The following is a 144,179-nucleotide window of genomic DNA, read 5'->3' as shown; positions in this document are numbered from 1 at the left end:
ACTGGTGGAAGGACGCCTATACCACACGATGTAATTCCTCGGTAAATTGCCCAGGGGCTGAATTTATCACTGGAAACCGCAATCCTGAGAGCTAGCCAGGAGAGCTGAGCATCATCTGCTGTGACTCATTCCACGTTCCCAAAGGGAACAATGGCCATGGCATGACTGCCTTTGGGCTGAGCCGTGCATGCTTTCTAGAGCTCCTGGACTCACTTGAGTAGATTGGGGGTCATCTGGGGGCTGTTTAAAGGAGGAGTTTCTGTTCCTCTTGGAGACAACCAAGAAGCACTCAGATGCAACTCAGATGCTAAGGTGTAGGAATCAGTCCAGGGTGGTGTAGATGAGGACGGTAGTACTGCGAACAAGTTTCTTGGAGTTGCCTAGCAAGAGTGAAAACCTGTGAGAGGCCAAGAAAAAAAGCAAGCAGAGGGATTTCATATAAATATGTGGTAAAATACTGAAACACAGACAAACATATGTTAATCAAATGGGAAAGAAAAAAAAATCATTTCAATCTTCCTATGCTTGTCTTTACAGATGAGATGGAGTATCTGAAAGGCTGTCTTTTGCTTTTGATCTAATTTTTTCTTGGGACAACTGCTGTGCATGAGGAGTGATGCTTCTATTGAAAGGGCTTGTAGTGGGGAATGTGCAGGTCTGAGTGCTGCGGATTTGCAGTGTGATTACAGAGGCGATGCATAACTCATCCCTGCCTCAGTTTCCTCTTATGCCCAAAGAATTTACAACATACCTCAGGCTTGCACTGCCCTTGACTTTCTGGTGTGTCCAAGTGCTTCTATGCAGCTTGTGGGCGTTACCAAGAAAAGCTTCTCTCTTCTGCAAGCTTAATCATTAAGGACAAGATGTTGACATCCCATAGTGACTCAAGGTAGCACCAGGATTTAATTCCACTAGGACTTTGGCTAGAAGCTTTCCTCACAGATTGTCTGTGAGAAGAAGTTGATGACAATTTGGCCAGTTGTCATGGGTTTTCTTAATCTCAGGTGCAAAGAGATTATTATTATATAAGGCTGTGGATGCCCCAGTCCTGGAAGTGTTTAAGAGAAACTTGGCCTGGTGGGAGGTGTCCCTGCCCATGGCAGGGGGATTGGGATTAGATGATCTTTAAGGTCCCTTCCAACCCAAACCACTCTGTGATTCTATGGTTATTTTTAATATTATCATCATAATTATTACTAGCATTATTATTATTATTACTGTGGCTATTACAGCACTCTGCTAAGTCTCCTGACTAATTAACAAAATCATTTTATTGCAAAAAATAGGAGACACAGCACTGCTTGCATGTGCACTTCACAGACCTATTTCATGAAATCATTTAATTTTAAAGTCGTATTAATTGCCATTTATAGCTAATAATAGGAATAAGTAATTATAAACATTGCGCTTTTTTTTTTTTCCCATCTCCTGACAGGGATGCTGAGGCACAGAGCTGTAGGACTTGCAGAGCTCACCATCAGCACCCAGCTTGCGAGTAATGTCCATGCACAAATAAGCTCTGGTGCTTATTCCATTTTGCTACACTTAGAGAATGCTACCAGATACCTAGCACAAACCATTGCTTGGGAAAGCACTCTGCAGTTTAATCAGCACTTCAGGCTTCCAGAAGCTGTAAGTAACAAACGTACCAAGCAGACATCCCTCAAACTGAAAATTATGCCATAGTCAAGAAAAGATCTAATTACGTTTAATATGGTCAGGAGACGTCCTAGAGTGAATCTTGGAATTCAGGTGTGTTTCTCTGCTTTGAACTGAAAATGGAGGAGGGTCACTGCTATGCTGTTGCATGGAGAGATGGTCTGTCTCTTTGGCAGGGTTTTTTCAACATCTGTGGACAAACACATGTATTCTAATGGACATCTCTTAAATTCAGTTTGGTTCCTCAAGTGGCTTATTCTCCATTGCTCAGCTTCATTCCATCCCTCTGAAACAGACCATTTTTCCTAAGATCCAAATTATCCCTTGAAAGTATCTCTTGTTTGTTTGTTTGTGTGTTTGTGATGATGCAGGTAACCTTGGATTCACACCTCCAGCACAGACATCACAGTTTAATGCCATCTGAGTTGTGGGATTTATATGTTCCTTCTGTCTCCCTGGTCTCTTTCCTCATAGCCATGGGCATGGGCACAGATCCCACTGAAGCCAGCTGCATATATATGGAAAATGGATTAAAGACCTGTTGGGCTGTCCTCAAGTGTCTCCTTCACCCATCCTTGGTTCTCCATGTGGTGGGAACCACCCACCTTCTTAAACATGCTATTGTCCAACTGCCCTTTGAAGCCTGTCCATGCCATGCCAGCTGCTCTTGGGGCACGTCTCCTGCTGGCATTTCATCTCATGGCATGAGTGCACTCAGTCCTGGGGACACCAGGAAACTAAGCTAGATGCTCATATCTGTCTTCACAGTGGGGCAAGGATGACAACTCATGGCTGACTGTGAAGAGGAGGAGGCTTGGAATATCTACTGGTGCAGAAGGTGCCTCTCCCTTGTTTTTCTTAGTCCTCAGAGGAGTATGAAGGAGGGCAGGACTTGGGCAGCAGCTCTGAACAAGAGATGGGCTACTCCTTCTCCTTGTGCAGTCACTCTCAGGGCACACAGGGTCCGAATCCCCCTCCTCTTTCTGCTAGCAACCAGGGTGTTTTCTGCTACTTGCAGAGACTATGACACAGTTTGTGGGAACAAACATGACAAACATGACAAACTGTGACACAGTTTGTGTGTCATGTGTTCCCCTCTTTTCTTCAGTCTTTTGGTGTTTGTTTTTGTTTGTTTGTTTGTTTTTTCCTCTCCTACCTGATGGTGACTTCCTCTGAATCTCAGTGCTCATCCATAGGAAGGAGGTATACTACACTGAGGACTGTTATTTTCAGCAGCTGAGTTGCAGAGCAAGGAAAAGTGGCCAGAGAAAGTGGAGCTAGGCTGGTGTTAAAATAAATGGGCTCGATTCTGAACTCACACTGGTTTTACACTGCTGTAACGAAACTCACTTGAATGGAGTGATCTTCCTGATCTATAATGATGTCAATGAGAAGAAAAACCTAACAGACTTTAATTTAATCCCAGGCTTTGGCAAGAACATTCATCTGACTTTAATGAACGGAGGTCCTTTTCATTAGGCTCTCAAATACCCCAGTGACGGGTGCCAGTATAAAACCCTAGATAGGCAGACGTTTATGTAATGGCAGCAGGCACTGTGCTTTAGAGTGATGGAAAAGGCATTTTAATCATGGTATTAGGCTAGATTCCACAAGACAGTATGGAAGGCATCAAGATGCGAATGCCATAACAATCTGGAGTGTGTTACCACCGCATTGATCTAATATTGTGATGTAGTAATAGTAATTTCAGGGATATCTTGCAAAAATGCACTCTGAGTTACAATGGAAAAAAAAAGGGGGGGGGGGGGGGGGAAGGAGAAGAAAGGAAAAGTTAAAGCCTAGTAACTTAAAAAGTTAAAGCTGCAAACATGGATTTGTCTTCTTCACTCCTAGCTTGAATCTCTGCCCTCTTGTTCCATGCTGTTAACCAAGAGCGATACCTGGAAATTTCTTGGAAAAGCTAGGAAGGAAGAGCTGAGCTGCCTTCTCTAGTCATTCATTTATATGAAAAACTTAAAAAACTTGGCTTGGGCAAAGACAAAGCCAATGAAAAGTCGTCCCCCCTCCCCATTTCTCAGCAGCTAGAGAAATGGTGATTGTAGAGGGATTAATGAAAGGCACTGTCTGCACTCAGCTCTTATCTTGGGAATGTACAAGCAGCAAGTCTGCTACAGTCAGCACTGATCTACACAGAGGTAAAAATGTTTCACTAGCATATATTCACTAATTTATAATGTTGATATTGCCAACAGACCTTTGAAACCTGCCTGTCTGTATACTTTGGAAGGTTTGTTCCTAGATATGATGCCTGCACTCATAATAAATCTCATCTCTGTATGCATTATACATGTTTTGCATAATAAAGCTGGTTTGCCACCTTGTTCTGGAGAGCCAGTACCATGCCCCGTGTTGCCCTTGTGGGCAGCCTGAGGGAAGCCTGAGTTTGGTTTGCACATTGATCCCATTTGCCTTTGTAGCAGAGGACATCATGGCATTTTGACAAGACTGTGAATGGGTCTGCCTGATACCATCATTGCAAGGGCAGCTGGGGGAAATACAAAATGCACAAAAAAAAAATGCAAAGCATGTTCATTTGCATCTACAGAGATCCAAAAGCTGGCCATGAAGACGCCCTGCAGGACTGGAGTATCCCCAGCAGGTTAACATGGCCTTGGGCCATCCCTTTGGCTGCTTTCCTGCAGGTGTACCTAATGAGATCAAAGAGCTTTTAGAAGACAGGGCTGCTGATGAAGCAGGCAGTGTGTGTTGCTGTAATGTTACAGGAACATTGCTTGGATTCACAGTCCAAACAGATACAGCTCAGTGAAACCCTTCCTGTGGGTAGGGTCCTTGGGCTGATTCTCCTGCCATTTGAGCACTGATATTGCCCATCATGGCCATGAAGAGTTTTCTTTCTGATCTACATGGACTAATAGGATGTTATGTACACATGCCAAGTTATTCACACCCTCATCAATAACAGACCATGCACAATCCAATGTTTAAATCCAGGGCCTTGTGTGTGCCTTTAACTTCACAACATCTGTATCACTTTCTGAAAGTGGTTATTTTACATATCTGCTGTCCTTTTTTGTCCTTATTACTGCGCAGCTCAAGCAGAGTGGCTGAGTTAAAGTTTTTAGGAAGGTGCGGTTCTTCATTTCTTTTCAACTTGCATGGAAGAAATAGCTATTAGTGAAATAGCTATTGGTGAAAAGCAAAAGTGTTGTTTAAGAGAGCAGAAAGACTGCTTAATTGTTTAGAGAAAGAAATCAAACTTAGGGACACAGACAACAGTCTAAGCTTGCCTTCTATGAAGTTAGTTTTAAGTAAAGTTATGCTCAGGCTGAAAATACTGAATCAAGTTTTAGTTTCTGATCATCCCTGAAGCTCAAGGCTCAGCTTTGGTTCCATTTCTTGTTTGGGCCACTCTGATTTGGAATGTGATTGTCAACTCATTTAGAACCTGCTGGCTGTCAAACCAACCTCCCCTGTGCTGAGCTGTTCAGAAAGAGCTGCAGCAAATGGGAAATGGGATCACATATTTATGCACAGTAAAACGTACAGAAAGTGACAAATACCGTTTTGAATGTCATATTTTAAAAACACAAAAACGGTGAAAATGAGAACAATGCTGTCCCCTCCTCCCCCCCCCCCCCCCCCTTTTTTTTTTATTTTAAAGCTGTCCAAAAGAGAATGTTTGAAATAGCTTAAAAGATACAAGATACGACGTTTGTAACCATCTTGGCGCCTTGCAGGACGCTGTGAGCTCTGAAGCGATGTTGCCACCTTGTGGAACAGAAATCAACAATGTTCATTAGAAAAAAAAAAAAACTCCTACCTTTTAGTCCTCACACTTTGTGCTAAATTAGAAATAAAAGCCTGTGTGCTGGGAGGGAGGCAGCACCCAGCCTGGCCCATGTGCTGAGGATGTACTGGGAAGGAGCTGAACATGCCCCCATCACTCATTCTCAAAATTAAGTATATCTTAACAATTAAGTATTCCTTCTTTTTATTTCCCATCCCCTATACCCAAGGCACATTTTTTTTTCCTGAGAGGCTGGTGCCAGTAAACCCTCCTTTTTTGTTGTTGTTGTTGTTGTAGTAAAAGGCTACAGATTATTGCCCTGTAAAGAGCAACAGGAAGATCACCTAGAATGTGTGGACTTTGGTTCTGCAGTCCTTGCATAAGCAAAGCTTCTTAGTTAGGGCAGACTTTTGTCTGGTTTCTTAAGCCACGCTTCTCCATGAGATGCATAAAAGAAACCTTCAAAACCTGTGGGTACATGCCCAGCTTGTGTGGGCCAATGTTTTGGAGAACACACATTACTTGTATGCTCAGGAAATCAAAACTGGGCACAGGGAAACGATCACTTTAGCTTTCAAAAAGACTGACTGCCCGACATGGAATTTGCAGTATTTAATTTCAGCTTGGAGCTACATGACAGAGACATCTGACTGCATTCGGCAGGAGGATGCAAACCGGTATCACTGACCACGGCTGCCGAATCAGGCACGCTCCCGTTGGCTGAAGAGCAAAACCTGAAATCCTGACACATTTTCCTTCTTTCTTTTAGTAGTATTCAGGGGTAACCTGCAGAGAAGGAAATCTAAGGGAGATGCTCAGAAAAGATTCACAGTGTGGAGGGATGACCCTTCCTATTCTGGTGAGTTTTTACTTTCCTGAGCTCCTCCATCTCCGCAGGCCAAAGAAGATTTTGTATCTATCTGAGGCCCTAAACACCCATAAATGATGATTACCAGGGCTTTTTTTTTTTTTAAAAAAAAAAAAAAAAGAACTCACCTTTGTCAAAATGGAAGTGTGGAAGTGTTCATGTTGAATCTGTGTTTATTAAAAAATGGGGGATTGGAGTTTCAACATATACCCAAATGCTGGGAGTTTCCTGCACTTCATCATTTCTATTTGTTTTCCCCTTTTAATTTATCTTGTTCTTGCTACTTTTTGCAAAGGCAAAATAAAGTAGAATAAAAATAAAAGAAAATAAAAATTATATAATAAATTAAAAATATAATTAAATTAAATTAAACAGAAGAGGGATGCAAGAATGTAGAGAAGAGGGAAAAAAAAAAAAAGGAAATAACAGTAATAGCACATAAAACTTTAACTCTTCCCTACCATTAATGTAAAAAGAAAAAAATTATTAAAGGCTTTTTTTTTTTTTTTTTTTTTTAAATGAAAACTCTTCACTGTTCCATTTCTGGTCAGCACTATTTATAAGCGATCGCTGCTGAATCGCTCAGCCTCTGGCAACGGTGGAATCCTACCCGCGGTGGGTAAACAGCAACTCCCCTCGTACAATGTGAAAAACAAACTTCCATTTACAAAATATGTTTACCCCACTGTGTGCTTGGGCATGAATGCTACCTTCTTTTTTGTTTTCAGGGCTGTATTTCCCTCCGAAGAGTCCTGGAGAGCCCTACGAGTGCCAGCGCTTCCCAGGGTACGTGCTCGCACACATGCACACACAAACACGGGACACGCTTCAGCAGCTTATAAAACCAAACCCATCCCAAGGACGAAGGTCCACGCAGCATGGCATTGCTGCTTTGTGCATCGCTTGAATAAAGTCCAGTTCTTCCAGGAAGGGAGGCAGAAGAAAGAACATTTACTTTCGATGCTATATGATTTTTATGGGCCCCTCTGTTTTAGATCATAGAGAAACAAATTTGTCTCCAGAACCTTTCTTGAAAGAAGTGGATTCACAGAAAGTTTGACCTGGAGAATTGTTTAATAGTAAAGATAATTTCTTGTAAGGTCATATTTTATCTGGAACTGAGTCAATGCCTATAAAAATGCTATATTGAACTGACAAAATAATTCTTGGATTTTTTTCTGCTGTATTTCTTGTAGAAAGGCAATTTCTGTTTGCAAAGGCAGATGTAATTCCCGGTAACTCCAGTGCCAAAGTAATGAAGGGCACCGTAGGCAGTTTCTGGGTCAGTAGAATATATTTGTTTTATAAATAATGCTGGAGAATGAAGAGAAATTCACAATGTCTGAAGATCAGTGTAAGCCGGCCTGGAAGGAGAACTTGTGCCTTGTGCCATGTCCTCCTCAGCAGGTGCAATGGTGCAAAGGGGTCACTGTGGTTTTACCACCCTGAATCTGTGGTGTTACTGGGAGCTGCTTGAACCCCAACCTCAGCCCTGTAACTGTTAATGTCTCGGAGTCTGAGCAGTGATTGCTGAGTTTTTGTGTCTTCCCTTTCTCCCTCCGATCCCAGATGAATCCTTCCTTGGAAAGCAAGACAATCCCTTTCTGAGCAAATGACTAAAACCAGTGGAGTTTGGGCTTTCAGGTTTTTCCTTCGGACCAGTGAAGTGTAAGGAATTAAGAACACCACCTACCACTAGACAAGGAAAATTTCAATCATCAAAATGAAATAAAACAGAAGCTGGGCAAAGCTGCTTTTAATGAAGACCATTACAGGGAGAGGTGGTGTTTTCCTTCCCTCTGTGTGTGTGCGTGTGTGTGTGTGTGCGCACATCAAACCCTTTTCTATCCAGTCACAATCAGGGAGCTGAAAAATCTGTCTTTAATTGGGAATGTTGTAAAAATAATCACATAGAAGACTAAACTAGCATTAAAATGTGGATTCTTGACTTGTTGCCTTGGCGTGGAACATCTTTCTATTGAACTGCTTATAAACCAGTCAACTACGAGTCAAAATTTCTTCAAGAAGATGTCTTTTCTTGTTATGGTTATTTTACTTCAGAGGGCGTTTCCTGGCTTTACCAGAGAAAGGAGATGATGGGGAATGTTTGCTCTGTCTTAAAAGACGTCTTTGTTTTTAATTATCCTTGCTGCAGAATACAGTGAGATCTTTCTGCTTCCATTTTTTTCTAGCTCAGATAAAATTCTCGGCATTTCAGCATTTTTTTTTCTCCTCGCAGCTTTTTCCCATTTGAACTGTTATTTATTACTTCTTTACTACCTTTCACACAATTAAATGAATCTCGACGCTTAATGGTGAAAACACCCCAAAGGAATTTAATTTTATTTTAAGGGTAACATCGCCCTCATGAACAATCTACTTCCAAACAATGAGAAATTGTTCCTCCAATCCCACCTACCCTCCTCCTTCTTCCCTGACTCTTCTGTTGAGTTTCAATCCCGCTAGGGGAAAAAGGGTATTTTGTTAGTTTGAAATCGGATTGCTGTTGCCTTTTTAGTGCCTTTATAAATCCAGGAACATTAGCTGAAATGAAGTCTAGTGCAAAATGTTTCCTTTCTATGGGACCTAACGCATTGAAGGGTGCCAGTAGGTGGTCACTGTTCATAGACTTTAAAATGCAGATTAAGCCCAGCTGAACTGTGCCAAACCTTTTTCAACCCTGTTGAAATCCAAAATAAATTCACACCTCCTCATTTCTGTCCTATTAATCAATCAATTCAAGAAACTGCAGTCTGTGGTGGGTATCAGTCAGAGACTTGTCTGTTCACTTGGGCTGATGCACAGAATAAATGTTTTCATATATTTTAAATTAATTTTATTTCCTGTGTCTATATTTTTAATTTTGTTTTCTTTTGCAAGAATGCAACTGTAACTACCTGTTGTCAGGAAGACCATAAATTTCAAAGTTAAAATAACATTATATTCCAGTATTTGTTTTTCAGGGGAAAAAAAAATCAAAATAGCAATCTAAAAAAAATAAAGAGGAAACTGTGAACCCCGCTTGGTATAAATGTACAATAATAAGATTTATTTTTCATTTGGCTGTTTGAAACTTCTCTAAGTTTATGCCAACAAACATAGCTACAGTCCTAGAATGATCATAATCCATCCCCACCAAGTACAAAGAAGCGTTTCTCTTTTATGGAGACTTTACTTTCCAAAGTTAAATTGTTATGTGGGACAAGGGCTGCATTAGCTAGTATTAATGACCACTGATTCTTTGCACTTTTATTCTTCAGGTTTCCAACAGCTTTGCAAAGAGTAATTAGACTATCATCACAGGAGCCCCATGGAAAAGGGAAGGAATGTTCTCTCCGTTTTGTACCCTGAAACTGAGGCACAGAAAAATTTAAGCAAAGTCTGATGTTAGAGGAGTGGCAAAACAAGGAGTAATATGCAGATTGCTTCTTGCTCTAACCACATGAGAAAATTCTTCCCCATAAATTTATAATAACAACTGCCTTCATACCAAAACATCCAGGTGAATGGCAAAGGAACACCTCATAAGCTGGCATTTCCCTTGGCATTTGCTGGTTTGCATAAGTCCATAGAGTACATAAAGGAAAGACCAGCATTGCTTTTTGTGCCTGTCAGACACCAGTCCCCCGTGCCCCAAATATAGCAAAATTCATCATCAATCATCTCCCTCAAAAAGAAAATCATAAATGAAACAAATACATCAATATCAGTCCATTCAAGATGCTGCCAAAAGTGGATACATGCAATCATGTAATCATCTTTCTGGTTTTTTTGTTTGTTTGTTTTGTTTTTGTTTTGTCATTTCTGTTCCTAATAGTTACTAACAAGCATTTTATCTGACTTCATTCAGCATAGACCTGACTTTCAGAGAACTAGCCATAATGACTCAGTTATCATTCCTAATAAGCATTAACTTATACTCCATTATTGGATATAGTTCAGATCACGTTTTTCTATGTTCTCCTAATCTTTTTGTTTATTCACATTGAAATTCCTTTGTCACTTTATTATCTGGTTGCTCTTTTTCAGGAATACATTTCAGTTTTGATGATAGATATACCATTACTTGGTCAACCCTTTCCTAGATCATTTGTAAATAAATTGAACAACTCAAGTCTTAACTCTTCCCTCTGTTGGGCATCATTATTAAAGCCAGCTATTTATTTCAGTCCAGAAAGTTTTCAACTTTCAATAATTAATCTGTATCAAGATAATTTCTCTTGCACCATGAAAGATTAATTTTTCAAAAATATTTTGCTACATGATTTTGCTGACAGTTTTTGAAAAGTCCAAGGAGTCCAACTGGATTTCCATATTCCACATCCCCTTTTACTCTTTTAAAGAATTCTAATAAATTTATGACTCCTGAATTTCAAGAAATGTGATGCTGTCTTCCTTATTTCAAATTTATCTCTGCCTACTAATTCTACTATTTAATATAGTGTCTAACAACTTACATTAAAGAGGAGTTAAAATGTTATCTGGTGTTCCCAAGATGATGCTAGGAGCTTTATAGAAAAAAAATAAATAAATAAACAGCTGCAGCCTTCCTCTCACGTAGTACAGGCTCTTATTTAAGTGATAACTCACATACCACAGTTAGTGGGCTTACTGTTTTGTGAGTGCATTACTAAAGAACTTGTGAGTGAATGACATCTGATCTTGGCCCTTTCTTAACTGTGAAATTTTATTGGCTTGCTCTAAAATGTCTGCTAATAACACTTCCTATTGACACAATTCTTGAGCTTGATCTGACACAGAGGAAAATTTTGTTGCAAGAACCTCTCACCTCTGCTAAAAAAAAAAAAAAAAAAAAAAAAAAGAGTATTTAGCTTTTCTGTTATGGTTTTATCTTGCCTAAGAATTCTTTTTTTTCCTTTGAATCAATTGTTACTTCTCTGAACTCTCCTGTTAGCTGGTTTACAAAGAAAAGTATTTGAAATTTTTTTATTAAGGCGCTTCTAATGGTTTTGGCATGAGGTTATTCAGTTTCTTGGCCTGCTTTATTAATGTTTCATATTTAACTTAACACAGCATGTTCTTTTCTTTTTCCTTCCTTTACAAAATACTTCTGCCTTTTATAAAGAGAATAAAATTGGGGGGAATTTTACGAGGAACTTCATTGATCTGTCTCATAAATCATCATAATGTCTTGTCTGAAAGTTAAATATGACAGAGGTAGATATCTTTTCCTTTTTTTTTTCCTTTTTCTTTTTTTATATAAATCATGAAGAAAAAACCTGTTAATATCAGAGTTGATTATCAGAGGATTTGGGGGGAAAATATATTTTAGAAGGAATTAACTGACTGGAAAATACATCTTATTTCTGTCTTTGGAGAAGAACAAGGACAGATGAGCAGAGCAAATAGGCAAAATATTAACGTAAGAAAACCATCTTTTAGCCTTCTTAGATGAAATGAAAGACAGCTTTCCCATTCCATAACAGATTAAGAGGAAAAAAAACAAAAAACCACCTTTGCAAAGTTTTTTTTTTTTTTTCAAACATTCTTTTCCTTTGAAAACTTAATTATCAAGGCTGACAAAAAATTCAGTGTCACTTCGCTCTCCCAAAGTAAATAAAGAATGGGGGATTTAGGACTGCTTACACAGGTTGGAAACGATAGAGCACAGCCTGTCGCATATGCCTTTTTTATGAATATGCAATAGCTTATCAAAGTCCCAACTGCTTTCAAAGCTCTACAGGAAGATGTAAGTTCCTAATTAAGAATCCCCAAGAGCAGCCATTAATCATTTAATGAGGCTTGATCTTGTTGAAATGAGTGAGTTTACCGCAGTCTCTTTTAGTTACCTTTACCGTATAACCGCAAAAGGTTTAGCTTGGTGACCTAATTACCACAATAAGAGCTGAGCTTGGTACATGTCAAAGAATCACACTTACCAGCTCCGTTTGACCCTAGGGGAGAAAACTTCTCACTAAGATCTCCTGGAAATGTGAGTCTGAATTGTCTATAAGCCTTTCCTCTTCAAATGTAAAGCTGCACAATCACAGCTTAGCAGCTAGACATAAAGGAAATTGTGTGATGCAGAATGAGCATGCAAAAGAAATAACCTCCAGTGAAAATGAAGGGAGGTGGAGAAATGTTTATTGTAAGGTACCATCTAACACACTATGTACAGAGTTGGGACCTTCCTAGCTTTGAGCTTGCATAGCTAAAGCACAGACTCTTCACCATGTTGCCTCATCATTTTTCATGTACAAGCCATCCATAAAATACATTCATCTCTTCATTATAAGGCCACTGGAGGCAGCTAGCTGCAAGTATAAAACCTGTAGTGAGGTCTGATGGGTGAGAGTTGCAGGACTGCTGCATTGTTGACTATATTGCTAATGGAAGAGGCTGATAAAATGAGTGACTAAAGGGGTCAGAGCTGTGTATTGCAGGAGGTTGGTGTCCAACCTGTGGTAAACCTATGACAACATGTGGAAACCTCTATGGAACAAGAAGGGCTAATCATGGCTGATGTACATGGCTACAACATTGCTCTGGTGTACTCCACTGCCTGGATGTAGAAGTGAACACAAATCCACAATGAACCAGGGCTGGCCCGTGACCAGATGTTATGAGCAGATGCAAACTCAGATGCAGAAGATAGCAGCTTGGACATGAAAAGTGAGGGGGAGATAAATGAGTACCAAAAAGGGAACTGTTGGGCTAGGAGGGGGTTTAGCACTGGGGTGCCTTAAAGACCACTAAATGTGTCTTAATGGCCTACACACAGACGGAAGAAGGAGAAAGACACATCTGGTTTCTGATAGAAACTGCAGAAGATCTGTCAGTGTAGAGGCAGTTTTGAACAACAAAAAAAAATAGCTGGAAATATGTGACAGTACAAAATGCAGGATCACCTACTAATATGAGTTCTGCTGGAAACTCCAGACTTTCCAGTGGAGAAGGAAGGAGGAAGGAAGAGCAATATTAGCTCTTAGCTACTCATGGCTTGACTGACGCCCATCAACCTGTTGTAGCAAAGAGGAGAGATGACATCTTGCAGATGTTGCCAGTAGCAGGTAAGGAAATAGAAAGTTCACTGAGTTATAAACATGGTGCTGGGCTTCATCTGGGACGCTGTACAGCTCTGCTCACGTATGGAAGGAAATAAGGTTTTTGTTTTATAATCTTTGCTCCTGTACTGTTGCAGTTCCTGTGACCATGTGGTGCTAAAGATGTGGGTGAAACCAATGGGTTAGCTTTCAAAGCCATTCTTGCCTACCAGGAGCCAGTGTGAGAAAACCCTTCCACCTGAAGTCCAGACTTCAAGGACCAAATCTTCTGCTATTTGTCATTGCAGAGAGCCACCGATTTCAGTGGGGTGCCATCAATACCCATTAGCAAAGTGCCTGACCTGTGGTTTGACTGATGAATTGTTCGAGTTGCGTGTTGAAATGGTCGGGCAAAACAGTCAGGGAAGAAACTGAAAGGTTATTGGGGTGCAATAGTACCAGCAACCCAGTGATTTCCTACTCAGCAGTAATCATGATCATCAGCATATTTTGTGGATGTGTGTGAGAAGAATGTAGTTGTTGTAATGTGTTATCAGCAAGAGTTGCTTCAGACATGCTTGTGGTTGGGCTAGCGGACTGGTAGATGCTAATAATTCAAGTTATCCCTATTTAACCTTTGAAAGGCTTCTATTGTGGTAAAACAGAAATCTTTAGGAAGTGTTTGCACAAACTCAGCAAGAAGGGATGTTATCACTTCAAGTCTCTGTATAGATCACTTGCTAAAAATGCCTAATGCTTGGAGACATATGGGGCTTTTATTCAAAGACTCTTATCTGTAACAAAACTCTTATCCACTACCAAGTGAGGAAACTTTGCCACTGATCTGAGTGGTAGAACAATCTAAACTATCCAGATAATTTGTTACAAGCTTAACATCTCTGGGTCTCATCTGCTGGTCAGCTATTGGTACCAAATTGCCATCATCCTCCATTATGGTGTCAGCTTACAGACCTCAGTGCAATTATTATTTTTTTCATCCCACCTACGAAGAAGGTCAATGCTACTATTCCCCTTTTGTAGGTGGAATATGAAGCTGAGAGAGTCAAAGGTGTATCAGGAAGCATAAAGTTGTTTTAGAAACCTCGTGCTGGTTGGGTGGAAAGGAGAAGAGTAATATTAAAAAGCAAACAAACAAAAACAACTTGAACAAGTCCTTGGGACAGAGCAAATAAGAACCTTGTGCAAGATCTCAGACCCTAGTAATGCAAAGATCCATGAGTCTGGTCAAATCATTTTACTGTCTGGAGCCTATGGCATTGACCTGATGAAAAGGAGTCCTTGTCTGAGAAAGTGTGAAGTATGAGCCCATCCAATAACTGGATGGTCAGCCCTTGGCTTTAAAATGAGCTTTCTACTCTACAGAAAAAAAAAAAAAAGAAAAAAAAAGAAAAAAAAAAGTAAGTCTTATGTATCTACAACTATGTAAACTATGTATCTTAGCACTGCACATAAAATTAAGATGGAATTATACCTTGTCCACATTTGATAGGATGACATAAAAAGGGACCTTATCATCTGATGAACACTAAGAATTTTTGAAGTCATTATGTAGACCCTGTGGGTTTAGCTACTACTATATTCTACAACACATTTCCAAAGAAAGCGGCATCTTCTGGGAATGCCAGAGGACTGCAAGATACCTGGACTCAAATTACCTCTCTAGCCCCAGGACAGGCCCAAGGCTTCTTACCTCTATGACAGGAAGAGGGAATGTCCCAGCATAAATCTGTTATGCTATCAAGTTTTATTTTGGTTATGGACACATTCATGGAACTGTTTTGCAGCTACTATACCCCTTAGTTTTGACCATCTCATCAGTATGAACACATTCTTTTTTCATGTTATGATCAACTGAAAATTTGAACAATTTGCCAAATCTAGCAATCTAGGTAAAGATTTCAGTTGAGCAGTTTCAATTGAGCAGTTGTCCGCTGGCACATAAAACAGTAAGAAGACATCTGATGTTCATTATCTTTTATCACTACCAGTTTGGTCTGGATATAAAAAGCTTTGTAAACAGTGGTCAGTCTCTGGATTGTCTTAGCTAATGTGTCTTCATTACAACAGTCTTAATCCTCTACTATCTGTTATAAGTAGGTCCCATAGAAGAAACAAAATACGGTGCCAGAAATTAAAAAAAAAATAAAATCTGTTCTGAAAGAAATTTGAAGATCAATCTTCAGAAGTTCACTGGAAAGAAGAGACAGATGTAGGGCTCAGCTGGTCACACCTGAATGTCATGAAAGGGATGATGGAAAAGGATACTGGTCAACTAAAGAATACTTACTAGCTTATTGTAATAGGAAGGAGTACTGAGGGACCAAAACAATGTGAATGTAAAACCATTCTATAATAAGGGGACTGAGGTGAAATTAGGGAATTGCAGATTTGCAATAAAGTTTGGTTTTGACAGTAGGCAAGGTCTTGGAGCCATTAGCATAGGATGAGATCACAAAACATCTGGAAAAATATGAACTGATAATAGGAATTGGGATAGTTTCTGGAGTGGAAAATCATGTCTGGCAAACCTGAGGGAATTTTTGGAGACAAAACAGAGGGCAGATGAGAGGTGACAGAGAGAGTTTTAAGTGCCTTGTGTTTCATGAAGGTCCTTAGCACTTTGCCAGCCGCTGGATATGTGTATTGGAATGCTGCCCATGACTCCCATCTTCACTAAATAGATAGAAGTCCTAGACAGTGACTGAGAGTAGACCACAATGGTAAAAGTGACAGATTAGAAGAAAAAGTTGTTCATGAAGGAACTTAGTTTGGCTATGCTGCTTCCTTTGTCTTGTTCCATAATAATGCTCGGGTAGCAAAGCAAACAGAATAAAACCAAGGAGTAATAATCAGAGACCTGGGTACTATAGAGAACAAAATTCAGTCAGCTCAGTCTTTGTGCTGCCTGATGACAAATTCAGGTACCTGCCTCCAAAAGATGTACATAAAAGAAAGCCACCTGTGTTTACTGCCTAGCTAATGGAGAGAGGGAAATACTTGTAAAGACCAACAGAGTACAACCCACTTTTCTTAACTGTGCATCTCTTCCCCTGAGAATGCAAAGAAGTAGAAGTAAACAATAGGTAATGACATCCGTGTGAATCCAGATCCATGTACTCTTGATGAATGTGAAATGGAGTCATGTGCCCAGATTTTATATAATATTAACATAATTCTGACAGTCTCCCCAAGACCCTGATCCTGGGCTCTACGCAGCCTGAAGGGAGTTTCACTTGCCTACAAGAGTTCCCTGATCACAAAGTCAAGGCCAAGCATAGTACGGTCTCCCTTTCCTCCATGAAGCTAAACTAGTATGCTTCTTGAAACATGAAATATTATGTTGCAAGGAGCAGAATCTGATGTTCCAGTTCTTTTTCTAACCTTTAGACTCTTGTCTTTCTTGGCTTTTCTGTCTCTTGGATTCCTGGTTCCACAACTGACCACATAAGTTTTATGGTGTTCTGGTCCAAATGTTGTACAAAATATGAACTCATTACCCCTCAAGGCAATATCTTCCACTTTCTACAGCTTTCAGACTTCTAGGAAAAAGATGCCTATTGACACATCCCTGTCATCACTATCTCTAACTTTAAAGGCCTCTCTTGAAGACTTAGGTGGAGACAAAGTGGTGTAGGCTTAGGAAAGGCTAGGACTGATCACAGCAGGGTTTGACTGACATATCTAAGTGTCCAGAAAAAAATCTGATAAAATAAAGGTGTCTTTAATGAATTTAGGGACCTGTATAATGAGCTGTCAAGGAAAGTACATAGACTGGTTTGCTGTCTGTGACAAAAGTGGGATTTAAGTGGACTGGATTTCATTCCAGGATGGCTATTTCTGCCTCTCAGCTAGCCAGCTCTCCTGGTCTCAACCCTGGGTAAATACAGCTATAAGAGCTTCATTTCTGGAATGAGCTCATTTGATTCTTTCCCAGATATTTCTTCTGTGTGCTGCTTTGCATACTACTGACATACCTTGAGTTGTGCATTAATTCTTGTACTCATTCTCCGCATATTGCATGTAAGTCTGGTACACATTGGTCAGGTTCTAGTAAGACAAAGTGAAAATAGGTGTTCCTGAGGGTCTAATACACAAATCTTATGAAGGATGTTAATCTTCTTGTGGACACACTCAGTTTAGAAGACTTCTTTTACCTTATCTGCTCATTTCAGTGTCTGTAATGTCAAAAATTCATCTTTTCTTGTGGTTTTTCAATTACTTCCTTTACTTCTTCAAGGTGGAAATAACACAAAAGTCTCAGCTGCAAAGTGAAAATATTTCTAACCTCAGGATTATTCAAAAAAAAAGTATAAAGGGCAGTTGAAAATTAAATTCTAAAATTTTCTCTGAAGTAGCCTGAAAGGAATCTTGTGGATCATCAAATCCAGCCACATGCTACTTCAGCCTCCCACGTAACGTAATCTGTTCATAAATTTAGTGTGCTCCTTCATAAAAAGTGGTTAGGTTTCTTGCCATAACTACTCCTATGGGAAGGTTGCTTCAAAACCTCACTCTTCTGACAGTTTGAAACCATCTTCTAATGTCTATTGAAATTTATTCATGGCCAGTTACTACCCACTTGTCCTTATGCCAAAATTGTCCTGTACTTTAAATAGTCATATCATTTTTCTGCTTCTGTTCTGATAGTTAAAACAAGCATCTTGTCTCATGTCTGAATTTCCACATTCCTAAGATGATCCCAGTTGTGTTTCTCTGCACTATCCCTAATTCAGGTTCATCTTTCTTGGTCACAGGTGACATGAATTGTGACTAGTGTTCCAGAAGTGAATAGTTTTGCACCTGTGCAACAGTACTTACCAAGCCTACAGTTTCCAATTTGGTTCAACTGAGTGAAGACATATCAAAAAGTTTCTGATTTTAGCCAGGCTGGATTGTGTAATGAAAACAAGTCCCAATATGTTTTCACAGTGCATTCAGCTCCATCTAGATGACAGACAGCCTTAAGGGGCTGTAATAAAAGCTATCTTCTTCCATCAAGTTCTCATCAATCTACATTAGGATTTAAGTGCCTTTGTCTTTGATTTGACTAGAATGCAAATTGCATGTTTGCATCTGAACTGTTAAAGAGTTATGGCTCAGGGACACAAACAAGTTACCGTACTTTAGCAAGCTACTATGTGCCAGCTGAACTGCCACATTTGTCTGTATTTGTTGCAAATGTGACATAATGCAATACAGTTTAGCTCATAGTCAAAGAGGTTGAAGACATTCTGTATAAGCTGTTGGATGCTGTGGGTGAGAATTGGAAGTCATCTCCACAGAATGACCAACTTTAATAAGCTCCAGACTAAGACACCCAGATTTAGTGATCATGTCTATCCAAGCTTCTGTTACAACCAATGTGCATCTGGTCAGCCATGGAGAGATGTAATAGGCAATGTATTTATCTAACCCCTTGTCTGCTAGTCAAGTCGTCTGTCTTAGTACCATCAGATAATGTCCTGAGGTGGAAGAGATCCACAAGGATTATCAAATCCAACTCCTGGTCGTTGAGTTCAACTCCTGGGGCTCTTTGTAGTCAACAGAAAAGGTGACCTGAAAATAAAATCATATGTCACTTATCTTCACAGAATCACAGAATCTTCACACACCTGGGTTAGAATCTGACCCACAACTTGGTACAATGCAATAATTCAGATACATGTCCAAGTGTTTTTGGTGGAGTTGAATCTGGTATGTTTCAAGGGTTAACTGCAGTAATAAAGTATTTTTAACACATGCTGTGTCTAGACAGTGACTACAAGCAAAATACTGCACTCCTTTCTAGTGCTTTTTGAGACCAAGAGATGAAAAATGTTCTAAGACTTTGTGGTTACTGATGTAGTACGCTGGATGGGGACTGTGGATACTTTGAGATATCTACACTTAGGTGTCTGAGTTCCCAATCTAGTTAGAAGACACCGAGTTGACGTGGTCAGCTCAGGCAGTGCTTCATCTCTTCCAGTGTATATATGTATTGTGTGATTCAGCTTCTCAGTGCTAACTAAGGTACCCTAAAATATCTCAGTTGTGATATCCTAAAGTATCTCAGACTTTGGTCCAGCAGGTCCTGCTTCCTGTTCAGCAGCCCTTGCCTGCCCGTCTCAGCTAACTGAGGCATTTCACAAGGTGAAGTAGATCTCCATTACCTATCACATAACCTTGAAGACCTACTGGTAGGTGTCTGTACTTAACTTCAGTGTAAGTCCCAACCTATGCAAATACTTAGCGTCTATTGCAAACAGGCCATGCTCTGTTTTCATGTGAGTGATTGAGTGCTACACTCAGCCAGAACCTTTGGAATAAAACCCAAGGATGAGACCTCTGTGCTTCTCTCCACATCTAGAGGGAGGTTACTCAAAGGAGAGATTCCTCTGTCAAACAGTACTTCCATAGAAGTCTATATCCTTCATTAAGCAGTAGAGGTCTCATATGCTTCCAGAGTTTCCAGTCATTCCTTCATTGCCTTGCACGAAAGGATAGGGACTTACTAATGTTTCTTGCATCTCATGGCAACTTCCAAGCAGGTGCTGTACGCAAATGTTCTTTTTCTTTGCTGTCATTGCAGTCCTTTGAAGGAGTCATCCAAAGACTTTAATCCAAGTCAAGCCACAGTTCAGAGTTGAGAAATATCTGCAATATTTTTTCTGTGTGCTTCAAATAAACAAAACAAAACAAACAAAACCAAAAACCACCATCACCACCAACAAAAAAGCAACGAAGATAAAACAAAACAAAATAACAAAAAAAGGCAAAAAAATGCTGTTCTACCTTTCCATCCTTTTCTACGAAATCTTTTCTTATTTTCAAAATGGTTTGATTAGATTTCCTTGAAATATTGCAACACACAAAAAATTGCTCCCCAGCTGAGAACCTTTTATATCAAGTTTCAGCCCTTCTGCTGTTGCATTTTATTTTATTTTTTTTTTCAGGAAAAGTTACAAAACCCTCAAAACAGGATGGTTTATAATGAAAGTGCTGGCAGGGCCTTAGCTGTAGCATTTCCAGATGTGCTGTTGCAATTAGGGCTGGGCAAATAGATTTGGATAAAATGAGAAGTGACCCAAAGTCTTTGCTGAAGCCTTGAACTAAATCTGTAACTCTGGGGGGTGAAAATGTTTGGTTGACTTTTTCTCTTTCTCTCTCTCTCTCTCTTCTTTTTCCCTCTATATCCTATCTTGAGATGAAATTGAATATGAAGAATGTTTTTGTGGCAAATAACTTCTGCTTCTAGTCATAGGTAAAATGGGAAATACAGAGCTATTCAAAAACAGAACAACTTCTTTCTTCTCCCACATTTCCAGTACTGATATACGCATCTCCTTGCTTCAAACACCTCCAGACTTTGGAAACCCTATAGCAGCCTTCTAGTTTAACCAAAACCAAACTCTTGGATTTGCATAATTTGAGAGTTTACATCCAAATTTGACTCTGGATTAAAGCTCTGAAGTACAAGCTCTTCTCACAATAACTGAAAGATCTTATTATGGCTTCAGATAGGCAAAAACACCCATCCCACTTAAGGCCATAAGAGTCCCAACTAAATATCCACAGCAAGAAGATCTGATTTCTATATTTCCCATGTTTTTGTAGTTCCTTGTTTGAATCTGGAGAGAAAACAGGTGGGTTAGAGAAACTGATATCTTCCCAGATGGTGCTCTGGAGTTACTGATGTGGATTTGCTGTTTTGGGTTGTATATGGATATGTAGCATAGGGACTCAAGAAAGGTAAGAGTAACCTGAAGGAGCAGGGCTTGCACATGTTCTTTGGGATAGAGGCTCTGTCTCTGATATGGGCTTTGCACATCAGACTTTGCAGGAAGCAAGAAAACTAAACCAATTCACATCAGGTGTGACAATAAAATCTGGGGAAGGGCCAAGGGATCTTCAATCTTTGAAAACAAAGGTGGTTCATCATACCAGGGGTTATTTTTCTATGATGTCATCTTGACTTGTGTTTGAATGCCCTGCTTAGATTTCCAGCAGGACTCTACCTCCACATTTCCTCAGTGAGGAACACAAATCCCTGTGTGCTTTTGAGCTTCCTGAGTCTTGTGTGACATGCTACTTTTGATATCCATTTTGAACCTATGTCTCAGCTAAGATTTCCAATTTTCTTCTAACACCCAGGAGCCCTTGTCTGCCATTATATAGCTGTAAAACAACAGCAACAACAAAAACAACAGCAAAAAAGAATTATTAAGAGCTCTCCAAGAACTTCCAGATGCTGAGGAAGCGATGTTTGTGCCCCCAGAGGTGGCACCTTTTCCCTGTCAGATGATACTCAATATAGTGTTATGGTATTGTGTTAACTGAGCATGGTAACCGACTCGGAAGAGTCACAGCTCAAATGAGAGTTAGATTTGAAGACCTACTTGCTTGCAATGAGCGTTTCAGCTGGGGAGAGATTTAGGGGGAAGGCAGTAGGAACAATAGCAAATGGATGGGAATGGGAATTTCACTTCCTCTGGGTTGCCCTTTACCTGGATTTACAAGGAAGTCTTCTCCCTTTTGGCAGATGTCCCCCAAACTGTTTCCCAACCTGCTATTCAAAGCCTGCCCTAAATGTAAAATACTCTCATTGTTTCTGTCATCTTCTCAGTTGTGATTATGAGAATATAAACGTGAGTGAGACCTGATACTGTCGGACCCCTCTCTTGCCAGCACATGCAATAGAGTGATAATGTGATATGTGCCTTACTGTCAGTATCTGTTGAGTCTGCCCTTCACAGATGCAGCTCACTAGCTTCCATCTCCTCATCTTCAAGGATGTCTCGACTTGGCAGCTCAGGTCCTCAGTGCTGGAAAGGGTGTTTTTGTTTTATTTTGTTTTGTTTGCTAGAGACGTTCTGCCTTGCAGAGCTGACAAAATTGTTGCATGCTTCCAGATATGTAAAAAACACACATATCCTCCGAGATTTACTTCTCAGCAGCGCTTATCAAACCAGGGAGAAATCTGGATCTTTGGATCCCTGCCATTTTAAAGCTCTGAAGATTATTTCTGGTTACTGAAGTTTGACCTCTGCATTTTGAGCTGGAGCCTGTACTCCTTGGCCTAAATCTAAACCATTCTGTAGCACAGCTGTGGTTTTCTTCCTGGGTCAGCAATGGCTTAAATCCATGCCCAGCTCAGTAAATTGGAAATGGCAGAAGAAGATTCTAGGGTGGTGTCTGGAGAGGAAGACAAATACATCAATCTCAGATAATTGCAGCTCTTTTAAAGATTTTTAGGATGTTCTTTTTCTTCTTCTTCTTCTTCTTCTTTTTCTTATTCTTTTGTTCTTATTCTTATTCTGATTTTTATTTCTTTTTCTTTTTCTTTTTCTTTTTCTTTTTTCTTTTTCTTTTTCTTTTTCTTTTTCTTTTTCTTTTTCTTTTTCTTTTTTTCTTATTCTTTCTTTTTCTTATTCTTATTCTTTTTCTTATTCTTATTCTTATTCTTATTCTTATTCTTATTCTTATTCTTATTCTTATTCTTATTCTTATTCTTATTCTTTTCCTTTTCCTTTTCCTTTTCCTTTTCCTTTTCCTTTTCCTTTTCCTTTTCCTATTCCTTTCCTTTTCCTTTTCCTTTTCTCTCCTTTTGTTTGCCATCATCATCCATGTTGAATTACAATAAAACCTGCATAATGGCGATTTGAGGCTGGTCATCTGTCCACCTCCACAATCAAACACAAAACAGAATTAAATATAAAACTTTCTAGCTATTGTGAACCTGTTGCATAATTCAAGTATATTGAGTAGAACCAGACCAGATCCTTAAAGAAAACAAATGTACATATTTTTGCAGTTTGACTGTGACTATTCCTAACTACTTTGTGAGTATGAACAGCAGCATACCCCGTTTTCTGTAGTCCTGTCTACATCATGTTTCTTTAGCTTTTTCATGAGAAGCTTGTATATGACAACTCAAAAACTCTGTTGAAATCTAGATATGACATACAGATTTTTAGCCAATTTTAAATGGATATTTAATTGGTCTGTCTTTACTTGGTCTTGCAAATTCATCTCAGATATGTTTTACAATTTTCTGTGTTTTTATAAATTGAGTTACAAAATATTTTAGTTTCATTTTAATGAAAAAGTATTAAGATTCCAGGAATTTTCCTGGGAATCAATGTTGAGCCAATTGATATACAAATGTCAAAGTCTTCTTTTTGCACTTTTTTTTTTTTTTCAAAGATAGGCACTGAATTTGGTCTAGGTGACTGTAATCACTCTAGTGTTTCATGACTTAATGCAGATAAAAGCTAATAGCTGCTGTTGCATAATTTACTAGTCTAGAGTTTTCTAGAGTGAACTGGACAAATTGTCTTGCCTATTACAACTGTGCTTAAGTTTCATTTCTTGGGGACCATATACAAAATTATCTCTGTATAATAAAATAAAAATAACAACAGGAGATAACATTTCCAATGCTTTCTCTTCCTTTTTTACTTTATATGTATGTTATTTTCTTAATAGTGCTTACTAGGTAGAAACATAATATCATCAAATAGTGATCTGACTTGTCCTTTCTCACAGGAAGAGAGATGAAGCCTAGAATAGGCTCTCAAAGTGCCTAAGTCCTATGCCTGCTTTTTATCCCAAAATAGTTGTATTGAACTGTTTTATTTGAAACAAATGTGCTCAGCATTAACTTAATGGCCCTTGCTGAAGTCAGCTGCATCATCAGCAATGCTGAGTACATTCAAACACTTGAATCTTGAATTTGGTGTTTTTCTATATATATAATATATATACATTCATATATATCGTGTCAAAAAGTAGGATTTATGTCTTTTTACCTCTCTGGACACATGACATTGGTATCTGTGGTCCATTTCCTATAGGCAAGATGATGCAGCCATCTTGTTTTGTACATATAAGAATTTAATAAGATGGGTATGACCAGAGTGTGCCAGCTGATCTCAAAGATTGTGCTCTGGCAGTGTTTAGATGTTCTCTTTGTGTTACTACTTAGTCAGGAGGTAATGTGATGCCAGGTTTTTTACCATTGAAGAACAATAGGGTCAAAGACTTTGAATTCTGGTTTTGGCTAAACAAAGGATGTTGTCCCAAAATGCATGATGGACACGGAGCATCATCTGATTGGTCAAAGGACTCCTGGGATGACTTCTTTCAATGTTATCCAGAGCTTTCACTTGCCCATTGTGGGCTGCCAGTCATCGCAATGAGATGACTGCAGATTCAGGGAGATGTGGATTTGGTGGATAGAATACAACGTAGGTGGAAAAATGACAGGACCACTGGTTTCAAGGAAAAATGGTCGTCAGTTCAGTCAGTGACCAATTGATAGCAGTTTTACTGAGGGGTCAATACTGGAACTGATACTGTTGAATATCTTCTTATTGACTCATGATGGCACAAGAGAACACCTCAGCAAGATCATGGATAACATCAAACAAGGGAAAGCTTTTTCATGGAATAAACCTACAGAAAGGTTTGGAGAAGTAATTTATTCTTTTGTTAGAGTTTGGCTTTAAAGAAACTTTGAATCTAAGGGATGGGAGCGTTGTTCCACATTGTCTCTTCTCTGTAGAAATCCTGAAGAACAGCTCAATATAAATAATGTTATGTTTTAAAGGGATCTTCAGGATTTGCTTGGTTATCTCACCACTGAACCAAAACATTTGTGATTGGGAGTCAATGGGCTTTGGGAAATGGAGAAGGAGGAATGACATATTGCTGTCAACAGAACAAATTTTCTTTAAAACAATCCAGTGTAAAAATGAACTCTGAAACTGCTGCTCATTCTTTCTACTCATGTTTGCAATTGTTTTCCCTTGGACTGAGGATGAATTGATATATTTTACAGATATTTCTAAGGTATATGCATTTTTGTAAAGGGAATTAGGCAATAAAAACTGTACTCTCTGGTGTATGGTTACATTTAAAATGTTGCTATTTATGAAGCTTTTTTTTTTTTTTTTTTTAAGAGAGAAGAATGTAATATACTTTTGAATGGAGTGCCAGCATATGTGGGACTATAGAGAGTGGAATTGTCAGTAGAAATCTCTCCTTATATAGAATTTGAAGACCTGCCTACTGTTGATCAAATAGCTTCTTGTATTTCTTACCACGCTAGTCAGACTGGCTTCAATCTTGCTCATTAAATCAGCAACTGCATTGCTGAAGGGGAAACTTGATGAGGGCAAAATTTCAGGTGGTTTCAAGGTGCTGATGACTTTTACAAACTGCACAGGCACCTTTTAGTGGTTAAGGGACGTGTTTATTTCTTGCAGTATTGGTTTGATTAAAACAGTTCCTCTTGCAAATATTTAAAGGGTGACTTTAAAATGGTGCCTGAACACCTGCAGGTCTAGAGCCAGTCAGGTTGTTTTCAGATGCCTTTTCCAGGTCTGTTTGGTGAAACCATTTTCTGTGTATTTGTGTGTGTGTACTTGCAATGTTTATGGATGCATTAGTTAGGGTACCTACCACCACTTTCACATTTACTAGTCTTTATTGACTTGTTTTTGGTGCTTATAATACTGTCATACTTCACCTGATGGAAAACAAATCTTGGTATTTCTTTTTTAAACTTGAGCAAAAATAGCTCTATTATTTCTGAGAGCAAAGCTGAGAATGGGAGAAGGGAGAAGAGGTGGAAGGAGAGGGAGAAATTGGTGCTTTGTGTGTGTGAAATACAGGCTTGGAAAAGAGGCTACCACATTAAACTGAAAAGGGAACACAATCTGGGACTGAGTGAAAAGATGAAGTGCAGATTAGTGCAAGAAATTTAGATATGGAGGAACACTGAGCGTAATATCTAGTGGAGGTCTGTGGTGGAGACAGGTGAGGAATGAAAATTTTAAGAGGAAAAGTAAAAGACATACAAGAAAAGGTTCTGGAAGACGAAATTATGGGCCTCATTGGCAGAGAAGATTTAGGGATCATGGATACCAGGACATCTGGGAACACAGCTGTGAGGACTGTCATGGGACTGGGACAATGAGTCTTGAGAGGAAGACAGGGATGGCCTGAGACTGTGACAAAAACTGCTGAGAGTGGAGACTGGCACTGCCTAGAGGAGATGAATGGGACAAGGAGACAGGGGTGATAAAAGGGCAGACCTGGCATTGCCATAGAAGATATGGGTCTGCTGAGTGAATTTAGGATGCTGCGGCCCGTGCATCCATCTGAGGATATCATGCAAGTACATATCACCTCGTTATTGGCTGATAACTCCTACAGCTTTCAGACGCCCCTTAGGGCTACTCACAGCAAACAGAAGAACAACTTGAGTCTGGAATTCATTTCATCTGACATATAGCTCCACAATCTGAGTGAAATTCCCGCTATAGCCCTATGGGAGAGGAATAGATACTTGAAAGACATTTGCTCATCCAGATGTAATCAGCAGTCACCTTAATTCTTTCTCCTTCATAGGCTGTGATCTTTTATGGGGCTTACTGACAACTGTTGCTGCAGCCCATGAGTATGGTGCCAGAAGCCTGCCAATGTGCTGATGGCAATATCTCCAGATGATTCTACACGATCAAATTTCTGCCCTGTATCTGACTGATAAATAGCTTTGGGAATTAAAGACAGCAGATTCCTAAGGTGAAAGACTTCAAGAATCCTTGAAATCACAAGTCCTGCTTGAATATAGCAGTTAAGTGAAGTCCCTGGTGACTGGAAAAAGGGAAACATCACTCCATTTTTAAAAGGAGTAGAAAGGAGGACCTGGGGAAGTACAGACTGGTGAGCCTCACTTCTGTGCTTGGCAAGATCATGGAACAGATCCTTCTGGAAACAATGTCAAGGCACATGCAAGACAAAGAGGTGATCTGAGAGAGCCAGCAAGGCTTCACCAAGGGCAAATGAGATGTTCATATTACTGTCGTTTGCTACATTTTCAGCTGCTATGGATGACTTTTAGGTTGCAAATTAATAATGTGTTACAAAGGAGATGACAAATGCACATTATTCAGTCCGTGGAACAATTGTGTCTGGCCCAAAAAATCTTCGAAAGAGTCTAACTGCTTAACAGACCCTGTGGATTTGCAGCAAATCCCACACAGTGCAGTGTCATGCAGAAGTACCATAGGGCAAAACACCATGAGAATGCGTGCTTATTGCCAAATCTCCTCAAAGGTATCAAGAAGAGACAGGAATATAGACAGTATCAGCCAGGTCAGTGTTTAGTCCACGGGTTTACACTCAAATTTGTGTCCAAAACAACAAACCAAAGAATCATTCAGCTTGTTACACAAAGCCAACATTCCTCTTCTTTCTTTCTATCATGAAAGAAATGTAATAATTTCAGCAGTTAAGCCAAAAGCATCAGCTGCAGTATCCTTTGCTGCTGAAACCTCCTGCTCCTCCCAGCAAAATGTCTTCACTGCCTGTAAAAATCCCATGTCCAAGGGCAGACTGAAACATATGGCACAATTCCGTGTACTTATGAATTACCACAAGAATAAAGATCATAAATAAGGCCAAGCTGACTGTCTTATCCATTTGCATACCTTTCACTTGGAAACTTGCTGAAAGCTTCCCCAAATTTTCTGCCAGAACAGAAAAGATGCTTGGAACTGTATAAATGCATAGGAAGAGAGAGTCCATGACCCAAAGGACTGCTAGTGTCAAGAAACCAGACAAATGGAGAAAAAAACTGTAACTCAGGAGTCCCTTTCATTTCCTCTCATGCAAGCAACCCCCTGTTCACTGTGTCCATGTACTTTCCCTGCTAGTCTCTCTGTCTCTTGCCTTAGGCTGTGTGTTACTTGGGGCGAGGAGTATTTTTCTGCTGTTTGCACAGTTCTTGTCGTGACAGCTCCCCGGTTTGGGTGTGAGGCTGCTAAAAACAGTAACAATACTACCAATAGTAACAATTATCCCATTTTCCAATTCTGTATTTTAAGCTTGAAGTCATCTTTCCAGGCCCAGCTCATATTGTAGGAGCTCAGTTATTTAATAATAATAATAATTCCAGACAAATTGGCCCTTTTCCTATTTGCTTTGTGTAGACAACGATTAGCTCACAAATCACTTGGTCAGACAACCTGCTTGTTGAGTTCCAAGATGAAACCAAGACACTGTGAAGGTAAATATTTCCATCACATGTTTGTGGTGCCAGGTAAGCTAGATTTTTTAAATTTTTTTTACCAGTTCTCATACTGAAAACCTGAGGGTGGCCAAAGAAATGGCCATCATTTCCAGCAGAGTCCTGTGCCTCCAGTTTCTGCAGAGAAACTCATTTGGCCAAGCTTCAAAAAGGAAAAGGGTGTGGGGAAAGGAAATAATAATTGCTACAGCTATCAATGTCTCTGCCATTTGCATGCTGGAACCACTCCAAATAACTTTGCTTCTTTTGGAAGTTGCTGTTTACTCCAGTTGCTTTGTACTGCACTAATGGTTCCAACAAATTCAATGCTATTCCTACAGCTCGGGGTGGCTGTCATCTGAGTTTATGAATGTGAGATTTGTTTGGCTCTCCCCCCCATGAGTGATTGGTGTTAGAAAGTGCGATTATATTTGGGCAGAGGGAGAGAGATGCTGCTAGAAGGCAAACTGAACGGACATTGTGAATATTTATTTTTTTTAGATGGAAGGCAGTTGTATTTATGTGCAGTTGTAAAACAGAAAAGATATTGGGTTCTGGTGTAGGAATTATATACTAACTCTCAAAAATGTATACAGTGAGAGCTTATAATAGAAACTTATTCCAGCATATTCATTTTTTTTCAACAAACACGTAGATTGGCATGTGGAGCATGCTGTGCTGAAGAGATCGGAGATTGATTGTGGTTTCATATCTGGCATTCCTGAGTGAACAGAGAACTGTGCTCCTTATTCATAGTGTTTTGGACTGGGGGTAGGAGAGGGGATGCTGCCATGCAGAATGGTTCTTGGTTTTGCAGTGGGATGGGAAGCAAGAGGAGAAGAAAGTTCCGCTTTCCCTCATTTTAATTCCTCTGCTCTCTGTGGGTCTTTTGGATGTGGCAGCATCGAGGTAAAATGCCAGGAGAAAGTGGATGATTTTTCCTTCTAAATCATATTAAAGCAATTAGTTTGCTAAAACAGAATTAATGAGTGTAATTCATTAAGATAAGACAGGAGTAAACTCTCTGTCTCTATGGTTTGCGTGGGCTTCACATGAGCAATCATGAATGGGATTTGGTTATTCATGCTGAAGGAGAGCATAGTGTTATATGTTTATAGTTTTCAGATGAGCAAGGTATTTTCAGCTTTGTCTTTTCAGTTTCTGCAAGGCTGAGGCCTTATTAAAGAGGTGGCACCTCCAATTTGTAGTCAAAAAACCTTTACCTTGTCAATACACTGCTGTAAATGGCTTCTTGTGGTAAAACATATCTGTCGGCTGCCGAAGAGCCATGAAGACATCATCTAAGCCAAGATGTCATCACTATAAATATAAAAAATCATATTGTTTGTTAAGTACTAGCTCTTAGGGTCAAGGAGAGAATATTGTCATGCCACGAAGCCCATCAACATGAAGATTTGGACAGGTTTTGGTGAGACATCATGTAGCACAACTCTCTAAATCGACTGTGCCAGGAGTTCTAGATGAGGAACTGAGTTTTGAGACCTGCTCATGGCTCCTTGATTTTTCAGTGGTGCTAAGCTCTCACACTGCTGAAACTTCCCGCTCTTAGTTTAAAGGGACTGATTGTGGCTGTAGCAAGTTTTTAATGTTTTGCCCATTCAGATGAAATCTGAGATGACTTTAGGCCCCACACTTTGTTATTAACTAAGGTTTCAGATCACCAGAAAAATCTCTTGCACTGAAAGTAGAAGCCTTATCTCATACCATTTTAACTTTTTTTAGATGATAAAATTGCTGGGGCTTTTAGGCTGGCATCAATTAATAATCTATGTTTTCCTATCCTTTCAGTGACCTTATCTCAGCCCTGCTCATATTGCTTGTAGAAGCAAATCGAAGATCCTCATTGGGATGTTATTCCAAAGTGTATGCAAAAAAATATATATATTTCTGCTTTCCTGCTTCCTACTGGATTCAGTGAGTGATGTGCTGCTGAGGAAAAGCTGGCTAACGCTATTAGCAAGGGACCTTGGGTACATGCACTGCAAGACATCTGTGGATGTATTTGGAAGATGAAGAAACTCAAGACAAAAAGGCCCAGAGCAGAACTGATGAATTTGATGTATTCCAATGATTTTCAGACAAGCTAAGATTCATCTTTTGCTGTAATACATGATGTCATCCTCAGTTCTACTTTCTACTCCAGATCTCAGATAATATATTTTTCCTTAAGATTTAGATTTAGATAGAAACTGATACATGCAACTGAAAGAAATTAAACACTGCCCATTAATGGGATTCATATCATCTATCTACAGATTTCTGTAGTGTAGCTCTGTCCACCTAACCTAGCCACCTTAGGCTCACCTTGAAGAGAGTGGAAAGAAAGTGGCATGTCTAGGAAGTGATTTTTGAAGCCTGTTTTATATCACTTCAGGCTGAGAGGACCAGTGCCTTGGAGGAATCAGTCTATTCCTGTATCCAGAAGGTGAGGCAGCCATCACATGTGTTGCAGGGTCTGAGGAATCCCATCCTTTCTGTCAGGAGTCTCAACCCTTTCATAAAATGATTATGCTTCCCATAAAACCACCATGGTATTTTGCTACCATTCTCACTCTGTGATGGCTTCAGACATTGGCCTTCTGAAAATCTGAAAACTACATATAACTTTAGAAGTAAATGTGGTCCAGGCCAACAGAAGCCCATTTATGCTTGAGCTACCATCATTCTTTCACTCATAGCTCGTTCTCCTCAATGTGAGGGGAAAAGCACCAATCTCCACTGCAGTAGGCTAAAGCCAAGGGCTTTTACACTCCTTTCAGTAGGAGACTTCAGTTAGTTTTTTTTCAAATTTTCTTAACCAAACCCAAGATGAACATGAACACTAAACCTTTCAGCTAGAAATATTTGAGTGATGTCTGGAAATATCTGAAGGATGCATTCAGAGCCCTAGATTAGCAATCAGCTAAAACTATTCCTGGCTACTCTCACTTTTATTCAGAACTTACTTAACTTGGCCAGGTTCTGATGTAATCTATATTCAGATCAAAACATTCAAGTTTGTGGGAATATCTCACAATACAATGGTGATTGTCATGTCTTATTTTTCTTAAAGAGTGCATTTCTTATTGTATAGTGTATCAAAATAGAGTGCTGTGTTTTAACTTAGCCCTCTGAAAGACAATATGGGGCTGTGTATCCAAAAACACAGAACTGACATATTTAAAGGGGTAAATGATATTGAGTCTTGAGAGAAAAAAACTACAGAAAAATTAAAGCAGTCTGCTTGAGTTGTCATTGAACATATGGATGCCAGATTGCAACGGTGAAAGCCTTCACATGATTTGAATACTTTGACTTTTCACAGTGGCCTAATTATGATTAAGAACTGCCCTCTGTAACAATGTGCAAATCAATAACTCGTTTCTCTACACAAAGAGGAGGAGAGCTCTTTAGGTTGCTTGGCTGGCCAACGATCAAGGACGTTGTTCCTGAGCACTGATTACCCTTCATGGTATATTATTATTCACGGAAATATTGCTTCCCACTCTTTTAATGGTGACATCATGAAATTAGTGAAGACAAGCCCCCTTTCTCAGCAGGGCAGGCGCCAGGATCGGATGCAGGCATGACTGACTGGTCCCAAGGCAGATGCTTTCTGGTTTCTAACTGCTGCTGGAAGGGGGTGTTGTAAGGGCTCGCCAGCAAGCTGGGGTGGTGCAGGACTAATTTCAGCAGCCCACTGTAATTGTACACTTCACTGTTCACTGATCACAAACTTGCTTTCACCATCTTTAGAAAATGAATTTGTGAAAAACAGCCTTGCAAGGGAAGAATAAGTGGATGACCTGCAGTTTACTTGGCCTTATGCTAACTGGGAGTTTTACATTCCCAGTTCTTTCTGGGAATTGAACCATAACTAAACCATTACTGTCCCATGCAGAAATTATAGTTCAATTTGATAAGAGGGGTTAAACTGCTTTTGGCCAAGTGGAGTTAGGAAATGTCTGGGTTGGGTCCAGACCATTAATGAATAAAGGTGAGAGAAAAGCTGAAAATAAATCTAAGTGCTTGAGAGAAAAAGTCTCAAAAAGAATAGCATCCAAGATAGTCTTGCAGACAGGAATAGGGAAAGCTCTTGAAGGCTTAAATCAGGAACGATCACAGAAAGATAAAAATGCTCCGCTGTAGTTAATGGAGAGAAACCTTCCTGTCCAGCTAAGAGTCATGTCACCTCTGTAAAAGGTTATTATGGAGGAGTTGAAGGCAATTATCTTACTAATTTTAGCAGCTCTGCTGTGTCCCTGAAGTTAGACAGGATGAACACGGGCTTTGGAACCATATTTGGATTACTTATTTCCAAAATCTCTCAGTAACATATTTGAACTCCAAGCTTTTTCATTTGTTTCTGTCTTTTGACTTTTGTATAAATGGTCTAAAAGCATGGATTAGTCTGAATTTGGGCTAGGCCAGAAGCCTGTCAAGAGCCTGCAGCAGTATAGGAAGCTGTCCGGATAGGACCCTGATGGAGCTCTGGTGGATCTGATTATGAGGATTCCTGTAGGCTTGCAGTGTCCTGAAGAGTCACTCCCTTCATTTTTGGGATTGTTTCTGAGCAGTGTGTCTGCATCTGTCTGTTTTCCACTGTCTACCTTAAGAAGACATGTTAGCTTTCTGGTTTTGTGCACTTAACGCCATCCCCAAGTCCTGACTGCCTGATGCTGCACACACCCACTGCTCCTAAGTGCTAGGATTGAGTACTGAGCCTATTTCATAAAGGTCTTTTTTTCCCCACAGTTTTTCTCATGAGGTGCCGAGTCGATATACAGATGGGTTACTGCTCTACTGCCTGAGCATGTAGCTGTGTGGGCATCACTTGAATGAACAGAACTTTGTAGCTCACTGGGAGAGAAAATATCTTGGTGTGATAAGTGGCAACTTTTTGAGGATAATTGGTTTTACACTTTAACCCTTCCTAGCAACTTGCACTGTTATTTTCTCTGCATCTGCCACCTGAGCTCCTCTAATACCTCTTGTCACTGGAGCTATTGCAGTGACTCAGACCCCGTGGCTCGCCCAAGGACAGCTCCTAGTATCAAGCATCCTCTCAGGGGTGAGCAGCTCTGAAGAGCGAGTTGTGTCCAGCAAGCTGCTTCATACCTTCAGTCCCCAAATGGCTAGCTCTGTGCATTTGACCTTGAGCATCTGGCTATACATATATATGTATACACACTCTAGACAGTTTGCTCTGTACTGCTTACAGTGCAGCTCCATTTAAGCTCTGTGTTTTAAATGCTTCCCAAGAGCCATGGTTTAAATTGAGTGGAGTTGACTACTTATATGAAAAGCCATCTTCTCCTGACTCCCATCCATATCCTGGCAAGTGTCTGCCAAAATATTATTTCCATCCCCTCCTCTCATGAAATATGTATATAAAATGCCCCTTGAATGGTCCCTAAAAAATTCATAGTCTCTGACCACATTATAGTAATGAGCATGGTGGAACGGAGCAGTGTAAAAGATGCTTTGTGACTCTGACAGAGATGATGCCCTATTCAGGAAATTAATATACAGGAGAAGTCTAAACATACAGGCAAGATTCATGTATATTATTCTGTAAGGGTTATTCATGTCCTTGGAAAGAGTGCTAGAGCTGTACTCATTTACAATATTTAGTGTGCTTGATAAATATTTGCAGTTCAAAGTTAGAGAATATATACATGTGTATGTATATACATGCATTGAAATATACACATGTTCTGCTATGAAGTAAGATATTTGAAACTGCAATTCTCCAGTCTTTTAATTGAAATCTCACTTAGTAATAAGAGAAGAGTAGCCCTGTGGTTGATAAATGAGCATTTTCTTAACCAAAAAGTGACCCGGGATTGACTGAATTTAGAATTTATAAATATTTCTCACACACAACAAAATAATTGAAGGACTAGAAAAATGCTCCAATTTCTCATTCTGACTTTGCTGAGAACCTGGGGAAAATGTTTGTTTGGCATTTTTGTTTTGAAATACACAGATGATATCAGTAAGAGCTCTGTAACAGATTTGTGTTTAATTCCCAGCAACTCCACAGGGAACTGGGAACTTGGAAACTATCAATTATTCTTCCTATCAGCTTTCTTTCTCTAAAATGGAGATAACTGTGTTTCTTTCGATAGGGAGCTGAACTGATATTCTTGTCTTATCATGGTCTGATTTCTAAATTTTAAAAAGTTTTCAGCTTCCAGTAAAGGTCAAACTTGCCCTTATTTATTATTTACAATAAGGGAGTTTGGGGATACACTAAGGAAGTATTATCTACTAAGGGAGTTTGGGGATAAATGACTCATTATTACAGTAGCATTTAGGAATCTTATCTGAGTTTCCAACCTGTTGGGGAGCCCTGTACCTACGTGTAACAGGAGACACTTGCTCCTCCAAAGAGCCTTGCAAACTGTATGAATTCAAGAGCAAGGAAGTCTGCAATTTGTTTTTCTCATTTAAAAGGAGTACAGCAGCACAGAGGTATCAGATGAATTGTTAGGCATCACACAGGCAGGCTGTAGGAGAGCCAGAACCTAAACCATCATCTCCCACTTCCCAGTATTGTGTTTGTCCCACAAGATCTCCTTTCCTTTCTGCTGGTGAAGCCTGCATTCCAATTAAAGATGCAATTTTTCATTGCAGTTGAGACCTGTCAAGGAATGGGAAGGGAAAACTTCTAAACAGAAAGTGAGGAGGCAGACTTGAAAAACATGAAGGGAAGCCTGTATGGCCCGTGGGCTCGCCTCTTGCCTTAGTCGGTATTATTAATGCCTCCTTGCTGAGGGAATGGAAGAGTTACCAAATTTACATAGGGCTCAGCGGGAAGGAATCACCTTATCTGAAGCCACTTTGTGCAGCTTGCTGAGGCAGAACAATGTGTCAGACTTAATAAAACAAACAGAGAGGGTGTGAACACTTCCACTTCGCACTGGAGCCGCGGACAAGTGAATAAACACCCCTCTGTGTGCGCAGGGGCTTGAGTTCAGTGGGTGCTGCTCCAAAAGGCATCTGTCTCCTCCGCTGGCAGGGACTTATGAAAAAACAGCACGCAGCATCTCTGACTTCTGTAACCATTGCCCAGCGGCCAGCACGATATCAGAGCTTCAAGAGGCCAAATCAACGCCTGGCTCTCCTCCCAAATCTTATTAAGCCTGACTAGAGCTGTTTGCATATCATTTTCCAGTGAAGTGACTTGAATTTGTGATTAGTTAAAATAAATAATTCTTTTTTTTTTTTTTTTTTTTTTTTAAATCAGTCTAATAAAGCAGGGACTGTAGTTGTGAATAATTTAACTGATGAGTTCTGCACTCGTTCTTGAATGATTTGCTTTGGGGAAATTCTGCCAGAAGTCAGTGGAGCTGCATTCACACACACCAGTAAGGAACCTAGCCCACATTTCTGTCTTTGGACCACGTTATCAGTTCATTTAGAAGCATTTAGGAAAAAAAGGGTTTTGTTCAAATTAGTCAGTTCCTTCTCTCCATGCCTAGAGCAGACACTGCTTTGGCAAAAGGCAGCGTTTCAAAATTTTAGGGATTTCTTTTTTTTATCAATTTCCACCTTTTATTTACTTATCTTTTAAATTTGATTTCCATCTCTGCTGGATATAAACCAAAAAGGTGCTTTGAATTTCCAATAAATTTCCCCTTTCAGAACTCTGAAATTATGACGCCTCTGAAAAGCAAGCACTTGGTGCCCCTCTACCGTACTCATTGTGCTGGCACACTGGTTCATGCACTGGTCCAGCTAGGTCCAGAAGAGGACAGCTTGTATTTGGGCTTGGTTTCGCCACTCTTCAAGACCGTCCCCATTGCCCAGGCTCCGAGTCACAGCCCTGCAGCAGGGAACTGGCGTGCTCCGCGCACTCTGGCTCCAGCCAGGCTTCTCCAAGCTTCCAGGCTCCCTGCTGTGGACCTGGGAGCTGAGCCCAGATTATATCTGTTCTTCCAGGCTCTTGGCTCCAGGAGAGGCTGTCTGGAAGTTTTGGCATCATTCCCTGCCCTATAGCTGCAGACCCTGCAATCCTGAAGACCTTGGCTTTAGGGAAATCTTCTTGGGGGGTCTATCCAGGGGCTGTCCTGCTTGGAAAGCCGTCTGTGTGTATTTGATCTTGGTGGGTCTACCCAGGGGCTGTCCCACCTGGAAAGCTATTTGCATGCATTTGAATGGCTCTTTAGTGTTAGGAGAACCAATCAATGAAACCTTAAGCTGTCTCTTGTAGGGGAGCACAGAGCACAGGTCCCCCTCTCTTTCTGTCTTTCACCCTATGTTCTCCATTGTATAGTTTAAAAGATAGCCTGTTGGTCAGGGTTTTCTTTTGGAGGTGAGCTGGATGGGTTTGAAAGAGCAAAGACTGAGGTGGTAGATGAACCCAGGAATTCCACTTCCAAGGTGGGAGGCTTCAAACTCCCAAAGGTATACTGCATCCCACTGTCCACTATGATCCAGGCATTTAGGTAGGAACCAGATTTTTGGAGAGTCAGAAATATCCTGCAAGGGGATACACAATCTTCAGTCCTCCTATATAGGGCTTCTGGGCAGAAAAACAGGATTTAGCTTGGATGAGGTGCTAAACCCAAGCACACAGGGGAGGCAACTGGGGAATTCAGCCTGTGAATGGTAGCTCCTGGTCCTGCCTGGTTGATCATCAGCTTCCCATAAAGGTATGTAAGCACCTAACTTCATTTTGTGAAGTCCAGTCCCAGGACCAGGTTCCTAAGAATTTTGGCTCTGGCAAATGCCGGGAATTACCTTGTGGATCTCAGACTGGGATTTTGTGTATTAAACAGATAAGACCCCTTTAATTCCCAATGTACTTCATGAGAGATGACTTCTTTCTCATCACACAGGCCCACCAATTTAGCCCAAAAAATCCTGGAAGCTATAAGGCTATGTCTAGTAATGTAAATTCTCATTGTCTTTATTATGAAGTAGAAAACCACCGTTAAACTAGCAAGTCAACAGCTGATCTTTTATTCCTGTTTCTCAGCCACAAAAAAAAAAAAAAAAAAAAAAAAGTCCTCCTCTCCTAGTTCTCTTCAGTGACTTGTTAGCTTCAAAGTCTAGCCAGAGCTATCTGGATATTGACTGAAGTGTTATTTTCCATACGAAATACCTCCTTTCTTTTTACTTTTAGAACAGACTAGGAAATTAAATGCAAGACGCCATGCATGAATTTCAAATAGAGTCACTCAGCTCTCTGGAAAGTCAGAAAATGGAAACACCAAGTCACTATCAGCTCTAAGATTGCGTCACTGTATGCAGCATTACAGCTCTGAGGAGCTGCAATCAGACATTCACATGTTCGTGTCTCACTCAGACATCTCCTGATAGTCCTCACAACATGCTTTACTTCTAGGTGGGATGGTATTGTTAATCTTTATTTCCTTCAGCAAGTGATATATTAGCACAGGCTTATCCTGCCCTTTACCTGTGGCTTTATTTCTTACGTGTATTTACTTGGTCAGTCCCTTTCTTGTTGCAGTGAATTGCACTGCAGATGGAGCAGGCTGATCACAGAGCAGTCAAGGAACCATAGTGCCAAAAAGCAAAGCCAGGTTAGTACCATAAGTGAGGTCCTGTTTTCAAAGGACTCTGCCGAATACGACATTCTCCAGCCCCTGCCGTCTCCGACATCAGGCAAAACAGAGGTGTTCCCCTCCACAAAAGTGTGACTGTCTCTTAGGCAGAAAAATAGAGTATTTAGGAAATGTGGAGGCCAAAAAGAGGATGGGGGGTAAGATTTCCTTGCATTCATAAAAAAATAAATGGCAAAGAGCACTGGTTCTCTTCAGGCAGAAACTGCATTAAAATTGCATTTGGTGGTTGTTTTAGAAGCTGCATGCATGACTTTGGGGGTGATTTTAGAGCTCTGTGGCAGTGGCCTACTTCCAGACAGTTTCCTTGATTTGCTTTGCATTTCTATGAATACGAGGAAAGTTTCGGGAAATGGGAGTGTCCCTTGTTTAGCTGGGTGAAGCCTGGTGAGTTTGGGTTTTCCAGACTTCCCAGAGAAATCTTCACAGAGAAAAATATAACCCCAAGCCCCTGTGTAGTGAGGCCATGGCACTGTTGAAATGCTGGTGGGTGACTGGTTCAGACTTTCCAAGATGAGAGGACCCTCTCAGCACCTCTGAGGGCTGATGAATGGCAGGCCAGTCCCACTTGCTGAGGAGCCAACATGGAAAATCTGCAGGGGGGACGCGAGTGATGGAGTCTGTAGTTTGATGCTAGTTTGAATCACAGTCTGATGAGAAAGAGAGAAGGAACAGCCAATACAAACCGTCCTCATCCTGTTCTCCCAGCAGTCTCTCCTCTAAAGCGTTGCTCAGAGGTGAACATACTGGAAATACTATTATTACTCAACTCCTGCTACTGTGAGACCGCCAGCGACTTGTGCAGAAAGAGCCAACTTAAATGACAATAAAGCAAAATCCTTGGCAGCTGTGACTGTTTGCTTCTCAGTGTCTGAAAAGGGAAGCCTGGCCTGCGCTCCGTGCTCATGCTGTTTTGGAAACTTGAAGTTGTCCATAAGGCACCGTCTATGCAGAAGCCCTATCGCCAAGCAGCGGGAGATGTTGTCCTTAGCTGTGACAAATGATTGCCAGCAGCGATTTCGGGGAAGAAAGAGCAGCTTTCAGATGTACAACATCTAGCAAGCCAGGGAGCTAAGCCGAGCAGCGAGAGCCTGTAGTCATGCAAACACAGTGGTGCCACTGACGTGGGCCAGATCCTGAGAGCATTCACCAGGCCACGTGGGTGGCAGGATTTGGCTTGATGCTAATGGTGTCACATGTCATTTCCAATATTACGGGGCCAACTCCTGCAGAGCTGCATTGCACTGGCTGGGATGGAGAGCTGTAATTAGGGAGTGTTTTCCGTATGGTCTGGGTTGCTCCCAATCTGGCTGATCCTACTGATGCAGCCCTCCTCACCCCACTGCGCTTCCCACATCTGACCAGAAAGGGTGATGAACACCTTCCTGTGAGCGCTCGTTGTTTTTCTGAATTAATTTGGGAAGGTCTGATCCAGTTTTCAGAGAAGTCTGGAGAGGCTTTCCATTGATTTCAGTGGCTCTTGGAATGGTCCCTTATTGCATAAACTCAGATCTGCTATTTCACACTTCATTTCCTTCCAGACCCTTGGGTGAAGATCATCAGCTCCTGTTGATTTACTGCACTTGAACTTCTCAGGTTTCTCCATAATTCTTTCTTCTTTTTTGAAACTTGAAGTTTCTTTCAAGACCACATTCTGATTTCTCTATAAAAATTCTCTGAGAGCAGGAATTTCCCTATTATTTTTTATGGTTGAAGAATAATACACTAAAAGGAACAGGAAAAAAGCCTTTAACTTCCCTGCTTCTATTGTTCCTAATCACCTTACTTTACCCATTTTTGTTTCATGTTCTTTTAGATATCACTAAGGTTTACCTGGAAACACCATACTTCTGCTGTGTATAAATATGAGGATACTTAAAATCAGACACTAATTAAAGAAGTGCCTGATGAACATTCTTTCATAAATTTAAAGCCATATATTCTTGATTACTGGCCAGAATTGGGAAACAGGAAGATGCAGAGATCTCATACTCTGGTCTCATACTGGTCACCTAACTTCCTTATGTTAGGCACATATTCTTCTATAACCTGTTCTTTCTCAATATCTTACATCCTGGATATAGAGTACCCCCTAGTTTGGATTCATTTGAAGCTACAATTACATCCTTTCTGCTGATTCAGAGGCAGCTATTTTTGTTCCTTTATGTGACTCTTACACTAAAAAGCTAATAGGAAATAGCATTTTCTTAGCTTGCATGCCTACTTCTGCACATATTCAGAGCCAATGGCTTTTGCTCTTACCAGACTGGCAGAAAAAAACATAGTTAAGATTGTCAGCTGCCTTGTGCTCCTCTTGCAGTCAAGAAAATATTTCTTTTCCCTTCTGTTGTTTCTAATCAAACCCATGAGTCGGGACACATACCCCTGAACCACATTGAAAGGAACACTACAGGAAAGGAGATGACCCCTTGCATCTCAGATCTGAGGCTGTACTTGCAGATACCGGGGGGGGGGGTGTGTGGGGGGGGTGTGGAGAGAGAGAAAAAAAAATAAAAAAAGCACTACTAAACATCCTGCCTAGTGCATGTGTACTTAATAGGAGACTACAACTGAATGAACATGTGATCTATGACCCTATTGTTGCTATGTGGCTTTTCAGATCAGAATTACACATCCCAGTGTTAGTGGTATCATTGAAACACTGATTTTCACCCACGTATTTCTCCTAACCACAATGGTTTATAATGCTGTTGTTTTATCTCAAGGCATTGGTGAATGGGATTCCTTCACTGAGTGCAAGTCTTTCTCTCTTTGAGCCTTGCTTCTATATATTTATTATCCTTGTCACAGAAAAGTCTATCTTTCTCCAAAATAATCAGAATCGTCAGCAAAGTTTGTGTCTGTACTAGATCTCAACAAGTGACGCTGCTGAAACATATTTCCTCCCTCAAACTGACCCCTGTCATATTCCACCTACCTCAGGGACAACTCTGCCCACTTCTGGTGCAGCATCCAACCTCTGCACCATGAGACAGCAGGGTAGCAAGAAGGGGTAGTAGGTCACCTGGGCTTTGGCTGTGCATGCCACCTGCTGATGTTGATGCTTTAAGCCCCATTCCCTCTTAGGTCACTGCTTAATATCTACCAGTCTTACCTTGTGATGGTAACCAAGACATCCTAGGTGATGTGTGTTTTCACTTTGTGGGATACTCACATGCTTATTCTGAAGGTAAAGATGAGCGATGACATGCCCAGAGTTTAGGTGCCTTTTTATGAAAAGATTTGTTGGTTTTGCATTGAAAAAACTTCTCACATTTTAGGTGTTTGGGCCCTGGGTGAAATTCACTGATCCAATTAACTCACTTGGATTCAGAGCTGAGACTCTGTCATTGCAGTCTAAATTGTCCTCTTAGATCTCTGAAAATATGAATGGGAGAGAAGATGATCATGGGCCCCTTATATAAATTGTCATACATTAACCGCAGAAGGAGAAGACATACATTGTCCTTCAGACAGCTTTACTCATTCTAAGGATCAATTCAGATACCCACTTGCAAAGCAATTACAACTAAAAAGCTGTAGCTTCTCTGGTGTGGCTTGCCGTCTCTTCAGAGGCCACGGAGAATGGACACAGCTTCTTTGTATTTTAAACCTCACTATTAATCTATTAAGCTGTTATTCTGATGAAACTACTGATGTATCTACATGGAGACAAAGGTCCCAGCTGCCCAGACCTTGTGGTGGTGACCTCCTTGCAGTCTTGGCTAGAGATATCAGCCGCACTGCTGGAACTAAGCTCAGGGACATGCAGGAGGAGGAACAGTAAAGGAGAAGTCCTCAGCCTCCTTCTTTGTGTTTCTTGGTCCTGGTGTCACTATCAGATAAAGCTGGATGCTGGGAACAGATGGCAGGACAAGTGGAGAGGAGACTCCCTCCTTTGACTTCCTCATCGTTCATATGACCTTGATATCACCTGAGGGCCAGCAGCCAAGAAATTATTTCCAGCATCTTCCCAAGCCCCTCTCAGCTGTATTATACCTCCTGCTTAAACCCAAAACCAAAAGCAAAGGTTTCACAACCTGGGTAAGGAGCTATTGCAGCATGGACTTAGTACTTTAACTGTCTAACTAGAGCTCAAGTCTGAACTTGGGTGCAGGCTTGCTATATGGTTTAAGAATATATATATTTAAAAAAAAAAATCTTCATTGAAATATCACCAAGGAGTTCCCTGTAGGGAAGTGAGAACCTTCTCTATTCAAATTTTAGAGAAATTTCTGCCATTTCTGGTGTTCTGATGCTGTTTAAACGCTGTAGATATTTTAGAGATGGTACAGAAAGATTTAAATAACAATAAATCATGTCTCTGTGCTGGTTCCTGAAAGCACAATCTGGCACTGCAACCATGAAAAGCTGAGCAGACAGCTGACACCCCAAGGTGCCACCCAAGCCAGCCACCCATCTCCACCACCTCTACAAGAGCCAAGTCTTGCTCTTCAGGTACAAGCAAGTGAAGCAGAGATGGCACCCACAGATGTGGTAAATGCTTGTACTGGTGACTTATGTCCATAAATCTGATGAAAAACCTTCAGGACCTGGGTGTGGAAATCTGTGATTAGCTGACAGACAATGTGGAATTCAAATCCAGCATCTGGATTTGAATCCTGGTAAGACTTTTGCTTGATTTCCTTCATTCATGCATATCCTGTTTGGATCCTAGGAAAGCCTCACTGGGATCTGGGTGTCAAGACTGATGTGCGTCTTGGTAAGGGCCTGTCCACACCTTTGATGCTGAGGAAGCTTTGCTCTGGATGCAGACTTTGAAGCTGAGCTTTGCTTTCATTTGAAACAGAGCTTGGTGGCTCAGCTGCAGAGCAGAAGGGATCTGTGCTCCATGGCTGGTGGACAAGCTAACAGAGATGTGTTAACAGCTGCTAATGTGCTGCAGCTCCAATTTCAAGTTTGGAGCATTGTGTGTAAGAAAAAATAAAATAAAAAATAAAATCAGACATTAACAGTTAATAACAAGAAAATATTTCACTGGTTTCTCTTTTGACATAATGGAGCAGGAGGCTTGGTGAACCAGGAAAGTGTCCATGATGCAACAACCTGAGGCTAACAAGGAGCAGAGAACAGATGAAAAAGCTCCTACTCAGCCCTTAATTTTTAGCACATTTTATTATATGACACGGATTTAATATGTGAAAATATAACTATCAGGGTAACCATTATACAGGCTCTGTACTGAAGGAAACAAAACTTGGAACTCACCTCAACCTACAAGGCACCAAGACTGCATCCAGAACCTATTTCCTATTTTCTCCTCTCTGAGTCTAAACCACGTTCAATTCATTGTGGCGGGGTGGTGTAGGAAAATGCTGTGATAGTTTTGTTGTGTTGCAGTTTAGTAAACCAGGCAAAGAGGATTTGAAACAGATGATTTGATATTCAATTAACCCCAACAGGACAATGGAAAGCAAGCATATCCACATATCATAAAGGTCGCATGGATGGTGGATATCATTTGTAACAGTGAAAGAGTCTTCTTCTGGTCCAACCAAACAAAACAGCAACAACAAACCAGTTAAACAATATAACTGCATCCATCAGGGATGTTTGTCAGCAATAAGCAGAGAAATAATGTGTAAGACTTGGCCTTGCATCTGTATTTGCATTAGTGAGACTGTTACTGGGTTGCACATCTGGTGAACTTCAGCGGAGACATGGGCTAAATAGGAAAGGTTCATATGAGACTTAAAGAAGTAATTCAGGGTCTGGGAAACACACCTGGTAGTGAAGCTGCTTAGTTTGTCCAAGAGACAATTAGGGAGAGATTTAATCTGTGTCTACAAGGTGGAATTGGACTGGTCTCATCCTGATCTTTTGCCATGCATTGCCCGCAGTCCATTAAACTTCTCTGCCAAGGCTGTAGCTGTGGCTGGGAAGCCCCCTGAAACCCGCCCAGCAGAAATGGTTCAGCCTGCTGCCCTGAGCTCTGGCATACAACATGGTTGACAGATTCCCAGCTCACTTCCAGTGGAGGAAATTACTCCTGACTGCTTTGCCTCCTGTATTTGCCTCTTCTTGGCTGTGATGGTGAGTGCCAATAGGTCCAGGCTTTTCTCTGGACATTACTAGCACTGTGATGGCTGAGGCTGGGATGCAACTCCATAGACCTCCCTATGTGCAGGACTGAAGTGGAAAAAGGTTTCATGTAGAGAGCCACCAGGAACATTCCCATCTCTCAGCTGAAACCAGAGCCTGACTGTGCAGATTTTCCCTCCACCCACTATTTTGGGATATTTATATCTGTTGGTTTGGCTGCAGGCTCTGGTCTCAGCTCAAAGGTAGCATTTGCTGATGGTTGTTGCGTCACCAGGAGCCAGTGCCACTTGCTTCTCAGATGACATTTGACTGTTGATGCCTTAGTTTGCAGGCCAGCATGTTTGCTCAGATGAAACTTAGGGGCCACAGCCCTAACCATAGCCTCCAGTTGCTACTTGGAAAAAGAGACAGCACTTTATAGAGTGTCTTCTAAGGTTATAATGAGATTTGGCGTCTTGAGCTGGTATCTGCAAGTGTTCAAGGCAAAAAGGTGAGACTTACCCATTAAGTTTATATGCCCAAGGTTATGATGGCTCCTGCAGGACCTGATGCTTGGTGGCTTCCCACAAGTTGTCATCCAGCTCTTGCACAAAATGCAGAAATCACTGGGTGAAATTCAATGGTCTGTGGTGCCCAACAATTGGACTAGACGGTTCAAATATTTCTTTCCTTCTGGTCTGCAAAACTGTGACTACTCTAAAAATAAAAACCTTGAACTTCCCCCTCTCCCATTCTGCTGTGAACACTTGGAAGGGGAAAGGAGGCTGGATCTGATTTGGATCTAGGAGGCAGGTTAGAAACAAAATAATAAGAAGCATTAAAGTGAAAATGAAGAGTAGCCAGATCGCTGAATTTTAAAAGAAAAACAAACACACAATAAAGCAATACCTCCACTGCTTGGACCAGCTCCTACTCCAAACCACCTATCACATCTCATTAGAACAATGCTGAGCGCTTTGGAAAAGAGGTGCCTGCCTAGGATCCACTTTCAAAGAAAACTGCTGGGAGTTTACTTAGAGATGAAGAAAAAAAATTAGAGCTTTTATAAGAACCAGAGAGAGTAGAATTCCTCACTCCAAAGCAATTGTTATATTTTAAATATTCTATTAAAGAATCCATTTTCTTCTTTTTCCTTAAATGGATGGGGATAGGTTTCAACGTACATCTTGAACTGGGCTTTGCAGCGCTAGGATTTCCAGTGGCATTTGGTTTTGATAAACCTCTCTTTTTTTTTTTTTCCTTTGCCTTGAAGCAGTTTGTTCTCTTGGCAAGAATACAGAGACTGGCAATTGTAACTCACTTGTTGTTGCCAGCAGTAAGGAAGGCTTGAGGTCCTCTTTTTCAGCTGTAGCACGTTTGGATGTTTGGAACCAGAGCAGTGAAAAGAGGGGGAAAGGAGGAGGGAGAAGGAAGGAAAAAAAAAAAAAAAGAAAAAAAAAAAAAGGCCCCTAAATCTGTTCTCTTCTCTACTGTAAATTACAACCCTGCTTTTTTAATTTCCTTTCCCAGCACAATGTTATTCATTCACTTCCAAAATAAACAGGGGGCTTAGAGAGTGAACAGTTTGGGAGAACAAACTGTCCTCTTTTTACAGTCTTTACCTGTCAAGAGCCTAATTAAACACATATACACTGATGGCAAGCGGGGTATAGTGGTCTTTGGGAAGCTTCCGCATCCCAAGGGCTGACACTAGGCTGATCCTGAACTCTGAGGTCTTGAGAGAACCAATAGGCTCTTGTTCACTTGAACTACTGAATAGGGCTAAAAACATTATTTTTCTGTAAAGGATCTGGTTTTCAAACACAAAACCTTTGGGGCTAGACTGGAAGATACTGTAAAGAAAGACTTACCAGTTGGTAAACCTCTTGAGATCCCTGCTTTGGGATGATAGATATTTTTCCTCAAGAAAAATGATTTGGGAGATAGAAGTCCTTTATTAAAAAAACAGACAACATAAAACCCATTCTAAGTATATAAATGTATATTATATATATGTATATTATATATATATAACATATAAATGTGTGTTTCCAGCTCCTGTTTGTCACAGCAGGCCAGTCATCCCCAGCATAATTTCATGGATCTACCAGAGTGGCACCACAGAGGGACCTGATTTCATGTTCCTTGATGATGAAGTCAGATGTTCCTGCTTCATAATTTCTATTTCTTCAGTAGGATCCATGGAGTATTTCCTTTAAGGAGGCTGTGTGGTCTAAATGGGAAGTTAAAGTGGGACTTGCTTTGCACCGGCCCTCTCCCACCTATCTCCTGACCATAACACACTACCTGTAGAAGTACAATTCATCATGCAGGCAATTAATAACCAGCGTTACAAAGCAGGTTTGGAGGTGAGGGTCTTCAGCTATGTCTGCAACTGTGCTGCTGAGATCTCAATAACTTTGAATGAATTTATTACCGTTTGCCTATCTTGACATGAAAGTACCATGGCCTGAAGTCTATCATTTTAAACCAGCAGTCAGTGTGATTGGAGTAAATGGAATGAAGAGTACTGCTGGGATGGAAAAGGTATCCAGAATCTGCCAGGATCTTTGGTTCTTGGTGTCCTCCAGTGTTAGCTATTGTACCCAGCCTGGGGATGGCTCTGGGTAAATCACTGTTCCTCCTGGTGAGCCCCTGGAAATGCGGGATGTGTGTCCCTGACACAAGGGGTGCACCACGCACAGCTGGGCTGTGGTAGCTGTTCCCTAAGCTTGTTACGCCAATGACAACCTTATTGCGGATGGTGAGAGAGTCTGGGACAGATCCACAGTGGACAAGAACAATGTGAGAGCCAGTTGTCCAAGTGTAAGAGGAGGGTGCCTAGAAAAATCTATTTTCAGTCCGAAGGAAGGAAAAAAGAGCAAAAGGCTATCTTGTTTTTTCCATTTACTGTGGATACTGGGCGCAGCTGAATTTTTAAGGTAATTTCTTGATGTTTTCTTTCTTTCTTGCATGTAAATGACTAGAGATTCTGGAAAAAACTTTTAGATTTTTCCTGTTTACGTAAGTAGGTTGTTGTTGTTGTGTTTCTTTTTTGTATTTATATATAAATAATGCTGGAACACAAAATAATGAGCGGTTTGTAGAAAAACCATCCGGAAGCTCCTCTGTTTCCAGCCCCATAAAGCAAGAACCAAACGGGGTTGCTGGGTCAATTTCACAGGCAACAGAGTTAAAATGGGTGCAAGGAAATACTTTTGTTTAAAGCATATAATCACCCTGAGGAATTCCCCGCCACAGGAAATCATTGAGGCAAAGAGTTGAAGAAGGTCAGAGAGATATTTTTAAAAGCTTGAATGTTTATATAAAAAAGCAACACATTGTTTGTTTCTTCTCACTAGCCAAGAAGATGGGTCAAATATTGCAGGGATTCAAAATATATGCCCACCATGTAAAAACTATGGCCATAAGTCAGTGATTTGGGGTAAGAAGGTAACCATCTCTACAGTACTTTTCATGATGCACCAGTTAAAAAAAGAATTATAAGCCAAATCGAAGTACATTAGTTTCTGGAAATACACATTTTGGGGAACAAGAAGTGTAAATCTGCTCTAGAGTGATACAATGATATTAACTACACAGGCACACCAATGTGTATTAGAATTTGTAGTATTAAATTATTTTAATTTAACCTTATTTTTTCTCACTTGCCTTGTTGTTTGGTTACTAAATAATTTTTTCCCCTCTTTGTCACTCACAGTGAAAGAATTTGAGGTCTTGGTCTGATGAGGAATCTTGCATAGGTAAAGAGTTCAGATGGGGCTGGGTCACTCACTCGGATCCTGCAGTTTACACTGCAGTAGACACAGCCACAGATAACATCTGATTCACACCTCTCAGGGGAAGAATGTAGCTATTTTTTCTGTCCAGGTTGGACAGAACTTTAGTAACTCTGTAATTGGGAGATCTACAGTCAACAGCCCTGACCATTGCCTGCCACTAACAATTGCTGTGAATGCCTTGAAAGAGGGGTCCTTAGGGAACTGGGGACAGCACACGTCTGAGCATCGTTATGCATCTGCTGAATCTGCTACTATCTTTTAGCCACCTTTGTAAATAACCCTTCTCTCACTGTGTCTAAAAATCCTGGTGGTTATGAGTAACTTGTTTGAATACAAGAGCTCCCACCACTGCTACTGCCAGTGGTAGCACAAGTAGATCTTTTAACAGACAAAACCTATCACAGAAAAACTGAAAACTGTAGGCAATCAAGGGCTCCAGTGGACTGGAGCCACTACTTGACATTCTCCTTCACCACACTTCTATCGGTACCTTACATTTCAGGAATTAATTTAGAAAACCCAAACAAGAGTATTCTCTCTCCTCAAGGAAAAGTTGGCGGCAGTCCTGCATATCTTGTGGGCTGACCTGAGAGCATGGTCCACAGCCCACAAAACGTCTCATCCTCTTGATCTGTAACTGAAACAACTTCCCCACATGAAAGCATTTGCAAAGAAGACTGTGCTGCTGGGTTTATGGTGGGAGGTGTCCTTCGTGGATGAGAAACAACAGCAGAAAGCCAGCAATGATCCAGCCACATGGCCAAAGTCCCAGGCAACCTGGCTGAGGACTGCACTCATCCCACTACTGGTTGACCAGGTTGGCAATTCCTTTTCTCAGGTGGTGGTTCAAGTTTCAGAGAAAGGTGTAGTCCTCCCTCTTACATCTCATTAGCTGCGTGATAATTGCTGTGCTAATACATCCTCAAACTTGCCAAAATTAACTGATTCCTTGATGGAGCCTGATTAGAACAATAATCTGTTATGGTATTAAGCGTAAAAATTATATATGAATTAACACAGAAAGAAATTGAGGCAAAAATGCTCTGTTCCTCTTCATTAGAAACCTTTTGTATCGCTAGGAAGCTGGTGTGGCTTATGAGTTCAGGTTCTTGTACAGGTACAAAAACAGTTGGAAAAAAAACAGTTGGAAAGGGCCTACAAAGATCAAGTCTAACAGCCTGACCACTTCAGGGCTACCCAAATGTTAAAGCCTATTACTGAGGGCATTGTCCAAATGCCTATTGAGCACTGACAGCCGTGGGGCATCAACCACCTCTCTAGGAAGCCTGTTCCAGTCTTTGACCACCCTCATGGTAAAGATTCTTTTCCTAATGCCCAGCCTGAGCCTCCCCTGGTGCAGTTTTGTGCTGTTCCCTCAAGGCCTGCCATCGGTGACCAAGAAGCAGAGGCCAGCACCTCCCTCTCCATCCCCCTCCTCAGGAAGCTCACCTCCCAGGCTGTGCCTCTGTCCAGCATTGCTCCATCCCAGGTGCTGCACCCATCTTTCTCCTTTGTTGTACTTCCTAACATTGCTGGTTGCCCTGTGCTCCAATCTATCTAGATCCCTCTGCAAGGGCTCTCGTCCCTCCAGGGAGTCAACAGCACCTCTCAGTTTAGTGTCATCAGCAAAATTGCTAAGGATAGACTCCACTCCTGCATCCAGATCATTGATAAAAACGTTGAACAGGATTGGCCCTTGAAGAGCCCTGAGGAACACTGCTGGTGTCTGGCCACCAGCCAGATGTAGCCCCATTTGCTACAACCCTTTGAGCTTTACCATTGTGCCAATTCAACACCCCACGTAGAGTGAACTTGTTTGTCTCACAGTAGGACAATTTGTCTAGAAGGATGTTGTGAGGGACAGTACCAAAGGCCTTACTAAAATCCAGAAATACTACATCCACTGCCTTCCCTTCATCCACTCAGCAGGAGAAGAAGATCAGATCATTAAGGCAGGACTTTCCCTCAATGAACACATTGTGGACTATATCTGATAAGAGCTTTGTTCTTTAAATGCCTTCCAATAGCACCCAGCACAGTCTTCTCCATAACTTTTCCAGGGCCTGAGGTTAGACTAACAGCTCAGTAGCTCCCTGGGTCTTCTCAAGTGCCCTTCTTGTAGATCAGCATAGCATTGCAGCTTCCAGTCAGTGGCAACCTACCCAGACTCCCGAGACCTTTGGTAAATTGTTGAGAGGAGTCCAGCTGTAAGATCCACTAACTCCCTCAGTACTCTGAGGTGAATTCTGTCAGGGCCCATGGACTTATGAATATTCAGCTGATACAACTGGTCCCTTACAGATTTGCTGATAAGTGGCTATTCCCCCAGTCAGGGTCCTCCAACTCAGAGGACCAGGCAACTGAAGACATATCATTGCTATTAAAAACTGAGGCAATAAAGGCATTAAATGTCTCTGTCTTTTCCTCATCCATACTTTTTAGGTGACCATATTCATCAAATATCAGACCAATGTTTTCCTTAGACCTCCTCTTGCTGTTAACATACTTTAAAAAAATGTTTTTGTTCTCTGACACCACAGTGGCCAATATCAACTCAAGCTGAGTTTTGTCTTTTCTTGCTTTGTTTCTGCAGATGCAACTGCAGCTCTGTACTCTCCCTGTGAAGCTTGACCTTGCTTCACATGAGTCATGGGACTCATCCCACCAGGTCTCACTAATACCAATGATATCATAGACTGAAGCTCCCAGCTTGTCCCGTTTGTCCCTAATACTGCGTGCATTAGTATACAAGCATTTCAGATGTGCTCCAAAACCCTAAATAAACTTTCGCAAATGTATGTGTTCTAATTGTATTTGTTGTTAAATTTACCACTCTTAACTTTCTCATGTCCTCATGCTAAGTCTAGGTATGCTCCAAGACAGGGTGAAGGAAAGAAGCACATCTGAATGACTTAAGAGATGAGCTAAAGTTTTGCCTCTGAAGGCTTTCAGTCAATTGGGAGTGACACTTATTTAACCAAGACAAAAGTCCTGTGGCTTTGATTTTGTTGTCACACAGCAGCACAGCTCTGGAAAAGCTAAACAAGGGACTGCTTAAACTCAGATTGTAACAGGTCCATTTTTTATCCCCTTGGAACAATAAATTGGCTTTAAAAATAAGACAATACCAAATGCTTATTACTCCTGTGGAGAATTAATGAACCGTAGCATTCAAACTATTGAGTGGTCAGACCATATGTTATTAGAAATCGTGGATGGTATCGTATATTGGTTACGGCTGTTATGCATTTGTGATTAAGGCTATGAAACTTAACCAATAAACACAGCTGAGAAATGAGCGTAAACAGTCAATCCGTATGAGGCAAGCCAGCCACGTGCAGTAAATGTAGCAAAATGCAATTTAATGAGCCTTGTAGAGAAAACTTGCTACATCCAAGAAACTTTCCCACAAACTAATATTGCCTGAGACCAACTGCTTATCAAAATAATCCTTGGTCTGACTGGACAGTGATTCTATACATGCCGTGTGTAGGAGATGTCTGACATTAATAATCTCATCACTCTTGGGATATTTACTGCCAGCAATATGTATCTTCCCTGCTTGTAGAGCCAGGCACTGGTTGACTGCAAAAGAGATTACGGTGCTGGTCCGACCTCCTGAGTGACACCAGTCAAGACACAGTTCTGAGCCTCAGTTTACCCATCACCCTAGTGTGATGCTAATGCATACAGCTAATACAGCTTCTCAGGTTTGTATCGAAAGGGTTTAATTAATATCTTAGTGCAAGTCTGATCATTTCAGCTCCTGCATTTCCTCAGTGTCTTTAACACCATTTAGCCAGCATGTAGCTACTAATCATAATAAATCTATTAGGCTCTTGGATGAATCATCTCTGAGTGTGTACAAAATGCTGCTGGAATTTTGTCAGACCATGGAATATAATTACACGGCTCACATCTACATATAATGCTGGTAAAAGCTGTGAAGCAGGTACATCCACAGGGTATGGCTCAGGGTCAACCCCTAGCCACCATGGTCCAAAAGAAGCATAGCTCAACAAACATTGTCCCCAAGCACGGCTTGGGCTCCCTGGTTCTTCACCAAACCACATTAGACAGGTTGCTTGAACCTCAGTGAGAGCCATACTTGAGTGATCAGGTGTACTCATTTGACAGAGCATCCTGATTTGCTCAGGACTCTTTTGCGGATGTAAAAATAAAATAAAACAAGCAAACAAACAGATGTAGTTATTTGTGAGAAGAATCAGAAGGGTAGAAGTGTGTTAAGTTGTATTGAAACAAACCAAAAATCAAGTCTTTAAGAATTTTGGAAAATTGGTTACACTTTCCTGAACTGAAAAGGAACTAGTGTAAGGCTGTCATGGGAAGGCCTGCTGAAATCTTCGTTGCAGAAAAGCTGAATTCTTATTATATAAACCAGGTTTCTTCCAACCCCTTTTAGCTTTCACATGTTTATTATTCTTGCTTGGTTTACAAGCTCCAAAGAAACTTGACATAGATTATTATACAGGACCGGGCTCAGCGCTTCTTGAGATGGATTATTTCCTTCCTTCAGAGCTACAAGAAGGTTGGCGTTGATCACAGTTCGGTATCTTTTGACTTGTTGTTAAAAAAGCTTACTTTCTAACACAGTAAGACTTCAGTGTGGCAAACTCTGACCAACACAGACCTGTTTACATGCTGGCATCCCCAGTACTCTGATCTATAATGGAACTTGCTGTTGCTGTCATGGCTTACACATGATTTTGCTGTTTAAAAAATGTTTATTTTGACTTACAACACTGGTAGGTGTGTAGGTTCCAGTGGGGTGGCCTCATTCTCCACAAGAAACGTGATGAATACTACAAATTACGAGAAAAAGAGTAAAAAAATAAGTAGAAAATGCAAGGAAAAAAATAAACATGTTCTGAGCTAGAAGATCAATCATCATTTTGGGGTTTGACATAATATTTAGGCTGATGGGTGTCCCTGAGCCATTATTCAGACCTTAAGGGTTCCAGACCCTCAGGACAAATGGACTTGTCTTAGTCTGCTATTATTTCATGTAGAAAGTGGGGAATCACCAGTTTTCCAAACTCCAAATCAGGATATGACTTAGGTGCTGGTATCATCTGCTTTGAGTAGCAGGATTTAAGAGAACTGGTAATGACTCATCTATTATAAGACATAAACTAAAAACCTCACCAGGGAAGAATTGCTATCAGCGATTGTTACAACATGCTAATACTGTGTCATGGTTAATAGAGCCCAAAGAGAAGATGCAACGTAAAACCAGAGACAAGGTCATTACTCAGTGAGTCTGGAGCACAGATGGACCCCACAGATCAGCTGCATTGGGGTTACCGGCCCACCAGAGGGAATTGGGTCCTGTTCAAAAAAAAAAAAAAAAAAAAAAACCTGTTTGCAGTAAGATTTTCTTCATTTGGAACATGACCTTCCTGAAAACTTTATCTGAAGCTGTCCTACTAAAATCCAAACTGAGCTGATCTCCAGTGGCACTGAGGCATCTTTTATGCAGTCGGATAGAAAGCTGCAAGCAGGACTCATTGCAAGTAACATAACTCTTCTACTGCACTGTATTGAACTCAGCCTTCTGGATTATTCCATTTTCCAGTGAACAACAAATTATAATACAGCATGTGTTCTGTTTTTAAAGCAATTATGCTTAAATATACTTGTTCTTTAGTTTAATTTTCCTTCTGAAAGCACAGCAGTCATCTTCTATCAACAAATCCATTCCAGAATGTTTTTGCTAGCAACTGTTACTAAGACTTTTTTCATCCAAAGCAGAAGCTTGGGAGGGATATAATCAGCTCTCTAGCATGGCTAGAAACATTTGCCAGTAGCTCAAATATACACTGAAAAAAATATCTGTCTTTCAGATGTTAAAAAAAATAAAAGCCATTGTAGCTTTGGGACATTGACCTCATCTGCTTCTCATCCTTGAAAAGTAGGAGTCGTTACTGTCTAGCAGTGGGATGGATGCTTTCAGACAAGAAGCCTCTCTGGTCTAAGCAATCAAAGACCACATAACAAGAGCAACTGGAAGAAATCCTATGATTGATATTATTTGTAGTGACATGATTGGGGTCCCCACACCCCAAAATACACTTTTCCTCACAAAATAGGGATTGGCAGTTGATGTCTTCTCCTGGATCCCCACTCCTGCTCAGAGGGTCCCAGCCAGATGATAGCACAGCTGGATCTGATCTTGAGGGCAGTTTTGGCTGTTTTGGCCAAGTAGCCTTAAGTCTATATCCAGGAACAACAGCTGAGCATCTAAGAAAGTGGTTGACAAACACCAAGACCCATGCCTAGTCCTTAGCGTTGACAGCATGTTCCATCTTATTTTGATGGAAGCCTTTAATGGTTTTGCTGATCACTGGAAATGCTTGCTTCTTCCATGCTTTCTATCTTTTTCACTTTGCAGGGTATCAAGTGGGATAAACTCGCTTGTGCATTGCTTGTTGATGAGCTTTGTTCTTGTCACCCAGCCTGAGGACTATACACGTGTCCCTGTTCCCTAACTTGCTATAAACTGTAATGATTAGTCATCCTTTTGAAAGGTCCTGTTCTCATTGTGCTTGCTTGTCTACATGATTCATGAGTTTTGGAATGCTTTTGAGGTTTTCTCCAGGAGCTGTTTCAGATGACGACGATGTTATCAGGAGTAGCTGGAGAAACAAAGGCCTTTCTACAGAAAAATTGGCAGGTAAGTGAATACAGAAATTATGTTAAAATAATTTAAGTTATATTTATCATACTCAGATCTAAACATATTGATTTATATTATGGCTTTGGCACCATAAACATTTGATAGGATTATTTATTAAAATTGCACTGCTCTTTTTTGGCTTTCCAAAACATCCTTCTAATGAAATACTTAAACACATGCATGCTACACAATTGGCTGCCTCATTTGGCTTAGCTCCCCAGCACAACTGGATTGGATGAATATTTGCATGTCTTTCACAACACAACACTCCTGGGTACAGACAGATCACAGAATCAGGCTTCTGAGCTTAAGCTACAAATGGACTTAGGCAATACTACCAACACAGGATTTTACTGGGATCCTTCAAATTCCCATGGCTGAGAGCTATGCACACTCACATGGGGCTTTTGGCAAAGCCCCTTGGGTCTTAAATCTCCACCAGAGAAGTTACACCAGTCTTGAAACTGTCACCCCATTCAGACCCCTGTGTCACATCAGAGGCAAAGCACAGCTCTCAGACTGTTGGGTTGCTCCATGGCCCTCTCCTTAGGACCTGTTTCAGAGTAAGTGGTTCTATGAGCACCGCTATTATATCTGGCTTTGTACCAACCAGTGGTAGTAATGAGACTTTCCGATGTTGCCATATGTATCTGGTCATATCTCATAGTCCAGTGGCTGAACTTGACTGGTCTTCTTCTAGCTTGCCTACACTACCAAGGAGAAGCCCAAAAAACTACCCCTTCCTTCTGCAGAGTAAGACCTGGGGGTCCTGGTGGACAACAAGTTGCCCATGAGCCAGCAATGTGTCCTTGTGGCCAAGAAAGCCAATGGGATCCTGGGGTGCATTAGGCACCATTAGGTGTTGCCAGCAGGTTGAGGGAGGTCATCCTGCCCCTCTACTCAGCCCTGGTGAGGCCAGACCTGGAGTATTGCATCCAGTTGTAGGCTCTCCAGTACAGAAGAGACATGGACACGGTGGAGAGAGTGCCAGGAAAGGTGACGGAACAGGTCATCTCGAATGCAATCACGCAATGTATGCAGGACAACCAGGGGATCAGGCCCAGTCAGCATGGGTTCATGAAAGGCAAGTCCTGCCTGACCAACCTCATCTCCTTCTACGACCGGGTGACCCGCCTGGTGGATGAGGATGAAAGTCTGTTGGCACAGTCTACTTAGACTTCAGCAAGGCCTTTGACACGGTCTCCCATAGTATCCTCCTGGAGAAGCTGGCAGCCCATGGCTTGGACCTCTCCAGAGCTCCCTTCCAATCTCAACAATTCTGTGATTCTGTGAAAAGTCAAGATGTGGTTTGAAATCCCTGTCTCAAGCAAGTGCAGAGTTGATTTGAGAAGAAAATGTCCCATTTTCCTGTTTCACTGTTAAGGAACAATGCATCTTTCTGCAGGTTTCCATAAAATTTGGGCTAATGTGATTTAGTTACAAAATCCTGAAAAAGATTCAGAGCTGAAAATCCCAGCTAGAGTCTCTCAGAAAACAATGTCTGTCTTCATCCAGGACCAGGCATCTGGAAGCCCTGTGTCTTGCCCATCTTCCTATTTTCTACAAGGTGTCTATGGCAGTTTTATGCTCTGTTCTGTGGCATTGAGTAACCCCATTTATTCACCTACTCTGCTTACAGAGAATCTGAGTGTTTGATGCCTGAAACAACCCAAGTCTCCTTATACATCTAGTTTTAAGTGCCTTCTCTGAGAGTAGGCAGAAAGTGAATGCAAGAGCCAGGAAAGGAAGCCAAGTTTCTTGTTTCATACGCTCCTGAGTTAATCACTTCTGCTTCTGAGTCAAATATGGAGAAAAAAAAAAAAAAAAAAGGAAAAAAAAAAGGCATAACAAAAGGGAGTGAGAAAGAAAGCTTTCAAAGAACCAAAACCAACATCACCCGTTCAGATTTCTTGAATGCCTTATGGTGCCAAACATTTATGGCTTTGAGCATTGCTGAAATTCTCAAAGCTGGAGGATAATTTTCGCCACAAATTTTGTTACTGTAGAATCAAATCCTGCTCCCCTTACCCGTCTCAGTCAGTGCTGTATTTTCCCCACAGACCAAGAGCCCTGAAGTTTTGAGGACACAGAAAATGGTCAAGTGGAGAAACTAACTTTTTTTTTCGTTTCCTTTTTTGAAATAAATAAATAAACGGAAAGGCAGAGATCAGCAGATGAAACCCGCATTGCTCTCTAAGCTCTTTTTCTTTTTAATAAAATTTGCCTTCCCTTCTGATATAAACTTTTCCAGATATAAACTACCCATATATGACAGAACAAGCTAACACTGAATAAGAACCAGATATAGTGAGAAATTCTCCCCTTAGATCATTTTCCTGCCAGAAAAAGCAGGTTTGCTACTATCTGAATGCTTTATGGAGGTGCTTTGGTTCTAGCAAATCTTTCAAGGGACCTAAGCAAGAGGTGTCACCGGAAATTTGTGTTATTTTCTGTTGGCTCAGAGCAATGCTTCTAACTTCTTCTCAGTGAAAGTCTTCAGGAAGTCTTGATGAGGACCTGGGAGCACAACATCCAGGGTCTGAGGGCCGTTCTGTAAGGAAATATGGTAGCAAGTGGAATCAGGTCAATATCTGATGAGGTGCTTTTGGATAAAAAATAACAATAAAAATAACAATAACAAAACAATAAAAATAAAAATAAAAATAAAAATAAAAATAAAAATAAAAATAAAAATAAAAATAAAAATAAAATAAAAATAAAAATAAAAACAGAGGATATTCAGATTGATCTTTTATGACAATTTAATATGAATGAAAGTAATTTCCATAGCAATTGCTACAATTGGAGTGTAAACTTTTTGAAACAGACATCCACTCTATTTTCTGAGGAAAGAAAAATACATAAATGACTAAAACCAACAGCAGTGAAGAAGCAGAAGCTTCCTGGCTTCTGATCAGTGAGGGGAAAAAAAAAAAAAAAAAAAAAAAAAGAAGGAAAAAAAAAAGGTGGCTGCTGTAAAACACAAGGGAGAGGAAAAGTCCAGCAAACAAGACAAAACAGACCTAATAGGAAACAGTGCCCCAGCAGCTCTCTGGGGTGGAAGATAAGAAGAGAAAATGGGAGAGCTGCAGAGAAGATTAGAAGAACTGAGAAACCCAAAGAAAACCATGGGGAATTGAATAGAAACAACAGTCTGCTTACAAAAGTAAACACAGGGGGAAGGGAAAATATGCAAAAGGAAAACAGATGCAAAATGAGACAGTGCTCAAGAGATAGAAGGATATGAAAAGATGAAAGCGGTCTAAATCAAGAAGGAAACTTGGAGGAAAAAAAAAGAAAAAAGGAACAACAAAAAAAAATGTGCCAGCAGCCAACCCCTTGGTGACCCTCACGTATAGAGATGCCTCTGCCTGTATGGGCCCTGGGCGGGCTGATGGCATTTTATCCACATGGAGGGATTTACGTCCAGAAGCACATTGAACAACCTGAAACACAGAAGTGTTGCTGCACTCAGGATTATTTTTACCATCTCCTTCCAGTTTGTGACTTTTCTTCCTGAGTTATGTAGATCTAAGATGGAGTGGGTAGGGAGGAGCTCTGAAATTGGGTCAGGGTACCCATCTGAGGTCTGGCTTCAGCCTGGAGCATCCACTGAGAGCCTGAGCCACCACCAAGCACTTGAGCAGACCCTCCAAAGGGCTGCAGGTGCACATGTCTCCTGCGTGCTAGAAGCCAGAATGTCTAAAAATCATGATTTCTAAGTGCAACTTTGGTGATGTGTAGGAGTGTGTCCTTTCTGCTGAATAGATGCACAAAGATGATCTGCTATGGGAAAAAAAAAAGAAAGGAAAGAAAAAAAATCTCTTTAGAGCTTCTATGGAACCTGTTGGAAACCCACGATGGCTCAGAGCACCTCTGATGCAGAAGATTGTCTGATGTGAAGCAGTTTCTGCTAGTTTATGTTGAGAAAATAGGCATCTTTTAATGGATTTTTTTTTTTTTTTGGTAAAATATATTGTTAGACCAGGTGCGTTTTAACCTTGTTCTTGTAACTATTACTCACTGAGTACCTTTAGTGATGTGCTGACTCTCAGCTGTGTTGGGTTTCTCAAACCGCCATGAGTTTCGGGTCCTGAGCAACATGCTAATGGAGAAGTTAGCTCTGCTTTGAGCACAAATTCATAGAGAGACTGAATAAATGGATTCTTTCTGAGCATCTCATTTTCCAGTTGACCAGGCAACCTCCTGTTTTCTCCTCCAACATATATGACTCCATGGTTCTCAATGGTTGCTTGTATCACCTACTGACAAATCCACCCAAGGTAAGAGAGGGCACCCCTGTTATGTGAACCCTGGTGAATATGAGCCCGGATACCCCACTTGTGTATATTTTCTTGCTGCTCCCATAAAGTGATTTACAAATTTATCTCTGAAGGAAGGCTCTTGGACAGCTTGTGAGGCAGTTTCGTTGGAGTCCCAAACCCATTTATTGTTTTGCTTTCTTGCACGTCCTTACACGATCCATAATTAAACTCAATGGGTGTGTCTGCCAATGCACAGAAAACACAGGTGTTCAAAAGAATTAAAAGGAGCAGGAAAACTCAAATATTTAAAAGGATATTATAGGGAATTGTGCAAGGAGGTTTAAAACATTGCTCTCGGCTGCCTGTCCTCCTCCTCAGACAGCCCAGAGTTAGGTGAGTTAGTGCAAACTGACTTTCATTAACAATATAAAGTAATACTCCAGAATGAGTAGACAAATGTTTCCTCTGTCTCCCCTGCTGCTGTATAGCAAACTGCATCCAGGAGAATAGGGGTGATAGAGTGTGAAAGCATCCACGCAAAACTTCCCCAGACTTGTCCACCTGGCTGTGTGGGAACAGGAGAGTAAAGGGAGGCTGGTGTGACATGAGCGGCATAGATGGGCTCTCCAGGCATTGTTTTGATGGTGAAGCAATCTGGCTTTGATTGTGGTCCCATTAGTGGTGACAGTCTGGCATGGCATTTATCTGTGGTATTGAAGATCAGACTGGGAAGCTTTGAAGGGGCTCAGAACTGCGATTTCATGTGCAGTAATCCTGCCTTTGTGGTACTGCCCTGTGGAACATGGGCTAGAAGACCAAGGGCATTTTGGGCATGGGGTCATTCAGATTGTGTCATCCTCTGAAGGGTACTTAAAGGACAGGTTCTTAGGGTTTCTTCTCTGATCTTTCTGCTGGGAAAGCATTCATGACAGGGCACAAAAAGCCAGAGAATTGGATCTTAAAATTATTGTTGATGGTCACCATGACAGGCTATGGTAGACACAGTAATGATCTGTGTCTATTTTGGCAGACTCTATGGTACTTTTGGTTGACTTGTCTGCTTCAGAGCTGGGTTTCATGAGAATCATCTGAGACTCACGGACAACATCAGTAAAAAGAGCTAAGGACTGAATGGGTCTGGGAGGCTAAAGATGCTCTCAGAGGGAGAGCTCAGAACTGTGGTTTTGGGTCAGTGATATTGCACTAGGTGTTGCTGCTTGTGTTATTCCCACCTAGTGAAAAAGAGGAGGATTTACAGACCACACTCTTATCCTTTTTCAACCTTCATCTCTCAAAGAACTTATGTGTCTTTCTCCAGTTCATATAACTGACCTCAAGGACCACTCTGGCAGAGAGACAGCAGATACCATCAGTCAGAACTGGTGGTTCCTAGAGAGCCTGAGACAAAAGGAACCCCTTCTACAGCTGCTCACCTACATCCATTTGCTCTCACTATGCGATATCAAAACTAGCAGACAAATGGTTATACATGCCAGAAAACAAACAAACAAACAAACAAAAAGCCTAGTACAATTTCCATTAAAAAAAAAAAAATTCCCTTAGGACAAATCCTCAGAGACATATATAATTTCCTCACCCTGTAAAATTTCACTGCTTTGTCCTGAGCCATGGTGTTTGCCAGGAGAATTTTGGAACAAAATTAAATTTTCTGTCCAAAAACAAGAGCGGTAAAATTCCAATTTTTCCTTTCTGTTTTGTTTAGAAAAAGGCCGCAAGTGGTTGCTTCTTGTCAGAACCAAACTTCCTCAAAGCTTAAGTCTCCTAGAAATGGAGTTTTGGATCCTTAAAGAACATCTTTCAAATCCAACAGCATCGGGATTTGGAATTTAGGTGTGGGCCTATTAACAAATTAGGACTGTACATGATGCTAGGTTGAAGATCCAAGCTTGCCCACATGTTCAGGGAGTGATCAGATCTGTGGTTTTGGTTTAGCTCCATCACTAGTTTAGAGGGAGGAAAAGTAGTTTGGACTTCACTGATAAAAGAAGCTCGTGCATGAATCATTTTATACCGGTAATGTGTTAAATATACCGCAGCAGATTCATATGGCAAGGAAGTATTTTAAGCATTGCAGTGAGTTAACTGAAAGGAGCCATAGGAAACATATACCAGAAGTTAATTTTTTCCAGTTCTTTTTCAGCTCTGCACCCTGCCTGCGTTAGCTCTTGTGCAGGATGGCTTATTTTCACTTAGTACTGTTTCGGAATCATTATAAAACACAACTCATGCACCACAAGGACCCAGGGAGTCTCCTGGCTTATATTTTGCAGATGTCCATAATTTAATTGGACCAGCAGGTGACTAAGATTACAAGGTCACCTTATGAAGGCTATCAGCTCATGGCTGAACATGGGCAGCTCACAGTAACACATGGGGACTGTTGTACCCACATTTGAGCCCTGCACTCAGCCACTTTCCAGCAAGTAAGTTGTGGATATTAGATGTTCTCTGCCTCAAATATTCCCTCATGGCTGAGTTACAAATCTAAAGGTGCCTTCTGGCCCTAAAAATGTGTCAGTCTGGTGAGGTGGTGGTTTTGTTTAAAGGTAAAGCAACCCAGGAAACTTTCAGGTCTGGATACAGAGATTGGTGATTATGGAGTTTATCTTGACGTTTATTAGTTGTTAATGCCAGCGCTTCCAGAGCGCTAAGCACTTCTCAGGCAGCCACACAGCATCCTTGGCTTGCAAGACCTGGTAGTTCAAGAACACACAAACAGTAAAGAAAACAGCAAAAATAAAAAGGGATTTTAAAATGTGTGGTTCTTTTTTTTTTCCTTGACATTAAAGCACACTCAAGTCATTGTTAGTCAGATGGTAGTAGGTAGTTTCTTAGAGGTGGGAAGGTCCATGGGAAGGTGAGCTGCAGGCTGAGCTAGCTGAGTGTGGTGAGGTCAGATGGAGCTGGGGTTTGGTACTTTCCAGGTGTAGTGAGCATCAAAACCAACAAGGATTTGTCTAAAGTCTGGGCAAGAGGAATCACGCCTTGGGTGATGAGCCTTAGTGACAGAAATGGAGGTTGTGGCCAAGAAGATCAGCAAGGAATAAAGGAATGGTGACTCAGGAAGTCACACTGAGACTCTTAGAGATGCCAGTGGTACTGGCATCACTTGTGAAGGCCAGTGATCCTGATCCTATGGGAATACAGCTGATTCCTTCCCATTAATAAGCAAAATCCTGAAAGTCTGATTTACCTTTGGGTGGTCTTTCCTAACGGTGTCTGGTGCTGACCTGCAGCTGAGGATGGAGGAAGGATTTGGATGTCTCCGGGCTCAGGCCAGGCTGATAAATAACATCCGAAATGTTCATCCAAATGAGCATTACACTGCAAAGTTCAGTTGCTTGAGCCCAGTGCTGACTTAACCAGCACAGGCTGAGTCATGTCTGAGCAGAGCTTTTTGCTTTCCAAATTATTATCTTGACTGTTACCTCAGGGGCTGCCATGTGACACAAAAAGGTCTTTCCTCTTTTTCCAGGAGAAAAGTTTCTTCCAGCAGATAAGAGAAGCTCACTGTAGGGATTCTCAGTATGGCTGAGACAAATAAATGAATGGCCAGGAAAAACAAAATGCAGCTAACCACATCACTGTGTCTTTCAATGTATATTTATTTAATTTTTGGTTTTCACCTAACTCCAGAAACTGAAATTTAACTATTAACTCTTCATCTGCATTACCTTGGATAGGCTTTTTAACCTCTCTAGGCTTTCCAATGTGTAAAGTAAGGGTAATAATGTCAAATAGCCTCATGAATTGCAGAAAATGTCCCTATGAAAATAATTTGCAGACCAGAGAGAACAATATCATTGTTTACTGTTGTCATCTATCACAAAATACTGTGTAGAAATCTTTGTAAATAATGATATGTTATTTATTTTTGGTTATCTGAGATTTCAGAGTGATCTCACACTGCACACCTCAGACCCTAGCAGTGACACTGAAAGCAGAACCCTGGTCAGCTGAATCCTAATACACAGGTTGCCATTCCCATCGAGGCTGATTTATCTAAAATTATTTAAGTTATTTGCAATCGTTTATTTAAAATAAAAGAGACTGCTACCAATGCAGGTCCTCTGACAGACCTGTGAACATTTTGGACTTCTCCTGCCAGACGCCTTACATGCAGACATTCTCCTTTCATTTACTTTTATGAGAGGCTTACTCAACCTGTAACTGCTCTGAGAAGTGCCAGCAGCACAGGTGCTCATCTGAAGAAGGGCCCTGTAAAAGCCCTACTTCAAAGATGAACCCAAAACAAAACAAACCATAAAACAGTTGATAATCGTAGATGTGTCAGTTTGGGTCCTAAATAGCAGAATCACACAGGATCACAGAATGGCTGAGGCTGGGTGCATCCCTGGGTGCCCCTGTCCCCCCCTGCCCCAGCACGGTGTCCAGCCCCACATCCCTGGGCTCGGGGAGCTCTCCAAGGAGCAGCCCCCAGCCCCTCTCGGGGCAGCCCATGCCAGGGCTCCGGCACCCGCCCAGCCCAGCAGTGCTGCCTGAGGGGCAGGGGGAGCCGCCGGGGCTCCAGGCTGGGACCGGGGCCTCTGGGCCTGGCCCTGGGCACTGCTGAGCAGAGCCCGGCTCTGGCCTCTCCGCACCTCCCTGCGGGTACTGATGGCCATGGGGCAGCTCCCCCGGAGCCTCCTCCAACCCAGGCCCAGCAGCCCCAGCTCTCGCAGCCTCTCCTCACAGCAGAGGGGCTCCAGGCCTGGCAGCACCTTGGTGGCCCTCCCCTGGACTCACTCCAGTAGCTCCATGTCCCTCTTGTACTGGAGAGCCCAGACCTGGACCCAGCACTCCAGGTGCGGCCTAACCAGTGCTGAGAAGAGGGAAGGATCACTTCTCTTGACCTGCTGGTGATATTTTGCCTCATGCAGCCAAAAATACCATTAGCCTTCTTAGCAGCAAGGATACACTGCTGGCTTATGTTCAACTTGGTGTCCCCCAGCTCCTTTTCCGTTCATTAAAAAGGAAGGAACCTAAACACTGATGAGTCTGGGCTGGGACCTCTACACTGAACACAGCATCAGCAGCCCCAGAAGGGGTGGAAATGGCACCACTCGAAAGTTTTACAAGTGCTTGAGAGAGATGAGGGCTTGTAAGAGCCAGGCGAGACTCCTGGAAGCTAAAACAAAGCTGAGTGCAGCTCAAAAAGCACTCCCTGTGGACAGACCATCTTTTCAACACAGCCAGAGATTACCCATATGTCTTTAAATCCCATTGCACGCTACATGTTGCATTGATTGTGAGCAGCAGCTGAGCACTGAACAAATAAGCTGCCGCTGCTGTGCTGGGTTGGGGAACATCCTGGTGTTGCTATGATATTTCTCGTCAAGTTTTCAGACTCAGATGGATCCCACATGAGGAAGAGCATCAGGCTCCATTGGAAAGTGGGAGATTTGGAGGCCGGAGCCCTCCATGTCTCCTGCTCATGGAAACAAAGCATCTTTTGTGCTTCCTTCTGATCAGGACAAGTAAAATAAATCTTTGAGTGACCCAGCCACTCCCCTGCTGGCACCTGGAGGGCCACCAAAACCTGGCACCACCGCTGGAAAACAAGCACTATCCTGTTCACCTTTTATTTTGGTTTGCTGGTGGCACCGTAGGAGGTTGCTACTTCGTTCTTAGCCTCCTACTGCCCAGGGACACTACCAGTAAAACCCCAAAGTGATATTAAAAGAGGGAGGCTGGGCTCACTGCCAGCCGTTAAGGAGTGTGCCTGTGAGCCTCACAAAGAATAGGACAATGTAACCGACCCAGCCTGCTTGCAAACCATGGTCCATTGTTCAACGGGGCACAACAAGCAACTGCAGGAAGCTAAATAAACCCCACAGTGTCTTCTATCAGCTTCTGCAAGCTATGGAAAGCTTCCAGAAAGGTGCCTGGGACTCCCCTGTGCTCCTTGCTGCACCAAAAGGTTGGGAAGCTCTTTGGAGCAAAAAGTAGGTGCCCAAACACTGGCGCTATGACACAAAAAGTACACACTTGCATTTTTAGGCTCTCGTGCACCTACTTTGAACATGAGTGAAAAGTGTATTTAAGGGGTCAAAGTGCAGGTTCCCAGGTGTCCAGGCTGGATGGGTTTGGCTTACATGATCCTGAAGATGAAGGAGTCTATGGTGGAGCAAAGAGTGGGGGTCCAAGCCTTTGGCTGCCACTTGGAGACCACCCTCCCTCCCTTCATCCCTCCCCCTGTCTGGAGTCTGTCTTGCACTACGCAGAAGTGGTGGCGGCTGCAGCCCACTGGGGCTTGTTCCCTACCTCGAACCACAGCCTCAAGGCGCAGCGAGGAGATGAATTTGGCCATGCCCTGCAAACCAGCTGCTTTTCTGGGCCTGCTGCCTCTTCTGTTGGAAAACGAGAGGCGCAGCGGGGGGGAGGAGGCTCCAGCTGGGAAGGTGGGGAGGGCGAGAGGAAAACCGGGAGGGAAGTGCCTGAGCAATTTCACAGCACAAGCAGTGTATGAAGTTGCTTCGGTTCGTGGTCTGCACTCTAGGGTTTGTCTGTGGGAAGCCTGCAGGGGTGTTGCAACCTGCCAGTGCCAATAAACATCACCACAAGACCAGAGGAGCTCAGGGCCTGCAATATGAAAGGCAAGGAGAGGAAAATTAGAAGGAAAAATATGAAGTTAATAAAAATCCTTTATCCAATCAGACTCTGAAGAGAGTACAGTCATGGGCTGGAAGCAGCAGCCGGGCGCTCCGAGCCCTCACTTTGCTTAATTACCTAATAGCTTGCAGAACCCCTTCAGCTTTATGAGTTGCACATTTCTTCGCAGCTGCCCTGCCTCGCAGGAGCCATGCTAGTGGTGGGGGAGTGTCTCTGCCTATGCCCCCTGCCGGGCTGCAGTGCGACAGGCTCCGTGGCCCAGATGCTCTCGATCTTAAGGTTTGAACTGTCTAAGGCCCTTTGAGTAAAAAATCTTTCTTATTGAGTATATAATTTGCCCGCTAAGGGGAAGAAAGCTCTCTCTCCCTGCTGTTTGCACAGTAGGTTCTCTGAGTGGTTTATCTGAGCTTGTAGTCCCAGGACAGAGGGTTGATGATTTCACAGAGATCATAAATTGTGCCTGTGGCTGTCCAAGGGCTGGCAAGGGCTTTGCTTTGGCTTTCCTGCCCTGCTATTACTACAGGAAAAACCCTTTCCATTTCAGCTCCTGTCTCCCACGGGGAGCAGCTCACAGAGAAGGAGGTGGGTGAGATGCTGGAATCTTTCAGCACTGGCAAGTGCACCTTGCAGGGCTGGAGTTGGGTATAGACATCAGAGGCACACAGTTTCAGTTGTTGTGGGGAGCACCTTGGACCCTGATAAATAACTGGGGTTGACACAATAAATTTTCTGTCCTGCTAAAGGTCAGGCTGATGTTGGGATTAATAAAGTTTCTATCTCTGTTAGACTGATGAGGGCTGATGGGTTGTGTTGTATTCCGCTTTGTCATGGGATTCTCACTGCTTCCTGGGTATTTTGTCCTCTGATAAAAGGTGTGTCTGATGCACTTGATCTCTCTGTCACAGTCATGCTATTAATTTTTTGGTCGGTCATCCTCTATGCTGAAAAGCCTTGTGTTCCTGATGGTGTGCTTGGGCGAATATGGTAAGCTGAGCCAAATTTTTGTGAACTTTCAGAGCTGAACTGTGTGGGAGACTGATGTCCTAGGAGAACATCCCAAATACCCCATGCCAGTTCTGCCAAACAACTCCCTTTGTCGCCATACAGCAGCCAAACTGCAGGCACAGGTAGTTCACAACTCCTCTGCTTGTCCTGGCACTGGGCTCTGGTGATAGCAAGGGCACGGCAGAGGTCATGCAGGTAGAAAACGCCAAGCTCTGCCTTTAGCAGGTTGTGAGAAGTTGGGTAGGGTTCCCCATGCCGATAGAGGACTGTTTGATACCTGCTGTCACAGTGTGTCCCAGAAATTAACAGTGCTTGAAGACCACTCTAAACAACACGAGGTTATTGACCAGGAGACCATGACCAGAGTTCTTTGGCTATGATTAACAGCTTGCTCAGTAGGGCAAAACTTAAAGGCACCATTGGTGCACTTGTCCTCAAAGCTGGGCAATTAATTCTGGGCTTTGTTCCTGACCCTTTTTTAGGGGGGGAAGGATGTGTGCCTAGCTAGCTATGCAGAAACACGATGGCTTTTTCAGAGCTCTTAGACCCAGAGGGCAGCAAATATGACTGACGTGCAGGGATAAACGCTGACCATCTGGGAGGAGCTGATGGCTTATTTTGCAGCTGAGCACCATTAACTCCACCTGGTCATTAATCCCCAGGAAATTGAATCATACCACAGAGCTGGAGAATAGAGGAGCAGAGCAGGCTCTGTGATATCTTATCTGATCTCCTGCAATGTGCTAACATCAGGAATCGTCTGTTCCAACATCTTTGGTGTTACAAGCTTAAAAAAAATGGAGAAGAGGTGGGAAAGGAGAGGAAGAAAACAAAAACGTGTGTTGAACAAGAACTGTGGTGTTATTCATTCAATGCATTCCCCCACTCTGCTTGCAGGTAGGTGCTATGCGGCCAAACAGGGAGACTTCTTATAGCACAAATCCTCTTAGTGAAAAATTGGGCTTGAGCATCTAATTTCTGTTTCTGCCTTTAGAAAGTCTTTCTGCTTTCCACCTGCAATATATCATTGCCCAAAGGTGGTAGGCCCTGTGGTTATGGGGTTGTGCCAGCCATGTGTCTGCAGGGTGCCTGCACCAGCCATGGCTGTGTGTTCCCACACCTCCAAGGTGATGATAGTTGAGCAGTTGGTTGCCTCTTCTTCTTGGCAATTGCAGTTGAGCACACGACTGCAGGCATGCAATTGCAGTTGGGCTTTGTATGATGGTGCTCCTGTGTCCCCCTGCTTTGGCAAGACAGCAGGGAGATGTCTCATTGCCCTGATTAAGCCAGACCCAAAATTTGATTTGATGCCGCACATGAGGCGTGATCCCTGGACATCCCTTCGCTTTAAAAACAATGCAAAAGGTAAGTGCAGTCCTTCCTAAGGCACCTGGATAGTCATAGGATTTCAGGACACCCCTACCAGTTGTGGACACTGCATTATCCCAGTTGTAGAAAGGCCTTCACCTGGCATTTGGGGTGTTTCACAAGTACTTGGGCCTTAAGTATGAGGTGCATCATGTACAACTATCTCACCAAGACACTGCTTGCTGAGCACTGCCATGACCCTGGTGTGTTGTGCTTGCCCAGAGAGCCCAGTACGAGATAGCGAGCTAATATTTTTCCTGGGTAAATCCAATATGTGGTCTTTCCATAGCGAAAGAGGAGGGAAAAAAAAAAAGCCAGGTTATGTTTCAATAGCAGACCCAGAATTTTTGTTCTACTTGGAAGAAAAATGGCAAAAATTCAAATCTATATTGTGCTTTGGTGGGTGTGTGGAAAAAAGTTCACACAGATCTCTTTTTCTTTTTTTTTTTTTTCTCCCCTGCATTTCCCAGCTCTGTTTTCCTCACCTGCTTTCTGATTTGGGCTCATAGTGAAATCATTTTATCACATATGGAAAATATAAATAAAATTAGCATTTTTTCTTACTCATTTCATACATACTTTTTGAAGTAGAAGCTCTCAGGCTTCCGTTTAATCCCAAAGTCAATTTTAAAAGGAACATAGCCAAATGAAAAGCTTCGGGATTCAAAAAGAAACTGAAAAAATCAAAATGACCTGAGAATAATAAAATATAATAAAATAGGAATCTCTTTTCTGTACGTATTAAACACAGAGAGAAAAATGTTCTAATTTCCCCAGACTGTTTCGTGTAGAAAACTTGATGTGATGGGAAGAAAAGGCTATTCATGTTTTCTCTGTTGCAGACGAGGATAATAGTAGATACCTTTTCTTAAGCAAGTAAAACAATTTCTTCACAAATGGGTTTTTGATTAAGTCCAAACACTTAAGCTCAAGCTGCAACTGATAGAGGCTATGTAAAGCTGGGTTTTTCATGCTCTTAGTGCACATTTTGATTCTTATTCCTATTTTTCCAAAACATCTCCAAGCTCCTCACTGGGCACTTTGGAAAACCTGCCCGTTGTCTAATTGGGGTCTGAGCCCTTTTGAAAATGTATCTCCAGCTGGGAGAGCTGACCATTTTTGTGAATCTGGAAAAGGTTTTTCAAAGGGAATTAGATACCAAGTTTTGAAAACACCAATAAGCGTTTAAAGTTTGCATTTGCATAAAGTAAGCATTTAAGCATCAAAAGTTTGGCTCTAGGTGCTCTGAGGATAAAAACCCTTTCTTCCCTTCATCTAATCTTTTTTTTTTTTTTTTTTTTTGGTGTCCTCTTAGATTGTAAATCATTCTGTGTACAGGTTGTCTTTACCATGCAAGTGCGCATCAGAGCCCTGCCTTTAGTTAAAACAGCTAACCATTGCCAGAAATACATCTGAAAAAAACATCGATAATCATCCCTTTCATGTCTATAAATGAAGAAGGATGCAGAATTCAGACATAATTTGACTTTAATCTTAATTAGCCCCGTTATCCCACTTTTGCATAGTTTGGAGCCGGGCAATATTGCAGTAGATAACGCTTGTGCATGCTGCTTAGTGAAAATAAAACTTGCAGAGTGGGTTTGAAATGAGCTTGGTTGCACGGCCTGAAACCAGGTTCAACGTTGGGTCTGACGCTCGTGGTTTCAGCGGGGCTGCATGGATGAGCAACAAGTGCTGGTGCAGGGCGCAGCGAGTGCTTGGCTGAGGCTGTGGATGAGCTGATCACGTGCAAGGGTTTCTGGAGACAGGGGATTTGCAAGCTCCAGACGCGTCTCTGCTGCCGCGTAGGGCTGGTCCATCTGCGGCACGGTGTACGCTTACGTGGAGTCGGCGGAGCTAGCTGCCAGCTCTCAGCAGACAGATCAAACCAGCACCAAGCTCGATTAGTATCTGAAGGCCGGATGAAATTCCCTGACGTTACCCCTTAAAAGTTTCAGGTGGGGGATAAAGAAAAATCTTGTAACTTGAAACCTTCTGATGTCCAAATTGTTATGTTACATAGGAAATCTCCTTCTTTCTTACAGCCCCTGGTGGACTTTCACTGATGAGTGACTGGGCCATCTGTTTAATTTCACCATTAACATATGTGTCGTGCAGTTACAAACGCTTCCCTCCCGGCGCTGTCCGGCTGCCTGTATCTGAAGTGTAGCTGATTTTGGTCCAAGAACCACAGCAGGGTGTGTAATTAATAAGGGTAATGTTGTGATATGATAAGTGCTGCAGTTTAGTGTGTGGTTGAGCCTATTGTTAACCCCAGAGCTGTTAATTTCAGACTAATGTTTTAAGCTGATTTACATGAGAGATAAGCAAATTCATCTGTATTACAGCAATAAGACTACTTAGCACTTATCCAGCTGCAGATCTTAAAGCACTTTATAAACATTAATGAATTAAACTCTGTTCAGCGAGGCTGCAAACAAAGATGCAGTGTTATAGCGACATTGCTAAAAACAAAATCCAAAAGCAGGGGAGAGAAATCACTGTTCAAGTGACACAAGCTGAGAGCAACAGCCTGGTTTTTATTTCCAGGTGTAGCAAGCCTACTTTGGGGCTTAGCCCTTCTTTTGGGACCTGAGGCTAAACTTCCTATAGCTTCGGCTGTTCAACAGTAGGTTTCCCTTAATTGCTTCATAGTGAAATATGCCTTTACTGAAAGTTGGTGCTCAAAACATGCTGCTTAGGAAGAGGGAGCGGGTGAGATTTTTCCATTGTGTTCCAGTCGAGAATAGAAAAATGTCTTGTGTGTCCCATTTATCTCTGTCTGCATCTTCTCTGTCTCTACTCGACAACAGCATGAAAAAGTCTACGTTTTTTAGCAGGCAGTAGGGGTCTGTTCCAGCTCTGTGTAATCAGCTCACAGAGTCCCAGCATTTTGCGGTGGCTCTGGATCAGACCCCGAGGATAAATGTTCCTTCCTTGTTCAAAGATTGGTAGCCCCGTAGTAAGCTAGCCAAACCCAGGCCCACATATCCCATGTGTCAAAGATGTTTTAGCTGCCATATAGGAACAAAAACACTGATTAAACAGGACTTGCCCCTGTAGATTTTGCACTGTGTGCTGGTGCCCTGCAGGCATTGTTTTATGGGATGATGGGCAGTCCTCAGTATGACGGCTTTAATTGTTGTGATGGGGTTTCCTAGCAGGAATAAGATTTCTGTTAGGTGTGATTATGGTTGCTTGTGCTAGGTATTTGACTATGCAGTAGAAATGGCAAATACGAAGTGTGAAGTCTTAGTGACCTGCAAATCAAAGATACCCACAGCCAGAGAGAGTCTGTGCGTGGGGGAGCATGCAAGGAGTTGGACAAGAGGAAAGAGAGGAGCTGCAGGTGCTGTCTCTCCACACATGGAGAAAAATCCAAGGAAGATTCAGGACAGATTTCCAATGAGCTCCTTGCCCAGCGTTGGTGGCATTCACCTTTTAGGTGCTCAAGTAAGTGGCAGTGTTTCCTAAGGCTTGGGTGACCTGCAGTTGCCATCTCTGGTCACCAGCATCATGTAATGGTGGTTTTTACACACTCTGCCTTCATTTACACATCAGACTGGGCCTGTGCTCTCTTGTCAAGCTCTGAGGATGGGTCCTGTCACATGCAGCACTGAGTCAGGAGCTGCATCCTCTGGTCATACCCCAAAGGCTATCACTGCAAAGCTTTTCCTTTGTGTGGTGTTGGCAAGGGTCTAATTAGCACAAGGAGCTATTAATTTACATCAGAAAGTCTTCAGGCAAGTCTACTGTCATTTTGCCTGATTTATTGAGAAGGGAGCAGCCAAGCTGGTGAAATCTTACTGAAGAGACTGACCACCTTATGCAATGGGGTCCACAACACTGCAATTCTTGTTGTTTTCCTCAAATGCGGGATGTGTAGGTCCTTCACTGGAGAGCGTGCTCACACCAGTGTTGTTATTTTTGCTCTGAGTCAGCATAATTTCTGTAGAAATCCCTATTCTCATTGGCTGAGGGTCTTGTGGGCATCACCTGTGATTCACATTTGCATGGAGCACTGTGAGTGTAAGCATGGGACACTTCCAGCTGCACGTTTTTAATTACTAGTGTTAACAAACAAGATGTCTTATAGATCTTCGTAAAGAGGTAGGGACCCACAGGGAAGGGGAGAGCTGTGTTTATCTGGCTGGCATTCCCTGATACATGAGCTGGGGCACACATCATAAGCTCTTTGCTCACAGACAGAAAGTAATGAATAACAGGAACATTCCTCCTTCAGCTCATCTGGAAAAGAAAAAAAAAAAAGTGTGCCAAGAAAACTCCTATCTAGGGCCTCCTAGACACTTTCCCAGTGCCAAAGGATGATCTTTAAACATCTGTTACAGCTCTGCAGATGAAAGGCTCCCAAGCACATTAGTTTGCATGTTCAGTCATCCTATCTCCGAGGGGAATGCGCTCATCGGCTGACAGAGCTATCTGCAGGATGTGCTCATTCGTGCTGCGTCCAGGTACTTGGCAAGCGGAGCGGGTGACGATGTTCTTGGCATCACACCTGCCTTGTGTAATCAGCCAGGGGCGGCGATTTCCACATTGCTATCTCCCCCTGCCCGGGGAGGAGAGCTGCTGCGAGCTCGCAGCTGGAGCTGGCCAAGCCAGCAGCTCGGGAGGAAGGATTTCATCTCCCACATTCAAGGCAGAGCTGTGAAAAGACTTCCACTCATCAGGTTTTCCTCTCTGGCTAGGTTGAAGGAGCTCGAAGAGTTTGGCAGATGGTCTTCAGCTTCTAAAATGTGCTCTCCTGCCCTGGGAGGAATGGAGGTGACACACAGCCAGGACGCCACTCTTGCCCCACCAAGTGCATCCGTAGCTTTCCTGTTGGTGTCAGAGCAGCCTCAAAAGCACTAAGGCACTGCCAGGAGCTGAGTCCAGATGTTATCATCTCCTGTTGGTTTGCTCTGAGTGGGAAGCCCACCTTCACGTGTTGTGGTTCCTCGTGACATCAGTCCCCAACACCTGTTAAAGGGGCATTATGTGTCGTAAGAGGCCAATAAGTCACACAAATCCTTTCATATCTCAGCCTGGAAATGGTGTTGCTCACAGAAACTGAGTACGAAGTCCTGGGATCCACTGGACACCTCCAGCCTCTGCTTGTTGTGTAAAAGCTGCAGTGTTATGGTAGTAGAAGCATCCTTACCCCTCATTTGCCACCAGGTTATCAGCTTATGTCATTAAGAGTTTCCTAACCAATACTTTTATGCCAAATACGCTAGAAATGATCCTAGAAGAGTCAGTTTTCTGAAATGCCTTCTACTTCTTGGTATTTTCCCAGACAGAAATGCTTGCAGCATGTAATGCCTCCCTGGCCAGCTCTTTCAGGTGAGGAGGCACCAACAAAACAGGACTGCTGAGATGCCCTGGGGACTGTGTCACGTTCAAGCCTTGCCTTTTCTTACATAAAGCTCTTCAGACAGCTATCTCTGCTCCTCTCTCTTCTCTCTTCTATAGATTTATTTCAAAGAAAGTGTTTGGAGCATTCGTAGGCCAAATCCACTCTTCAGTTCAGTTGCCTGCCATACGTAGCAATGTGTCCCCCTTAAGCCTGGATTTAAGAATTGTTGTGTGGTGTAGGTAATTACCTGCTTGAAACCAGGCACAGACCAAGGCTTGATTTCATGCAGCACACCGGGCAAATGCCACACGAGTAACAGCTTTTGCTCACCAGCAATAAGGGCTTAGGGTTACAGCTACTTGCTTGGAAATGAAAAAACGTTGCTTCTTGGGCCAAATGCTGATCTGCTTCTGCATGGTCATGGGACTGTCTCCTTCAGAACAAGGTGGTGCAGAGATGGGGCAAAACTTGATCCTAAATCTTACGAGAGCTTCAATTGTTCTCTCTCTTTTTCCTGTCTCACCCCATTTAATTCAACTCTTGCTTTCCAAATTTGCAATAACGAGTTATTTTATATCTGCAGACACAAATCCAAATCCTGATCCCATTAAAGTTAGTGGCAGAACTTCCAATAACTTCAGCTGAACCAGGACTTGGCTCACTGTGAAGAAAATGTTGTTCTAAAGGCAATATGCACTGCCACACGGATTCAGACATCCATAAATCCATCAGGGCAGTGAGTACTTCCATCTGCCACCCAGCATTTGGAGCCGGGTGTGTTAACAATATGAGCTAGAGAGTGAAAGTTACCAGCAAACGCATTTCTGCAACCATTTCTCCCGCTCTTATTGAGTTGTTTTGTTTTGTTTTGTTTTGCATTTACTGGCAGAAGGATAAAGAAAAACTTCCAGAGCCCAGTGGTTTACATCCAGGTCAGGCTCCTGGGACAGGAACTTGGATGCCAGGGTGATGAACGCCTTAAAAATGCTGCAGCTAGACCTGTTTTAAAGAGGCTGGTTTGGGTCTCTGGGAAGCTGAGCTCATTTCCTAGTTCTGCCATCTACCTCCCGTGTGTCCTAGGGCAAATCATCTGATCTCGCCGTGCTTTGGTTCCTCCACTGCAGCATTCCTTACTCCCACCCTTTGTCTACCTGTGCAAGCTTTTGGGTAGGGCTGTAACACACGTAATAGCAGTAATACCAACAGCAATAATGATGATCTGATATATACCCTGCATCAAATCTCAGCCACCCGCATCTGGCCGGCTGCATGCTGGCAGGGCTTGCACAGCCAAGCTGCGCACACACGGGAACCCTTTAGCAGGGAAAAAAAACTTTCCCTTTCCCAGTGAGTAATTTTAAGGACTAGACGGGTACCAAAGCCAGAGTGAAACCTGGAGGCAATTTCACCAGTGTTCGAAAATGAGTTTCATTCAAGTCCATAAACGTGTTTGAAAAGTCTGTTTTAACAGAGGCCAGAGTGCCCTGGGGTGACTCTCTTTAAAGCGCTTTGTTTGGCTAATAACAATTTGTAAATGCTGTCTGTTGGAAGTGCCGCTGCCACTATCTTGGAAAAGTCTCAGCTGGGAAACACAGGTACCTTGTGTTACACATGTGCTTCAAGCATTTTCCCTTGCAATAATGTCTGTTAGGGCTGCGAGCCTGCGTGGCCACAGCTGCCAGGGCGAAACGATGCTCTGCTGGGTGGGCAGGGGCTCAGACGAGATTTGGCCATCCCTTCCTCCAGTGGCGTGTGGGAGGCCTCCAAGGGGAGCAGGTGACATTAAGCGGGGGCCTGGGGAGCAGAACATCTTGAGAAGCTCACCAGATCATTTCTCAGGGAGGGATTTTTGTCCCTGGGACGCCCCTGCTGGAACCACAGCAGGATGGTGCTGTTGTGTAAGCCCATCTGCCAGAGGGAGGACCCAACTCATGGCACGGACAGTTTCCCTCTGGGATGGCAAACAACACCTATAGGTATGCCCTGAGCAAAGCACAAAGGCCAAACCCACCAGTCCTGGCACTAGTTGTCCAAGAAAGGATAAAAATAGGTTATTTTGAAGTCTATATTTGTATTTAGTGTCTGTATGTAGTATGAGTTAAAACCCCTACATGCCTTTAGGAAACAGCCAGAGTTGTACCTGCTGCAGATATTTCTCACATAAGAAGCCATGCTCACTGCTGCTTACCTTTAAAAGCCCACGATTTGTTTTGTCTACAAGCACTGCTTCAAGCCTCAGGGTCCTTTCAGAGGATCCGGCCTCATCTTCCAGGGATCCGCGGCGCTATTTCCGCCCCTCAAATCTACTCCAGCAGCTTCGGTTGGGATAAGATTACAACGGCCATCAATCCCGCCCTCGTACTTCAGAGCACAAGCTAATCACCATGGAGGGGAAGGAAGCAATTTTCTTCACACTTTATTATGGCCCAACCACATACGTTACGGGTCTGGGTGCTGCTCTTTGTTTTGCTTCCTCGCGGAGCATCCGTCATCGGCCGCTGACGGAAAGCCAGGCTGGACAGACCACCGCGATGTCTGGGCAGGATTCGCCTGGCCTGACTGCAAGTGTCTGAAGTTTGGCTAATGCCAGATATCCTTCTCAAGTCGGTGGAGGGGGGTCAGGAGATGATTCATCCCATGCTAAGATAGGTGTCCCGGGCCGCTGAGATAAATCACCCTGCGGAGGCCCCAGCTCTTTGCGTTGGCCGTAGGTGGAGCCCTTATGGTTTGTCTTTGTGAGATATTTAACTTTTAGATGGCCAAAGTGGAGTGGGGTGCCTCTCTCCTCCCTTGGCCATGCTTCTTGTACCCCTGCTCCTCTGCAGGATCCTTTCCTCAGATGAATGAACTACTGGAAGTTGAGCTTAAAAAAAAGCTGCACTGAGCACGCTGCCTCTTAGCAGGTTGATGCTGGGACGCTAGCACAATATGAATGAGAAATGATAATAATAATAATTGCTATTTTGGAATAGAGGGGGTGAGTGCACACTTGAAGGGGCTTGTGAGAAGTGCTGTCCTGAAGTGATTGCTCACTGACATGGGGCAAAAGAGGAGGAGAAGTTTTATTAATTATTGTGCTTAAACCTGAGTGAAATGGCAAACATTGCTGCTTTTAAAACCTCCCAGCTGTTCCTTCCTTTGTTCTAGTGACTGCTTGGAAGTTTGAGCAGTGATAAAAGCAGGGACTCTTAAAGCAGTTTGCAAAGTTGTAGGAGACTTTAAACAGCTGGTATGATAAAACACCCACATTTCCCCTGACAAATGTAAGCTCCACCGGTAGCTTTTAGAGAAGGGTTTCATACCAGAGCCATAAAAAAAATGGTTAAGTATAGAGGTGACGTCCTGGGTTTTCCCAGCTCAGTAAGGATATATCTAACCAGCCATTATCACGCAGGTGCACGTATATCATTCAACATCAGACATCAAGGAAAAATAATCGCCTGGAGCGAGAGAGTAAAGTTCAATGAAAGTTTGAAAGCATTACACACCAGCACTCCTGGAAGTATAATCAGGCACTGAAAAAAAATGACTCTCGTGCTTTTGTTTGGTTGATGAGTTTGGGTTTGCTGGCTGCATCAAATGAGATCTCATACAAATCTGTCTTCATTAGACTTCTTCTAAAAACAATTGTACGTTTCCTGGAAGCTCATTAACAGGGGAGCATTGCCAGGCTCTTGTTCATAATGGCCTTGATTCAGCAAAGTACTTACACACGTGCTCTGGGCCCAATGATTTATAATAGGGGGTCTACAATTCTCCCAAAATTTTTCTACACTGTAGATAATACAAAGTCCAACTTCCATTTGCATTTTCAGTGAAAATTCTGTCAAATCCTCTTATCTTTTATCTGATCACTTTTATATAATAACATGTTTAATTTCTATCTTCTTATCTATCTATCTATCTGTCTATCTATCTATCATTCTAATAGTGAGCATAAAGTCATGCTGCACTTAAAATTGTTGGGGACTCCACTTCTGCATCTACTGATTCCTCCTCGTCTCTGCTGGGATACTTCAAATTCCACTGCAGTTTGGAAGGGCAGCAGCTCCTACAGGTGTGCATGGGGACATGTCTTTGTCCTGGGTTGTCCTACCCAGCCAAAAACACAAAAACACAAACAAAAAAAACCACAAACACTCGAGTTAATTAAATCTCAGTCTAAATTGTTCTTTCCCTGAGATGCCTGTGTTGAGCACCCAACTGTTCCCTGTCTCAGCCATTGCATCGAGCCTGCCTCCTGAAATGCATTGCAGGGTAGCTGCAGACCTGGAAGGGTATTGAGTTAGGTCATTCTGAACTTCTCCAAGTTATGTAGTATGTTCTGATATCAGGCAGTTTCGAAGTACAAGTGGCTTTTCCCTGGTTTGCTATTTGTTTGTTGTTGTGTTTTTTTTTTTTCTCTTCCCAAGTGCGTTGTAGTGGAGATGTTGAAGGTGTTGTAGAATGGCAAAGTTATGAGTAGTGCAGGCTGTTAAGCTCTGCTAACTGTCCTGCTGCAAAATGTCAAAAGTCTCCAAAGATTGCTCTGGGTTCTTCTGGTTTTGATCATCCGACTCAAGGCACCTCAGCAGAAGACTGATTTTTGGAAAGCCGTAAGTTCCTGCCTTTGCAAACCCTCCGCTTGGTTGGGCAGCCGTCTGTCCTTCTGTGCATGAATATCTCACCTCTTTCAGCTCTTAGGTCTAGGGGATGGTTCCTCAATGGGACAGACTGCATCGCATGAAGAGAGAGCTGTCTCTCCACCTTAACACATCGAGAGGCCATCTCATCCCCCATGAGGCCATCCAGACCCTGAATGGCAGCAGGGCTGCTCCCAGCTCTGGCTAGCACAGGCATGGCTGTAAGCAAAATATTAACATGTTCACCAACATCTTATCTGTCTTCTCCTATTGCACGTTCATTATTAGAATAGATTTTCTGTTTGCTGCTGAAATGTCATCCAACTTTGGTCTTCTAGTGGAGGACCTTATCCTAACCACTCCTAAGGGACCAGTCTCTACTGATGCCCTGCCCAATTTATCACTACTTCACTGTTCCTAATGCTATAGACTGATAGCTCCAATTGTGATTAAATCCTCACTTCATATTAGGTGCTGTACAAACATGTAGGCAGAAACTATATGTTTTTTTTTTTCCCTCTGAAAAGTCTATAATCTTGAGAGAGGAAATTAGGAGGTGCAATGATTTGTCAGGCAGTCAAGGGAGCTTCTGCCAAGCCAGGAGGAAAACTGTGATCTCCTGGGTTTTGGATTTGAACTTGACTTCGCCACATCTCAGTGCCCAGTTGTGAAGCTTCGATTGTGCTGGGGACCACATGAGTTACCAGCTAGAGATTTCCCACTGAAATTCTGCGGGAGGCAAATTGCTCCTTGCATGATGCGTAGTCCAATTACAGAAAATATTTTATGCTGCCAATCTTGTAAAGTATCATCACTGGCAGCAGGGCAACCAGCTTCAGAATGGGTGGATTGTGCTTCCAAAAGCTAATTAAAATCATTAGCAACACTCTCAGATCGGTTGCCAGAAGCTATCCTTCATGACAGTAACCTCATATCCCCCCTTGGCTACTTGGGTACATTTAAGAGTTACTCTGCAGTTTTTAATCTACCTTTTTAAAAATAATTCATGGTTATTTTACGGTAAGTAAGGGGAGACATCTTAAAATGATTATGTATACCCAGATAAGCAGTAAAAATCACGGAGGTCAAGAAAGAGAGGGCCTACTTTGGATGTTACAAATGCTCTGTATCTGCTGCTAGGTTCCAGCCCAGAAAGTTTGCCAAATCCCCTGAAGTCAGATATCTTTGTGCTTTCTGCCTGCTACAAGTGGTAGCCACGTCACTGCTCAATGGGAAGGGGACGGAAGGATGAAAGGGCAATTCTCAACTAGAAAATAGTCACAAGATAATATCACCATTTAGGAATGTCTTTTTGCCCTGGGTTTCTGATTTTCTCATTCTCTGCTGTTCCCAGCTTTGTATCCTTTGGAAACAGATAGAAACTGGATCTTTGTGCAGGCTAGTAGATGTGTATTTGGGATATGGATTAAAACTTTGGCATGGATTTATACTGCTTACCTGAATACTTGTGTTAAGAGTCCAGCTGCTCTGAGTCCCTGGACAGGGGAGGGTGATTCAGTTCACTGAATATAGTCTGTGACCCTCAATAAATCAAAGCAGTACTGCTCCCCTCTGAACCCTTACTGCTCTTGTCTCTTTAGAGTCTGTTTTAATGGCCTGTACTCTGTCGTATAGAGCATTCCCCTGGCGCTGACATCAAGCACTTTGAGATTTGCAAGCTACATTACACCTGCAATGTACTGGGTGAACCCTGCGAGAGGTGCAGTCGTTTCGGATCTGCTGAGAGCTGCTTGCTGCGAGCATGTTTGGCAGTTAAATTCAGTGGCCAAAACAAAGGATTTGGGGCTACTGTGGGCTATTCTTTGTGTAGCTGATTGCTTTCATAACCAAGGAAATTTACACTGGAAACATGGTTCTAATCATTAAATTCGTTTGGATATTTATTATGGAGTGTTGGTTTAGTTCTGTAATAATAAATTAATTCCAGTTTTTCTTCTAGTCTGCAGCAAATTAACTCTTACTGGGAGAATCGTTTCTGTTCTCTTTCCACTCTCATTAGCTCTAGTGCTTTCTATTAAATGTATTTATCCATCTATGAAAAAGCACAGGATTCGAGTGGTTTCTGCATATTTTATATATTGTATTTTATCTTATATATATGTTTATCAAACTAGTGAATCTGTGAATCCTAAGCGATTAAACCATGACCGAGGTTGCTTAATGACCCCCTGGTTGTGCTCTGACTTTTTAAGTGGGCTATTTTTTCAGGCCTCATGCAGCTCTCCCCAGATCACAATGCTCTTATTCTATTAGTATTGAGCAAAATCACAGTTCCCATTAACGACAATTAATAAAAACAGCAGTGGTGCTAAAGAACCAAGGTTGGCTGAGCACAGCCCGGGCTGTAGGAGGGTGCCCAGGTCAGAAGGAGAAGCCCCACAGGGCTGCTTAGCCACAAGCAAAGGCTGATTTATGGAGGTGCTGTCACCAGGCAGCAGCTCAGGGTGCACAGCATTCTCCTGGGCACAAAGCCCCAGCGATCTGGACCCCATTTCTCTCTTCAAACTGCAGTGCTTGCTGGCTGTCAGCACTGGCCATCCTTGTGACACTTCCTGCAGGGTGTGGGTCTTGCCGACAGGCTCCTGATTGACATTTCTGGGCTTTCCTTTCCCCTGTCTGCTTGCTGTGCAGGAGGCTGTTGGCGAGGCTCACCTGGTCTCGATGGGGCAGCTTCTCCGTGCTGAGGAAGCACTTTCAGTGCCTACAAGAATGTTACTCTAGGCCTGAATCCAGTGACCTTTATTCAACTTCTGCTCTGTTAGGAAAATAAGGATGGAAATAGGAGGAGAGGGGATTTAAAACCATTCGAGGGAATGCTTTCCTACATAGTGCCATGGGATGGGAAGGATAGAACCAAAACCTGCCCTGCTTTAGGACCACACATTAGCCTTTGGCTAGAGGCTCAGCTCTGCTGGTACTCTGTTGGTATGCAAAGAGAGGCTTTGAGGGAACCTCCTCCACCTGCAGTAACCTGCAGCTATTTTGGTACTTAGAGTGCCCTTAGGAAGGTGAACGGAGCCCAAAGCTGTCCTCACCCAAGAAATTCATTTGAGTGATTGTCTTTGATTACAGTGTTAACCCACTTTGTTTCCCTGCCTGCTCCTCAGACCTGCTCCCTCTAGCTGAAGGTCTGTTCTCCGAGTGCTTTGCACACTCAGGACCATCCCAAGGAGCCTGGAAGATGGGGCTCCCCCGCGGCCCAGTCTGTGAGCATCTCTCCTGCACAAGGGTGCCAGTGATTTCAGCCCAGCAAAGAGCTGCTGTGGATGCTTTGACTCAAATAGGGTCATAGAAACAATGTTCTTTATGGCTGTCTCCTACAGTGAACATTTCCAGTGGTGATGGAAAGCCATGGGCCAGATCCTGCCTCTGTCTGAGGAGATGCAAACTCTCTTTCCCATCTGGCCAGCTACAGAAAAAGACACTTGCTTTTTGACCTTCGGATCTCTGCAAGATACTTGGGCACGGGAGGAAAACAGGTATAAGAATGCCTTTTTTTTTTTGCACCCTCATTTGGGAGAGGAGCACCCTAAGTCTCTGCTGCCCAGGCAGATTAGGCACTGCAAGTTACACTCCTTGGCTGTAAAATGAAATTATCTCAAGAATCCAGTCTGGAGGGTAGGATTGCCTCCTGCACAGCTGTGGGCTACGTGGCTGCAAGCAGGAGCTACTTGCTGGACTAGAGGTGTCTAAAACCATGTGTGAGTGCTGATTGCCACTGTGAAGTTTGCCCGAAAGGCTGCTCAGTGATCATTTGGTTGGGATCCCTATCTGCTAGTTGGAACACAAGGTTTTGAAGGCAATGTCTGAGACAGTAGGGTGAAAATATAAAAATTTAAGCCATTCCATGGCTTTAGCTGCTCTCCTGGAATCTGCTCAAGCTCTTTGAAGTACCCAGTTCACCCCAAATATGCCCAGAAACAGAATGAAAGGATTTGCAAGCTTGACTCCTTCCATGCATGAAGGCTGTACCTGCATTGGCTGAGCCACACCACCCAGTGAGAGCCATCCCTGCAGCCATCCTGGAGGGAAGCAGCAATCCAGCTACATTCATCAGCTTCTGGTGAAAAAATACAGCAGCTCTGTGCATCGTTCACCTAGTGGCAGGCTGTTTTCAAAAGTTTTACAGCTTTTTTTTTTTTTTTTTTTTTTTTTTTTTTTTGTAGTAGGAAGCGTCCTTTGAGCGAACATAAGACCATTTGATGTTACAATAAACCATTTTGTTGGCTCAAATCAAAGATGAGGCACCGAGGTGTTGTAAAAATCTTTGAGTCAACGAAAGACAGCTGGTTGAATCATTTCCCAGATTTTCATATGACTCATAAATTTGTTACATAGTGAGGAAATTCCCTGAAAGCTGTTTGGCAGGCACCACCAGTCTGACCAGTAGCTAAGAAACACATAACCTTCCAGTTATAGGGGGGTGGTGGTGGTGGGGAAACAAAGAAGGCTCTGCCTTCAGATTTAAGTGTGGGGTCAGTTTAAAATGCATTCTTGCCACCAAAGCCAGAATCCTTCCGCACAAAGGAGCAGGAAGATTTGAGGGATAGCTTCTCAGTTGTAATGCATTTGTCCCAAAGATTCTGCCTCCTCCCTCTCTCTGCTTCCACCTACCGACATGGGTGCACACGTGCACAAAGACATGCATGGTCAGGCTCTTCGGTGGTGACCTGGTGGTGTAGATACATGAATATCAGTCAGACTCATGAAATTAGCCCCTGTCCCTGTTAACTAAGAGCATGACAGAGCTCATTTGGTTTCTTTTCTTGACCAGCAGCCCAAATCCTGTCTTATTTACCCATGTAGCTAATGGCAAAATTGTAGATGTTTCTATCACCAAGAGCCACATTTATTTGTATAGTTGGTGGTGAGAACCTTGGAAAACCTCTGAAGAGAAAAGTCTGTCTGCACTTGTCTTTCTTCAAAGACCTTCAAAGTCTCTCATGTCTCACCACTGACTATAGGAGGAGAGGAATGACTTCCTCCAAGAGAACCAAGTCGTTAGACATCTACAGTCTTGGCATAGATTGAGGTCTCAGGGATGTGGACCTCAGCTCCCTTACGTAGTCTCCCCAAATTAAAGTGTGAATAAGCCACAGTGATCCTCTGCTTTAATGCAATTATTGGGCCCAAATCTTTTCTGGCATCTCAGAGACATTTCTTGAGCCTGGAGTTGCCTCCATTACACCAGAAAAAATGGAGCAATACCCCCAAAACTCCCCCAACTTCAGACATCCCTGGTGAAGACATCTGCATCTGAACTACTCATTTATTTCTTCTTCATAGCCAAAGGAGAGGAAGGGCATGTTCCTCTCATCCCAGGTTAGGAAAAGTGAAGCTCCACCCTGAAGTGGCTTTCCATGTCTGGCATTGCATGGATAAGCTCACAACAAATTATTTTCATGTCCCTGTGATAGATAAAGTCTCAAACACAACAATGAACATGTTGAAAACTGTGACATAACATACCAGGACCTCTATAATAAGACTCTACCACGCAGCTTTGGGTTGCTCTGTTGGGTCTCCAAACTTTGTGCTTAGTTATCTTTTGAGAAACCATGAGGGAGGACATCTGTGGGGCTTGGTGTGCCAACCTCTTGGTGAAAGAGCACCTCGTGTTGGGGATATGGGTGTCTCAGGAGGTAGCAGAGAAGTCACTGCTTTTTTGTGTTGGGGGCTGGTCATCTCACCGTGGTTCCCTGCCCCTGGGACCATGGGAGGGCTCCGTGCACCATCAGCAGCAATGGGGTTGGTGATGGAAGGGAGGTTGCTCAGACCAGGGGGCATGAAGATGATGAGGGCCACCTTGCAGAGACTTGGGGACCACCAGAGAGATGTGGGCTCCAGTTTGGGAACTGTGGAGCCTGGATAATTTTAAATAGTGCTTCGGAGACTCTGTGAGTTGGCAATCTGCCCCCAATGAGTTTGCACGTGTTTAATTAATTAATTAGGTAATTCAGCAGCCCCAGACAACCGTGTATAGGACAGACACAGGCAGGCACATGGACATTTAATGTAACACTGCCCCGGCTCCCCAAATCCTGCCCTGTGTAAACAAGCCGAAGGAAACACAAATGCCATTTTGTTTCTTCTCCGTGAAAAACACTTGCAACCTCTGACCAGCAAGAATGGATTGCATTTCAGGCACTTGTTTATTCACCCGAAGCTCAAAAGATTTAAGAGTTTAAATAAAACGTCTGAATGAGGCTCCATGGATGTGAGCCTCTGAAATGCTCTTTTTAAGAGACAGACGTCTGACGCCTCGGAGAAGCCTGTCAGTGGCAGGGAGGGCTTTAGCGGCTTCAGTCGTGTTCAATTAAACCTGATCAGGGCTTCGGACTGGTTGACAACACGGAAAATCATGCCCAGCGTAGCCCTCCAAAACATTTCTCCGTGCCACATATTTGTCACAGCTTTAGCTTCAAGTTGCAGCCTGAAATACATAGCCAATCGCCAGGTTTAGGAGTAAAAATGTTCCTAGGAATTCAGAAACTTTACCAAACCGTTATACTGACTGCTTTCCAGATTCACTATTTTTTTTTCTCCCTCTTTCTTTTCGTTGCTTTAATTTAGTAGAGGAAGTGAAGGCAAATAGTTTAATCATAACCATCCCTAGGGGCAATTTAGAATCATTTTCTCATTAGTGCATATAATATGCAGTATAAGTAATGTTCAATCAGATGGCTGCTACAAAGGCCTGTGCAGACACTCCAATGAAATGCACTCCAGTGCTATGAATAGCTGAATGAGAATAATCTTGTCTTTTTGCATCTAGCTTCTTTGTTGGTGGGTGAATTGGATTTTTTCTCTCTTTTCTTCTCCCTCTCCCCCCCCCCCCCCTTATTTTTGGTGGGGGTGGGAGATCAAACTTTGTTCCAAATATAAGTAAAATCAAATTATAAAAGTGGAGAGACTGCAAGACTATTTAGACTCCAGGGAATTCGAGCCAAAGGCAGGAAGCATTTGAAGGGGGATAAGAAAATAAAAACACAAGAGAACAGGAAATACGTGCTCTGTAAAAATGAGTTAATTGGGAGACGTGTCACACATCCACAAGAAGGGTCCAGCAGGAGAATTTGAGGATATTTTGGGGGAGGAAAGAGCTTCAAAAGCTCCTCCTCCCCCCAGAGCTATTCAGCCTATGAAGCAACCCCTCCCCAACTTCATCATGCCACCTGGTGTGGGTCAGGCTTTCCACTGGATCATGGAAATGACCCCAGTTAAAAAGCAAGCCCTGAAGAACCGGGGTGGTGGTTGCACATCCCTCCTGCCAAAGCTGACACAGCATGGGATTACAGCCCAAGTTTGTAGACGGGTAGGTAAGCAACATCAAAATGCCTAGCAGTTGGGTGGCCAGGAGGCTCCATGATCACCCCATTGTTCCTATTGGCAGGGCCAGGCTGCTCAGTGACAGCTACATCCCATAACCGGGGGCTCGTTGACCATACTGACCGTGATGGCAAGCCCAAAGAACACTGCCTTTGATTTCAGCTGAGGAAAGTAAATATTTTCCTCTTTCTAGAGGAAGTTAGTAGGATTCCCGGTTGTGTGTCTCTCTCTTCGTTTCCCGTTAGGCTTCATTTGGTACTCAGGGTGGTACCTGCTGGCTTTGATGGACCCTTTCTGGCAGAAGGGCAAACTCTGGGTTTTCCTACTTTCCAGCTGGCTCCAGGGTGGTGGCTGGGATTAGATGTTGTCTCTTGGATATCAAAGTCTTTGCATAAAAATGTGTGGCTTCGTAGTGCCTTCACTGGCCTGTTTTTTGTAGGGCGGAAGAGACACGAGTACTGCTCCCAGAATCCACAGAGATCAAAGGTATGAAATAGGACTCCATAGCAAGGGGTTTTGCAGATCATTTTTCAGGAGCATTCGATGAGGGTTTGAACCTCCCAAGTTTCACTTAATTCTTCATAACTGAATAAAACCAAAAATTCAAAGTGAAACTCAACCCAGAAATCCACGTTCAGCTTGGTTTTGGATGGAAACCAAAGGAAATCATTTAATCCCAACATGGTTTCCACCAGAAGCTCGGTATTGGTCTGGGTTTGGTTGAAACTCAGCTTTTCCTTCCCTTTGCTGAACAGTTCATGTAAACTATGGGCTAAGAAGAAACAAATTCGGGAAATACTTGTGTATTTTCCTTTAACGGTTTTTAAAAATATCTTTTGAATTCTATCAAACACATCAGTTCAATGAAACTCCAGGAAATACATCAGTCCAAATGCTCTGTAAATTGGAAGTAAGAGAAATTTGTCACTGTTTATCTTCCACACAAATACAGATATCCTAGCACTGGCAGAACTAGGAATGTGTAGCCTGCAAACCTGTCCTATAGGCAGACAAAAAAGGCAACTCCAAAATATATTCTATTTAGATAAACAATAATGAAATGCCTAGACAATGTGATAAACTAGTTTTTCCTCTCATTTTTCAAGTGTCTGGAGAAAGCAAAAGCATCACTCCTACTGCTACAGCAGGCTTGGAGGATGTTTTCTGGAGTCATAAAAATGAGGGGTTTATACTAATGTGCTGTTGTGCAAGAGACTTTGCGTGGTTAAAGACAAATCTAGCTATTGTCTTATCTCGTGGGTCATTGCAAGAAAAACTATTAAAGATGATGGGATCATTCAGACAGTGTGCTAATAGTGACTAGTGGGTATTGAAAATAGATGTTTCTTATTTTAGGATATATAAATCCCACGAGAGACTGTCATACTATGGCAAGTTTACTAGACAGGCTTGTCTAGCTCATATCCTCTAGACCATGAGAACATGATGTTTCATAGCAAAGGACAGAAAAACCATAATTTATACTTATGGGATGAGCAGTCCTGTGCAGAAGTATTTTGTTAAGCCAACAATTAGGGGTTGCCTGAACTCTGAAGTATTTGCTGCTTTGAGCTCATGGATGAATTGGTTTCAGTAGATCTGCAATGCTACTGTAAATCAGTATTTTCCCTTTAGGCATGTTGGCTGACAAAAATATTTGTTGCCAGAGTTTGGGGTATGATTGTTACCCCATCGGGAGTGCTCGGCATCTGCAAGCTGTGCGCAAGGCAAACTCACACCTTGGAGGGATTTCATGGAAATTTCATGCTCACTGACTTTTTGGTTGTTTCTCCTCAAATTCCTCATTAATATATTCTCCACTAATAAATCCTTTCGTTGCTCAACCAGCTCTGGAGAAGACAAAAGTACTGCTGGGGGAATGTTTGATTGCAACATTTTTTCTGTAAAAATAATTATAAGCCTATAAAGTTGGAAGGAACTTGGCAGAGTCAAAGACTCCACAGGGATTGGGTGCTTCCTCACTGGAGCCTCTTGAAACGACTCGGATTAATTTTGCCTTTGCAGTGGTTTGATTAGCTCTTGTTTCAAATGTGGTTGAGCTTCAAAACAGATTTCTATCTGTGCAGCTAACCTGTGTAATAGCACTTGTTGCTCCGTTTCGCTTTATTTAATATATTAAGTACAGTACATAAGCATATTTTAAAGACATGACATTAAAAAAAAAAAAAAAAGATTAAAAATATAGCCATGCACACATGACGTTGTTGTGCTTCTCTCCTCTGACTGTTTGCAAGAACATAATGTGTTTTGGCCAGGCCATTGTCAAAACAGACACAGATTAATTACCATGGCCATTTGTTCTGTTCCAAAAAAGATAAAAATAGCTCGTGAGTCATGACAACAGCGAATATTGTGGAGCCAAATCCTGCATCCTGTTTGCCATTTTCTAGCCTCAGCAGAGAAGAAAAGATGTGATTTTGAGAAATGATCTGGTGCTAACTTTAGTACCTCTGCAGTGTTTACACAGCGAGGGAAGTCGGTGGCTGGCATTGCCTTTAACGACAGCAGAGATGGTTTGGAAGGAAGGTGTCCTGCTCTGGGAGCGGAAGGGTGCTGGACAGGGCTGGGAGGGCTCTGTGTACATCAGTAGATATGGCTGCAGGGCAGAGACGTAACCTTAAAACACTTCGGGACTCAGAAATGAATGGAAAGCCATGGCTTTGCTCAAGCAGAGTCCTTCAGCACATCCTTGGCATTTATTAGAGTGTGGTCATTGGGTGTTGACCGTGTGCTTAGGTGCTATGTGGAGATCACCTGCAGTATTAAGGCGAACTTTGGACGTGTCCCCCCATGTGGTAAAATAAAGTAAAATAAAATAATAAAATAAAATAAAATAAAATAAAATAAAATAAAATAAAATAAAATAAAATAAAATAAAACAAATAAAAACATTCTTGTCCATTTGCTGGTAGAACTTGACCCATTCTGAGCCCGCTGCCCTTGTATCACTCCAAGGAGATGGACTTCACCTCTGAAGCATTTCCACGGCTACAGATGAACATCTTTGCAAGAAACCACTGTAGCCTCCCAGGGAATTTTGTCACCATCTTCCATGCAGTCTTTGGAGCTTCAAATCCACCGGTGGTGCTGCCCACAGAAGTACTGAAATGCTACAGAAATGTCACAAAAACATCAGCCGATGGGTCCTCCTGCCACAGGCTCCTTACGTCGATGCAGAAGGAGGAACACAACGGTGGTCCTGCAGCTTAGTCCCAGGGGGATCCCTGGTGAGTAGTGGGATCACCAAGAATTGGCTCTGGGAGCACAAATGAGACCCATCTCCCCTCCTGCCTTCCGCAGGAGAGCGGCAACTTGCTTAATCAGCTCCAAGTCTTGGAATGTGCTGTGAATGAAGATTTGGGTGCATGGAGGAAGAAATCCATCAAATCTCAGGTAGGGTGCACTAAGCCAACGTGCCGATAATACTGGCAGCAAAGGGAACATTTCAAAATGCAGGCTAGACGAGCTTGACACAACCTAAAACCTTTAAACGGCGCTGGAAAAATAATTCACTGCAATGCTTCATTTGGAGAGGTCTAGCTGTCTCACAGCCGTAAAAGATCATCTTTTAAGAGAGCTGAGTCTGTCACGGATTAATCACACTGTCCTACCTGCTTGCACTGTGCCAGCATCTGTTGAGATGGCCACGGGCTGTCGATGGCTGCTCGCTTGCAAGGGAGGCAAGAGCCAGCACGGGTCTGGGGGCTGGACGTGATGGCAGGGGGGGACGCACAGTGGGGCTCTGCAGTCCACAGGGAAGGATGCTCAGCCACTTTAAAGGCTCCTACCGCCTTATCACTCTCTGGGGACAGCAGCTGTCCCTCCCCTGCTGCTGCTGCCCCACTAAGCAGTTGCAGATGCAGCCAGTGAATCACCAGCATGTTGGACTGAGGGAGATTGTTCGTATTTTTCGGCTGGTGGGATGCTCCCTTGGATCATCAATTCCCAAGCATTAGCAGGGACAGGGCCAATTATTAAAGTAGTTAAATAGGAGGCTGAAATTAATAAAAGCATGCCTGCGCTCCACCTTAGGGGTGGAAATAGGCATGGTTTAGTTTCCTGGTGTGGATGTGTCCATGCGCTGCAAGCAGGACCCTGCACCCAGCAGGCACTGAGCAACCACAGGCTCTGCACCCAGGTCCAAGAACTGCTCATTTTTTTTTCCATCTAACAGTCACTGGATATATTAAAGAGCCATCAGGGCAAAGACAAGCCCCATGAGAGGCTCCTGACCTCTCCCTTGCAGTGCTGCTGTCTGCCTCATCTGGGGAGGGAGGGAGATGAGCTCAGTGCCTTGCTGCAAAATTGGGCAGCTCCGGGTCCAGGCACTGCTGCTCAGCAAGGAGCTCTTGGGATGAGTCTCTTCAAGCTGAGGGTGTCCCTGCTCTTGGTCTTTTTTGGGCCAAGTGATCCTCTGAGCAACTTGAGCCAGAGATGGCTAAAGACCAAACACATCACCTGAGTCCCATCATCTCTGGGAGCGTGGTGATGCCAGACAGAAGGCATTCGAGGTCAGCCCTGCACATGTGACACGAGCAGAAAAGCATCAGGACGTGCTTCTTTTTTTAATTTCCCTGGCACATGTCTCAATTGTCAGGTCATTCCTTCACACATCCGCACGCGTGCACTTTGTTACAGCCCTCATTTCCCTCCCTTCCTCTTGCTTTGCCCTGCAGCATCCTCCTTCCACCCTGGGGCTTGGAAGCCTCTGCAGGAAAACTGCTTCCAGCTGTGGGCTGTGACAGGTGCCCAGCCACCATGCAGCTGCTCTGGGGCTTCTGCACCCCAAATTAACAGGATGGGTGGGGAAGGGCTGCTCCGGACTGCAGGCTGCCTCCAGAAGCTGCCACCCCCCAGGAGTTTGGAAATCACCTTTGGACGCTGCCCGCAGTGGGCACAGGACACTTCTGAAGGGCTAAATTGATTCACAGGAGCTAAGGGAAGGTTTCAGCAGGGTGGGTCAGGGCACTCATCCATCTCGTTAATGCAGGAAGGCTCTAGCAGCTGCTTTGGGGAATCTCCACAAGGATCTTGCATGTGCTGTGCCTATGCAGAGGGCAGCTCTGACTGTGGCTCCTGCTTCCTCCCCATCTGGTTCCTTTTTTGACCTGTTTCTGACTCAGGCTGGTTGGTTGTCACATACTATCAAACTCTGAAGGAAGCTGTCCAAGCCTCCTTAAAGCACTCTCCCTCGTTTGGGGCTATTATCATGATGGTTTTGGGTACTCTGGCCACAGCAGATCAAAATTCTCCCTCCGTAAGGCTAAAATCCCTGTGAACCCAGCTTCCTAAGGCAAGTTTCCTTTTGTATGAAGGGTGACGCTCAGCACGGTCAGGCAGGTGGGGTGTCTGCTGCTCCTCGAAACCAAGGGGACAGAAGTGCTGGAGCGGTGCTCCCAAAGGAACCAGAAGCAGCATGAGTGCAGTTGGTGGGATCAGTGGGGCCTAAGTGCTTGCAAATGGGACTTAGAGAGAATTCAGCTCCCCCAAAAGCTTTAAAAAGTAATTAAAAATAAAGGCTCCCCATGTAAATGGCCCTGACCACATTCATTCTTACACTCGGAGACTTTTGGAGGTCACAGTCTGTATCTCTGCATCCCAAGGCAAGGAAAATGGGAAATTTCTCCTTTGGGAAAATCTGTCCCTCACGAATGTTGCTGCCCTGCTGAATAATCCTTCCCTGTAGGTAGGTAGGTGCCTCCCGACCCGCCAGCATCCCTCCACCTCTCCTCGCCAAGTCTCCGTCATCATTTGTGGTTATCTTTTACTCGGTGTTTTAGAGACGCGCGCCTGTCTGGCTCAGGCTTGCTCTGTGAACCCTTGTGCTTCTTGCTGGCTGATTCAGCACTTTTTTTAATTACTGTCACAGCCGCCCCTCGCGTGGCCGTGCTCCTGTGCTCACCCGTTAGTGCTGTTGACTGTTGGAACAAGGGGAGGCAGGCAGACGCTCGTGCGTTCCCTGCTGAGGCACAATCTGCGTCCTGTGGTCACCGGGTGACTGTAAAATTAAAACAGATCCTCGCTGTTAACCCAAAGGCATTTGCAGCAAAGGGAAGGGAGGGAAATGCAGTGCTGGAGGGGTTGTTTTGCTGCTAATAATACATTACAGGAGCTGCTAGGAAATTGGATTCACGACTCTGTTCTTGCCCCCACAATTAAGCTCACCACCAGATTAATGTGATGTAGAACTAGGTGGAATATTTTATGTTGATGGTGGATTCAAGGATGCTTTTTGCCTGGACTTCAGTAGTGTTGCCATTATCAAGAATGACAGAATAAAATCCACAGGATGTGTTGTAGCAAGCCTGTGACACACATGAAATACAAGTCTTAATGTCCTTTCCTTCCCCAAGGTTTTCTAAAAAGCTCTTTACAAGGCTTTCTAAAAGACCCTCCTCTCACTTTCTCCTTTTGTGAGGCAGAGAGCTAATCCCACTGTCCCAGCTAGCACCATCTGGCAGGAGGCCAGAGACAAAAAATCCTGCCTTCGCTGGAAATTAGGGTGCCTGACACAGGAGCAAACAGTCCAAAGAGAAACTATGGAGCCATCAAATGGCAATGAGGCAGGGTTTTGGTACACCAGAACCACCAAGGCTGGATTTAGACATGTGAAGATGCAGCAGAAAGCTAAACCTTTGGATTTAAGCTGCAGAGCTGAGACCCGTCAAACTGCCCTCTCCTGTTTCCTAGGTCATCAGGCAATGTTGCAGTCAGGCTATTTAAGCCGTGTTCAGCTCATCAACCCTGATGAAAAATAAGCAGACTTAGCATGGACAGGGAGGTTTTGTGTTCTCTCACTACAGGCCAATGGAGTAACTTCTGATGTCTGAGAGTTGGGGACGTTGATATTTAAGGAGTTCCCTCCTCTTCTTCCACAGGACTTATTACTCCTCAGTTTCGTTGTGCTTTCCTCTCAACTTAAAGCAAGAAGAGCAGAATTGTCTCTTTTCAACTAAAGCAGCAGGCAAAAAAGAATGAAAATCTTTGAGGTCAGTGCTGTAGCCAAGATGAACATAAAAGAAGCATGGCTTGCAGGGAGGATATATTTGAATAAAACAGCTGGAAAAGGGAGATGAGATCCTAGTTTCAGAGTTCAGAACTCCATAAATACTGTGTTTTCCACATATACGGTCTAATGAAAGAGCCTACCTACCCCCAAACCCTTGAAAATCTTTGGATGAAGCTCAGGCCAAGGAGGGACAAACCTGTTCTGTTCTAGAGATTGATTTGGTTGAGTCTGAATTAAGAAAGAAAAGAGGGGGAGACAATCCGTGGAATAATTTAGCTTCCATTTATAATCATTTTATGGTCTGTCATGCAGATCAATTAATGTAGTCAGTAAACTCGCTCTTTTAAGATGCAGCTACAGTGATGGTCCTACCCAAGTCTTAAGATAATTCATGAATGTTAACAGATAAGAGAGAGACAGCTTTGAAATCAATGCTTTACACAGGGGCTAGACACTATCAAGATCAGTGCAATAATTAGTTAAAAAAAAATCATAAGCTGAATGACTCCAGGGGTGCCTTTGTGTCTGAGGTTCAACCGGTGGATTCAGTCCCTTTAATCAGAATTAGTTCTGGAATAGATTTTGCTGGCCATTGAGCTAAAAATGTAATCCTGGCTGGCTTGTTCAGCTTTATTAAGCATCTATGACTATTTTTCAAAAGAGGATCTTTTTCTTCTCCTGACAAAAAGGCTTATCAAATACAGACAGGAGAGGAGAGGAAAGGAAATCTCAGCTTCATTGAAGTTGAAGCCAAATCTCCCATTGACTTCACTGGGGCCAAGATCTCACCTAAGGTGCACAACATGCTTTAAAAAGTTACTGGCGTGATAATTATACAAATAGACCCCATGTTTCTTTTGGGGAGGAGGGAAGGGAGTGGGAGAAATGGGAGGAGAAGAAGAGGGGAATCTAACACACAGTTCTGTCTGATCCTATGAGGCATTTACCTGTAGCACATACTTGGCAAAAGATCTGATATATGAACTGGATAAATAAGAAAACAGTCTGTGTTTCCTCGCGTCACATTTCATAAATGCTTTCAATGTACATAAATGATCTGAAAAGAGGTACTTGCATTTCCTTTGAGGAATCTTTAAGGAATCCGAATACATCAGAACCACAGTTGTAACATGGAAACCTGAAAGTGATCTAATGAGGCAGACCCTGTCTGATCTGATATGTGAAAAACTTTTGACTGACTTGAAAGCAAGATTTTTCTAACCCTAAAACTAAGGTATCTCTTAACAAAGTATAAGAAAATTGACAAAACACCCCCAAAAACTGGCAAATAAACCCACATAGAGGAATCCCAGAAGCTGCAGAAGTGATGCTGTGAAGTGCCCACTTGTACCCACTTCTGTGTCTTTTCACTTACTGTAGGGCTCACAGTTACAAGCAAGGTAGTAGGAATTAGAGGCATTTTCTTTTAATTACCAAGAAACTAATGAGCTAGCTGGAAGGGAGAGGAGAGGAGAGGAAACCTAACAGCAGTGCTTGCATGCAGCCAAAACTGAAGTCCCTCTTTTTATCCCCTTCTACTCCCTTTCACTTCAAAGTCATTAAGGACCTGGTTCAACATTGACCATACTAAATTTTTAAAGTGATGGGACAACTGAATGTACTTCAGTGGAGCTATAGGGATGGATTGGCTTACATATACTTTAAGCATGTGCTTTATGTCCTTTTCTGAGTCAGGGTCTGATCTTGCTCCCGTGGGAGCTAATGAAAGCACAAGTCTCTGAGACAAGCAGAGCCACATCTTCTGTTGTTAGTAAGCAAAGATCCAAGCTGCAGTCCTGGAAAGGCAGAAAATACAAGTCTGGAATCAGTTATAAGGACACTTTGCTTTTAGATGAGTATCTGGCTATTTTTCAACACGCATTTCACTAAACGAAGAAAATGGGGGAAATGCTATTTGATACTTCACTTTAAAACCCTGCTTGGAAGACAGGTGTTGCTTTGAACCCACAGCATGGAAGATAACTGCAAGCTGGATTCCTGAGATGAATGTGAGGCAGATTAAGTCCAGACCACAATAATGTCATCTTCTCCAGCAGCATCACTGTCCTGGGAGATCGAGGGCAAGCCAAAGTTCACACACTAGTTTAAGACGCTGCTAGCTAGTTTGCAGCCAAAACAAAAAGTTCAATCATGGTTTTTGATGCCTTTTATTTAGAAATCTATGGTCGGGCCGTGCTTGCAAAATGTATTAAGTCTCCAGCGTTTACCATCAGGGGCTCAGATACAGTAAATCACTTAAAGTGCCTGATGGTGGGCAGTTGCCTCACATTAGCAACTTGGAGCACTGCAGTCCCTGTTTCAGGCGCTTGAATCAGAGAAAGATGTGGCACAGCCTCTGAAAGAGGCAATTCTGCCCCACTTCCACGTTTGTTTGCACTTTCAACCTTGAAAGCTGGCCCAACTGGTGTCCGTGCAGTGGATTGGACAACCGAGCTGGATTAACACATTTTAAGCCAAACATGCTCCAAAGCTTGTACCAAGCAAAGGAGGGTACAAAAGCAGAGGGCAAATACAAGACGTTCGGTCTGTTGGCACCCTGAAGTCCCTGCTGAAGATAGCCAGGGAACTACAGCGAGTCTTGGCCATTGCTGGCTGGAGTGACTAATTACAATGTCAAAACAGTGCTTGTTTCCCTGGAAATCTGCCACGTTTTGGAGAGTTGGCTCCAGCTCTGCTGGACTTCTCACAGGGCAGGGAACTTAGAAGTCTTCCCCCTTTACTTGAACCCTCCCTTTTTTTTTTTTTTTTTTTTTTTTTTTGTAGTTGCTATCTGCTGGGTATGGATGAGACACTCAGCTGTTACAATTTACGCTGTCCCATTAACTCTGCCAGGTACCTGCTTCCAACTGCATTGAAGTGAGTGGCGGTCTTATCAACTCCCCCGGCTTTGAAACAGGCTCCAGCTGCGGGATTGATCCAACATGTAAACGCCAAGTCTGATTCCAGGAAGGGAAGAAAATCATCGGCTCGAAATTCTTTAAAGACTTGCAGATATATCTTGGCATGCTGAAAGGCAACGAAGGAATTTCTTGGGGAGAATGTTAAATAATTCGCAAAATTGTTAACACACACACACACAACACCCCCCCCCATCCCTCCTCTGTCACTCCATCGAGTTATGCTTTCCCCACTGCAGTAAACCATTAACTAGTTCGCGCTGTTCATGGTTATACTTACTATTGTTCTTGGAAACAAAGACCAAATTAGTCGCTAAACTCATAAGGTTGAAATAAAAAATTGCTTTTGAGGTGTGCTGGTTATTTTGCTGTCCACCTAACATCTGTATCCAATAACCAGGCGTTTTACACAGAGATTCAGGGAGCATTGTTTGGGATATAAACTGGGGCTAAGTCCAAAAAGGGGATCTATAAAGCCTGAGCTCCATCACTGCCTGCTGTTGGAAGCATCGGTGGCTGTTAGCACCCAGCTTTGGTCAGACAAATTTCCCAAGTGCTCCAATTTGAATTAACCACGCCAGAATTCCTTGATCTAAGGGTGTCCTGGCCAGACCCTGCTGCTCCACTCCCATCTCTACAGCATCCCCCATGATGTTTTGGGGGCTATTTCAGCAGATTTCAGCCTCCTTGCTGGCACCTTCAGGGCAGATGAAAAAAAAAGCCAAAGCAAGGTACAATTAAGCTTTGAGACCTCATTCCATTATCTTTGTTTCACTGTCGAGATAAGCAGAAAATTCAGGACAAAAACTCTGACTACAGCTGGGGAAAACCACGAACTTGCTTAAGCACGATCTACTGGAGAAAACTCCTGCAGGTACCTTTCAAATATAGCAACGTCAGAGATCCTTGATTGTAGCAGGTATGTATTTCAGGAAGGAAAAATCTTCTGTGACTTATCAGGCCACCTGAATTTGCTTCTGAATATTTGCTAGGGCAGAATGTTTGAATACCTGTACAGCTCTGAAGCTGTCAAAAATATAAGAAACATCAAAGAGGCTCTGCTGCAGCCTTAAAAAGAAAGAAATAATTGCAGTTGTGGTATTGGTAAACCTACAAGGGTTTTTTCCTTAATATCTCTAGCTACCACACAACCACAAGAACTGTCATGATATGCATTTATGTAATTTTTCCTTTTGGTTATAACCCATCCAAGCTAAAATACCCCATATGCTCGAAGATTGATGCTTAATACTTTTTTCCAGATGTGCTCTGGTTTAGTTAAATATTTAACACATTTTTAGAAGTATGCAGTCTGTAATTGCATTAATACTTCACAAGAATGATGTCCTGGTGAGTAAGGGGAAAGACATTCTGAGGCTGGCTGTAGAACCTGCTCCTGTCAGTGATCAGTAGAAATCAGACAGGTTGCATTAAAAAAAAAAATATATATATATATATATATATATATAAACCCTCCCAGATTGTCTCTGATCACTGAATCACCGTGGATGGCATTTAAGCAGCTACACATCCACAACCCTGACTGCTCACGTGTGCAACTTGATGTATTTGATTGCTGAATTCTGTGTTGTTAGCACAATTTTGCCTTTTTCCCCCATGCATTTCCTCAAACAATTGCTCAAAACACCAGAAGCAGAAGAGCTGAAAGTAAGACCAACCCCTAAAGAGGGATGAACACCTCCACAAAAATAAAACCTTAAAGCAATCCTCTAAATTAGATGCTTGGCTGGCAAATGCTAATATTAAAAACATTAGGTATAATTGGTAACATTTTGAAAAACCAAACATCTAAGTTAAATGTGTTCCGGCCAAGCAGTACTCAGAGAAAAATTCCGGGTAAGGTTTAGAAAACTATGTCCACAAATAGGAAAAGATGCGTCCACCCCTTTCAATAAAACCATCCTTACTATTCAGAAGAAAGTCAAGGCAGTAAGAAAATGAAATTCTGTTGAGATGCAGTCGCAGGAGAGGAGGAGTAAATAGGGAACTTTTCCCAACCCCACTCCAGGGCTGCTCTGGGCAGCAAAGCACGCTGCCTAGCCCCCTCTCAAGGAGCAACAGGAAATAGTGCCAAGGACCTCAAGAGTGCTATCTATGGGATCCGGATGTACCCCACAAACCCCTACAAGATGGTGTGCAAGGCTGACCTTGAGAGATGGTATGACTGTGGCTGCAGTACTAAACTGAACAATATTCAGCCCTAGGACTCAGGTCAGCCAGCACAGCATGGATACATCCACGCCATCAGGCTACCAGGGCTGGCCACACACACCCTGCTTATTAATGTCTGTCCCTGGCCCACCGTAATTCACAAACCACGTCCAAGAGATGCTTGAAGATGCTGGATGATCACAGCCACCAAGGAGCAAAGGACAATTTTAAGAACTGTACAGAACAAGCAACTGGTGACTACTGCAGTGGCAAGCCAAAGCACGGTGGAGTTATGCTTACTGTATGTGCATGTGAAGATCCCAATATAGAAGGAAATGTATTGTTGCAAGGACAGAACTGTGAGCAGTTTTACATGGACCAAAACTACTCTCCACAGGTCCTACCCGTTACAAATGACAGTTCGGGGGGAGGAAGGAGGAATGGGGAGTGAAGCACAATTGAGGAAGAACGATAATTTATCAGAAACATGAAAGATCTGGGTTGGGGAAGGGGGAAGGATTCCGTTTCGGTTAAAAGACAAGCATTTTATTTCATAATTATTTTTAACATTCCAGGTTTATTCAAAAGACATTACTCTGCAGGCATGTTATCTCATAAGCCTTAAGACTGATAAAACACTAGGAATAACGTGACAATCCCAGCAAATGAAGACATGGCTAAAATAATATCAGAGTGACTTCTTTTAATAAAACTTTGGACATTTTGATCCAATGTTTATTAATCCTGGATGAGGCCATTCATATCGAGAGCATTTGAAATAGTCCATCAAAGGAACAAAACTTGACAAGATAGAAACATCAGACTACACTTGATTTCTGTGACTGACGGCAAAGGCTGCAGGAGAAATATCTGTACACTTTAAAAATGTTACATCAGCAACAAAAGGAAGTTTGTGCTTTAATACTTTGCTTGAAAAGTCTCTTTATCCAACATGAAATCAGCAAATCTCTGCTGGAGCTCCTTTTCTCTCTCCTGCTGTCGCTGCACATCTTCCTTTAGACACTGAAAGGAAAACAAACAACCAGTCATATGCCTGCGGATCATTAGCAAAGGCTGTATTTTAGTTCCTTCACAGGAAGCTGAGATAGAAGAATGCTAAAATTATGTTAACTGCTCTAGTTTTTAAAAGTAAAGTATCAAGAATCATGGCCACCTTACTTCAGCATCCTGTTTTTGACCGCAGCTTATATGAAATGCTTCAAAAGGGGAGATTTCAAATTAGAAACCAGACACAAGCAGTACCCTGTATTTAAGAGTTATCTATTGATTCCTCTCTTCCGTGAGTTTGTCCAGAGTCTTTTTTTAGGTAACCTTCCCCATTAACACAGCATCCTGCAACAAGGCCTTATGCAGGCCTCGTTCCACTAACAATGCAGCGTGTGAATGAGAACTACTGCTTGTTCTGAAACTGCCAGCTGCTACTTCATGTGATATCCCTTCACTCCTGTATCTCTCTTTGAGGCTGCCCCTTCCTCCTCGAAGCCATGCTGATCAGGTAGAGCCAGTAAGGCAGGCTGCTGTTACTCAGCAGCAATGGTCCAGATCACCAAATGCAGACAGCTAGCAGCAGGACTCGCGGCAAAGAGCCTGAGCTCTGAGGATGGCTCAAAACTCAAATTACACTATGGCTGCTCAGCTTCTGAAACTGGGAGGCATGATGTCAAAAGCCAGCTCCAAAATGGGGTTATCTTATCGATTTATAACGGTTCAGTTATCTTCAAATCTCGTAACAACAACACGGCTTAAGAGAGGAACACGATGTGTGAAAAGAAAGGAGAGTCTCCAGTACTCTGAACTAGCATTTGGTCTATTGATTTTGAAGGTAACAGGAGGCGTTGCACAACTTTCAGATCTACCCTGAGTTCTAACAGTAATTAAAACCAAAACAAGCCAAATTAAGATAGACATGGAACCTCTGCTGATACACACTGCAGAAGCTTAATAAAATATACCACATCAGAAATAAAATAAAAACAAAATGAAAGAACACACTAGTAGATCGATCCCAGCTTGTAACATGTCACAGAATCTTTGATATTGAAGTGAACAGCAGAGGAGTCTGGTTAAAAGTATAATTTAAGACGACCAGTAAAAACTCGGTACAAACTCAGGCTGTTAACTTCAGAGTCCGGGCATTGTAAAAAACATCTTTTCCACAACGTCTGCATTTGATCTAAGGTATCACATTTGTGAAATCTCACCTCCAGTCTCCTTGGGATAGCAGCATCTTCATGTTTCTTCAGCTCCTCAAAAGTACGTAGCTCCAGATGAGCCTGTTCAATTTGGTCCCACAAATCATTCAATTGTTTGATGAGGCCCATTGCTCGAGACTGATAACCACCAAGCAAAATCTTCAGCTTCTTTTCCATCTTGGCAGCCCTCTTTGCTTCAGTTGTCATATGACCTCTGTTTATCTGTCAGAACGAAACCAGGAATTGTTTTAATTATCCAGAATCCAAAAGTTAAAAAAAGAGGTAGTAAAAATCTGCAGAACACAGTATTGATTTCTTTGATTTCGGTTAACAAATCATACGCTGCACATTTTACAACAGAAGAGATTTCTGGATTAAAACCTGTACAATGCAAGTAGATTATTGAAGATGAAGCCCACTAACCATAACAGAGGGTGATTACACAGGATGAGTACGGTTTTAGAAACAGGAATTGTTGCAGTTGTGAGCTCAGTAGGCAGCCAAGACACACAACAGCTTGGTATGGCACCTCCCAGTCACGCAGGAGATGCTCTGTGTTTTAGTAAAGGCAAACTAAATAAAGAGAGTGTGTTCTTTTTAAATTATATTCTTTATCTGCAAAACCAGACATCTTTCAGCCGTTCTACCCCCACAGGATTAATCTACATCATACTTTGGAAGGAAAAAGAGGCAATCAGGAGCCTGAATGCAGCTCTGGATCTGTCTTTTTCTTGTAGGGAACCACAATGGAAATGTTCACACTGCTCTTGCTGACAAATGAATGGCAATGTCAGGGCATGAAGGCACCAGAAGGAGCCACAGAAGGACCATCAGAACAGCAACTAAATTCTACCACCAATCTGCATGTGCTTTCTTAGGACAGCCTGATCAGGAGATAAAGGACTAAGAGTAAATCCCGATGACTTGCAGAGGTGTGACAAGACGGAGACGCCAACCATCGTTGGCTTCTAAAGGTATGAAAGGCATAAAATAATAATAATAAAAAAAAAAGCACCACCACTAATAAAAAAGACACCTCGGCACGCAAAAAGAACCCCGGTGACATGATTAGAAGTCAATAGCTGGTGAGCCTTCACTCCTGGTAGCATCATAAGGCATCCCAGGAAGAAAAGACTGCTGGCATTCAGATGTCTGGGTAGCTGAATGCTGGACCGATTACTCCAGTACACATCTTTTGTTCTGTGTTTGGGACTATGCAGGTACAAGACTGCAAAGAAGTGAAATCGGTTTGGACTTAAAATAAAGTCACCTCACCTATCTGCAAGATGTCCCATTCTGATTTACTGCAGTACCATAATGCTGCAACATTATTCCCTCCTATGACATACTGAAAACCTGGTAACTCCTCGGTGGCCTCTCAAGTAACGCTGCTTTTTCACAGGGCTTTTCCCTTAAGAATCTCAGAGCAAGCAGGTAAGATTATCTTGAGCTAGCAGACGAGCACTGAGATAGCACAATGAATCAGCTGCCTAAGGTCAGTGGCAAAAGCCAGAAGCAAAACCCCACAATTTACAAGCCAGTACTGTACACAACAGATGTGACGAAGTGATGAGATTAAAATGTGGTATCAAAACCACAAAGCAAGTGGCATGTCAGAAGTGAAACTCTCCTTCCTGTATCATTCTGGTAAGGGCTGCCTGGTGCATCCTGGATTTGAAAGTCTCCATTTCCCCAAAGTTTCCCCAAAGGACTCCACGTCAGTCCTCTAAAGCCATAATCCAGAACTGGGATTTGAAACCGACAAGTGATATACGTTATAAAATTCTGCCACCTGGGATACAATGCAAGTAAGCAAGCATGATCATGTTAACATGCTATAAGTGATTCATTCAACGTTTAAAAATAGAAAAGGTACCGGAGCCCTCTGCATATTTTTATACTTGCATTCAGTTGGGCAAAGTTAAACGGGCAGGCAGAGCATGAAATAACCACGGGCAGTTTTGAAGCCTGATAGACAGCACCAAAGAGATCCTTAACTCTTAATACACAGAATAGACCTCTGTGAAGCTGAGGAGAGGTGCAGCACATCTGCACAGGGACATAAGGGGTCCTGGTCATTCTTTTATGCTACCTTCTTAAAAATATTAAACAAATAAAAACAATAACACTCTTCAGAAAGAAAGAAGAAAGATTCCAAACTCAACAAGAGGATTTGGGCTTCTCACACTGATTTTTGCCACAGTAACAGGTATATTAGCACAGGAGATGAAGAAAAATGCTTAGCCTTCTCAGCTGTAGGAATATAAGTCTAAATCAGAACCACAGTGGCTAAAGCACCTATCCTTGCCCCACTTTTTTAGAAATCAAATGAATTACCACTGCTCAAACAAAAAGTGGAAGCTTTTCACTGCTTTGAACCCTACCTACCATGCATTACCGAACATATCATCTTTTTACCTATGAAACTAAACTCTTTGGGGAAGAGCTACTTTATAACCTGTCCAGGACTGTGTCCTGGACTGTCTGATGCTACTGAAGTATACTTTATTATGCAGCTTCACGTTTCTTTAAAATGCTCTACTCCTTAACAATTTATTCACTCATTGAAAGCAGGTTTAGTGCAGAGATAAACAAAGCGAATGGTAAAGGGAGAAAACTGTTAATGGGGGAGTGAAAGAAATTTGACCTCCTAGGCTGCCTGGTTTGCTCCTGGGGAGACAGATGCAGACTGCTACACTTTTCAGATTTTGTTTGCAATGTAGGCTTTCAGTATGCCCAAGGTGCTTTAAGCATACAGAAAGGCGCCTCTTTTTCAATATTTATACAAATCTAGAGAAAATTAAATAAATAGATTAGGGATTTGTGAAGATACTCTCTGATGGAAAAGTATGAAAGCTTTAAATGTCTTCGCTGGTAAATAATATGCTATTACTGCAACAACAAATACAGCTGGGCAGCAAATGAGCTGCTTTCCAATTACTGCTCCTTGATGAAAAAGGCGTGCTGAGAATTCTTGATATGTAGAGATCGTGGAATACATGGATGCAACACACACCGATTGCCCCACGTTGTTTCACAGTGTTAGATATTCACAGTGTTAGAGATGACAGTACTCTTGGTGTGAAATGGAACTCCAATCAGAATGTCATTATTCTAGAATAGGTTAAAAAAAAAAAAAGACCATTTAGAAAAGTTCCCCCGTCTTCCTAAATGAAGATCTCTCAACAACCCAATTTTCTAGCGAAATGTTAAACACTGAGTACCTCTGGACGTGAAACAGTTATAAGCAATATCTCCATTGTACAGAAAAGAGACTATAGCAGGGCACTGAGGTCAGAAGCTGTAACTTATCTGCAATTTTCACCCACAGTGGCAGTACTGGGTCGGTCTCACACTTTCACACACCGCAGTTGGGACTCACCTTGCCTGTCCCAATCCCAGCATGGCACCCAAGGTCCTCCCATATTCAGGAGAGAAACTGGCAGCTCTAGGGCACGGCTCCCCTGATCCAGGACCTCAGGAGAGGACTGAAGTGACGCCACCACAGTCCTTACTCCTGTCCACTGACTAAGAGAGGAGCAGAGGCTGTCTGCCCCAACACAAATACCTATGGCCAGGTAGATCAATCCCACCCTAAGTACCTACTGTTTTAATCAACGAGTTATGATAAAGCGTTCTTTCTCCAAGGAAAACAAACAAACAAAAAAAACAGTTCAAACCTAATGCTTGTTAAAACATCACACCTGATTATTTAAGGATTCTGAAGTTTTCAGACGCTGAGAATTGGATGTAATATTTCCAAGTTTTTTCTGGATACACATTCTTGCTTTCAACTACTGCAGCTCCTTAGGTTGTATGCTGCTATTCAGCCCTTGTTTTTCTGGTCAATTCCTTGTCTATCTTGGATTATCACAGGCCATGGGCCTCACTGCTGTGTTAAAAAAAAAAAAAAATCCTCTCAAGTTTTGAAAACCAGAAATAACAGCCCTTTATTCCTCCCCTACTTACAGAGAAATGTGAACACTCACCACCTTTCCTCCTCTCTCCCAACTACAAGATTTTAGGACCTACTACAAAAAGGTCAAAAGGAGGTCTCAGCTTTTGTAACAAATACTATTTATTAAAAATTGCTGACTTCTGCATTAATGCCAATAACTGCATATAATTTTAGTTCAAGCTTCGTAAAATTTTAAGGCTCAGATACCAAGCTAAAAATTCCAAGCAGTTATGAAGAGGTGTGTTTAAACAGTAGTCTACATTATTTGCTTAAAGCTAAGAAATGGATTTCAGTAAAATCTGACAACCATTTCCCTCATGAACCTAGCAGAAAATGTAAAGACATTTCAAAGATTTCTCCACTTCATTATTTATTTTGTACGACTTCTTGGCCAGCTTTGGTTTGGTTGACTTTTGTACCAGCTTTAGCAAAATGGGAATAGCAAATACAGACACGGGATAAAAATGGTACCTGATCTTAGGGGAAGCGCCTTCCCCTTCATGCTCAGTAAGACCCAAACTAGAGAACAGTGTCCAGTTTTTGACACTGGACTGGAAATCAAGAGAATCCAAAATGGAGTAAAAGATGTAATCACAGATGTAATAAAACCATCATCTATAAAGGGAGATTGTCCGAAAAATAAGTTTTTTTTTTTTCATCTAACAATAACACAGAAAATGACAGAAGACACAAAAACATGCCTTAGATATCCAGAAGATCTCTGTGAAATTAGTGTGTTCTTATGCCCACTCAGAAAGGAAAAAGGATTTAAATTTGGCGAGGCAATTTTAGATAGAAGATTAGCTGTAAGGTTTAACCAAGGTCAACAAAGAACAGGGAAAGGCTGTGTATGAGGACAAGCATCCATCGGGAAAGATTTAGGAAAAAAACTCTGATGAAGGAAGGGCTCAAACAGGTTTAAAATACATTTTCACAATTCCTTATCTTGCCATGTCTGCTGAGGCCAAGTCTACCCTCCTCAGTTCAAAGGATGGTTTTTCCCTGTATTGTTTTGCTTTCCTTTCATTCCATTAAACCTGGAGCCTCCTGCAATCCCTAAGCATTCCTGTTTTCTGCTTGATCATGCCTGACGAACAAAAAAAAGGTGGAAGGAGAACTGCTGTATGTTCTTACCAGAGCCATAGTCAAAAGTAAACCAACTTATCTCATGACCTTGGAGAATCAAATCATCACTGGTTAGCTTGTGCAGAGAGGAAATCTTCTGCCAGCTCCTCCCGTGTGGCTGAACAGGTTCCTCTCAAAACCTATACAGGAATACTCCCAACACCGCTCTAACTTCCTTCCTCTCCTCAGACCCACAAGCAGCCCTCCCATACTCACTTCTGCTGGCGGGAGCTGGATCAACTTAATTTAAATCGCGGGGTTTGTGAACTTGCCTCGTTTTGACTCAGTAAGCCAGAGCAGCTGGAAGGAGGTAACGCGCAGCGAGATGGATGCCACGTCATGCTGGGCTTTCGACAGCATTTCACACCTTCCCTGACAGCGACTGTAACACCTTCTATGCACGTTTCGTTGATCTGCCTTAACCAGCTCAGAACGTACCCTCTATGATAGCACGTTTTTTTAAGAAAAGATGATTTATTTAAAAAAATTTTACCAATTAATGATCTGTAAATCATAATGGTAATGATATCTGCAGAAATCCATTCCATCTGCCCCCAGCCAAAACCAATAACCCAAGTGCAATCTCCATGTGAATCGTTTCAGAAATCACGATGCCTCGCTTTCAAGCATCACAACAGGAGTTGGTAGGGCTGTGGAGTGATGGTGTAGGGTATATAAAGAGCAAGAGGTCTCACAAAAGTTCGTAACCTCCAGCTATCTAGTTTTATAGAAAGTTACTGGATAAATTAGCGGTCGCTGCTGATCTACAAGAATGTAGAAGCCCATTCTTGATATTTTCATTTGGGAACTGCTTTTAGGACTCATCAGTATTACCAATGATATCCAGCTATCATGTTCACAGAAGAAACACGGCTAGACGAGCACAGCTTAAGAAGAAAAACAAGTAACATATTTTCACTGAGCTTTCCTGAAAACTCTCCACCTGCCCCTGGAAAAAAGAAATTGCCGTAAGATCCCAGCCAGCAGCTGCCACCTCAGGCTAACAGCTCTGATTAGCTGTAAGCAAACGTGAGTTACTGCTGCATCTGGTAAGATAATAGGGCAGCAAACACAACACAGTTAACTTCAAAAAGCATCGCTGCAAACCCAGCGTTCTCAGACCGGTCTCTTCCAGAGGCAAGGCCAACAATCGTGTGGAGGCTCACACCACAAACCATTAGCAGGCAGCCTGGGTCCCTCTTCGTACACAGCAGAAGCCCCGCGATGAGCTTACCGCAGTCACTAGTGCTCCACTCCAGCAGCTACGACTACACAAGCATAAATGAAGCAAGTCACTTCACCAGCAGCAGCTCTCACTGGCGCAACATCCACAGACTCTGACACGGCTTCACATTCGGAAAGGCTCTGTGGCTTGCACCAACAAACCGTATCAATTTTTCCCTCTTTCTGTCAAAAAGCAGTTTACAAAAGCGATGGTGCGTGAAGACCTTTAGCAATGACGAGCTTTCCCAATGCTGAACTTTGTTCCTCAGCACACAGCCTCCCATTATGAACTCCGTTTTCACATGCAAAACCTGATTTCACCAGGCAACGCACAGGAAGACAATTGTTTTAGGCACAGAGGAAAAATTTCCCCATACTAGGAGCAACTGGCCACAAAAAAGTAAATGCTACGCAGTTCAAGTTTATTTTTACAGACTTTTTTTTTTTTTTTTAAACTGTCCATTTAAAATGTTTTGGGAGAACTGGACTGAGGACATCAAGTAAGCAAATGGAAAAAGGCTTTTTTCCACACACGAGTTACCAAGCCCCCAGAACATGACCTTAGGAGAAAGGCAACCACAGCATACCGGTCCAATTTGAAGACAAATTTCAGAGACGTAGGCAAGTTCACAGAAATAAGAATACGAAAAACCCTCTTACTGGCGGTCATCTGCTTCCTTCCAAACGTCCCCAAATAAGTCAACAGTTAGAAAACTGCTATAAAATCAAGTATCTGCATTTCTCTCTGAAAGTAACAGTTTAACAGCAAAAATATAGTTCTGTTTCTCAAAGCTGTTCAACTGGCAGCCTGAGCAATATCATCTCTGTAGGCCTTTAAGTCCTAGAGAACAGCTAAATCTGAGTAAAACTACATCTGCTTTCTTCCTGCTTGCTCACGGTGATGAAGGTTTCAGAGTGGGAAATGTAACTTGTGGGGAAATCCAAGGACTTAATAAGTCAATTTACCTAAAGGAAAGCAAACGATGGTTTTTATTCCAGACTTGCAACAAGCAAAGCTCCAGCTCCATTCAACTAGCTGTGAATTGAAGATTACTTTCCAGGTATTACGAAGCACACTGAAGATTTAGTGGTTTTAGTTAGTGATTTTTAGTCACAGGTCTGCAGGTGCTTTGCAAACACACTTCACAGAGCTCCGTAAGGTAGACAGCAATCCTGTTCCAGTGACAGAGGAACCAAGGGAGACATTAAGAGCTAGGCGGGTTTCGCTTATCTAAGGTGCTCTAGGTGCCTCTGCAATCAAAAAAGAACAGAAAGCCCAAGGGGGAAATTCAACCCTCAGGCAGGCCAAGCTGCTCTCAGGAGGAGCCTTGTCTCGCTACCAAAAACACAGGGAGCCTAAGGCAACGGCAGTTTTGTTTGAGTTAGGAGGCTACAATGAGGTGTATTGAACCGGAGCTCAAAAATAGGCAATGAGTAGCCACCTGCACGAGAAAGAGAGCGCACAATTTCTGGCTGCATCCATTTATCTTCCCTGGCAGGGCATTTTTTTCTGGCTGTACACATAAGTTATCCTTGGCAACATACAAACTTTTATTTATTGTATCACAGATACGGAGAATAATTTCATTACGGATCTCACAACTATTCCTAAATTCTGCAAGCAAAGATGTGATGTGTAATAGCCTAAGCTGATCTAATAACCAGCTGCTATGGAAAGGGGTCTGCTTCTTAACCCCAAAATAATTTGTGTTTTGATAGCTCAACAAACTGAATCAGGTTAATGCCGAGTTGCAGCAGCACTGGTACAAGATCAGAGGTAACGGCAGGGGGCTCTGGGAGAGAAGGGAGCAGCACTGGGGGGTTTTGGCATGAGCTGGAACAGTAGAGCATCCTAGCTACAACACAAACTGCATGCTAACTATGCTGGTAAGCAGTTAAAAGTGTTTTCACACAGAGGTAAAGACAGCTCCTAAGAGATCTGCTATCCATCTGTGTTGCCCAGGAAAAAAAAAAATATATATATATATTCCCTACAAAACTGCAACACTAAATAGATTTGCAACCCGATGAGCAAGTGCACATTAAGCAGAGATCAGGCACTGTAGTAGTGGTCTTGCATAAACAGTCAGATCTGTCAAACTCCGAACAGCTTGACAGTGGAGACCACTGATAAGCCTCAAATGGGTTTCTTTGGTGCCAACTACATTTCAACAGACCTTATTTAAAAAAAAAAATAATAGAGCAGACTTCGTAACAGCAACACAGTAGTACAAATGAGTATATGTGACCATAAAAGCAGAGCACTCAGGGATTCCACCAGAGTTTTTGAGTTTCAGGAGTAACTTCTCTATTCCTAGTCTTACAAATTCTTATTTTCTACAGGTGTTTTCTCAGAAACAGCAGGTCTGAAAATCCAAAATAAACTGCAGCCTTTAAAAGCATGTAAACTAGAGATAAAAACACGATCTCCAATAAACTAACAGCTGATACACCTTGCAGTGCAGCACAATCCATAAATCTCCAGCTAAGACGCTGGTTTGCAAAGAAAATTAATTCAGAGGACGTAGGCTGCAATCAAAACCTGGCTGCGTCGGTCTTTGCGTTGGAATACTTTGCTTTATAAATATGTTCCTTGGAAGAGAAATGAGTACGAGATGTTGCAGAGGAGTGGTTACTCAATGCTACTGCGCATGAGAAAACTCCAGTTTCTGAAAGGACTAATCCTGCAGGGCAGCTAGCCTCGAACAAACATGCTAGACCTCCAGAAGTTGCTGCAAAGATCAGAAAATCCAACCTGGATTCAAGCAAATCTAAGCTGTGCCCCTGACTCACGGTGAGGTCAGAGGGATTCACTTGCACGGACCTGAAGCATTCGCTACTAAGGCAAAAAAGTTCACATACTAACCTCTTCCCACTCTTAAGCTGCATAAGTAACACATCCAAAGAGTCTAAAATGCTCAAAATAGAAGAGAAATAAGAAGTATTACAACCACGTGGCAGTACATTCCGCTAGTACAACTATCAGTGTACTGTGCCTTCCTGCTGCGGATGCCTGGACAGGATACCCAGCCAAACAGGAGCCGTCCACAATTGCTCCGCTTCACTCGCTCAAGCCCATCGATAACAGTACAAATCTGTTTGCGATATCACCATCAGTTCCAGAAAGATAAGCGTCATGTCAACACACACAAGACTGCCACCACTAAATCACTCAGGCAGTGAGAAAAGGCCAATTAGAGGAAGACGAGCGTTTGCCCACGCCATCAATCCACCCAGTAATCTCTGAGCAATGAAGACAGTGCTAGAAATAAGCTGCTTTTTTTTTTTTTCCCCTCCCCTCTCCAGAGGATCTGCAGGGTGTTAGCAGTCCCATATGGAAGTATTAGACAGCGACTACGCAACGCGCAGCCGTCTCCAGCAGCTCCCACTGAATACTCACGGCTTTTTCCTACCAGAGTCAGTGCAGTAGGAAAGGGAGCAGGCGGCCCCAGAAGCTGACCAGCATCAGTTTCTGCTGCTGGCAGACTATTTTAGTTTCCCTTCTTCTCTCAAAGGAAGTTAAGAGCACAAGCAAATATCTTGGGGTACTGAAAGCAGAGCTAATATCACTGCTTTTCATTAAGGTTGTCAGATACTTCCCATTGAAAGAGCTGTTTCAACTGATACTGCTTTTAGACAATTTTACTTGGAAAAAACCTTAAAATGAAGGTGGGTTTTGCCATTTCTGAAGAGAGGGTAAAAAAAAAAAATGCTGTTTTTTTTCTGTTGTACACTCATTTCTTCATTAAACTGCTAGGCTTTTGATTTATTATAAACTAAAACAATTCAGCCGGTGACCTGTGCTGTGTATCTTGCTTTTCAGAAGGGCCTTCTAAAATGAGGTCAGGCAACAGAGCTGCACTGCATCGCAGTTTGCACACACTTGGGGAAATTTTCAGCTCAAATTTAACTGCACGAAGTCCACCTGCACTCAACAAACAGCAGTGAAAAGCAAAGCAGGACTTCCACTGCATCTGTAGCCAGCTCCACTGGCCCCAGCTCCTGACTTGGCTGGGGTTTGGGGTATGTTGAAGGCAGCCACAAGCTTGCTCTCTCACATAACTATCGGCACACCAAGCAATGACACCTTGCCTAGCAGATCTCAAAATTCCCAGATAATCTGAAGATGTTAAGAGAGTCACGGAGTCTTGTGATCGCAGCAAGTGATCACGGCCAGAGCTAGCTGGACTTTGTTCACTCTCCCTTCTGCGGAGCCCCACGCGATGTTGGTAAGTGAATTAAAACAGTTTTCTACTGACAGACCCTCCAATTTGTACTGCATTTCCTAGCTGCCTACAGAGCGACGAGCAAACGCACCAGGAGTTTGACAAAGGGATGAGTTGATCTGTCTTTGCTTCAATATCCTCAGTGAGCACGCCACTGGCAACTTCTCGTTCAAATATTGGGAGGAGATAGACTAACAGCACGAGGAAGCCCACACAGAAGTAACCAATTCAGACTTCAGCAACAATCTGCAGCAGAAAGGCACTGGGCCACACACCGAACAATGAAGAGAAAACAAAATATTCAATAGCTACTCATTAAGCAAGCACCATCCATCCTGTGCAGTAAATGAGTCTGTGGAAAAAAAAAAACAAAAACTAGGCTGTAATCACGAAATTAAAGGCTGTCTCGTAATGCATCTGCGTAGGCAAAACAAGGCTGCCAGAGGAAGGCTGCTTGTGCATTCCCTAACTTCAACCGCTTGACTTTGCAACTTTTAATAACAACGCACTCCCCTAATGTAGTTTGGGGCGTAAAATATTGAAATTTCAAAAGCGTTCGTACGCAAATCAGGTACAGCCCTCGGCTTGCTGGCTCGAGGCCAGCGCAGCCCCTGCTGCCCCAAAAGCTGGGTGCTGCTGTGCTCAGAGAGGTTTTGTGTTTTTTTTTTTGTTTTTTTTTTTTTAAATGGAAATGCAGCAGAGCAGAGCTCCGGAGAGAGCAGTGACCGGCGGGCAGCCTTCGGCAGGGCGATGGTGCTCTCTGCTGGGCGAGCAGCAGCACGACAGGGGCTTAGCGTCAGCACGGAGGTGAACGGCTGGTGGCCCAAACGGGAGGCCAACAACCGGGGAGGCTACGCATGGACAAGTCACGACCGACAGACTTCACAGAACACACGTTCATTCTGTATTTCACGTGTGAACCAAGTGAACATTCAGCCTTTCTGCTTTCCCTCTCATGTAATTTCTGTGGCAGTATCTGTCTGAGGACGTTTACTTCCAGCACCGGTAGCTATGTTGATGCTAAATACAGAAGAACTTAAAAACTGGAGTTTCCTTTTACAGCAAAAGGAAAAATAATCGCATGCCTGCATAATTTAGAGAATCTTTTAGGCTAAAATTGTATTTTGGAGAACAGTTGACGATTTACTGCAAGTCTGAACAAACGTTCTGTGGGAAGACCCCATTTAAACCTAGCTTACCTTTTATCATGAAAGCTGCGCATGTTTGCATTTTGTGTCGACTGTTTGGGTGACACTCTAGAGAGGGGACAGGGCAAAGGATATCAGTGTCAAAAGGTTTGAATGGCTCTTTTTCAGTTAGTGCACCATATCTCAGATGATCTCTTCCCCACTAACACCCCTAACTGATCATATCAGGAAACTGCAAGCTTGCTCTTTGCTATAGGTATAACGTACACACACAGCATTGACAATTGCTGCTGAACCAACCAAAAGCCTCAAAACAAAAAGTCACCCAGTCTCAGTAAACCCACTGTTGGCTTTGTGGACACCTTCGCTATGTCACAAAGCAGATCGAGAAACTGCCCCAAGAAGCACAAGCCATCTGCAACACTCTTCTTTTTCCCCCGGACAAGGACTCTGATGGGATTTGGATGGGTGAGTACATAGAGTGCACGTGTATTCCTTGCAGTTTACATTTCAAACAAGCTCTCAAAACCCTTTAACTGCACAGTTACACTGCATTCTTCCTCCAAGAAACACGACAGAGGTTGGGAGAGCTCAAAATAGAGGAGCTCAGCAGAGATGGAAAGGAAAATAAGAAACTTACATTGGAGGATGAACAGGTGAAACAGTCTGTGAAGTAACTCAAAAAAAAAAAAAAAAAGAGCCACAACCCAGGAAGGGTAAGATCAATCCTAGGACACTTCATCAAATCTTAAAACCTCGTTAAGGCTTGTGACTGCTGCATTTGGAATGAAACAAGCGCAAGCAAGTTGGCACTGGAGGATGCTGCCCTGTACAACGCAGAAAACAGCAGAAAGGTGTTGTTTCATTTCTTGGCCCCCTGGTACTGGTGCTCTCCCATAGCGCTCAGACTGCCTGCAGACACATCGGTGAGACGTTGCCATCCGACCTCTGTCATTCTGTGCTTGTAGAAAATATTTGTGAAGCAAACACTAACACCAAACTCAAGATTTTAGTTTTAAATATAAACATAAATAAGCCTAGTACTTCCTGGTAATGGGGAAACGCAAACATCCACTGTTTTCTTTTCGGGGGACCGCTGGAATTGGCTGAACCTTCACGTATGTAATAGTCGATGGCGAAGTGCTTGGCAAGGCATGCCATAAAATTTCCATCCATCAGAAACCAACTCTTGATTTGAAAGAGAACTTGAGAGGGGTTTTGGGACAGAGAGGTTGTTTTAAAGCATCCTTCTCTGAAATACCTTGTACTGCACACCACCAGAAACAAAGTGAAAAACCAGAGAGCTGGTATCTGATCCACTAGTAGCAGACATTAAGAAAACTGCGAACAAACCACATGGAACTACAGGAAAGCAGTGCCTGACCTTCTCTCCAGGTGAGAATAAAGGGGTGACATGAGCAGTCTTACAGCTAATAGCACAAAGGGAAATTGTGCAGGAGAACACTGTAAGAATACTTTGAGAAAAGGACAGAAGGCAATTTGAACACCTCAAGAACATCTATGAAGCCCCTAAGATAATTTCTTAACAACCTCTTCAAAGGAATCCCATCAAGAGACCCGAATGATTTATAAAGTAACCTAAAACTCTTATAAACGAAAAAAAGGAACAATAAATAAATTAAAAAAAAAAAAAAAAACAGCAGGTTCATAAGCAGAAAAAAATGACACTGACCTCAAGCCTCTTCTCAAGTGACTCTATCCTGTCTTTTTTGCTGGCCAAGTTAGCTCTTGTGTAGCGGCTCTGTCCGGGCAGATATAACACTTGGCTGTAACATTCCTCCCACACCTGGTTGTAAGCTTCACTTGAGAGCTCTCCATGCCCCATTCCTTGCTTTACCACTTCCATTTCTTGTGCCAGTAGATCCTGTGCCTGTTGGAAATGATGAGAAATAAATTGCAGTTACAATACACAAGGTACAAGAAAATTCCTCTTGTTGTTTTCAGTCCTTCAGCGCACAATTCATGGGGGCAGTTTCTCTTTTCATACCAAAAGCTCACCAGCAGGTTAAGCTAACTACAAAATCTAACACAGATGCTGTGGATTATAAATGAAACCCAGGCTAGAAGGCTACTCACAGCACAACTATCCCTCATTTTATATAATTTGGCCAAACCTGACATCACTCTGCTGTAGCTAATGAAAGCTATGGCACAACCAGATATTTCATCTTGCTGCAGAAGAACAGAGATAAAAGCAGGGACCTTGAGGGGAGGGAGAACTACACAGACAGAAGCAGCTGTTCTACGCAACAAAAATCACTTTCCATTTCCTTTTGCTTGCCCTTCTCCACACAGTGTGGAAAGTTAACTTTAAACATTAACGGATGAGCTGCATAAGCTTTAATGCAGGAAAGGCTGCTCTAACAGGCACACACTGTTCGTAGAGAACTACTACGGAGATAGGAGCTTTCTCCTCTTACCAGTTCAGTTTCCAAAGTACATTACAATTAACGGGAAAGACTCGCGTTGTTCTCACAACTCATAATATTGACACAGAATCTAACCCACAGATCTACGTAGGCACCAAGCTCTTCACGATTTATTTGTAACTAAAAAAGCTAAACACGTTTGCTGATCTGGATTTCATTGGTTACAAGCGTGTCTCCGCCCTTTTTCGGCAGGATTTACAAATGTACTGCTGATTTCTGCATCATCGACAGATATCTCAGAGGAAACCGACCTGTATTTTATAACAGCACATTGCCCAGGAAGCATGTATTTCAAAACACTACTAGATTAGATCATTCCAGGGATACCAGGGAAAGACAAATTAATCACTTGTCCTGTCTGGTCAAGTCAGATAAAGCAGGAGTACTCCAGCTACACCTGACAAAGCTGAATCTTATATAAATTCACTTTCAATTAGCAACTATTTGTACACTGCAACTACTTACACTAGTTGTGACAGCAAAACAGTTCCACAGCACACAACAGTGCACTTAGCATCACTGCTAATCCTTCCCAAAAGAACACTACGTATCAGGAAAAGAAAGGAGCATTTTTTGAAGGGATTTTAGTAGAAAATGCTCTAAAACAAATGGAAAAAAAAAAAAAGGAAAGCAAACAAACCCCAGACAGGGGTACAGAAAGGAATACTACTTGGTCTGAATTTGATTTTAAACAAAGAGGGGGTATTACTCTAAATGTTGAAGAGCAAGTAGGAACAAAGAACTGCCCATCAGTTAGGAGAGAAACATTTCTAGGGACTCTGAAGGAAATTTCCAGACAAAAACTACTGGACTGTGTAACAGTCCCTAAATGAAGTGACAGCAAACTCAGTTCTTGTTGCACTTCAAAACAAACAAGAGAGGGCACTCAGAGGCCAATCCTAAGGGAACACTCTGACACTGTCAGAGCAGTGAGATTCATGATCTAACTGCATTTTCCATCTTTAATTCCTCCTGCTAAGGAATTTTCAAGTGTAGTCTTTCATTTAATAGCAAATTAAAGTACGTGCTGCCCAGTGTTTTTCATTTTAAGGCTCTTGATTCATTGGTCAGCTATGGTCAAGGAGATAGATTTAAAATGTGCTTGTTTATCTGTAGAGTCACTTTAAAGTAATATGGGATTTAGGTTCTGAGATACCAAGGCTCTTGTCAGAATACAAGTTACAGACAGCACGAGTCTGCATAACAACACATGATTTGGTGGCATGTGATTTTGTCCTTTTCAATCAAATTTTTATTCCTGTAAGCATTTCGTAAAAGGTTACTGGCACAACTTCACAGGTAAAGCTCTTTGAAAGAGCTAACCACAGCCTCGTGCGTCTGAACTGTCTGTCACTTGGCAGCAAGCACAACATCTGTAGACGTTTAAATAAATGAACAGCCCAAACTGGAAGCCTCGGTACAAGGATATTTAGCTTGGGATTACAATGCAGAAGAGGACAGAATGCCTAGACACTCTCCTCATTTTGTCCAGCAACAACCTGTTCTGTCTATTCAGCACTTTAGCCAGGGGTGCTTTAAGATCAGTTGCCAAAGCCCAGCTGGCTTTGCAGGAGGCACTGCTGTGCTGGATCAAGCCTGAGAAGCATCGTTAAATAACCCCATTTGCTGCTCCAAGTTATAAGCTAGCTACCACTGTCATACTTAGTCTGCACTGCTACGAAGAAAATAAATGCTTAGTAATCCTGGATTAACAGTCAACACAGGCAGCATAGGGTGGATACCACATGGAATTAAAGTGTCTGTACTTTAATATCATTTCATAGGACAGGCAAAGTAGAATTTGATAAATGTGGGGGGCTTATAGCTCCTACTCTTACTTCAAATGATAAACAATCACAACACATTCAAAATTGTATCCAGAAGACTGCATCTCTGGACAAATACATCATCATCATCCTGCTGAGCGTTGAGATGAACATTAGCTCATAGGAAAAAAAAACATACACTTAAGTTACCCTTACAGCTCTTCACACAATGCTCTGGAGATTTCCCAGCTCTGTACAGGCTTGAATCCACTTCTTTTTTTTTTTTTTTTTTTTTTAATTTTATTTTTTAGATCAGGGATAATTAGGCTATACAATTCTCACCTTCTTGAGATCCTCTTTGGAGAACTTCTCGTAAGGATTTTGTTCCAAGTAAGCCATATGTTCTGCATTGTTGGTTCCAAATCCTGGGCCTTTCCCCTTCTTACCGCTAGACTGGTCTCCAAACGGATGGTGTAAAAGATCAAAATGAAGCATAGTAATCATCTCCTTCTTTATTAGCTCTTCGCTTTTCTGCAAATCTGTTAGAGGTGGCTCCACATTCAAGGGTCTCAATATTGTTTCGTTAACCTGCCCAAGAATAATAATAATAATAATAATCATAAACACCGTACTACCAAAGACCGCATTAAAATTCATATACTTCTATTTAAACATGATTTTTTAATTTATTTTTTTTTTAAATCAGCTAAACCACGTGAACAGGTGCCAAAAACCCTTGCTACATGAAACAGATACAGCAACCCAAACCCAGTCGTATTTTCGGCTGCACGTATGAAATACCTCAGAACATTTTCAACATGAAAAGCTGAAATCAGCATAGTCAAATAAGGATTTCACTCTTTCATGATCTACCTAGGTTGTATTTCCTCCTACAATGGTTAAAACCTGCAATTTTTTTTCTTCAAAGTGAATTTTGTTTCCACTTACTTCTGATGGACGTGGCAGATTTTTCTGAACAGCTTTGTGCATTCTCTTCAGTTCCTTTGCACGCTCTGCCTCTCGGAGAGCCTAGACAAACAAGCTAAGTGTTACTCCAGATCGGATGCTTCTTACAAATATATGTGATATAAAAACTAATTACTGCAGCAAAAGTTCCTTGAAGTACAGAGACACAAAGAGTAGCAGGTCACAGTTTACTTAACATAATTTACTGCCACTCAAGCTAACGAGAAGAGTACAGCAGACTGTGACAGAGATCCTAAAAAGCTATTTCAAGCTATCATATTTTCTTTTATCCCAAGCAGACTTAGTCCTTTATAAATTTTTCCACATTAAGTTTTACTTCTGCTCTAACTCTCCAAATAGGAAACCTGCCAGTAAGAGAGAGACTCTTAAATTTTTGTCCTCTTTTATGACATACTTCAATGAAACAATACTTGTGAACATGTGAAAACATGAGATTTCTTCCTACATTCTGCTTTTTTTTCCTTAAATTCTTTTTTTTTCATACAAAATGAAAAGGAAATATTGCCTAAAACTTCAGGGTTGATGACCAGTATCTCCCAGGTTCTGATCCTAGACATGTCATGCCTTCATTTGAAAGGCAGTACGCTATTATTTTACTTGATATTTGATATTTTTTCTCTATTCCACACACCTAAATTATCCATATTTACGCAGACTTTTATTATTTTATTACACGCAACAGATGCGTGTATGTGTACAAGTTGTTCCTCCCCAAATGGGATGCTTTAGGATATACTAACAGATATCAGAGCACAGTTTGTGTGGTTTTAACAGTGAACAAAATAATTAAAACAATCAAACTATTACTTTCTCCAGGCTTCTCTAATTCTGAAACAACAACAACAGGGACCCATTCACAACTTGGCTGTCTGAGTAATCCTGTGGTAACCCCCTACAAATGGGGAACAATTCACTCCTTAGTAGATCTCTGTGTTCCACCAGCCTGCCTTAATTTGAATCTCTTATATTTTATAAACAGCAACTTTTAACCCTGAGAGTATAATCTGAAACTGAAAAATGCACAGTACTCACATGCTTAAAATTAAGCACGTGCATCTGCCGAAAAATGCTTTTAATTATATTTTTATCTTTTGAGGGAACAAAAGGAGGAGAGAGGACATGCACGCATTTAAAGACTCACAAAAAATGAGGCATGCTACGTAACATCAAAGAAGAGGGTTCAGAGAGAAAACTGCTTTTACTTGTATGTATGTGTTTTCTGTGCTGCCACCACAGTAAACAAGTACATTTTACTGTTATTCTGTAGAAGCCGTACCACCTCCACTTCACATGTATGATACTATGAAACCATAACAGGAACGTATTTTTTTTTTTTTTTAGATTGCATTATCTGCATTACATGCACTTACCTGCTTGCGGGCTTCTACATCAGCAGTATCTTCTACAAAGGCTTCATCTACTTCATGTTCCTCAAGTTCTTTTTCTGCATTTTCAGGTAAAACAATCTCAAAGTCGTTCTTTGGAGCAGGAAGGGACATGAGCCCGAGGCGCAGGTGTTCACGAGACTCTCTCTCCTATTGAAATATTAGTAGGATGTGTTTCTGAATTCATGCATTGATGCACAATATGACAAAATCCCGTTCATCTGCATCAACAGATGTGAAAAACACACAGGCAATACACAAATCAAATAAAAACAGAATTTTTGAGGTCTGACAAAAGGGGACACGTTACTAATCCAGGCTAGCCTATACACCACTATCCGGAAATTTATTCACATAATATACACAGAAACTTTCTGATGCTAAAGGAGAACTTTCAGCTTTCTTAAAGACAGATAACGAAACCTTCAAACAGGCTGAAATACACAAAACAACAGCTTGGCACCTTCCCCTCCCAGTAGTGTCAGTACAACTGTGGAGACTCACATAATTGCCTTTCAAAAAATTGAAAATATGTGAAAAATATGTGAAAATATGTGAAAATGGGATGGCCATGGGACTATTTGTAAGGCTAACTAGAGCTTTTCTCACAGCAGTTGCTCACGCACCTGTGGATTGTTGCACAGTACAAAAATGACATAAACACCACCAGATCTGGAAGGCAGTGGAGTCCATACGGAAAACTGAATTCCCTGTTTTCCTTCTTATGAAGAAAAGGCTGAGATAGAACCAAAATACATGTAAGGACATCAAATAAGCCTTGTCCTTCAAGCTAAGAGAAATTCTGAACTAAAAGAGTTATTTCTGTAAGAAGAACATGCCGAAAACTTGAACAGGATATTCTTAGCTAGGCCTACAAAGAAACGTGTCAATAGCTCTGGCGGCAGATATCCAAAGCCACGGTTAGGGCTACAGAATCAGCCACATAAAAGGAGTTCCCAAGGTGCTACCCATTACTTACATGCCCTTTTTATACCAAGTCTAATTGGCAGGGTACATCTGGCTGAATCTCCAGGAATGTAAACATCTATTGCCAAAGGTGATGACAGAATCACAATGGACTCAGATTACTGAACATCTCAAAACCAAGTGCTCCTCATGGCAAAAATTAAACTCCCTCAGTTCAATACCGTCAACGAGACAGACTGATTAAAAGGCCCTATAGGTAAACTGGGAACCCAAGATGATTAGAAATTTGAGGGCTGAGTAGGACTGCAAGAAAACTGAATCTTCAGATACACCTCCTGCTCAGCTTCAAAGATACAAGACTGAAACTTAACTATGTCTTCTTTGATGAATAATTCTGGTGTGCTTTCACTGAGCACAGTCAAAGCTGTTTTAACTGGCAATATTTCTGTTCTTTCAAATAAATTCTTGACATTATGACAATGCAAAGATTTGATTTTATCAGGTGAGAAATACAGACCTGTAGACAAATGGTAGAGATAACACTTGTTATAAAGTTCCGGTCAGAAGATGAGAAATTAAAAACCCTAAAAGTTAACAGAGCATTCACCTCCACTCCTTATATAGTTCTTACCAGCTGTTTGGCATAAGATGGGTCACTGTAGTCTGCCATTCCCTCTTCTGGGTTGATGTTCAATTTATCACGTAATGGAGTTCTACCAGGAGTTGTACCAACAACAGGCTTAGGAGTTAGTCCTCCACGAGGAGTTAAACCTTCTTGTCCTTGAGAAGGTGTTCTAGAAGAAGGGCAAATACAATTTTGAGTTGTTTTTTCCCCCAAAATATTTTTACTTTCAAACATCTGAGTGCTGCAAAAATTACACAATACGATTAACACATTCAAGCCAGTTTACGTGTGTGTGAGACTGTGAAAACATAATATGCAATTAAAAGAATCAAATAAATTGTTTAAACCTATCAAAGCGTAGCCAAGGACCTTTCAGGCTGAAACCTAGGCACATCAATACATTAAGAGAAGTTTCAGGAACTACATCAACTCCCAGTGCTGCTTTTGAGAAGAGATTACCCAGTCACCGGTCACTATTCTGGGATACAGCAATCAGGATTTAATTGCAACCTCTGACATCCCTACCACCTGGGGCAAGTCATTCACTCTGAATTCAGATGGCTTAACAGCTGTCCCATCTTACAACCTAATGAACTGCTCTGAAGATGCCTCTTTCCTTTCATTGATTATTGAAGGGATAATTATATTATACTTAATTACTTTTTAACACCCAAGGTTGGGGAAGATGGATTAAGTTTTAGATTCTGGAGGCCTCAATTTCTTCTTCTCTAGACTGAGAAGAAATAGTGTTCTCCATCCCAATAACCTACTACATGAAAGATTGTGACTGTATCCAAGGCCATGTCTGCACACCTTACAAGTTTTCTCTTAGCAACACAGTGTGAGAAACAAAAAATAAAAAATAAAAAAACGGTAAGACACTGTTAAACATCCCAAAGAAAACAGGTTCAGGAAGGGGTAAAACTGGTATAAAAAAGCCTACGTTATGGTACTCATCTACACTTAAGTAAACATGTCCAGGTAGCAATGAAACCTGAATGTGCTGTAGAAAATAATGCTGGCAAACAGAACAAGATGATTTAATACATTATTTCCACTACTAGTCACTGTAATTCTGCAGTGCCAGTAAGATGCCATAACAGTGGATAAACTGTTGCATACGAGGCCTGACATGCTCTGCTTGCCCTCTTCTAAGGGACACCACAGCGCCTTATTAACCGAGCATGGCTGTGAGCGGCCAGTGACAACTTCCTTTCGCTTGAGGCTGTTCAGACTTTTGTGAGTGAACTCTTTTAGAATAACAAACGCAAACAATAACATTTGCAGGATGACACCCACAAAAAAGGAGAAGAAAAATCAGTTTTGTGTTTTCAAATGACTGTTCACAGGATATATTTACTTTGTTGATTATAATAGCAAAAGAAAAAGCTTTATGCTAAATTTTCAGGAGAAACAATTTCTAGATAAGTGGATTGCTTTTTTTTCCAGTTGTCTTAGTTATATACAGTGTTTAAAGACCCATTAAATTTTTCAACAGGTTAAGATTCAACCTTTTAATTGTTACTACTACAACCTGACAAAATCTAATGGAAGGCAACAACTTCCATAAGGAGCTTCACCAAAATATTACAGATTTCATGACATCGTAGGAAAAAAAGGTGTACCTAAATACTTCCTCTATTTGCCATTAGACAATGGCTCTACTTTACTACTCCGACTGCTTAAAAAGGTAGAGCTTCCTTTTATTTATTGTTAACTTAGTGGATTTTTTTTTCCCTCTCAGGGTCTTAGATTTTCAAACTGATATGGAACTATGAATTATAGCAAGCCAAATGGACACAAAGCTACCATACTTACAGGGGCACATCTGAACTTCAGAAGCTAAGAACACACACAGAAAAACCCAAACCTCACACCGCAGAAGACAAACAGACCCAAAAAATAATCAAAACGTCTTCAGATTTTGTTTTTTTGATATAAAATAACCCAAATGAGCAGCCGGATCACTCCAGGCCAAACCCTATACTCACTCTGCACTCCACTGACTCCAACACATCATTTGTGTAGATCCAATTAAAAGAGCAGGGCTTTTGCATACAACTTTTAAATAACAAAATAAAGCTGCTTTTGAAAAGCTGCCATAAAGGTCCCTTTTATTTCATTCTCCGCTTTTCCTAATGGCATGGTACAAGTATAAATAGAAGCTAAGTTGAAAAATTTGACAGACAAAACGTACAAAGTGTAATATTTTTTAGCTCTATGCTATTTGGCTTTTGTGGGATATATATTTATTCAGGACCCACTCTAAGAGTTAAACTAACAATTCCACACTATTTAGATTGGCAGTATAAGAAATATTTTATTTTGGATATATATGGCTTATAAAATATTTACCCCAGCTTTTCAAAAGTTCCAAGTGGGTTTGGCTAAGGGACCTCCCACACCTTCGGCTCAGAGGTAATACTTTGGAAAGGCTAGAATCCACACGCAGAATGACATGCCATCTCACTATTTATACTCCTGTATTACTCCAGTATAACTTATATTGCTCCAGACCGCAGAAGAGCTCACGTTGGACCAAAATTCCATCAAACTATACAAATACAGATGAAGATAATGTGGCTGAGCTTGCAAAAGACACAGAAAAGGAGAAAGTTGTTCAACAAGAGACTGAAATAAAAGGGAGTTAGAATTTGTTTTGCAGCACTGGTCATATCCTATTACTTCACACACTGACAGCCACTTCCTCCGCTCCATCAGATACGTGCTCAGCCAAGCACCCATTACAACAACACTTTTTTTTTACCTGAAGGGCGTGGAAAGCACAGTATTTGGAGTCTGAACAACCTGTCTCTGGGGGGTTACCCCTGAAAAGTCACTTTCATGCAGGGGTGTGTTAAGACCTCCTTTCAGGGGGGTATCCACATTGGTGAGAGCCATCAGGTTCTGTGCTTCCTGTGGAACAGACAACACAGACAATATGTTACTAAGACTTTCAGAGTCACTCTGCTATACCTTTAACAGATTCAGTAGCAATAACAGCTGAAGGGTTATTTGAATATCAGTTTGTAGAAAATGTTTAACCCTTTTTAACATCAATACACTGGTTATTTACAAACCCTCCAGTTCTGCTAAAAATGATTTTAATCTTCATTGCCAGTCATATATGTTATCCATTGGAATTGCAAAAATGAGTGGGTTGACTAATGTTTCAAATTCCTTTGGTTTGGCAAGATTCATTAGTGACTGAACACTCAAGTCATTATCAACGTGTTCTTTTATTTTTTACAAAATAGCTGCAATGATTTCATTTAGCCATTTCCCCCCACACAACAAAACATCGCCTGATACTACCAGTTTTTAAAAGAACTCAGACATTCACACAACCAGTGCAACACGAATGTAATTCAGAGTTGCAAAGCTAGGGTTTTTGAAAATCCCCATCTTAAGTGTTTTTAAGCAAATACAGTGCTAGACAAATATTATTTTATTGTTTTAGTTAATTACTTTTGTTTAACTGAAAAACAAAAGCTGGATAGCAAAACTAAGTTGCAAAGAACATAAAATAAATTGTTTCAAGGATGTGAGTTACACAAATTATACAAGGCACCAGGAGAATGGTCAAAGCTAAACTTGCTAACGAACAACTGATCAGATAGAAGTGGGTCTGCATCTATGCCTTTCAGTGTGTCCTGCAGAGCATGCACCAGTTCAAACCCCAGTAACGCACAACATGTAAGGAATGCTTTGATGGTACTTACATCTTTTATTGAGCTGACCACTGCACTAAACCCACAAGATTATTCTGTACGTTTATACTCTACCTGCAGGATCCTGTCTTGTGCTGCTGGAGTTTTCGGAGTCCTCAGGGCTATGCTGTTGTTGGTCACGTTGTATTCAGACAGCAGAGTGCTGGAAGCTGAGTTTGTAATTCCGGATTCCTCCGCAGTCTGGCGTGCAATCTCACTCGCCTGGCCTACTTTTACAACTTCTTCAAGTTCTGTGTCAGATATCTGTAAAAGGAAAACAACCAAAAACGCATTATCTTTAGAAAAACAAAATGCTTGTTGTACATCAGGAGGTTCTTGCCATTTGTTTTAAAAGCACTACAGAACAGTCTCCTCACACCATTCCCCCTTCCCAGGTGTGTACATTAGTGCCACCTGCATGCTGAAACCAGCTAAAGAAAAAACCACCAGTTTCTAAAATATCATGGTCACAAGATATTCCCTATCACAGCCTATTCCCATGCACAGAAGGCTCAAACACGTGATAATACAATGCATCTCCCTTGACATTTCCCAACTCCACTTGAAAAAAAAACACTCCAAGATCAATCTTCCACCTAGGCCTATGGGTTTTGATCAGATTATGTCTTCCTGCAAAGAGAAAATCCCACGGTATAGTAAGATAAGTATGATCACAAGATCCAACTGACAGAAACTGCTGATTGGCCTTTTAAGTTGTTTATTGATCAATGCGCTGTTTACCTGAGGTGCTGGAAGCACTAATTTACTTCTTTTTTTTGTGAATTCTGACACCCCACTGGTCTGTAGAATAGCTGAAGGCAAGTCTGATTCTTTTTTCCGTTTCATATGCTGTTTGTCTTTTTTGCGCTCTCTTCCCTCCCTTTCACTGTTAATACAGACAAGAGAATCATTTCAGAACAACTACAAAGTAAAACAAACAAAGAACAAAAAGCCTGCACCCTAGCAAAAGCTGGATATGCTGAAATAAAGCATGTTTTGGGAAGAGTGAACTGACTTGTGGTGTAGAAGTTAACTGACTGGATAGGGTCTACAGATATTGCTGCAAGAACCTACAACAACAGAGTGTAATGTAATTGTATGATGAAATATGTGCCATACTGCTGCTGCTGAAGACGTGCCTTTGACTTCTCAACTGAGCGTTTGGGGGTTTGTGGCAGGGGAAGAAATTAAGCATTTAAGGAAATTCTACTTAAGATTACTGATTGAATTATTACACTATTTTCCTGTCAAGAGTACTACTGCAACAAATACAAGTTACTCCTGTAAGCAACATTAATAATGTTTTGACTTGAAGAAAGGACTGCAAATATTATGAGTAAATCTACTGCTACAAGAAAATGAACCTCAAACTCAAGATTTCCATATAAAGAGCACCAATGTCAATAAGGTCGTCTATTCTCATGGAGAAAAGGTTAATAAGATCTCTAAGAAAGATTAAAAAAAAAAAAAAACTTTTTTTTCTCTGCACAAAAAAGTGCAGAAAAAGACCTGCACTAACATCTGTCACATGGAAAACGCAACCCCTGCCCGATTTCTACTTCAGACACTTCCAGGACCTAACAAATTTCATTATTATTTATTGTATTTATCTTTATATACTTATATATATGCCAAATACATGCTTATATATGTATGTATAACATATGAATATTGTTTATAAATTTATATACTTTTGACTATATATTTTGTTTTGTATAAATGTTATATATGATTTATTAATATATATAATGTACATAAAAATATATAAGCACATACATATGTATATAAACACATAAGCATACATACATATACACATATTTTTTGTGTGTTTGTTGGTTTTTCCCCCAATACACTGTTCCCTCCCTAATATAACACATACTTACGATCTTAATTCTCCATCCAGGTCTTGCTGACGTAGCTTTCTGAAATCTGCATCCAGAATCTGGTAGTTTTCCTCTGATGTATCATAAAAACCAGGTGCGGGTTTCTTTTCAAAGGGAATTTCCGCATTATAATCCACACCTCTCTTCTTTTTCCTTTTTTTCTGTATCTCAATCCCAGCAGCTCGAAGTTCTCGTCTCTTCTGAAGAGCAGCAAGCCGTCTAAAGAAACAGTAATACTGTGATTTGAAGTGCCTACCCATAGGTGGCTCCTCTATCCCAAGAGCTGGTTGTATAATCAATTGCTGGTGTGATAGCACTGCATGTATGCATACAATGTGAGTTCTTCTCATAGGTAATTATGAAAAAGTCTGATTCTGCAATGACTTAAGCCTGTGCCTGACTCTACACGTTCTATTTGCTCCAAAAGAAGACCCAGTATCTAAAGCTAAGCACAAGCTTACCTAGCTTCTTCCAACTGCTTCTCTCTCGCTTTTCTTTTCGCCTTCTTTCCCTGCGTATTAGCCAGACGAGCTCTAGCTTCAGACAGCATTTCAAGTTCATCTGCAACAGTGTAGATAAATACAACATACTTAAAAACAGCAGTAAGGGGAAACGTGACATCAGGATCAGAAAGCAATCTTTAAAAGGTAAATGAATCAATGTTTTCACAGGCATTGTGCATGATCGCTAAACTTCAGTTTTCTCCAAGTTGCTCCAAATATATTTTCTAATTAGCCTGATGAAGCAAATATTTCAAGTTAAAATGCTTACTGCTAAAAATAATTCAACTAATTTCTACAGCAAATCAAAATATATTTAGAAAGTGGCAAACTGACTGCACTAACAAAATGAAATAACTTCATTTGCATCTAGATCCATGAGTACTGTATTGGTTAACTGGTTAGTATCATTTACACCTAGATCCAAGGGTGATATATTTGTGAACTTGTGACTGTTCAAAACCACCACTGGCCCATTCATACAATTTTATTAATGTGCAATTCCTAGTTCCTAAAATTGTAATGTGCAAGGAAAAAAGCCATGCACTGTTGCGCTTCAGTAGGGATTCGACCAGGAGGTATCAGCTGGTGGAAAAAGATGAAGATACAGAAATAACAATTATCATGAACAGAGCAGATGTTGAAGCAACAAAGAGGCAGTCAAGGCAAGAGATGACAAAAACAAATGAGAAGGTAGTAAGCCTACCAAGAAGAGGAAGAGAAGATTGAAAAACTAGAACCAATTGACTAGACACATGAATAAGATAAAACACATGTGAAAAAGAAAAAAATGATCTCTAATTAAAAGTAAGACAAAAAAACTCCCTGCATACAGAAGCTGAGCAAAAAGAAAAACCAAAGACATCAGATTTCTGTTAAAAACAGTGAACAAATTCTTCTTGCCTTCATCCATATCGATAGGATCTGGCCTGGCTGGCTTGGTTTCTGGATTTGGATCAATTTCTCCGGGCTTAAGTTTCCGAGGATCATCGGCAGTTTCTTCCTCGTTGTCTCTCTGAGCAGCTTTGTCCCTAAAAACACATTGCATGTATGTCAGAACTGGCTTTGTACTCCCGCAGGTGCATAACAACCACCCCTTTCTTAAATCTCCCCCAAAAGAGATGAAAAATTAAGCTTGTATCATGTATTGTAATTAAACTTGTCATATAAAAGATTTAGGAACATGGTAAATTTAGATAAATAATGTTAAATTAGATGAGAGATAAAGGAACCAACATAGTGTTATATTACAGCAATAAAATATTGTATAAGATACAATACTGACATAGCCAATGGTAGAAAACTCGGCTCCGGTAACCTTTAACAATGAGGACAAGAAATCAAACCTCGTGAAAAAAAAAAGAACACTTGAGATGCTTCTTCCTTGAAGTTAGACATATTAACTGAAAAGAAACAGTCCTTAAGGGCTTGCTTACAAAAGGACCGTCAACTTCAGCACCATGGGAGAAGCAAATGACATCAACACAACAAATTCTGCACATTTTCCTGCAATGCACCTCCAGCAAAGCACAGTAACTCACAGCAGAAATTCATAGTGCTCCAAACACTGTGCAGCAGTTCTCCCGATAATTGGGGCAATAGTTCTCCACTGGGTTGGCATTAGCTTGGCCAGGTGCAACAGCTTCTCCTCTTCCTCCCGTGACCACTCTGTCTTTTTGATGCTCGGGTCTAGCCATTCGTACCTGTTCAAAAGTGAAAAAAACAAAATGAGGGACAATTCCAAGTCATCCACTGATTTGTCCTGAATTAATTCACAGCAGTGTTTCCCCAAATCATCACAATGAGATATCAAAATCTTGTCACGCGTATTTCAGACAAGTTTTTTTTCTGTACAAAAGGAGGTATTACTACACGGTATTTTTATAAAAAATGGATTTTAGCTTTAAAATGTATTTTTAATCCATTAATACAGACATTGACTCTTAGTCCATTTCCCTGTTCTATTCTGGCAAAGTAAGGAGCCAGAAAACTAACTTAGAAAAAGTTAAAAATCACAACAACCAAAGTTATCAGAAATAGACTCATTTGGTCTAGCTTTCAATGACTGTTTCACTCACCTTTAACTGTGCCAATTTATGCAGAAGTATTCCAATAAACACGTGTACTACTTCAGAAACTAAGTCAGATCAGTTGGATTTTGAAATGGGTTCGTGCTGCACCTATTTGCATCAGTTTTAGGCTTCCGATTTTTGACATAAACTGAAATTTCACAGTGCAGTTTCTAAGCATTCATCCTCAAGCCAAAACTGCCATTGTCAGAAAATTATCTGAAAGAGAGTTTAGTACCTGACAATTGGACTCGATGATCCTTGTGGGTCCCTTCCAACTCAGGATATTCCAATGATTCTAATTTTACTTCATTGGAAATACACGTTTTCATTTAAAATGTGTAATATGGAGGGAAAAAAAACTCGTGTACACACATGATCCTGCACTTGCTAACAGTCACTGACAAAGTGAACATTTATACTTTTGTTCCCATTAGTGTCAATCGACAGCAATTTGTAATATCAACAATAACAGAATCAAACAATCTTAAACTATTCTTCCATTCTGGACATAAATTCATCTGCAGGAGCTTCTAAATTGCCACTAATTATGAACCTCATATTCCGAGTCATGGCATTTGTCACTTACCATCTGGCTTTGCACTGCTTTGCTGATTTCCTGTGCAGTAAGGAAGCAATACGAGACCACTGGTTTTTGCCATATTTCATCACAGCTGCTTTCAGAATTTCATCCTTAAAACAAAAACAATTTATATTGTTAGGGATCGTGAGCACTCACAAAGCAGCACGGCTGAGCTGAAGCAGCCAACACAGTGGGTTTCGTGTAGTTGGCTGACCCAGCGCAAACAGCATCGCTGCTGCTTTTCCACATTTTACTCTCCAGATGAATGAGGATTTGCGTTCCAACGGCCACAGAAATCAATACAAGGGATGAAAAAGACAAGAGATGATTACTGGGGCCTACTTCACAGGCCTGACACAGTTCCAAAACGATTTGTTTCAGTGCTCTCTTTATGCACTTCTTTTTAAAGGTTCTGCATGTCTTCCTTGAGAACAGCAATAAAGAGGTAGAGAAGTGTTGGTCCATTTGGTGATGGCACAACATTTGGAAAAAAACAGATACCTCTGGGTGGCTTTTTTTAAATAACACCATCAAATTACCTCGTTCTCTTTGTTTGCGGAGGTTGATGCAAATGGACTCTATCAATTGAATATGCTGTTATGTATAGATATGCTTCATGAAAATGAAGAAACTTTGTACAAGTTTCTCTTTTCCAAGTAAATCTTAACATACATCACTTCAATGTTTAGAGTGTTACATCCAGAAGTGGTGATCCTGAAGCCCATAAACTTCTGGGGAAAAATAAATGGATTCAGCTTGGGAGCCAGGCTGCTCACATCCAACAAACTGCTGGCAGAATTCTGGATTTTACAGTGTTGGGTACTTCCTTTTGCTTTGAACTTTTCATCTAACAAATAATTTTTACATTCCGTAAGTCCCTCTCTCCCTTTCCCCAGATAAGCGGATTCGCGATTTTTGATGTCCTCAAAGGTCAGAAAGCAGAATTTTCCATGCCTCAAAGCTATTCTTATAGCCTTGTCCACCACAGATGTTTCTCCTCTATATCCCAGTAAGTACTCGTGTTCTGAATCTGTTCAGCTGCACGATGCAGATGCGAGCCATCAAGGACGGATCCTCTGTCCAGCACAGACAGCTCTCAGAGCACACAGCAGCTGTAAATAAACTGATGAGGAGCTCTGGCTTGAGCTGCTACCCGAAACAACTCATGTCATTTGTATTAAAAGCGCAGCATTACCGCAATGTCTCTAGATCCTCTCTTGGTTTTTGAATTTTACTCGGTGTTACGTGCCATGCTGCTGCCATACTGATGACATTAGCAGACTTTTTGCACGCAATCAGTCGCTTTCCTGATGACCTGGTATCCACTAGTACCACTTTGAATATCTGTAACACTGTACATATAAGTGAAATATTAATTTTAAAAAATAAATAAAACACTAAAATGAGCTATTTCATCTCTGATTAAAAAAAAACCAGGGAAACTATGGAACCTACCGCTGCTTCTCTTAACAATCACCACAATTAGCCAATAATGGCTGAATAACGGCCCAGGGTAAGCGCACACGGCTATTCCTGTCCTCTGCTGGCCTCCAGTTGTAGCAGCCTCCTGACACAGAGCTGGTATAGCGCAAGGGCTTCAAAGCACATGAAGTACACAATATAGTTATTTTCTGATAATTTTTCTCACTGCTTTCTGGAACTGTGTATGTGTCTAGTGTTCAGAGTACACAGCGGCACAGTTCTGGATTTTACAGTGCAGGGTACCTCCTTTCGCTTTGAACGTGCCACCTAATAAATACATTTCACGGTCTTCATTTTTTGTTACTATATTTTTTCCTAACTATCACTTGCAGTTCTGAAAGCACAAGATGTGAAAAATGGGAGAGAGTTTTGTTGGTTTTGGAGGGCGTTTTGCTGTTTTTCATTTCCCTGAGGGAGACACAGATTCCTGGGTACAAGACACTCGGGGCTGCAGATGAAGATCCCATACACATCTGCACCAATTCCACCTGAAGGGGTCTTCATGGGGAAGAGATTCTCACACCCTTGCTTTCAAAGGGAACAAAACCCCTCCCTGTGCAGTACAGAACACACTACTCTAGGGCCATCTTTCTTAGGCCCATTTACCGGGCCTTTTTAGGCTGGAAAAGATTAGACTGTGGGGAGACCTCATCAACGTGTATAAATATCTGAGGGGAGGGTGTCAAGAGGATGGTGCCGGTCTCTTTTCAGTTGTCTCTAGTAGTAGCGTTCAGTGACAGGACAAGAGGCAACGGGCACAAACTGAAGCACAGGAGGTTCTGGCTCAATATGCGGGGGCACTTCTTTACTGCGAGGGCGACAGAGCACTGGGACAGGCTGCCCAGAGAGGCTGTCCAGTCTCCTTCTCTGGAGATATTCAAAACCCGCCTGGATGCCATCCTGCATGACATGCTCTAGGTGATCCTGCTTGGCAGGGGAGTTGGACCAGATGATCTTCAGAGGTCACAGAATGGCCAAGGTTGGAAGGGAACTCCAGAGATCATCTAGTCCACCCCCCCGCTCAAGCAGGGTCACCTAGAGCATGTTACACCCAATACCCCTTGTATTTATACCAATTGTATTTATTACCCTTGTATTTATACCCATTATCCTTCGTCCTATCACAGGCCACCACTGAGAAGAGTTTGGACCCATCCTCTTTACGTGGTCCCCTCAGATATTTATAGAGGTTGATAGGATCCTCTCTCAACCTCCACTAAGCTAAACAGGCGCAGCTCACTTAGTCTTTCCTCATAGCATAGATGCTCCAATCCCTTAATTGTCTTTGTAGCTCTATTCTGGACTCTCTCTAGAAGTTCTACATTCCTCTTGTATTGGGGAGCCCAGAACTGCACACAACACTCCAGGTGTGGTCTCACCAGTGCTGAGTAGAGAGGGAGGATCACCTCCCTTGACCTGCTGTCCACACTGCTCCTGACGGGGATCCCATTGGCCTTCTTAGCAACAAGGGCACACTGCTGGCTCGTGGTTAACTTGTTGTCCACTAGGACCCCCAAGGCCCTCTCTGCAGAGTTGCTCTCCAGCAGGTCACCCCCCAGCCTACACTGGTGCAGGACCCTGCATTTGCCCTTGCTGAACCTCAGGAGGTTCCTCTCCAACCTCAGCCATTCTGTGATCTCTGAAGACAACGTAGCCCACATACATCCCTCAGCTACTGTGGGGGTGGCTCATCTGCGGCGCAGAGATGAGCCTACGCACGGCTGAGCTTCCTCCGCTCCCCAGCACGCAGCCTTCAGGAGGGCTACGAAGGTGGTGAAGGGTGTGGAGGGGAAGATGTATGAGGAGCAGCTGAGGTGCCTGGGTTTGTTCAGCCCAGAGCAGAGCAGGCCGAGGGGAGGCCGAGGGGAGGCCTCATGGCGGCCTGCAGCTCCCTCACGAGGGGAGCGGAGGGGCAGGCGCTGAGCTCTGCTCTCCAGGCCCATCCAAGCAGCACCCCCCCAACCCCCGCCTCCATGTTGCGCACCACATGACCAGCCCCTCCCCCGCGCCTGCGCGCCCCCTGCCCGCGCCTGCGCATTGCTGCCGGGTAGCCCCTCCCCCACACCGCTGAGGGCCGAGCCGTGAGGGGGGGGGCGGTGAGGGGAGGGGGGGGTTAAAGCAAACCGGGCCCTACCTCGGTGTTCCGCCACACGCCGCCCTTAATCATAATCCGCGGCATCTTGGCGGCGAAGGGGCTCGAGGGGCTTAGCGGAGAAACGGGCGGCGGGAGGCCGGCAGCGGCTGCGGCGGGGCCGGGCCTGCACCCAGCGCAGGCGCCGCTCGCGTTCTGCGCAGGCGTGGAGCGGGGAGGGCGGGGGCGGTGCGGCTCGGCGGAGGGGCTTGCGCATGCGCATAGTGGCGGGAGGGGAGAGGGGAGGGGGAGTTGCTGCCCGGCGCATGCGCATAGCGGTGCCCCCCCTCCCGGTGGCGGGGGGGGCTGCGCTCTGGCGCCCCTGAGGGAAGTCGAAGGGGGGCGGGGGGGCGCCTCAGCCGTTCGCGGCGGTTTGTTTTTTTGTCCTTTCTTTTTCCTCTCCTAAATAAATAGATAAATAAATAATAATTAAAAAAGAAGGCGTACGGGAAGGTCGTCAGCTCTCAAAAGATAAATTCCTTAAGTTCCGTCAAGTTCCCGAATGGACAAAAGAAAGAGGGGGGAGGGAAGGAGGCAGCAGGTGGCCGGGTTTCACCGACATTTATGGTGTAGGAGCAATCTGAAAAAAAAAAAAAAACCACCACAAAACCAAACCAAAACAACCCCTGTTTACGTTGACGTTGACACACTGTAACTGAAACAAAAATTGAGGTAGTAAGGCATGGTGGCACTGAGGTGGTAACTGAATTTAACTGCTATTAAATCTTGCATTTTGGCTTCTGATCCCTTTCCTCACGTCTCTGTTCTGCCATCGTCCTTCACTCGAGTTTTTGTACCCAAATCACTTCATCCAAATGAGTTTCTGTCCCCGAAGTAACCCCTACAGCCCATTCCCACTGCAACAGGAGGACCAAGTCCCACATCCCTGACTTCTCTTCTGCCTGTCAGCCCCTCAGACTTCTACCACAGCCCCAGACGTGAATTTTGTGGGGAAAATGTGTCATGGACAGGAGAAAATGCAGCTCCTGCTGATGTCAGGGCAGTCCCTGCTGTCCCCCCCTTATAGTTTTGGAGCTATACTTCTTTCCTCATGGTCCAGGCAAGTATTCTTGCCGTCTGCTTCCCCAAATTAAATTCTGTCAATAAATCCCCACACAAAGGAAACTATTAAAAACAAAGTAAAACGTATGCAAAGTGGTTCTAGGTGGGTGCTATATTATCCTTCTAGATATCTGCCTCTCCTGGCTAAAAAGGCTTTCAAACCCTCCAGAAGGGCTTACATTAGCCCATCAGAAAAGTGGCTTTACCAACAAGTCCACGGAGAAGGATGGTTTCTTTACCGGATTACAGATACCAATGCTTGCAGGAGCAGCTGAAGGAAGTTCCAGTATCCCAAGGGTTATAGTAAATGGGGTTTCATCAGTCACTAGTGGGCTCCCCAGGGCTCCATTTCACGCCCAATTCTCTTCAACATTTATATAAATAATCTGGACGCAGGACTCAAGTAAATACTTGAGTAAGTACTAAGTAAATTTGCAGAAGACACTAAATTAGGAGAAGCCGTTGAAGAGAGGCCTTGCAGAGATCTTGACAAATTAGAGCTGGGCAACCACCAATGGCATGAAGTTCAACCAGAGCAAGGGCCAGATTCTGCACCTGGAACAGGGCAGCTCTGGTTGTATGTACAGACTGGGGGAGGAGAGGCTGGAGAGCAGCATGCGGAAAGGGATCGGGGGGGGGGTGGTTCTGGCCGACAGCAAGTTGGATCTGAGCCAGCGGCATGTCCTGGCAGCCAGGAGGGCCAGAAAATTAAGGAAATCTTTTGGACCAAATAGAAAACTTCACAGGATGCTTTAGGAGAGGATCAGCTTTAAAAAAAAAAAAATCTGGAAGGACACCTTTAGGTAGAATAATAGCAATAATTAAAAAACAAACAAAAAAAATGAACAGCCAATGTCCTTATTTTAAAATGAATATGCCTTTGCATTCAAATACCTCTGACGTGGCAGACAGATTCATTTTCAATACCCAAACGTCCAGTGCACTGCATCAAGAACAGAGGGAAAGCTCAGGAGTCATGAAACACTTTATTGATTCTTTTATTAGAGGCAATCACCTGGAATATTTATTTATTTATTTATTTTTACAAACTCAAGTTCCATCTGAAAATGTCTTCTACTCCTTACTTGCAACTAAAAGAAACTTCTGCTGTTAGCGAGCCCTTTTTAGAAAAATGTCTTTAGCAAATTTATCACCCTTAAATCGGTCTCCTTCTCTGTTGTACAACATACTTTTTAATAACTATTCTTCACCTTCAGCTTTCCTAGTCTCATACAGTGTATCGGCTGCAATTCTCTTTACCATTTTTTGTTTCTTCTTTGCACGTGTTCCTTTGAATTTTTCAAGTGATCAGAACCATACAGTAATCCAGGTAAAAATTCCCGCATGATACCATTAATATTTCCCAGAAACGTTTATATTATTCATATTAGGATAGATTAGGATTTTTCTTTCTCAGAAGTGCATCAGCTGGATAGCTCAATCATTTTAAAATCTGAATCCTTCTCTTGTTTCCAAATAGTGCCTTCCCAGCTTATAGTAAAAACATCTGCAACCAGTAGGATTCACAGCCACAGATACTGACTTGTCTGACTACTGAAACTCAAGAGAACTAGATCACTTAATAAATACCTTTGTTGGTCTGGCCTTAAATACGTGAATCAATTCATGAGCTTCGATCCACTCTTGTAAGATTGTTTTCCTATGTCACCAGAAAGCCTCTTCAATATATTATCTGCATTTAGGAAGAAAAGCATAAACTTGAGCGAAGTAAAATAGCAGTGGCAATTTCACGTTTACATCCTCTAAATTAAACTGTAGGCTTACTCTGCTGTTTTGTGGTCTGAGCTGTACCATCAGGGAAAATTAGTATTATCCTTTTGCAATTCGTTTTCTTTCCTTACACAAGGGAGTAACACCGCTTTTATAAATCCCACTGAACATACAGTCAGTGCTGTCCGCACAGGAGCTTCTGGCACCATACAGTTCTGTAGCACAAGCTTTCATCTAGATTTGAATACAGAGTGGAAGAAACATCCATCTCAGTCTTCACCATACTACATATAAGTGCCATTTGGCGGGCATAAGTAGTTCTTACATGTGGTAATATGTGCACAATAAAGCTCTTTAACAAAATAAGTTTTACAGTTCAAGCTAGGTGCTAAGGTTTGCAACGTAAGTAGTATTTTTTTGCAATATGTCAGCAAATAATTAAATCACCAGGAAGGTTCTTTGAAAAGAATATTACCTATTCTACAAAACAGAGCACAGCTGACTACCAGCCTGAGAAAAGAGAAGGCATTTTATACCGAACTAACATTAGCCATCTACATAAAGCTTGTGAAGATTAACTTAAGGATTCTTAGGATCATAAAATATCTCATTAAGGATATTACTACTTCTGTGAGACTACTCAGAGAATTACCTGGAGTAACTGCAGACTCAATGAGCTACCTACTACACTTTTTACATATATACACGCATGTACAGAAAACACTTTCATATCCCATTTAACCTGTGATGAGATAAAATTCATGTACCTCTAATTTTACGAGACGCTAACTTGTTCTCTTGCAGGTGTTACAGGAGAACCTGCTAGCAGGGAATGCAACTTACAGCAGATGGGAGTAAGCCTCCAAACCTACTGACGATTCATAACTGAAAAATTATTACTATACAACAGAACGTACACTTCCATCCCTCCCTTTAAACGTTCTTTTAGTTAGGTTGTTTTTTTTTTTAAAAAGAAAATAAATGGAGCAACATAATTGTTCACACTGACGAATATAGGCCAAACCATAACTCTGACCTCTTGGAATATAAAGGTTACACAGGCATGAAGAGGCACCTCCTCCAAGCTCTTCTTCAGCACAGCCTACACTAGAAACTGAAGCTCCCAGCAGAACCTGAAGCAAAGAAGCATCCCGAGTTTCACTCTCTTGACGAAAACACTGCACGCACCCATTACCAGCCAGCATTTCGAGTACAGCAGAGGAATGTACAACAACGAACAACTGCAAGACGTGTACAGTTCTCAAGACCTGAGCGCCAGCTTGCAAATCCCAAGCATATCTACCACGGTCACGTTTTTGGTTATGCTCTTCGAGAAGCTTTTTGGCAGACACCACCACATTACAGAGATGTAATGCTACGCTTGTACTTTTTTTTGTGCGCTTTCGCGTGCTTTTGGAAAGCTCTTTTATCTACTGTAGAAAAATCACACTTTCTGCAGTACAACTTCAAGTGAGTCAGCACGTGGCGCTTCAGGTGGCTCGATGTGCGGAAAGCGACACCACACTGCATGCACTCGAACGGCTTCTCCCCTGTATGAATTCTTAGGTGCTGCTTGAAGTTGCTGTTGCGGACCGTGGTATAGCCACACTCCTCACACGTGTACGTTTTGACAGGGAGCGGTGTTTGTTCGTAGAGACAGACAGCAGAGGAGCTTTCACTAACCGAGTGCAAAGCCAGGTGCCGTTTCAAGGACGGCCATTTGTCTGTGGAATAGTCACACTTCCTGCACTTGAGGTGCTCCATATTAAAATGCATCATTTTGTGTCGCTTCAGGTGACTGGAGGTACGGAACTTCTTCTGGCAAACGCTGCAGCTGTACGGTTTCTCACCTGTGTGAGTCCTTATGTGTAGTTTAAGGTTGCTTAAAACGTACGTAGCATACTCACACTCCGCACACTGATAGAACTGGGACTCACTCTGTGCTAGTGAATAATTTTTTTCATCCCTCTGGATAACTGTCTGCTCTCCATAGACTTCTGAACCAAACACGGAATGGACAGCACTTGAACCCTCTGTAGAGCCAAAATCTCTTTCTGGACACAGACCTATGTGCATTTCAGGATGAAATCCAAGATTCTCCTCTAAACGGCTATCCATGTAGAGGCAACTGCCAAATTCATACTGATTCTCTACATGAAGAAGCCTGTGTCTCTGCAAATGGTTTGAAGTTTTAAATGTCTTATTGCATTCTTGACACACAAATGGTCCTTCATCTGTGTGCATTTTGAGGTGCAGCTTAAAGCTGCTATGAACAGCAGTAGCATAGTCACAGTATTGGCACCTGTACATTTTAAACACAGACAAACTGGAAGGCCACGTATCCTCAGATGTATAATATGCAGCATCTTCATCATCATCTTCAGCTTGCCAGTCACCATCTTTGACTTGCCACTGAGAGGAATCAGGGCTGAGCAGAGGGTCTTCTTTGCAAACTACAGCATCCATTTTGTATGAATCCAGGACTTCTGATCTACTCCCAAGAATAGGTAAAGTGTTGCTTCCATGGCTGCTTTCAGGAAATATGTTTCCAGAGTACATTTTCTTATCGTCCTGCTCATCGTCTGCCTGCTCAAAGTCTACTTCCGAAGCAAGCATTTTACACATTCCCCCAGTGAGACTATTATCTTTATCAGAGATAGAAACACGGTCCTGGGAATCACAGTCAAATTCACACACTTCGTTTTTACATTCGTTGCTCTGATTCGTATAACCATTATCAGTCACCTTAAACTGTTCGTGAAATTTCTTATGAAAGCTGAGATGTCCTCTCGTATAAAACACGATGTTACACTCATCACACGTGTAACTCTTTGAAGGTCTTCGACTTCTCTTTCTCTCACGTACAAAGTCAAGTTGCGGCCCTTGACACGTCCCTTCGCCTGCGTGTAATCTTCTGTGCCTCTTTAACCCACTGGTGCTCGTGAATGCTGACTGGCAGAACTCACAGGAGTAGGGTTTAGCCCCTGTATGTATGTAGCTATGCCTCACCATGCTTGCAAAATACAACGAGAAAAAGGTACAGAACCTGCACTTGTACAGCTTATACCCAGCGTGCCAGTACATGTGATTTAACATGTAGGATAAGCTAATGCAGGAGTAATCACACTGGGGACACTGGTAAGGTGGTCTCTCTTTATGTCCCTTCATGTGATGAATAAAAATCCTGGGATTTGATGAACCAAAAAGACAAAGTCTGCAGGAAAAAATAACCGGAACGCCCAGAGATGTAAAGTCCCTTTCAATTTTGATGAAAAACTTCTTGTATTTACTTTCTTTTTTCTTGGTCTCTGATTTTCTTTCTTCAATTCTTCTTTGCCTAACTTTTCTAGCATTCATTCTATTTTTTCTTACCTTTCGCAACCTAGTCATTTTCTTATGAAACTTAATGTGATTCTTCAGGTTGACAGAAAAGAAGAAGGTTCTTTTACAAAAGCAGCATTTATGAATTTTTTTATCTTTATGAGCTGAATGAACATGTCTCTTCAGAAGTGCAGCGCATTTATATACAGAACTACAAAACCTGCATTTCAAATTTATTTTTTCATGCTTATTTATGGAACAAGATGCTTCAGAAAAAGGTTTGATGTTCAGACTATTACTGGGCCATGCTAAACCTTCTTGCTGGCCTTGTATTTCATTTAGACTTTCATGAGGAGAAACAATATATTGTTGCTGATGTCTTTTTTTAGAGAACGGTGTTAATGACTTATAAATATGCTCTTCGGTAGCATTTGATTCAGCAGAAATAGAAGCATTCATCTCCAAGTCCCCTGTATCTTTTAACAATTCTTCTGAAGTAGGGGAATATCTATTTGCAAACAGAGCAGAATGACTCTGGGTAGGTTCCGGTTCTTCTTTCAAGCCATGTTCCAAAACTGAACTCGGGGCTTCAAATTTGCCGCTCTTACTTGGTTTGTTGTCAGCTTCATTACTTCCGTTCATCGAAGAATCAGTATCTATGGGGATAAAAACAGTCATATACATGACATATCACACAACAACCAATGTTCATAATTAATTGGTAGTAATAACCCCCAACACCCTAATGTATATCACCTTGCTATACATGCCCTTCACTTAGGAAAACATTTTCCTATCTCTACTTCCCTCCTAATGTCTCTGCCCATTTGCTCCCACCCTTCCTCCAATATTTAAATCATGTTTTAAGAGAAGAAATCCTTGTTGGATTCTTATTGGAAAGAAATCCTTCTTTTCACTTCATCTTTTCACTCTTTGTTTCCTCAGAGCTCTGAATTTCACAAGACAAGTGTAATCTATGCAGATTTTATGCAGAGCTTTATGCCAGAATTGCTGTCAAAGCACCGCCACCGAACCGCACTAGGGCTCAGTTCTTCAGATGGCAACTTGCACAGTGCATGCATGATGTCCCTTTTGCTATCCTGTCTGCCAGGAGTGCAAGTAGTCTTTCTACTTCTTTATGCCTTCTCTAGTACCTGAGAGGAAAATAAAAAGTACCCTGAGTTTATATTTTCAGATCTTCTTCCCCTAGCCACAGGTAGCCCTTTCACAAAGTACAGCAGAGTGAAACAATACCAATTTCTTGGTGTTACACTGTTTTTCACATCAATCCATGAAAGAACTACGCATACTCCAGTCTCTTTCTGTTGCATGTAATAAAAACCTATATTAGAAAGATTAATCTAATATAAATGATTTTGGATTATTCCTGTTTTCCCACCTATTTCAGGCTTGATACTTACTGGATTTCTTCAACCACCGCACTAATCTTATTAACCAGTTACCTTCCACTTTAACAGTTGCCTCCATCTCCGTGGGGATTTCCAGTTGTTTCTCTTGGCTTCCAGCAGAAAGAACATTTGAAACATCAGCATGTTCTTCTTCATCTTTACACACTACTGCTAAAGTCATCTGTTCACCAGTGTTGATGGTCACATCTCTACCCTCACTGTCAGCTGCTGATAAGAGAGGAATCTTCTGACAAGTGTCATTATCAACATATTCTTTCCTGTCACTGGTTTCATTTATCTCATCAAGGTCTGCTTTCAAAGGTAATGTCGGCAATACATTTTGATTGCACTTATCTTTGCTTGCATCACACTGATCACTTAGCGATAACATCAATTCATTACATAAACTCTCATCAACCCATTTTTCTTCAGAGTATTTCATGCAATTATCCTTATTTGCAGCAATCTCTTTTCTTTCCGAAACGCTTAAACCACTACTGGCATCTGAAGGCGCTGTGTCACCTTCTAGGAGAATGTTGGTACTGAAGCCTGCCTCCTGATTATCCTCCTTCTTCAGCTCAGGAACAGTCACTGTTTGCTCCTCGGTCTCATTACAGAGACAGTCATCATCGCTCAGCACAAGGATTGTTATTGGGAGCATGATTTCAAAGACATCCGACTCTGAGGAGAGAAACACGCTGCATTAAGACTACTTACGAAAAAAACTAAATGATTTTCATGGAGCAGATCTCCACGCTGCAGCCCCCCCCGTGGAGGAGCCCCCGGTGGAGCAGGTGGATGTGGCCCGGAGGAGGCTGCGGCCCACGGAGAGCCCCCGCAGGAGCAGGCCCCGGGCCGGAGCTGCAGCCGGTGGAGAGGAGCCCACGCAGGAACAGGGGGTCTGGGGGGCGCTGCCGCCCGTGGGGGACCCTGCTGGAGCAGTTTGCTCCTGACAGACCCTCAGCAGCGCGCTGCGCATGCGCGCTCCCCTACCGCCGCCATATCGTGTCCCCCATCTCCCCTCCCCTCAGCCCAGCGCGGCCGGCCCCGCGCCGCCAGCCGCTCCGCACCCCCCCCCTACACAGCACATACCGCTCTCCACCACCGGGCTCAGCCCCGCCGGGCCTAGCCCCGCCGGGCCTAGCCCCGCCATCTCCTGACCCAACCCGGGTCCAGCCCGCTCCGCGCTACCAGCGAGCAAGCCTTGCTCGGCCTCCATAACGGCCCGACTGCGCATGCGCACAGCCCAGAGGGGGCTGCTCGGCGCGCAGTTTCTGAGAGGGGAGGGGGAGGAGGTCGGGGGTGGCATCGGCTGATTGGAGGGAGCCGCGTGGGGGCGTGGCCTCAAGGGCGAGGCGAAGGGGTTGGGTAGGGGGCGTGGTCTGGATTTGGGGGCGTGGCCTGCGTGTGGCGGGCTGCCCGCCTCCCTGAGGGGGATGCGCCCAGTCACTAAAATGGCTCCTTGAGGGGTTGGGTGCTGGGCGCTGCCCGCCCGCCGGGAGTTCAAATGTTTAGTAACGTCAGCCCCCATCCGTTCTGTGAGAAAAGGCAGCAAAGGAAATACATTGAGCTAAAAAGCGGTTCAGTAGTGAAATTGGTCGTTTTTACCCTAAAAAGGCTGATAATGTTTCAACTGATCCCATGAACATTTGCCCTAAAAAGATTGATAACGTTATCTATTGGTCCCGTGAGCTCTCAGGTGCTGCTGGCAGCAAACTCTCAGTCCCTTGTGAATGCTAGCAGGTACATACTATGCAGACTGATTTTCCTGTACGTATTGGCATGCTGGTAGCCTTTATTCTAGAAGCCCTCACTTTTAAAACAAGATGGCTCTTCCTGAACACAGGGCTGCAGCCTCCTGTTAACAAATGGTGAGATGAAACTCCAGTTCAGGTAACAACAAATGGCTGAAATTCCTGCCTTTCTCCAGCCATTGCAGGCAATATTCCAACCTATAAGTTCAGTCTATGCAGTACAGGTGGCATGGCTATATTTTCAAATAGAAGTAACAAAGCCTCTAGGCAGAAGCTTTATCAAAAACAAACAAACAAGAAAACTCCTACTTGATTTAGGCGAAGCTGAGAGGAATATTGCCTTCTGTGTTTCAACTCTCAAGGAATTAGGGAATCTCTTACATAGTTAGAAAGTTTGTGAGAAGCAGCTGGCAGGATGGGCTGGATGTCTTTCCTGGACTTTTGCTTGTCACAGCAATCCATAGAACAATCTTGTTTTCTTCCTATGGGGAAAAACAAACAAAAAATAGTACGGGAGTCCTCCTGCCAGAGCTGGCTGAATCGCCACAAGAGGGCTCTGCAGCCATGAGTTCAGTCTAAGGCTCTGCAACGAAAAAAAATAAAAATACATGGGAGATCGCAAATAATGTTGTCCCAGTTTAGCCAGTCCAGAACACCTCCTGTGGAAAGGGAGGCAAATAAGATCTGAATTTCAAATAGAAAATAAGGAGGAAAAATACATCACATCAGTTGTGATTATCAAAGCCAAGAGGTAATATCCCACACATTTGTTGTTCCCATTAGCAGGTGTCTCAAAATGCACAAAACCCAGCTGTGAAAAAGAGACTAACCTGCAGGAAATCTACTGTGAATAAGATTACTTTTTGGGCTATGAGTCATGTCTGAATCCTCAGTGATGTGTATGTACACTGATATCTCACAGTGATTTGTGTGTCTCAGACATTTGCTGAATCGTTTTTCCTGAGCTTATTCCAGACTTGCATATTAAAAGCACAGTGGTTAACAGCTGAAAGGGATATTTGTCACAACACACACAGCTGATGCTTCTTGTAACCTGGGTCTGCATCTGAGGAAAAAAAGAAAATGAAAAAAACAACTTAATTGGGAATATTCTGGTTTATATAATCTCCCTGAAGGGAGATTAATACCTATTTCCATTATTAATTTTTTAAGCAAAGAGGAGGTGGGATACATGCGGCCCTCTGCTTTTGTATTTGTTTGCATAACACCTTGTTTTGCGGAGCACAGTCTGATTACAGCAGACTGTGACGGCTGCTGCTGTCTAAACACTATTATTGCCCTATTGTTGCATGTGCCACCTCCTATTTCCTGCTCCTGTTTCCATTTCTAGGAGTGACTGTGTGTTGTTAGCACTCACACAGGTACCGGCCCAACCTGCCATTTGTAAATGCTGGCAGGTGGCAACTACGAGTCTCTTCCTAGGCATTAAAAGGTAAAAGGTACTGTTTAAAACCTCAAGACAAATATGGTCAGCTGTAGGCACTTTCAGATCGTCATCAGGCCATGGACGTCAACTGCTCCTGGAGTAATTTCAGAAATTTTGGGGGTTGACACGTAACAAAAATAAATAAATAAAATCAAGCTTGAAATATCTTTGTTGAGCAAAAAGCCTGAAACCCTAGGGATAAAAGATAAAGTCACTTTCAGAGTAAGAAAAGTCAGACAATTGTTCCTAGCAAAGTAATGTAAGGGCAGTTATGGTCTGGCAATTAGAGCAGGAAAAGGGGAAGCTGTGTAGAAATACATCTGGGGAAAAAAAAAAAAAAAAAGACTGGATGATTTGGGAAAGAAATCATTCGTCTAGCAGCTAATGTAAAGAGGGAAAAATTCTCCCTAGAAGGGTTGGTCAGCACACTATTGGCTGTTTTAGGACTGTGAGATAGGACTAACAGCTTTCAGGGATCCAGGATGTTGTAATAAAAAGACTGAGACTTAATAACTAAATAGATTCATTTATTGTAAAACCTGCTGAGTTGTTTTTCTCTTTTTCAAACTTTTTTTTTTTCTTCTCCTCCAAACAGCCTCACTAAACTCTGTTCCAGAGGGAAGAGTAGAAAACACGTAGTGAGGAGCTAGTCATTGGCAAAGAAATGAGCAACACTTAGGGACAGAGCCTTCTAACACCAAATGCCCACAGAGAGATGCAGCAGGGAATCGAAGTCACATTAAGCCCCAGTGCACTCTTCACAGAATCACGGAATGGATGAGGTTGGAAGGGACCTCTGGAGATCAACTGGTCCAACCCCCTGCTCAAGCAGGGCCCCTAGAGCATGTGGATGTGCCTGATGATCAAAGGGGAGATGGGAAAAGGAGCTGTGCTGGGAGGAGCTCAGTGCCAGCACACTGGACAATATAGCTGTCAAACTAAGTCTCCCCTGAGCACATGTAAACTGATTTTTCCAGGGGCTCAGCTATGTCGTGTTTTGGAGAACATCATGAAAACAGCCAAAGAAACAACATTGTCCCCAAGGTCACAATGTGGCTAGATTTCATGTTTCTGCTTCAAAGCACAGACATGCTAGAGCTTTTCAGCAGCAGTGTAGGACCGATTGGATTATTATTTTTTTAATACACAAAATAAGGTACTTCTCAATATTGAACTTAGAAATAACTAAATAGTGTTAAGTGAGACTTTCTGAAAAAAAATATAAGTGTGAAGTAAATGTGGTAAAGGAAATTTCAACTTGAAAGTTAAAGGTTAGCAAGATTTTACTGTGGAAATTGTGAGGAAATCTTACTATAGGATATTGGTACCTCTGCCTATGGTAATAATTTGAAAACCAAATACTAAAACACTGACAGTTTAACAGAGAGTAATGAGCCATCACTTGTCAAAAATAATATTGTAGGAAAAGGTCAGCTGTTTTGAAAACAAATTCCTGTGGATTGACAAGGTTAATCATAAAAATAAGTGTACTACTGCTTAATTGTCAGTTGCTGGGTACTCCACAACTGAAGGAAAGTATGTTTGTTTAAGGGAAAGAATTCAGTGATTTACCATCTGTTTGAAGTTTTCTGCGGTGGAGCATGAGAGACGAAAAGACACGTTTTACAGACAAGATGCAACCCGCTTTGTGGGTGGAGTTCAGGTCATCATTAAGGCACGCTGAGGCCCAGTCCAGCTGTCTGCACATTGGTGCCTTGAGCTGTTTGAGAAGCCCTGCTCCTGGTGCCGGTCTTTAGTGTCATACTGGCCAGCCCTGTGACAATGTCCCCCCTATCCTAGGACATTTGAAATACTTGGGCATTTAAAATGGTGCTAGAA

General features: G+C 42.4%; 2 protein-coding genes across 2 annotated transcripts; both read right to left on the bottom strand.

Annotated features, from left to right (window-relative positions):
• Positions 1–97,781: 97,781 nt before the first annotated feature.
• On the bottom strand, positions 97,782–131,791 carry CDC5L (cell division cycle 5 like). Its single transcript, XM_040551243.1, has 16 exons — positions 131,620–131,791; positions 128,010–128,113; positions 126,893–127,054; positions 126,255–126,382; positions 125,313–125,412; positions 124,852–125,070; positions 123,710–123,854; positions 123,044–123,232; positions 122,026–122,174; positions 119,265–119,427; positions 117,692–117,856; positions 116,283–116,363; positions 115,677–115,922; positions 112,812–113,009; positions 99,447–99,659; positions 97,782–98,247 (listed from the first exon to the last, which is right to left on the bottom strand). Exons 1-16 carry the CDS (start codon positions 131,662–131,664, stop codon positions 98,143–98,145), a joined length of 2,412 nt encoding a protein of 803 aa, XP_040407177.1. The 5' UTR covers positions 131,665–131,791; the 3' UTR covers positions 97,782–98,142.
• A 1,857-nt stretch (positions 131,792–133,648) lies between these two features.
• Positions 133,649–140,413, bottom strand: LOC121067118 (zinc finger protein 107-like). The gene is made up of 3 exons (XM_040551241.1): positions 140,232–140,413; positions 139,194–139,820; positions 133,649–138,386 (listed from the first exon to the last, which is right to left on the bottom strand). Exons 1-3 carry the CDS (start codon positions 140,374–140,376, stop codon positions 135,769–135,771), a joined length of 3,390 nt encoding a protein of 1,129 aa, XP_040407175.1. The 5' UTR covers positions 140,377–140,413; the 3' UTR covers positions 133,649–135,768.
• Between the last annotated feature and the right edge of the window lie 3,766 nt (positions 140,414–144,179).

This window comes from Cygnus olor, chromosome 3 (assembly GCF_009769625.2).
Source record: "Cygnus olor isolate bCygOlo1 chromosome 3, bCygOlo1.pri.v2, whole genome shotgun sequence".
NCBI lineage: Eukaryota > Metazoa > Chordata > Aves > Anseriformes > Anatidae > Cygnus > Cygnus olor.
This window is presented reverse-complemented; position numbering and strand designations above follow the sequence as displayed.

What these genes read in the sequence shown, in the direction of transcription:
- LOC121067118 (XM_040551241.1), bottom strand. Translation starts at nt 140,376, where the DNA reads ATGCGCAGTCGGGCCGTTATGGAGGCCGAGCAAGGCTTGCTCGCTGGT. An exon ending in GAGCCCGGTGGTGGAGAGCG is followed by an intron (nt 139,821 to 140,231) that starts GTATGTGCTGTG and finishes TTCTCTCCTCAG; the next exon opens with AGTCGGATGTCTTTGAAATC. An exon ending in GGCAACTGTTAAAGTGGAAG is followed by an intron (nt 138,387 to 139,193) that starts GTAACTGGTTAA and finishes TTATCCCCATAG; the next exon opens with ATACTGATTCTTCGATGAAC.
- CDC5L (XM_040551243.1), bottom strand. Translation starts at nt 131,664, where the DNA reads ATGCCGCGGATTATGATTAAGGGCGGCGTGTGGCGGAACACCGAG. An exon ending in AAGCAGTGCAAAGCCAGATG is followed by an intron (nt 127,055 to 128,009) that starts GTAAGTGACAAA and finishes ACTTTTGAACAG; the next exon opens with GTACGAATGGCTAGACCCGA. An exon ending in AAGCAGTTGGAAGAAGCTAG is followed by an intron (nt 125,071 to 125,312) that starts GTAAGCTTGTGC and finishes CTGTTTCTTTAG; the next exon opens with ACGGCTTGCTGCTCTTCAGA.